This window comes from Lepidochelys kempii, chromosome 10 (genome assembly GCF_965140285.1).
Source record: "Lepidochelys kempii isolate rLepKem1 chromosome 10, rLepKem1.hap1, whole genome shotgun sequence".
Classification (NCBI taxonomy): domain Eukaryota; kingdom Metazoa; phylum Chordata; order Testudines; family Cheloniidae; genus Lepidochelys; species Lepidochelys kempii.
The window spans coordinates 39353667-39496780 of record NC_136389.1 but is presented as its reverse complement, the minus strand read 5'-3'; the positions used below and the strand labels follow the sequence as shown (position 1 = coordinate 39496780).

The window sequence follows — 143114 nt, the reverse complement described above, 5'->3', positions numbered from 1 at the left end:
ACTGTATTTTCCACTGAATGCATCTGATGAAGTGAGCTGTAGCTCACGAAAGCTTATGCTCAAATAAATTGGTTAGTCTCTAAGGTGCCACTAGTACTCCTTTTCTTTTTGCGAATACAGACTAACATGGTTGCTACTCTGAAACCTGTCAATATAGATAAGGATAATGAATGACAAACAGTGAGCAGAAGTTATAATGTTGAAGCAGTGCAAGTTTCAGTGATTCAAGCAGCAATTGGATTGAAAATGAAACTCAATTAGCCAGTTATTGGGGTACCTGGTTTTATGAATGAATGTAGTTTCAGTCATAAAACTTTACTTATGAAGTTATATTCATAAAGTGAACAATTAAAAACAATTTCATTGATCAGTTCTACACCAAGAACCTATCCTTGCAACAAAGCCTGATGCCAACTCCGTCCACATATTTCTTCAAGTGACACCATCATAGACCTAATCACATTAGCCACGCCGTTCACCTGCACATCTACCAATGTATTATATACCATCATGTGCCAGCAATGCCCCTCTGCCATGTACATTGGCCAAACCAGACAGTCTCTACGCAAAAGAATAAAGGGACACAAATCTGACATCAGGAATCATAACATTCAAAAACCGGTAGGAGAACACTTCAATCTCTCTGGCCACTCAGTAAAAGAATTAAGGGTGGCAATTTTGCAACAGAAAAGCTTCAAAAACAGACTCTGTCATAAATATGAAGGGAAGGGTAACCACCTTTCTGTATACAGTGTTATAAAATCCCTCCTGACCAGAGGCAAAACCCTTTCAGCTGTAAAGGGTTAAGAAGCTAAGATAACCTTGCTGGCACCTAACCCAAAATGACCAATGAGGGGACAAGATACTTTCAAATCTGGAGTGGGGGGGGGAACAAAGGGTTTGTCTGTCTGTGTGATGCTTTTGCCAGGAACAGATCAGGAATGCAGCTTTACAACTCCTGTTAAGTTAGTAAGTAATCTAGCTAGAAATGCGTTAGATTTCCTTTTGTTTAATGGCTGGTAAAATAAGCTGTGCTGAATGGAATGTATATTCCTGTTTTTGCGTCTTTTTGTAACTTAAGGTTCTGCCTAGAGGGGTTGGATAAGGGAAAGAGGGTCCTGGGGGGCAGTCAGGGAGCAGGGGGCAGTTGGAAGGGGGTAGGGTCCTGGGGGGCGGTTAGGGGCAGGGGGTCCTGGGAGGGGGCAGTCAGGGGATGGGGAACATGGGGTGGTTGGATAGGGCAGAGGTTCTGGGGGGGCAGTCAGGGGACAGGGAGCGGGGTGGCTAGATGGGGGTGGAGTCCCGGGGGGCAGTTAAGGGTGGGGGTCCTGGGAGGGGGCGGTCAGGGGACAAGGAGCGGGGGGGGGGGTTGGAAGGGGTGCTGAGGGGGGAGCCAGTCTGTTTGGGGAGGCACAGCCTTCCCTACCTTGCTCTCCATACAGTTTCGCAGCCCAATGTGGCCCTCGGACCAAAAAGTTTGCCCACTGCTGTTATAGGTAATTTAATCAAACTCTATCATACAATCTCTATGGATAGAAATTCCATGCTCTAATAATAATATAGCGGTAGGGATATATTACCGACCACCTGGCCAGGATGGTGATAGTGACTGTGAAATGCTCAGGGAGAGGCTATTAAAACAAACAACTCAATAACAGGGGATTTCAATTATCCCCATATTTGACTGGGTACATGTCACCTCAGGACAGGATGCAGAGATAAAGTTTCTTTACACCTTAAATGACTGCTTCTTGGAGCAGCTGATTCTGCAACCCACCAGAGGAGAGGCAATTCTTGATCTAGTCCTAAGTGGAGCACAGGATCTGGTCCAAGAGGTGAATATAGCTGGACTGCTTGGTAATAGTGACTATAATATAATTAAATTTAATGTCCCTGTGGCAGGAAAAACACCACAGTGGCCCAACACTGTAGTATTTAATTTCAGAAAGGGGAACTGCACAAAAATGAGGAGGTTAGTTAAACAGAAATTAAAGGGTACAGTGCCAAAAGTGAAATCTCTGAAAGCTGCTTAGAAACTTTTTAAAGACATCATACTAGAGACTCAACTTAAATGTACACCCCAAATTTAAAAACATAGTAAAAGAACCAAAAAAGAGCCACTGTGGATAAACAACAAAGTAAAAGAAGCAGTGAGAGGCAAAAAGGCATCCTTTAAAAAGTGGAAGTTAAATCCTAGTGAGGAAAATAGAAAGGAGCATAAACAATGAATTGTAAAAATGAATTGCCAAATGAATTGTAAAAATACAGTTAGGAAGGCCAAAAGAGAATATGAGGAACAGTTAGCCAAAGACTCAAAAAGTAATAGCAATTTTTTTTAAGTATCATTAGAGATATCATTAGAGGAGGTTTTGGAACAAATTGATAAATTTTAAAAAGGGCTCCAGAGGTGATCCCAGCAAATACAGGCCTGTAAGCCTGACTTCAGTACCGGGAAATCTGGTTGAAACTATAATAAATAACAATATTGTCAGACATATAGATGAACATAAATTGTGGGGAAAACATGCCTCACCATTCTACTAGAATTCTTTGAGGGGGTCAACAAGCATGTGGACCAAGGAGATCCAGTGGATATAGTGTACGTAGAAAGCTATTGACAAGGTCCCTCACCAAAGGCTCTTAAGTAAAGTAAGCTGCCACGGGATAAGAGGGAAGGTGCTCTCATGGATTGGTAACTGGTTAAAAAATAGGAAACAAAGGGTAGGAATAAATGGTCAGTTTTCAGAATGCAGAGAGGTAAATAATGGTGTCCCCCAAGGATCTGTACTGGGCCCAGTCCTATTCAACATATTCATAAATGATCTGGAAAAAGGGGTAAAAAGTGAGGTGGCAAAATTTGCAGATGATACAGAATTACTAACGATAGTTAAGACCCAGGCAGACTGCAAAGAGCTACAAAATGATCTCTCAAAACTGGGTGACTGGGCAACAAAATGGCAGATGAAATTTAATATTGATAAATTCAAAGTAATGCACATTGGAAAGCATAATCCCAATTATACATATAAAATGATGGGGTCTAAATTAGCTGTTACCAGTCAAGAAAGAGATCTTGGAGTCATTGTGGATAGTTCTCTGAAAACATCCACCCCATGAGCAGTGGCAGTCAAAAAAGCAAACAGAATGCTGGGAATAATTAAGAAAGGGATAGATAATAGGACAGAAAATATCGTGTTGCCTCTATATAAATCCATGGTTCGCCCACATCTTGAATACTGTATGCAGATGTGGTCGCCCCATATCAAAAAAGATATATTGGAATTGGAAAAGCTTCAGAAAAGGGCAACAAAAATTATTAGGGGTATGGAATGGCTTCCATATGAGGAGAGATTAATAAGACTGGGACTTTTCAGCTTGGAAAAGAGATGGCTAAGGGAAGATATGATTGAGGTCTATAAAGTCATGACTGGTGTAGAGAAAATAGATAAGGAAGTGTTGCTTACTACTTTTCATAACACAAGAACTAGGGGTCACCAAATAAAAATAATAGGCAGCAGGTTTAAAACAAATAAAAGGAAGTACTTCTACACACAACAAACAGTGGAACTCCTTGCCAGAGGATGTTGTGAAGGCAAAGACCATAACGGGGTTCAAAAAAGAACTAGATAAATTCATAGAGGATAGGTCCATCAATGGCTATTAGCCAGGATAGGCAGGAATGGTGTCCCTAGCCTCTGTCTGTCAGAAGCTCAGAATAAGCGACAGGGGATAGATCACTTGATGATTACCTGTTCTATTCATTCCCTCTGGCACACCTGGCACTGGCCACTGTTGGAAGACAGGATACTGGGCTAGATGGACCTTTGGTCTGACCAAGTAGGCCATTCTTATGTTCTTATGTCATTGAGGCCTGGTATGAATGACGTGTGCTTGACATTAATACGTGCGTTGCAAGTTAACAACCAAAGCAGGAACTTAAGGTCAAGGACTATTAGAACTATTTGTGCAAAAACAATCTTGTTATGTGCTGAGAAAAATCATAGAATATCAGGGCTGGAATGGATCTCAGGAGGTCATCTAGTCCAACCCCCTGCTCAAGCAGGACCAATCCCCAATTTTTGCCCCAGATCCCTAAATGGCCCCCTCAAGGATTGAACTCACAACCCTGGGTTTAGCAGGCCAATGCTCAAACCACTGAGCTATCCCTCCCCCTATACAGAAAATAATCAGAAAGGAAACAACACCAGTTGAACTGATACAAAATTGTATAAGAATTGGAGGAAATGGCATGCCTATGATCATGGCAGCACACCCAGGATTATCTCTTTGGAATTGTGTGTGTAGAAGGCCTAGTAAACAAAGGCAAAGAACTGATGATGCAAGAAAATGGACTATAAATGGTTGCCTATGATTTCTGCAAATCAGAGTCGTTTATTGATCCAGAGTCCCGTGTGGATATAGATGTGGTTTTCACTGGCTCCCCACATCTTATGATCTTATGATCAGAAGGAATCTCAGCTGGCCATCGGGACCATTCTGACCTTTGGACTTTAATATAGTATGTTTGGGGTGTGAATGTGTAGTGAGTAAAGTTTGTTCTGTAATCAATAAAGAGCATTTAGACTATTATATACCAACACTGTGTCCGGTATCTGCCTGCTCCCCATCCCATAGGGAGACCTCTATTGCAGGGTCTAACAATGATGCCATCCTCCACAGTCCCCTTGTTACACTTTCAAACTTTGTGCTTTCTCCCAGGCTGCCCCCCATGCATGGGAGGAGTTCCCCATATACCTCTGCAAAGCTACTTCATTGTCCCTGCTTCCAGTCACTCCTCAGAACTCTTCTTTGCCAGAATGCCTACAAGAAACTTGACAACGGTTAGGCTGCTGGGGTGCAGTGACCACTCCCTGTCTCTCAATTTTTCCTGGCGATCCCCCAGCTGTCGATTTCCATCTGTTGTCTCTTGTCTTCTACTGAGATTGTAGACTCCTTGGACAGGCGGTGTGTTTTTGTTCTGTTTATACAGAACTTTGCACAATGGGTGCCTGATCCAGGACTGGGACTCCTATGCCCTGTGGTAATACTACTAGGAAATATGAATAAGAGCCTGATCCAAAGCTCCCACTGACTTGGGCCCTAGATGACAAGGCTGAAAAAGCAGTTGAGAGACTAATTGTCCTCTGGTGCTTTCCTGAGTATTTAAACAGAAAGGGAGAAAAAATGGGGATTTTTTTCCTCTGATCATACTAAGCTGCTGCAGCAATTTTTCTCAGATATGCAAATCTGTGCCTATCTCATCTTCATAACAATGAGGGAGCTTGCTTTGATATTACTGTGAGGGAAGGGTTTATTATTGAAGAGATTCTGTGGCATCCTAGGCTAATATGCAGCCTGGAGCTGAATTTAAATGCATCTTTGTTCACAGGTGAAATGAGTTGTACGTTTTCAACCTCACTTCCTAATAGACTTTTATCCACAGTAACATAAATGGTATGTATCCTTGAACTGAGATAGTAGAGAACTTTTAGATCTTGGGAGAGAGGTATTGGTTTTGCAGGACTGGAATAGCTAGGCAGGTATTTGCAGTGCCCTGAACTGGAAGAGCAGGATGTGTTGCACAGGTCAGGACTGAGATGCATTGGCAGAGCTGTGTGGATGCCTCCCCACACAGTGCCAGCCTCTCCCATTGCTGCCAGTCCTTGCTCAGAAAGGGGACAGTAGAGAGTGGCCTCATGTGAGTGGACCCCTTGGGATCCTGTGCCCCCTGTTGCATCTGGATTCTTCTCTTGTGATGAGATCAGGGCAGCCCTCTTCGTCCAGAGGGTGCCAGAGAGGAAGGAATTCCCAGGGTCAATGCACTTAGAATCATAGAATATCAGGGTTGGAAGAGACCTCAGGAGGTCATCTAGTCCAACCCCCTGCTCAAAGCAGGGCCAATCTCCAATTTTTGCCCCAGATCCCTAAATGGCCCCCTCAAGGATTAGACTCATAACCCTGGGTTTAGCAGGCTAATGCTCAAACCACTGAGCTATCCCTCCCCCCTCACTTATAACATTGATCATCACCACATACAGCTCAATCTCTCCCTGCCTCTTTGATGCTGCATGAGGAGACCAGGTAACTTTTCCTTTCCATTGGTTGTAGGTGTCTATGCTGTGTATGAGAGTAGCAGCTGGAACAGGGAGGCCTGCAGGAGGCTACAGGGAAGCAGTTGCATGGCTGATTGGATCTGGTCCATTGGGAATGAATTCAATCACTTCCCCACGATCCCATCAAGGCCAGTCTTTGACTAGACAACTCACCTCCTGCCCCACAGTGCCAGGGAATCAATTTGACTAAGGGACTGTCAGCAGTGAGACTCAGTTGTGGGGCAACTCTTTTAAGGTGCAAATGAGCCCTTCTCCCCCCACCAGCCCCATCTCTCTGCTCAATTACATTCCATTTGCTTTAATTGTGCTGCAGTCATGAATAAAGTTGAAGATTATTGGGAGGAAAGGAACAAGGTGCTGTTCCCCCCAACATGACAAAAGGGCTGGGACCTGGAGGTCAGGCTGTACCCTCAAGATCTACCCCTGATACTGATGGGCATTGCCCATACATCTCAGAGGGGAGGGTATCCCAATATATGCACTTGGATACCTGCTCCTATCTGGGGCAGCAAGGCCAGGTGCTGGACATCCTTTTAAAAGTGAAAGTTAAATCCTAGTGAGGAAAATAGAAAGGAGCATAAACTCTGTCAAGTGAAGTGCAAAAATATAATTAGGAAGGCCAAAAAGAATTTGAAGAACAGCTAGCCAAAGACTCAAAAAGTAATAGCAAAAATGTTTTAAGTACATCAGAAGCAGGAAGCCTGCTAAGCAACCAGTGGGGCCACTAGATGATCGAGGTGCTAGAGAAGCACTCAAGGACGATAAGGTCATTGTGGAGAAACTAAATTAATTCTTTGCACCAGTCTTCACTGTTGAGGATGTGAGGCAGATTCCCAAACCTAAGCCATTCTTTTTAGGTGACAAATCTGAGGAACTGTCCCAGGTTGAGATATCATTAGAGGAGGTTTCAAAACAAATTGATAAATTAAATAGCAATGAGTCACCAGGTCCAGATGGTATTCACCCAAGAGTTCAGAGAAACTCAAATGTGAAATTCCAGAACTACTAACTGTAGTCTGTAACCTATCATTTAAATCAGCTTCTGTACCAGATGACTGAAGGATAGCTAATGTGACACCAATTTTTAAAATGGGCTCCAGAGGTGATCCCGGCAATTAGAGCCCGGTAAGCCTGACTTCAGTACCAGGCAAACTGGTTGAAACTATAATAAATAACAAAATTGTCAGACACATAGATGAACATAATTTGTTGGGGAAGAGTCAACATGGTTTTTGTAAAGGGAAATCATGCTTCACCGATCTACTAGAATTCTTTGAGGGGTCAACAAGTATGTGGACAAGGGAGATCCAGTGGATATAGTGTATTTAGATTTTCAGAAAACCTTTGATAAGGTCCCTAACCAAAGACTCTTAAGCAAAGTAAGCTGTCATGGGATAAGAGCGAAGGTGCCCTCATGGATCGGTAACTGATTAAAAGATAGGAAACAAAGCATAGGAATAAATGATTAGTTTTCGGAATGGAGAGAGGAAAATAGTGGTGTCCCCCAAGGGTCTGTACCAGTACTTTTCGACTTATTCTTAAATGATCTGGAAAAAGGGGTAAACAATGAGGTGCCAAAATTTGCAGATGATACAAAACTATTCAAAATAGTTAAGTCCAAAGCAAACTGTGAAGAGCTACAGAGGGACTGCACAAAACTAAGTGACTGGGCAACAAAGTGGCAGATGAAATTCAATGTTGATAAATGCAAAGTAATGCACACTGGAAAACATAATCCCAACTATACATATAAAATGAGGGGGTCTAAATTAGCTGTTACTAGTCAAGAAAGAGATCTTGGAGTCATTGAGGATAGTTCTCTGAAAACAGGCACTTAATGTGCAGCAGCCAAAAAAGCTAACAGAATGTTGGGAATCATTAAGAAAGGGATAGATAATAAGACAGAAAAGATCATATTGCCTCTATATAAATCTATATAGTATCCATCTTGAATATTGTGTGCATCTCACCCCATCTCAAAAAAGATGTATTAGCATTGGAAAAGGTTCAGAAAAGGGGAACAAAAATTATTAGGGGTGTGGAACAGCTTCCGTATGAGGAGAGATTAATAAGATTGGGATTTTTCAGCTTGGAAAAGAGATGACCAAGGGGGGATATAATAGAGGTCTATAAAATCATGACTGGTGTTGAGAAAGTAAATAAGGAAGTGTTATTTACTCCCTCTCAAAACACAAGAACTAGGGGTCACCAAATGAAATTAATAGGCAGCAGGTTTAAAACAAACAAAAGTACAACACACAGTCAACCTATGGAACTCTTTGCCCGAGGATGTTGTGAAGGCCAAGACTATAACAGGGTTCAAAAAAGAACTAAATAAATTCATGGAGGATAGGTCCATCAATGGCTATTAGCCAGGATGGGCAGGTACAGTGTCCCTAGCCTCTCTTTGCCAGAAGCTGGGAATGGGCGACAGGAGATGGATCACTTGATTATTACCTGTTCTGTTCATTCTCTCTGGGGCACCTGGCATTGGCCACTGTCGGCAGACAGGACACTGAGCTAGATGGACCTTTGGTCTGACCCTGTATGGCCATTCTTATGTTCTTATTTTATGTATGTTCTAGACAGACGATAGAGCAGAGGATGGACTCTTCACCTCCCAGGCTACCAATCCATGCCCGGGGCCCGATTGGGTGCCCTCAGCATTGGGTTGGTTCTCATGGAGGCACCTTCAGTCTACTGGCTGTAGCAACCATCTGCACACCCTGGCACAGCCCACTGAGGGAAGAAGGCAGGAGACTCCACACAGCACTGACCCTGCCCTTCCCCATGCCCTGCTCCTAACTGCATCCTGCTTCACTACCCAGGTTGTGCCATCTCCTCAAGCCCTGCCCTTTTCACGCCAGTCCCACTGGTGCCCCTGCAGCTGCAGTAGCTGGGGTAGGATTCTTCCCATAGCCGCTTGCAGATAAGTTTTGCTCACACAAATGGCTGAAGGCTCAGCCTTGGTCGTTTCCCAGGGCAAACAGAGGGCACTTCTTTAATTAGCGGAGCAAATGATTTCTAATGCATAAGGATAACCAGCCATTCTCAGGGATCCAGCCGGCCACTCCCTCTCCAACTGGCAGGGGGCAGTTAACAACTGGAAAGGCACTGCCATTTCCACCTGCACCATCACACTCCTAAGGCTCAGTGAAGCCAGGCTCTTGCACACACCCTGATCAGCAGGTACAGTGAACCCGAGAGATCTAGCCAGGTGGTAATAAAAGACTCAGGAGGATCCCTGAAACCCCTGTCAATTGCCACAAGAAACGTTGCTCCTCAGCCAGTAAATTAAAAGCTGAGGGGCCTGATTTTCAGAGGTGCTGATTGCCTGCAGCTTCCATTGATGTCTGTGGAGCGGTGAGTGCTCTGCTGCTCTGAAAATCAGGTCCTGTGGTTGGCAGGGGCTATGCCAGTCAATGCTCAGGATGGCCAGCAGATCCCAGCATTGGCTGCAGCGCAGTGCAAGCCTGCTGGGTAACCAGCATAAGTTATATAGCTCCAAGGTTAGAAGTCTCTCTCTTGTGACATTACAGACAAACAGAGGGTGCTGAGGGGGGGTGCGGGGTGGAGGGTGGGCCCTGTCAGCCTTATTGACTGATTCATCCTGCCCAAGTGATTGCAGTTGGATTCTTCCAAAGGTGAGTTGGAGAGGTAATGAGTGTACATAATTAAAGGCCATGAATATGTGATCATAAGATTTATAGATACTGTGCTTACAATAAATGCCATTAAGGGCGATCATTATACCAAGGCATGCCCGGGCTAGACCATTACCTATAATGCATGCACATTGATTGTATATATATTTTGACAGCTCCCTTCTTCCACCCCCAGCACTTCACACACTGGCAATATGCAATGCAAAGAAATAACACGCTGTGCTTGTCAAGCTGCCACTGCCCAAGAAAGCCCCCAAGTACTACTGATCATAATGTGTCCAACCACCAGCCCCCTAAACGCCCACAGAGATCAGGATGCGAGGAGAGTGACTAGGTCTGGAGGCTGGGGCATAAACTGGGTCCCTCTATAAATGGGACCCACAGCCATGATGTGTGTGCTGGTATTTCTGCACAGAGAAGAAAGAGCTGGTGAAAGAAGGGGAAGGGCTGTGAGAGCCTTGGGCTACCTAGAGATGGGCTCAAGCCACAGGATTAGGAGCTGGACGTTACACCCAGACTTTTGGTTCAGCCCATTATAAAGACAAGGGCCCTTTGCAAGATTTGTCTAAGGTGCTTATCTGGCCCCCATCATCACAGTATCTGAGTACCTCCCAGCCTTTAATGTATTTATCTTCACCCAGCCCTGGGAGGAGAGAAGGGTGATGGGGGCTTAAGCAGAGAGATGCTAAGGGACATGCCCCCAGTCACACAGAAAGGCTGTGGCAGAGCAGGGTCTCTGGCTAGGGCTTGAAGCACTGGCCCACCCTCTGGATCTGACTCTGGTTCTTGTTGATGACAATGTTGAGAGGCCATTCAGGCCAGGGGCTCCAATACCCTTCGCTAGTTTTGAAATGCAGCAGTTGCTCTCCTCCTCCATCCACCCCAGGGGATGCTGTCCTTTAAGGGAGAGAGGTTAACTCATGTTCCCTTTAAGTCCTTTCTTGGCAGGGTGTCCGGATGAAAGGCTGCAGGTGCTTGTACCCACCACACATCCCTACCTCTCCTGCACCAGATCTAGAGAGGTTTCAGAGTAACAGCCGTGTTAGTCTGTATTCGCAAAAAGAAAAGGAGTACTTGTGGCACCTTAGAGACTAACCAATTTATTTGAGCATGAGCTTTCGTGAGCTACAGCTCACTTCATCAGATGTATGCCGTGGAAACTGCAGCAGACTTTATATATACACAGAGAATATGAAAAAATACCTCCTCCCACCCCATTGTCCAGCTGGTAATAGCTTATCTAAAGTGATCATCAGGTGGGCCATTTCCAGCCCAAATCCAGGTTTTCTCACCCTCCACCCCCCCGCACAAATTCACTCTCCTGCTGGTGATAGCCCATCCAAAGTGACAACTCTTTACACAATGTGCATGATAATAAAGTTGGGCCATTTCCTGCACAAATCCAGGTTCTCTCACCCCCTCACCCCCCTCCCAAAACCCACACACACAAACTCAGTATCCTGCTGGTAATAGCTCATCCAAAGTGACCATTCTCCCTACAATGTGCATAATTAAGGTGGGCCATTTCCAGCACAGTCGGAGAACACTTCAATCTCTCTGGTCACGCAATCACAGACATGAAGGTCGCTATCTTAAAACAAAAAAACTTCAAATCCAGACTCCAGCGAGAAACTGCTGAATTGGAATTCATTTGCAAATTGGATACTATTAATTTAGGCTTAAATAGAGACTGGGAGTGGCTAAGTCATTATGCAAGGTAGCCTATTTCCTCTTGTTTTTTCCTACACCCCCCCCCCCCCCAGATGTTCTGGTTTAACTTGGATTTAAACTTGGAGAGTGGTCAGTTTGGATGAGCTATTACCAGCAGGAGAGTGAGTTTGTGTGTGTATGGGGGTGGGAGGGATGTGAGAAAACCTGGATTTGTGCTGGAAATGGCCCACCTTCATTATGCACATTGTAGGGAGAATGGTCACTTTGGATGAGCTACTACCAGCAGGATACTGAGCTTGTGTGTGTCGTTTTTGGGAGGGGGGTGGGGGGGGGGTGAGAGAACCTGGATTTGTGCAGGAAATGGCCCAACTTTATTATCATGCACATTGTGTAAAGAGTTGTCACTTTGGATGGGCTATCACCAGCAGGAGAGTGAATTTGTGGGGGGGGGTGGAGGGTGAGAAAACCTGGATTTGGGCTGGAAATGGCCCACCTGATGATCACTTTAGATAAGCTATTACCAGCTGGACAATGGGGTGGGAGGAGGTATTTTTTCATATTCTCTGTGTATATATAAAGTCTGCTGCAGTTTCCACGGCATACATCTGATGAAGTGAGCTGTAGCTCACGAAAGCTCATGCTCAAATAAATTGGTTAGTCTCTAAGGTGCCACAAGTACTCCTTTTCTTTTTGCAGATCTAGAGAGCCAGTCCGGAACTTCTCCCCATGAGGCCATACTCATATGCCTACCCCAGCAGCTTTAACAAGGAGCAGGAGCCGCTTATCTTTGCCCCTCTTGTTGGAGCTCATGTACAGCAGTGTTTCTCAGCCACGCCCCAGTGCTGCTCTTAGTGCTGCTCTCCCTCTCCATTGATAGCTCTGTCTATGCTATCGGAAGGCTGTCAGGTCTGCTCCGCCAGTCTTTCTCTCGCCATCACATCTCACTTGGCTTCCATCACTCTCTCCCCACTTTCAGTCTCAGTGTGATCATGGGCTCGCCCAGCAAGAGCTGGACAGTAAAGCACCTTTCTCTCTTGATCGGAGCTCCTGGCCAAGTAGATGTGCTTTCCAGTCTCTCCTAGTTCCTGCCTCTTGTGTCTCAGGTAACCAGGATGCCCTTTACTTATGGACTTTCTGAGCACGGCAAGGGTTCAATCAGCCTGCTGAAGATGACTGAAACTTTATTTCCATTGGTCAATTGTGAACCAACCAACCTGAAATTTCTCACCTGTGCCATTCTCTTGGCCACGTATTTTATAGGACCATTTGGTGACAATCACATAAGCAGCAGGAGAGCTAGATGTAGATGTAGAGCCCAAGGCTGAATGGCATCTGAAGACTGTACTGGTGCCAACACAGTGTGCACCAACACCAAAGGTGGTACTGGAGAAGGAGCTTTGGAACCAATTTCAGTTTTCCAGTGCCATATTTCCAAAGGGATGTAGCACCAGATCTCCCCCATTTCATTCATTGCATTATATTCAGTGAGGACTGCTGCCTTTGCTTCTGCTTGGAAAGGTTGGGTGGGTCATTTTTAAGTTATCTCCTCCAGTTTGGGAGAGATTCAGAGAACTTCAGGCCATCTTGTGAGCATTATGGTCTGGAGTCTCATTCAGGTTTTACAATAACTGAAGCACCCCTGTTCAGCGGCCAGCCTGAGACCAGTGTACCACTTCAGGCTCCAAAGAGTTTCCTACATGGGATTTAGGTGGGGGTAGGATTTGCATCAGCCTTCTGAAGGGTGGTGAATTTCACCCAGATGGTGGAAATTTTCATCTCGGTGATGTCTGGAGTTCATATGCTGCATGTAGGAGAGGACTGGGCACCCAGGCACAGATCCTCATAGGTATTTAGGCTCCTATCTCCCATATCTTTGAGGAACTGGGCCTCTGTGGCGGTTCAGTGATGAGACAGAACACAGCTTTATGCAAGCAAACAGGCTGGTCAGCGGAGATGGGCTGTTCTGCCCCCCCGCCTTCCTCCTTCTCCTTTTATTATATTTCTCCCCCTAAGCATTACACACTGCTACACAAAGGAATGTATGACGTTGATTCATATGCTTAGTTACCATCCTCTATCTACTACAATCCTGGTTCTCAGGCCTTGAGCCCAGGCTAAAAAAACCTCCCACAGTTGCTGTCCAAACAATCAAGTTCTCAGGGTTCATATCTAGCCCTTGTCCTTGGATAGAGCAATGCGTGCATTGCTTCTAGGAAACAGTCAGGGTGTGCCCCGCCTGCTTCCAGGTGGAATAGCTAGACATTAACCCTTCATCTCCCCGTTTTTTATTTATTGATAGTTGGCCATCTCATGGTAGCCGTCAATTTGTTTTGTCATGCTATTTAACTCCCAGACAGACAAGGACATAACCTGGGGAGCTTTCCAGGGCAAAATTTTACAAAGTCTTAACAAGGAAGGAATACATTATACACAGCAGCAACAAAAAATAAGCCCAATGATTACAAACACAAAATAACCAAAAGCTTAACATCTGCAATATAATCATCTAAAAGGGGTACACTTCTTTTACTACAATTGTGACCAGCAAAAGGCAATATAAGTATCATTCTACTAAGACAGCAAAGGGTGCCATCACTTAAATTTGCAGGAATATAATTAAAGGTGCATGAACCACAAGTAAAAACCCATCCTGATGGTAGGATGATATGGCCATAAATATATGAAACATTAACAGCATGGGAACAATTTAAAAGGGATTGAGAAATTTTTTGACAGCCCAAGGGCACCTTTGTACTAGTGCAGTTAACTACACGCGCACAGGTGACATTGTGAGCCCCGGCCGGGTACGGTGTGTGGAGGGATATAGCCGTGCGAGGCAGAGTATAGTTGGCCGGGTCCCAATTAGCCATGCTAGAGTACTGGGAGGAAAGATTAGCATAAGCAGAGAACAGTGTCTTATTCTCCTTCGGGCTTGTAACGGGGGAGGCGCTTCCGAGCCAACCCCTACAGGAAATAGCAGGCACAAAAGGCACACAATCATCACAGAATTAGCAGTGATTTGGGCGAGAATTGCCACAAACAAAGTCTTAGGAGTTTCTGGCTGCTGATCTGCTGCCAGTTTTCGTTGAGCCGTGGCGACCAATGCTTTTACTGCTCCCCATGTCACGGGCTGGCTTGGGACGCTACGCCTCCTCCGTTGCCGTCCCGTCGTTGTCGACTCGGGGGGCAACGCGGTCTCCTCCAAGGTCAGCTGAAACTCTGGCATGGGATTCGACAGCCCCTGGTGCCACGCCATGTTGTTTCAGTGCCGGTCGCACACACCGGGCTGGAACCCACAACGGTCCTGCAGGGAGAGACACAGCAACATATCCCCGACCCCAAGTGATTAGAGGTGCTGGGCCCAGCCACTGTGGATCGGGCAGCTGACGGTAAAAGACACGCGGTCTTTCCAGTACCTCAGATTTGTGAAAATGCCGATCCGCAGGGGTCTGCTGATCTGCATTCAGTGTTAAATTATTTAAAGTAAACAAGAGGATATGCATTTGTTGTTGAATGTCTCCTAAGGTTCGGAGACGCAGCTCCCCTTGTTTTAATTGTTTATCTAGCAAGGTTTTGAGTGTGTGATTGGCACGTTCAACAATGGCTTGGCCCGTGGAATTATAAGGGATTCCGTGTTTAAGACGGACGTCCCAGCGGGCACAAAAGGTGGAGAGGGCTGCAGAGCAGTAGGCTGGGGCATTATCTGTTTTAATTTGGCAGGGGCGACCCATAACAGAAAAGCAGGCCAGCAAATGGTGAATAACTTTGTTAATGGCTTCCCCACGTTGTGGGGTTGCCCAAAGGAAGCCTGAATAAGTATCAACGGAAACATGTAAAAATGAATAGGGGCGGAATTGTGGCACATGAGTAACATCCATTTGCCACAGCTGATTTGCTGCGGTACCTCGAGGGTTAACGGCATAAGAAAAAGTAGGAGCAGCAGCAGCACAGTGGGGGCAGGAACGAACAATGGAACGTGCATGATCAGCAGGAATGTGAAACTGCCGGGCCAAAACAGAGGCAGACTGATGAAAAAAGGCATGGCTTTCAATGGGGTCAGAAAAAAGGGAATTTACCTGACCACGCAACGCGCGATCGGCGCGTGCATTGCCCTCAGTGAGTGGCCCAGGCAGAGGGGTATGACTGCAAATATAAGCAACAAAGTAAGGGAAATAACAAGTGGCAAAAAGGTGCTGCAAAAACAAAACAGGTGAAGGAGGTCTGCATCAACCTGAGGGGTAATGAGGGCAAGGGGTAAATGAGCAATTACCTAATAAACATAATGGGTATCCACAATTAAATCAAAGGGACAATCAGCAAAAGGTTGAAAGGCCAAAATAACAGCAGCTAATTCTGAGGGCAAAGGGGGATGGTAAAAAAACAATCTTTTAAATCTAACACACAAAGTTGATCGGTTTGAGGAATTAAATTTGGATTTGGTAAGCCAAATTGCAAGGGGCCCATAGGTTGGATGCGTTTATTTATTTCCCTTAAATCATGTAACAGCCGCCAAGCACCTGATTTTTTCTTAATAACGAACACCGGGGTGTTCCAGGGACTGGTGGAGCTCTCCAATCGCTGTGCTTGCAAATGCTGCTGCACAAGTGAATGAAGCGCTTTCAGCTTTTCTAGAGGGAGGGGCCACTGGTCAATCCATACAGGCTCTAAGGATTGCCATACCAAGGGTAAGGCGGAGGGCACGGTGGATGAGGGAGGGTTTTGGGCCATCAGATGTTAATATCGAGGGTGGTGTCTAACTTTGTAAGTAAATCACGGCCCCAAATATTGAGGTGGACAGGGAGCACAAAAGGGCGGATTGTAGCAAGGGCACGGCCTCCTGGTTTAGAGACCGTGACCCAAGACAAACTTTGGCGCCCGGGTTTGCTACCCCCAATCCCCCACAACTCTTTAGAAGGAACCGTAGGCCAACTAACTGGCCACTCCAGATCACGAATCACTGTAACGTCAGCTCCAGTGTCCACCAGCCCTGTAAAAGGAACATCATTTAAGAGAAGTGTTAACTGAGGTTTTGAGGGGTGGACTGACATTGTCAGAGCAACAAGTGGAGAAGACGCGCTGTGAGACGGCGAGTGAGACAACGTCGATCCAAAGCCTCCTCCGCCCCGAGTTCGATCCTCGGCAGCTGGCACCTGATAGGGGACTAAAATCAACTGTGCAATTGACCGTCCATGCGGGAGCGACTGTGGAAGATGAGTCCACACCTGAACCTTAATAATGCCAGTGTAATCAGCATCAATGACCCCTGGAATGACAAAAAAGCCCTGTTTCCCAGCATGTGAGCGAGGGAGAACAAGACCTACAAAGCCGGCAGGGAGAGGTCCCATCACCTGTGTAGGTATGGCACAGACCTCCCCTGGCAGCCGAAAGTCAGTGTCCTCCTGCATGATCAAATCAAGCCCTGCACTTCCAGCAGTCGCTGCCCTCATAGAGTCTACGGATTCCAAGGCAGAGGAGCGATTGCCTGAGTAGGAAACACCCCCGTTTGGCCCTGGGTTCGGGGGGGACCCGTCGCGCGGTTTCCCGACCCGCTACGACACTGATTAGCCCAGTGATAACCTTTCCCACACTTGGGGCACTTCTTTGAGGGTCGGGCTGGTGCCTTAGATGAGCGGCACTCCCGCTGAAAATGACCCTCCTTACCACAGCGGTAACAGCGCTTCCCCTCCTTCCCAGTTTTTCTGAGGGCGGCAGCCAGAACTCCAGCCTTGTGGGCTTGTGTGCCAATGTTCTGGCACGCCCGCAGCATGTCTGAGAGCTCTAAAATACCAGAGGCTTGTGCTGCCTGGAGAGCACAGCGGCAATCCTCATTTGCATTTTCAACTGCCAATTTTAACAGGAGCTCGTGAGCTGCCTCAGTGTTATCCACCTGTCGGAGGATAGCCTCCTGCAATCTGTTGGTAAAATCCAAAAAGGACTCTAAGGCACCCTGACGGATACTGACAAAGCTTTTGGTAGGCTTGCCTGAATCCGGGACCTTCTTGAAAGCATGCTGGGCACAGGTGGAAATAATGGGGAAGACGGCCTGAGGGAGTTGAGACTGCATCTCAATAGTAGCAAACTGGCCCTCCCCTTTTTTTATTTATCTCTCTATGTACCTGAGCTTGGCGTTCTGCCATCTGCCGATACTCACTAAGCCAAATAACATACTGACTGGGTGACAACATCATGCGCAGCAGCGTTTTCCAATCCTCAGGGATTAGGGAGTACCCAGTACCCATCCCTTCAATGAGACCACGCACAAAGGTGCTAGTCAGGCCAAATTCACGAATTGCTTTCTTTACCTCTCTAACCACCGAGTATGGCAGAGTGGTCCAGGTGCCCACGGGGTTGCCCTGGTCATCATTCTGCCAGGTCACCGGGCAAACGGAGACCAGATCAGCCAGCTCCTCTGCTGTAAGATCTAATCGAGCTTTCGCTGCGTGAACCATTTGTTGCACCAGCGAAAGCTTCTGAGCAGATGCAGATGACCCTCCGGGGGGCCCCACGGGGGGAGGGTGATCACACACCAGCTCCGGTGGGGAAGGCCAGGGAGGCGGTGGTAATAGAGGCACTGGGGGCGAAGCAGGGGGAGGGATGGCTGCAGGAGCGGACGGGGGTGGCAGGATCGGCAGCTCCTCTGTTGGTGCTGGAGAGCGCCTTTCCGAGCGCATCGCCAGGAGGGGGGATGGCTGCAGGGGCGGACGGGGGCGGCGAGAGCACCAGCCTCGCGAGGGAGGGTCTGTCCGAGGCGACACGCTGTACCACGTCGCGGCAGAGGTGCCAGGCATGTAAAGCCTGCACGGGCGCCCGAGGCTCTTCGTGCAATGTCTGGCCCAATCGCTCCCAGTCCGCTAGCTTAAGGCTTGCGGCTTCAGGATACCACGGGCACTTGGCACGCACCTCCTGTAGCAGGAGAGTGAGTTCTCGAGCCGGGCAGTCATGCTGAGCCTTACGCAGCAAATACTGCAGCTCATTGCGGTGTTGCACTTGCAAAGCAGAGAGGGAGCTTCCCATACTTACCACAATGAAAAATACTCACCGGGATCCACGAAGCGGATGAGTGACGCGTCTGAAACCCTTGCCGGGCGAGGTGAGTGCTGAGGGCCCCACGTTTGGGCGCCAGTTGTGGCGGTTCAGTGATGAGACAGAACACAGCTTTATGCAAGCAAACAGGCTGGTCAGCGGAGATGGGCTGTTCTGCCCCCCCGCCTTCCACCTTCTCCTTTTATTATATTTCTCCCCCTAAGCATTACACACTGCTACACAAAGGAATGTATGACGTTGATTCATATGCTTAGTTACCATCCTCTATCTACTACAATCCTGGTTCTCAGGCCTTGAGCCCAGGCTAAAAAAACCTCCCACAGTTGCTGTCCAAACAATCAAGTTCTCAGGGTTCATATCTAGCCCTTGTCTTTGGATAGAGCAATGTGTGCATTGCTTCTAGGAAACAGTCAGGGTGTGCCCCGCCTGCTTCCAGGTGGAATAGCTAGACATTAACCCTTCAGGCCTCAGATAGCACTTTGTGATCATGGCACAGATTAGACAGAGTGAGCTCTGGGGCACGGGTCTCCTGAAAGCAGTGATTCCAGTGGGGTTTGGATCAGCCCCCAAAAGAGGCTCTGGATTGGCCCAAGGGGTGCTCTAGGTGCATGGAAGGCTCTAACTAGAAGAAGAGGGAGGGATGTTTTAGTTGCCAGGCTGCCCATTTTGGGCATTTTAATCTGCCTGAGGTTTGGTTCAGGCATCCACAGGCGCAGCCTATAGAAAATGTAATGCCTGCAAGGCCTGATGTGGGCATGCCAATGCCTACAAACTCCCCCTGGCCTCCTGTGGAGGTGATAAACCCAGCAGGGCCTCCTGCAGTGGTTTTTCACTGCACTGTTTCTTCACATGCCCAAAGATGAATACTAATCTTTTGAAACTAATTGAATACATCAAAGTGTCACCTAGCAATCTGTAAAATAAATAAAAAAGCCTAAGCAAATATGGAGGAAAAATATCTTGTTCAAGTGGCTGAAAGACTATAAATCCACGTGTGATTGCTAAAAGGGAGGGAAAGCTTCTGAGGATTGTACATTTAAAAAGAAACTAGCAAACATCCGACTGCCAGTAAATTCAAAGGTGTAGGAATGACAGATGTGGATATGTAGCCTTTATCTCAGTTGTGCTGTGCAAAGCAACATTTGAAAGTAGGCATAAGCACACAGAGGAAAGACAAACTTAGCTCTGTCCTCTTAGCCCTGCCATCTTCCACCAGAATTCTTCAGACAGCCTCCTCGCTGCCAGGCCCATCTTCAATGACCACATGCCCTCTCTTCTAACAATGCAGTGCAATCCCTTTGATATTAATTAACTGGAGTTCCAATGCAAAATCCCCGTAAGGCACTTTAGAAATGTAACTAGTGGTGTTGGGTACAATGTGGGGCGGGGGAGCTGGGGGCACACTCAGCCCCCAAAAGGGAGTTGGGATTGCCAGTGATCACACACACATACATCCCTTTGACAGGCTCATTCTCACTCCTCTGCTGCCTCACATCTCCAGCAGCATCACGTGGGAAATTCATATGTCATTCCCAGTAGATGGCCCCATCTGGGCAAACCCGTCCTATGCAAAAAGGTCTTGATGCAGCATGGGCCCAGCTCATAGTGCATGCTCCATCTGGCCCCCATCCACCAAGGGTTTGATCTTTCTTTTGCTTCATAAGAAAGAAGCTAAATTTCCTGACGGCGGTGCAGTTCTTTCCTGGTTCCAGGCAGTGTTCATGGGCTCAGTATCGAGGTTACGCTGAGGTGCTGGAGCAGCCATTAGAGCCCAAACTGAGTTGGGAGTGGGGCTAATCGCATTGTAGACTAATTCAGACATATGTATCTGTCAGATGTGTTAGAGGTGGAGGTCAGAAACAGACAAAGACACCTGATAGACACAGTCACCCCGCCCCATCCTGCACGCTGACCACAGGGAGATTCATGTAGCCACATGTTAATTTACATATGATTATGTGAGTAGTAGTTGAGTACATTGTAGCTTTGATTTGGTAAAATTAACATTGATCTTCTGCTGGAGAGAGGAAGGATGGTCCTGTGATCAAGGCATGGGACAGGATTGCTAGAGATTTGGGCAAAATGCCTGCTCTGCCACAGATTCCCTGTGGGACCTTGGCTGTGTGCCTCAGTTCCTCATCTGTAATATAGGGATAATAATACTCTCTTGTCTCTAGACTGGAAGCCCTTCAAGGCAGGGACTGCCTGCTCCGTGTCTGTCCAGCTCTTTGCACAATGGGGCCCTGTCATAAATATAAAGGGAAGGGTAAACCCCTTTGAAATCCCTCCTGGCCAGGGGAAAGCTCCTCTCACCTGTAAAGGGTTAAGAAGCTAAAGGTAACCTCGCTGGCACCTGACCAAAATGACCAATGAGGAGACAAGATACTTTCAAAAGCTGGGAGGAGGGAGAGAAACAAAGGGTCTGTGTATCTGTCTTATACTGGTTTTCTGCTGGGGATAGACCAGGAATGGAGTCTTAGAACTTTTAGTAAGTAATCTAGCTAAGCATGTGTTAGATTATGATTTCTTTAAATGGCTGAGAAAAGAATTGTGCTGAATAGAATAACTATTTCTGTCTGTGTATCTTTTTTGTAACTTAAGGTTTTTCCTAGAGGGGTTCTCTATGTTTTTGAATCTAATTACCCTGTAAGATATCTACCATCCTGATTTTACAGGGGGGATTTCTTTATTTCTATTTACTTCTATTTTTATTAAAAGTCTTCTTGTAAAAAACTGAATGCTTTTTCATTGTTCTCAGATCCAAGGGTTTGGGTCTGTGGTCACCTATGCAAATTGGTGAGGCTTTTTATCCAACATTTCCCAGGAAAGGGGGGTGCAAGTGTTGGAAGGATTGTTCATTGTTCTTAAGATCCAAGGGTCTGGGTCTGTAGTCACCTAGGCAAATTGGTGAGGCTTTTTACCAAACCTTGTCCAGGAAGTGGGGTGCAAGGTTTTGGGAAGTATTTTGGGGGGAAAGACACGTCCAAACAGCTCTTCCCCAGTAACCAGTATTAGTTTGGTGGTGGTAGCGGCCAATCCAAGGACAACGGGTGGAATATTTTGTACCTTGGGGAAGTTTTGACCTAAGCTGGTAAAGATAAGCTTAGGAGGTTTTTCATGCAGGTCCCCACATCTGTACCCTAGAGTTCAGAGTGGGGGAGGAACCTTGACAGGCCCTGACCTCGGTTGGGATTGGATGTGCTGTTGTCATACTGATAGGTAACAATAGTAATAATGATCAAATAACCCAGGGACTGTAAAGATGAATTCTCCAGGTTGTTGCTTGGCTGTGCTGCTCACACCTGCCTGGCAGGAGGGAAAAGTCATCCCCACAGGAGTGCTGTGGGTATGGTTGCCCTGCAGCTAGAAGCATACCACTCAGCCCAGGTTGTTGTTCATCCTTCGAGTTCGAAGATGACCGTGACATTACTGGTTAGTTTGGTTTCTGTGAAGACGTGAGTGGCTGATCAGGCCAATTTGAGTTTTGAACTGTCTGTGGCACACTGAAGAAGAGACGCTGCTTTGGGTTACTTGATTAACAGTGGACATGCTGCTGTTGTGAGATTTACGCTGCTGGCGCTTCTGTTCTACTGCAGTAGTTCTCCTCTGCTCACAGACTGTAGCTCCAGTATGGATGAGACTTTGCTGGGTAGACAGACTTCAGCTATCATGTTAAAAATAGCAGGGTGGCCCTTGTGGCACAGGTGGTGGCTCAGGCTAGCCACCAGAGCTTGGCCTTTGTGGCAGGCTTGGCCTTGGGCAACTAGCTCACCATCCACAGTGCTATTCTTAGCATGCTAGAGCTAGTGTGAGTCTGTCTCCCTCAGCTAGGAGGCTCTCTTCCAGCTCCAGTGCAGATGTACCCTGTGATAGTCAATGGGCCAGCTCGTCTATTTGGGCTCCAGGACTGAGTGTGGTTAGAGCAGCACCGTGACAATGGAGTGGGCCCCAAACCAGAGCACTGGCTCCAACCCCCTCGAGCTCTGGGAAGGTTGGCCCAGCATTCAGACTGGAACATGGCAGCTCAGACCCACTGGGTAACTCAGACCCTCCTCCAGCTCCCTTTAAAGCTGGTGGGAAGGTTCTCGTCGACTCTAGTCGGTAACAAATGGCTCTGTTTGGAGTCAGCTCCCACTCTGCTGCTCACTAGAACCCAAAGGGCAGGTGCCCTAGTGCCCTAGGGCAGCATCACACTTGTTGAACTACAAGCCCCCCACACACACACTCTTTCTGACGTTGCCCACCTTGCAACATTTTCATTGCCAGGTTGTGCAGACCCATGGCAAAGCATCCCAGGAGCTCTCTCCCCACTCTTGTGAAATTACACACATGGCTGGGGATGCAGCTACAAGCGCCTATGTACTTCAGGACAGGGCAGAGTCACACAGTCTCTGTATCTCCTCCAGACCACAGGTGGTGGCTCTTCTATCCAACTGAGGAGTCCTAGCTTCCACCTGCTCCTCAAACCCTGCTGCTGAGGGGTTCATTGCCCCACCTTAACTTGAATTCCCTCTAATTCCTGCAGGGATTCCACCTGCCCCTCATTTACTTGACTCTTCCAAATCCCCCCCAATGATTCCGTCTCTGACTACTCCCCAAAACTCTCTACCATTTCCTTTCTGAGCTCCCCTCTTTGCTCCCCTACCTGCATGCACTCCATGCTCCAGCTTCCTGAGTTGCCAACTTGGAGTTGTGAGGACCTCTGTGGAAACAGCCCTCCTCTCAAGCCCTGCTGTTGTGCCAGCCCTGCATCTTTGCATATGACGCCACAGCCTAACATAACACTGAGCATGATGGGTAAACCCCAGGACCAAGTCTTCTGGTTTCTACAGGTGTAAAGATCTCATGAACACCCTCAGCTCAAGTCAGCAAGGATTTCTGGCATGGAGGAGGAAAGGTCATCATCCTCGTCTCTGTTCATCTGTGGCTTCTGGGGAGACAGCCTCTCTGCCTTGAGAATGACTCCTTGAGAAGCACAGACCCAAAGCAGAATCCAGATGGTGGCAGTCCAAGCCCTCTCTTATCAGTACCATGTGAGGGCTTGTTATGAGCTTATCTCAGCAGCTGTGAAGAGCTCTGATTTCCATGTGGGAAAGGGCAGCCTCTCCCAGAATGTGTCTCAGGACTGAAATGGGGAGCTGTCAGCATTGTGCCCTTCTCTGATGCTATCACTTAGCACTCCGACTCCTGCAATCCTCACCAAGCATCTCCAGAGAAGCTGGGGGCCCAGCCCTTTCGCCCCACTGGTTGCCTCCTCTTGTACTTACAGGACTGCTGCTCTCACTGCAGTGGAGAGAGTTTAGATAGTTAAGTCCAAAGCTGACTGTGAAGAGTTATAAAGGGATCTCCCTAAACTGGGTGCCTGGGAGACAAAATGGCTGATGAAATTCAATGCTGATAAATGCGAAGTAATGCACACTGGAAAACATAATCCAAACTATACATAGAAAATGGTTGGATCTAAATTAGCTGTTGCCACTCAAGGAAAAGATTTGGAGTTATTGTGGACAGTTCTCTGAAAACATCCACTCAATGTGCAGCGGCAGTCAAAACAGCCAACAGAATGTTAGGAACCATTAGGAAAGGGATAGATAAGACAGAAAATATTATAATGCCATTGTATAAATCCATAGTGTGCTCACATCTTGTGTACAACGTGCAGATCTGGTCACCCCATCTCAAAAAAGATATATTAGAATTGGAAAAAGTACAGAGAAGGGCAACAAAAATGACTAAGGTTATGGAACAGCTTCAGTAAGAGGAGAGATTAAAAAGACTGGGACTGGTCAGTTTAGAAAAGAGACGACTAAAGGGGGATATGATAGAGGGCTATAAAAATGTTATTTACTCCTTCTCATAACATAAGAACCATGGGTCACCCAATGAAATTAATAGGTTTAATTATTGTTTAAAACAAACAAAAGGAAGTACTTCTTCACACAACACACAGTCAACCTGTGGAACTCGTTGCCAGGATATGTTGTGAAGGCCAAAATATAACAGGGTTCAAAAATAATTAGATGAGTTGACAGAGGATAGGTCCATCAATGGCTGTTAGCCAGGAAGGTCAGGGACGCAACCCCATGCATTGGGTGTCCCTAGCCTCTGTTTTCCAGAAACTGGGAATGGATAATCACTTGATTACCTGTTCTGTTCATTCCGTCTGAAGCACCTGGCATTGGCCACTGTCAGAAGACAGGATGCTGGGTTAAATGGACCATTGGTCTGACCCAGTATGACCGTTCTTACGTTCTACCTGGCACTAGACATCCTGTTGTTGTTTTCCCAGTTCCTGTGGATACTGAATGCATGGTTCTAATTACTAACCTGTAACAGGGCGTATAAACCCCCACACAATAGACCTAGATGGGACTCAAGTACAAGCTTAGTTCCTGTGCAGGCAAGCTGATCAGTGTGTGACTCGCTGATCACTGTGTTCTGCATCCCCTTCTGCGCCTGATCCAAAGAGAACACAAGTCTGTCACAGCCCAGCTCGTTGGTTCAAGTTGTAGCAACTCCTGATTTTACCTCTGAAAGTCCCTACTTCAGACCCCCATGTTGGCCAAATTGGCCGCCATCTCATAAGGGGGGCTTGTTTAGGATTTGAACTGCTGTTGGTCTCAGAGTCTTGGGATGAGCTTCCTCTGTCCAGAAGTGGTGCGTAATCCACCAATCAGTGCCCGACTATGTAACCCCACTGTGCCCAAGATGGCCATTGTCACAACTGCACCATCTCAGCCCTAACCCAGAGTGGGAATTCACTGTGTTCTCAGCCTGGAACTTCGTATATTGCTTCCCCTTATGCACATCTGGCTAGGCCATTAGCTTTCCTCACTCTTCAGATTTTCCCATCCTTTTCCCCTTTGTCTGTGGGAGTGGGGCTGGTGACATCATACAATAATTTCCTCCCTTCTTCCTTTGCACCCCCCACCAGTGGTGAATGAGTGGGAAGTTCTAGCAGCCATGTGAGGAACAAGAACCCATGTGGAGTAGGGATGGGAAGGTCCTGGCCTGGGCTATAGTGAATGTGATGGCTGAGCCAAACTACACATCTCTCTGTTAGCTGGGAGGGTCTGGGGAAGCTTCATTTTATGGGCACTGCTGGTTGTCCAGGGCCTCCAGTCTCCACTCCATTGTCCTTTATGCACAGCACCCATCTCTGGAGCAAGTTCTCATTGGAACATGTAGATGTCTCTACAGAACTCAGTGTCAGGGTCAAAGGTCAGAACAGGGCAAGCCCATGGAAGGCAATAACCTTGGCTTTTATTTCTTTTTCCAGATGGCCCCCATTGAGCTCGAACGCAAGAAGTCCCATGTCAATCTGTTGTTGGTGAGTAAGTAACCACAGGGATGCTTTCCATCACTAACCATTAGACTGGTGGTTGGGTTTGGGAGTCAGAACAGGTCTTTCCCTGGGGCAACGTGTGAAGGTGAAGTTCTGGTAGGAATATACAACGGACATTTACAAGGACTCCCCAGTGACAGCAATGTAAGCACTGCCATACCGGATCAGACCATTTTCCAGCCACAGCCTGCATCTTGCTGTATGGGATCCTTGCCATCTAGGCTTGTATCTCACTTCCTACCAGGACAGTTTGGATCATGGCTCTACCAAGCCCCCTGTGGCACTGTCAGCTTTACTGAATCATTCATTGGGTTGGCTAGTTCAGTGTCCTGCCTTCTGCCATTACCACTCTGCCCACTTGTATTCCCACCTCCTGCCATATTGCAAAATGCTCCACCAGATCTAATGACCCTCTTGTTAGCAGTTTTGGCACAGAGGCTAAGAATTGACTGATAACATGCCCAGATTAAGGTAAATCAGGGCCTTAGGCAAACCATGACCCAGGGTCCTGGCAGCCTCACTCTTGCCATTGCACCAGAAAGGCAGGTACAATGGCAAGGGGCCACCTATCCCCCCAGGAGCAGCAGCTGTGTCCCCCATCCTCTTAGGAGCAGCAAAGCTTTCCCTGACAGGTGGGAATTATCTGCTTGGGTAGGTGGGGTACGCCTGCTGCCATGCTCAGAGCCCTGTGGGGCGAGAATTGGAGATAACACCACATTGAGATGCATGGGGCAATTCACCCCTCTCAGAGCTATTGTTTCAGGCTGTCTGCAGACTCAGGCAGAAGTTACTGTTCCAGCCACACTCAGGTCACGTTTTCAAACTTTTCTTATCTAGCATGAGGGAAGAAAGATCCTTTATTTTCAAATGAAATCTGAGAGTACAATATAATCATCTGACTCCTGCATCTGGGGCCCAAGGCACAGGCCTGTAGCAGCTACTTCATCCAAACTTGACTGAGAACAGAGACTCAGTTCCACCCCCCGCCTCTCCAGAGGTGGTCCTTCAAAGTCAGGACTGAGGTACATTGTTGTGATGGGGGTGTAGGCAAAGCTAGTTAGTGCCTCTGCCTTCATGGTCCCTGCTCTATGGAGGCAGTGAGGCTGTCATTGTCCAGGACTGTCAGTCCAGCACCTTTCACCAAGACTAAAGAAAGGGCAGATCCAGCATAAATAACAACCCAACTTCTCCCCCAGTCTGGCCCTGGATCTTGGAGAGAAAGTCGCAGCCTGGTGCATTATTGATGGGGCAGTTAATTGCATGCTTCCTAAAGCACACAGAGTCCTTGATTAAAAATTTATGACATTGGCTGCGGTATTAAGGAGAGATCAACTGGCTCTGGCTCCACTTGTTTCTTAACAAATGTTGAAGGAGACCTGAGTCTGGGATGCCACAGCAGGTGAGAGAAGGAACAGAACCTGTTGGGGCCTCTCCAAGATTGAGGCCACATTACAGCTCCTGGCTCCTCCTGGCTGGTGCAACGCTGCGATGCCTTCCAGAGAAGAGGGGGACACACCTCACTTTAAGGGTACCACTAAGTGGTCGGGTGGTAGGCAAGTCACTGGCTGGCTGACAGGGTGCTGGCTGCCTGACAGGGTCATGGCAGGGTTCTGGCTGGCTGGCAAGGTAGTAGGCAGGACACTGGCTCTCAGGGCAGGACATTGGCAGGGTGATGGATCACTGGCAGGATGGCAGGCAGGACACTGGCTGGCTTGCAGAGCAGCAGAAGAGGTGCTCGGTGGCAGGCAGGATACTGGCTGGCAGGGCAGCAGGTGAGGGGCTGTCTGGGCATTGGCAGGGCACTGGCTGGCTGGCAGGACAGCAGGTGAGGGGCTGTCTGGGTGGCAAGCAGGGCACTGGCTGGCAGGGTGCTGGCTGGCTGGCAGGGCAGGGCAGCAGGTAAGGCACTGGCTGGCAGGGCAGCAGGCGAGGCACCGGCTGGCTGCTAAGCAGCAGGCAAGGCACCGGCTGGCTGGCAGGGCAGCAGGCAAGGCACTGGCTGGCAAGGTGGCAGGCAGGACACTGGCTGGCTGGCAGGGTGGAAGCTGGTATAGTTGTGTGCCCTAACAGCTGCAAATCAGTCAGGCAGCGAGGGGGGAAGGACTGGTTGATTACCTAAATCTCCAGTGATATCCCGCATCAGGATGTATTCCTAAAGCTCAAATCTCCTGTGGCTCTGAAATATTGGGCTCCTCCTCGACTGCCAGAAGGGACCAGGAGCCACCAGGATGGACAGCAGGAGCCATGGATCTGTAGAACTGGAAGGAAAGTACAAACAAGCACACAAGAAAAGCGGGTGATGAACTGGACAAATCATCCTTGGGAGGCATAGAGAATTCCCCTTGTCCAGCGTGATGCTATGGATGCTCAGAAGCAGCAGATTGAGTATTCCTGACAACTTGGCAGGCCTCAGGAGCTATGTCACCAGCTCACCCCATGCAGGATTATTTTGCCCAGATGGTTACCTCCGAAAAGAAAGTATAAGGCAAACCTCAAGTGTTTCTCATTTCCTGGGGCCACATGAACAGAGAGTAACGCCAGGCAGCCATCCTGGATTGACAGCATTCTGGCTAGACAAGGAGGGGGCTGGCAAAGCCCTTTGGTTGCACTGCGAAGATTTTGCTAGCAAATATCATAATGGAGCCATTCCATGGCATGCTCTCTGAGTCACAGATTGCACAGCACTCCCAGCTCCAGCTGAAATCAGTGGGATCTGTGTACTACGAGGCTGCAGCGTGAGCAGAGAAACACCAGGCGCCATGTGCTTGAGTAGAGAGCTGGGGAATGAGCTGCCTCAAAGTCCTTCACTTGATTAAATTCGTCTTGCAGTATATCCTGGTCCTCTCTCTGTCTGGAGCTGGAGAGCTAAGAACTCAATGGATTCAACTCCCCACTCAGTACCTCAGTACATCGGGCCCCACTAATGTGTCTAGTGTAGGGTGCTGCACACAAACATACATGCTCTGCAGCCTGTATCATTGAGGCATTATTGGAACACCCCTCTGTGACCAATTTGGCCTCACTCTGACAGAGGTTGCTTATCTTCCGCTGTCTCTCCACTACTTAGCATATAAAGGGAATGAGGGCTGCAGATTACCCCACTACTCAAAGGGACTGTTAGCTGGTGGGACTCACTCCAGTTACAAATGGGTGATTACTCTTGCCTCGGTTTCCCCTTCTATGAAATGAAAATGGCACTGTGTCTAACCTAGAATCCCTTTGCTTTAGCTGTGTTGAGATTTGCCTAAGTTTGGGGCAAGGCAGAACAGAGCTAAAGCCTGAGTTTCACCTAGGGAAGGTCACAGCAGAGACTCTCTCATAGACAGGATCTGAGATGCTGAGAGTCTTTAGAACTTAACTGGACAGGACGTGTGCATTACAGGGAAGAAAGCAGAGTGATAGGTGCTGGCGCTCAGCCTCTGAGATCCAATGGATGGAAATGAGACTCCACAAGTGTGAAAGGACCAATAACTTTCCTCTTGGAGTCCATAATAATATCCACCAAATTGCCTGGGTAGGTCTCAGCTCCTGGGAGCTAGAGATAAGTGCAAAGAAAGGTAATGTCAGGCCCAGAGACAAAGGGGGCAGCCAAAAAAATGACAAGTTTTTAAAATGCTTATATACCAATGCTAGAAGTCTAAATAAATAAGATGGGTGAACTAGAGTGCCTTGTATTAAATGAGGATATTGATATAATAGGCATCACAGAAACCTGGTGGAATGAGGATAATCAATGGGATACAGTAATATCAGGGTACAAAATATACCAGAAGGACAGACCAGGTCATGCTAGTTGGGGAGTGGCACTATATGTGAAAGAAAGCACAGAATCAAATGAAGTAAAAATCTTAAATGATCTAAATTGTACTATAGAATCTCTATGGATAGTAATTCCATGCTTGAAAAATAAGAATATAGCAGTAGGGCTATATTACAGACCACCTGACCAGGATGGTGTTAGTGACTCAAATGCTCAGGGAGATTAGAGAGGATATTAAAATAAATAACTCAATAATAATAATGGGGGATTTCAACTAGCCCCTTATTGACTGGGTACATATCACCTCAGGAAGGGATGCTGAGATAAAGTTTCTTGACACCTTAAATGACTGCTTCTTGGAGCAGCTAGTCCTGGAACCCACAAGAGGAGAGGCAGTTCTTGATTTAGTCCTAAGTGGAGCACAGGATCAGGTCCAAGGGGTGAATATAGCTGGACTGCTTGGTAATAGTGACTATAATATAATTAAATTTAATATCCCTGTGGCGGGGAAAACTCCACAGGGGCCCAACACAGTAGCATTTAATTTCAGAAAGGGGAACGACACAAAAATGAGGTTAGTGAAACAGAAATTAAAAGGTACAGTACCAAAAGTAAAATCCCTGCAAGCTGCGTAGAAACTTTTTAAAGACACCATAGTTGAGGCTCAACTTAAATGTCTACCCCAATTTAGAAAACATAGTAAGAGAACCAAAAAAGAGCCACCGTGGTTAAACAACAAAGTAAAAGAAGCAGTGAGAGGCAAAAAGGCATCCTTTAAAAAGTGGAAGATAAATCCTAAGGAGGAAAATAGAAAAGAGCATAAACTCTGGCAATTAAAGTGTAAAAATATAATTAGAAAGACCTAAAAAGAATTTGAAGAAGAGCTAGCCAAAAACTGCAAAAATAATAGCAAAAAATTTTTTAAATACAACAGAAGCAGAAAGCCTGCTAACCAACTAGTTGGGCCTCTGGACGATCAAGTTGGTAAAGGAGCACTCAAATACAATAAGGCCATTGCAGAGAAACTAAATTAATTCTTTGCATCGGTCTTCACTGTTGACGATGTGAGGGAGATTCCCAAACTTGAGCCATTCTTTTTGGGTGACATCTGAGGAACTGACCCAAATTGAGGTGTCATTAGAGGAGGTTTTTGAACAAATTAATAAACTTAACAGTAATAAGTCTCCAGGACCTGATGGTATTCACCCAAGAGGTCTGAAAGAACTCAAATGTGAAATTGCAGGACTACTAACTGTCATCTGTAACCTATCATTTAAATCAGCTTCTCTACCAAATGACTGGAGGATAGCGAATGTGATGCCAATTTTTATAAAGGGCTCCAGAGGTGACCCTGGCAACTACAGGCCAGTAAACCTCACTTCAGTACTGGGCAAATTGGTTGAAACTATCGTAAAGAACAAAATTGTCAGACACATCTATGACCATAATTTGTTGGGAAATAGTCAACATGGTTTTTGTAAAGGGAAATCATACCTCACCAATCTATTAGAATTCTTTGAGGGGATAAGCAAGCATGTGGACAAAGGAGATCCAGTGGATATAGTGTACTTAGATTTTCAGAAAGCTTTTGACAAGGTCCCTCACCACAGGCTCTTAAGCAAAATAAGCAGTCATGGGATAAGAGGGAAGGTTCTCTTATGGATTGGTAACTGGTTAAAAGATAGGAAACAAAGGGTAGGAATATATGGTCAGTTTTCAGAATGGAGAGAGGTAAATAGTTGTGTCCCCCAGGGACCTGTACTGGGCCTAGTCCTATTTAACATATTCATAAACAACCTGGAAAAAGGGTGGTGGCAAAGGGTGGTGGCATAAACAGTGAGGTGGCAAAATTTGCAGATGATAAAAAACTATTCAAGATCGTTAAGTCCTAGGGAGACTGCAAAAAGCTACAAAAGGATCTCACAAAACTGGACAACAAAATGGCAGATGAAATTTAATGTTGATAAATGCAAAGTAATGCTGTCAAGGTTCCTCCCCCACTCTGAACTCTAGGGTACAGATGTGGGGACCTGCATGAAAAACCTCCTAAGCTTATCTTTACCAGCTTAGGTCAAAACTTCCCCAAGGTACAAAATATTCCACCCGTTGTCCTTGGACTGGCCGCTACCACCACCAAACTAATACTGGTTACTGGGGAAGAGCTGTTTGGACGCGTCCTTCCCCCCAAAATACTTCCCAAAACCTTGCACCCCACTTCCTGGACAAGGTTTGGTAAAAAGCCTCACCAATTTGCCTAGGTGACTACAGACCCAGACCCTTGGATCTTAAGAACAATGAACAATCCTCCCAACACTTTCCTGGGAAATGTTGGATAAAAAGCCTCACCAATTTGCATAGGTGACCACAGACCAAACCCTTGGATCTGAGAACAATGAAAAAGCATACAGTTTTTTACAAGAAGACTTTTAATAAAAATAGAAGTAAATAGAAATAAAGAAATCCCCCCTGTAAAATCAGGATGGTAGATATCTTACAGGGTAATTAGATTCAAAAACATAGAGAACCCCTCTAGGCAAAACCTTAAGTTACAAAAAAGATACACAGACAGAAATAGTTATTCTATTCAGCACAATTCTTTTCTCAGCCATTTAAAGAAATCATAATCTAACACATACCTAGTTAGATTACTTACTAAAAGTTCTAAGACTCCATTCCTGTTCTGTCCCTGGCAAAAGCAGCATACAGACAGACACAGACCCTTTGTTTCTCTCCCTCCTCCCAGCTTTTGAAAGTATCTTGTCTCCTCATTGGTCATTTTGGTCAGGTGCCAGCGAGGTTACCTTTAGCTTCTTAACCCTTTACAGGTGAGAGGAGCTTTCCCCTGGCCAGGAGGGATTTCAAAGGGGTTTACCCTTCCCTTTATATTTATGACATCCAGATGAAATTTAATGTTGATAAATGCAAAGTAATGCACATTGGAAAACATAATCCTAACTCTACATATACAATGATGGGGTCTAAATTAGCTGTTACCACTCAAGAAGGAGATTTGCGGAAAAGGACCTAGGGGTGACAGTGGACGAGAAGCTGGATATGAGTCAGCAGTGTGCCCTTGTTACCAAGAAGGCGAATGGCATTTTGGGATGTATAAGTAGGGGTATAGCGAGCAGATCGAGGGACGTGATCGGTCCCCTCTATTCGACATTGGTGAGGCCTCATCTGGAGTACTGTGTCCAGTTTTGGGCCCCACACTACAAGAAGGATGTGGATAAATTGGAGAGAGTCCAGCGAAGGGCAACAAAAATGGTTAGGGGTCTGGAACACATGACTTATGAGGAGAGGCTGAGGGAACTGGGATTGTTTAGTCTGCAGAAGAGAAGAATGAGGGGGGATTTGATAGCTGCTTTCAACTACCTGAGAGGTGGTTCCAGAGAGGATGGTTCTAGACTATTCTCAGTGGTAGAAGAGGACAGGACAAGGAGTAATGGTCTCAAGTTGCAGTGGGGGAGGTTTAGGTTGGATATTAGGAAAAACTTTTTCACTAGGAGGGTGGTGAGACACTGGAATGCGTTACCTAGGGAGGTGGTAGAATCTCCTTTCTTAGAAGTTTTTAAGGTCAGGCTTGACAAAGCCCTGGCTGGGATGATGTAATTGGGGATTGGTCCTGCTTTGAGCAGGGGGTTGGACTAGATGACCTCCTGAGGTCCCTTCCAACTCTGATATTCTATGATTCTATGATTCTGGAGTCATTGTGGATAGTTCTCTGAAATCATCCACTCAATGTGCAGTGGCAGTCAAAAAAATGAACAGAATGTTGGGACTCATCAAGAAAGGGATAGATAAGACAGAAAATGTCATATTGCCTCTATATAAATCCATGGTATGCCCACATCTTGAATATTGCATGCAGATGTGGTCGCCCCATCTCAAAAAAGATATATTGGACTTGGAAAATGTTCAGAAAAGGGAAACAAAAAATTATTAGGGGTATAGAACAGCTTCTGTATGAGGAGAGATTAATAAGACTGGGACTTTTCAACTTGGAAAATAGGCAACTAAGGCAGGATATGATAGAGGTCTATAAAATCATGAGTGGTATAGAGAAAGTAAATAAGGAAGTGTTATTTACTCCTTCTCATAATACAAGAACAAAGGGCCGCCAAATGAAATTAATAGGTAGCAGGTTTAAAACAAACACAAGAAAGTATTTTTTCAAGCAATGCACTGTTAGCCTCTGGAACTCCTTGCCAGAGGGTGTTGTGAAGGCTAATACTATAACGGGGTTCAAAAGGGAGCTAGATAGATTTATGGAAGATAGCCATTGATGGACCTATTAGCCAGGATGGGCAGGAACGGTGTCCCTAGCCTCTGTTTGCCAGAAGCTGGGATTGGGTGACAGGCCATGGTTCACTTGATGATAACCTGTCTGTTCATTCCCTTTGGGGACCTGTCAGTGGCCACTGTCAGAGGACAGGATACTGGGCTTGATGGACCCTTGGTCTGACCCAGTATGGCCGTTCTTATGTTCATGTTCTTATGATGAAACCAGCAAATATTATCCATCTGGGGAGTATGGGAAAGTACAAGGGGAGAAAGGGGACAGGGGGAGTCAGGGGAAGCAGAGGTCCATGAGAGGTGGGGTCTGGGTGGCAGAGATCATAGAGAGAGGATGTGTGGGAAGCAGAGATCAGAGAGGGGATGTGGGGGGAGCAGAAATCATAGAGAGGATGTGGGGGGAGCAGAGATAAGAGCGAGGGGATTGTGGGAGCAAAGATCAGAGACAGGGAACTGGGGGAGCCAAGAACAGAGAGAGAGGGGATGGGTGAGCAGAGATCACAGAGAGAAGGGATGGGGAGCAAAGTTCATAGGGAGGAATCTGGGGGAAGCAGAGGAGAAAGAGGTTCTGGGGGCAGCAGAGAAGAAATGGGTGTGACAGGTTCCCCCGGGGTGCCACCTGGAATTGGGGTACCACTGAGTCCTCTGAACCACCAGCCTGGGCTCCCTCTCACACTGTGCTGCTGTGTCAAGCTGCAAAGCCCTCCAGCCTGCACTTTCACCAGCATTCACACAGGTAGGGACGCACCCAGCTGCAGTTACACGCAGGCTCTATAACCACCAGCTTCCGAGCCTGGGACCCCAGAGCAGTACCATCCTGCCCTGGTCAAATCTGGCCAGTATATGGGTTTAATACCCGGTCCGCCTCTCCCTCAATGTGAAGAAAATAATGCACACTTGTGGTAACCAAGCAAAGATTTTCCCCAAGCACTCCAGTCAAAGCTCACTGCTTTGGATTAAAACATAAAACAAGTTTATTAACTACAAAAATAGATTTTAAGTGATTATAAGGGATAGCAAACAGATCAAAGCAGATTACCTAGCAAATAAACAAAAAATGCAAACTAAACTTAATATACTAAATAGATTGGCTATGAATAGCAGATTCTCACCCTAATTGATGGTACGAGCAGGCTCCAGATTCTTAAGGCACAAGCTGCATTAGCTTTACAACTTGGGTTTCTCAGGTCTTCATGCGTAGGCTAGAAATCCCTTTAGCATGGGCGCAGCACTTCCCCCAGTTCAGTCTTTGTTCCTCAGGTGTTTCCAGGAGTCTTCTTGTATGGGGAGTGAAAAACCCTGATGATGTCACTCCCCTGCCTTATATAGCTTTTGCATATAAGCTTGGATCCCAGACCAATCTGTGGAAAAATACTGACATCCCAAGATGGAATCCAGCATCATGTGGCCTGGTCACATATCCTTGTAGAGTCATAGCAGCCATCACTCACAGGTTGTCTGTGGAGTTCTCAGGAAGGCTCACCAGGTGGGAGATAAGCTTCTCCTAAAGCCTTTTGTTCTCCCTAATGGCTCATTGCCCTGAATAGGCCCTTTCCAACCAGCTATCTAGACTGAAAGCATCTTGTCTAGTGGGCATTACACAGGTGTAACTACATTTGAAATACAAATACATATTCAATATTCATAACTTTAGATACAAAAATAATACATGCATACAAATACGATAATCATATTCAGCAAATCAAAACTTTTCCAATGACATCTCACATGATTTATCTTGTACAAACTGCATCATAATTATGTCATAATCATATCATAATAATATCACTCTGAAGAATATGGGGTGCAGTGCCACAATGGCGTCTGGGGGATCAGAGATTAGAGAGGAGGTCTGAGGGAAGCAAAGAAAGAGGGGTCAGGGGAGCAGAGAACAGAGGGGGGCGGTATCTGGGAAGAAAAGAAATCAGAAAGGGGCTTGGGGGAGCAGAAATCAGAGGGTGAGAGAAGTTCTGGAGTGGGGAAGCAGGGATCAGAGAGAGGGTGTGGGGGGAGCAGGAATCAGTAGAGAATCTGAACTAAATTCACGGCTGGCTTTAGCAGGCATAACACCATTACTGTGAATGAGGTTGCACCTGTTTACCCAGCAGTGTGCTGTGCTTCTCTCTGGGGTAAGGGCCTGCAGGAGAGTCTGCTCGGGGGCCAAGGGAAGAAAGATCAAGGAGTTTGGGGTTTGTTGGGAGAAGAGTCCAGGCGGGGGATGTCAGTGCAGGGATTCTCCATCTGAACTGAGTTTCAATCCCCAGCCAGATGAGCTAGGCTGTGCATGTAAAACACACTGCCTTTTGCCTGCAAACTTTATGTCCTTCAAGTAGAGCTTGAAGCAATCACAGTGGGGTTCCCAGTGGCAGCTCAGGCAGGGAGCAAATGGAGTTTATTATTCAGGCACCCATCTGGCGCTGTCTCACAGGTGATGCTCTGAGAGAAACAGGAGTGAAATGGACTGGGAGGGCTGGGAGACTCACAAGGGACCAACAGGATGATCCTCAAGCCCCAAAGCTCCCAAGGCTGCTCAGATTCAGAAACTGGGGGAATCACTGGGCTGGGCCCCTCTGTTCACTATGGGGAGACTGATATTTTGTGAGGACTGGGACCAGAAAAGTGAAGGGTTTTAGCCCTGGGTGCATCTAGGACAGCATTTCTCAAATGCGGCCATCATGGCCGCATTTGGCCACAACAACTTCCTAAGCGGTGATGTGGAGTAGGGAACGCATTGGCTCCTCCCCCTCCCTCCCTGTTTCTCCTGGATGCACTGCTCTGCATGTCTCCAGAGGCAGGTGGGGCACAACACTGAAGGAGAAAGTGAGTTCTCTAACTGGGGAGGGACGGGGGCTTCGTGGACTTCAGCCCTGAGGTGGTTGGGCAGTGGGGACTTAGGGAACCTGGCTGCAGACCAGGGCTCCATCCATGGGGCTTCAGGCCCCAATACCCAGCTCTGGCCATGGGGTTTCAGATGCTGACCCCCCAGCTCTGGCCATGCAATCTTGGCCTTCAGCCATGGGGCTTCAGACTCCAACCCCTGGCTATGCAGCAGCGGGCTCTGATCCCTGGCTCTTGCTGTGTGGTACCGACCCCTAATCCTGGTGGCGGCTGTTGGCCCTGAGAACTGACCCCTGTCCACGCACTCCAATCCCCAGCCCTGGCCACTGACCCTAGGTGCCAACCCTGGGGTTCCAGTGGCTGGCAGCCCTGGGTGAAGATCCCCAGCTGCAACTGCTGGCCCTGGGTGCAGATCCCCGGCACTGGTCTTGGGCTCTGGCAGGTGCTGGCTCTGGATGCAGATCCCAAATGCCAGCCCCCAACACTGGCGGCAGCCGACCCCTGGCTGCACACTCTAACCCCCAGACCTGGCCACTACCTCCGGGCACTGCTCCTGGATGTCAACTCTGGGTTCTGGCAGATGCTGGCCATGGACTCTGATCCCCAACCCCAGCTGCAGATCCCCAGCCCCAGTCACGCAGCAGCAGGTGTCAGCCCAAGGCTCCTGTGGGTGCTGGCCCAGGACATTGACTCCTAGCCCTGGCTGTGCAGCATCAGGCGTGGACCCGAAGGCGTGGACCAGGACTGGGTGCTGGCTCCAGATGCTGACCCCCAGCTGCATGGCAGCGGGTGCTGATCCCCAGCCCTGGGCGCAAATCCCCCGCCCTGGCCACACAGCTGCAGGCAATCGATACTAGGCTCCAGGGGGTGCTGGCCCAGGGCACTGACCTCCAACCCCAGGCGCTGACCCACACACCCAATCACGCGATGGCAGGGCCCCCCATATATTGCCCCTGGCCTCTGCTGCCTCACCCACCCCTCCATCCATCTTCCTTGGCCACTGCTGCCTCACCCCCCATTCCTCCATCCAAGTCTTAACTTGCCAGGCCTTGCTGTGAAAAGTGATATTAACAAACATACAAATATCATTTTTCACAGTATTATTTTTATTATTGAGTATGGAAAAAAACCCTACATAAATAAATTACAATGATTTGGGTGTGTGTCCATGCATAGCTTTTTGTTTTTCCGAAAGTTATTTAAGTATTTTAGGAAAAAGTGTCAGTGCGGCCACGAGCAAGAGTTGGTGGCTGCACTCTGAGGCCACCAAAAATTTTTTGAGAACCCCTGATCTACGAAGAGTGCACACAGCTGTCCCCGTGCTGCCTCTGCTTTGGGAATCACAGCCTTAAAGACATCCCCACAGCTTCGCCAATGCTGCTGCAGGGCCTGATGTGGCAGCCCTGTTAAGTGGATACATACTTGGTTAAAAAAGGCAAACAAAGAGTAACTATTAATGGAATGATGTCGGATTGGAGGGAAGTCCCAAGTGGGGGTCCAAGAGGTCCCAACTCTGGGTCCAGAGTTCTTCAACATTTTTATTAATGACCTGGATGTAGGTATAGAGTGCATACTGATCAAATTTGCACATGACGCAAAGCTGGAGGATACCAATACTTGCTAATACTTTGTAGGATAGGGCTAAAATTCAGCAAATCTTGACAAATTGGAGAACTGGACTATAGACAACAAAATGAAATTCAGCAAAGACACATGTAAGGTGCTACATTTAGGGGAAAAAACCAAATGCACAAATACAGAATGGGGCTTGGCAGCAGCACTTTTGAGAAGGATCTGGGAGTTGTGATGCAGTTGCAAAAACAGCAAATGCAATTTTCAGTTGTATTAACAGAGGCATATCATGCAAGTTACAGGAGTGATAGTGCCACTCTACTCAATGCTGGTTAGGCCTCAGCTGGAGTACTGTGTCCAACTTTGGTCGCCAATATATAGAAAGGATGTAGAGAAACTGGAAAGGATCCAAAGGAGAGTGACAAAGATGATCAGAGGGATGGAACACAAGCCATATGAGCAAAGGCTGAAGAAACTGGGTATGTTCAGTTTGGAAAAGAGGAGATTGAGGGGGAATATAATAGCGGCCTTCAAATACTAGAAAGGCTGCCATTAAAAAGGTGGAGAAAAGTTGGTCTCTTTTACCACAGAGGGCAGGACAAGAGACAATGGGTTCGAACTACAGCCTAGCAGATATAGATTAAATCTGAGGAAAAACTTCCTAGCTGTAAGCACAGTAGGACCATGGAACAGATGCCTAGGGAGGTCATAAAAGCTTATTCGCTGAAAGTTTTCAAAAGACTGGATAGCCATCTGTCTTGGATGGTTCAGACACAATAAATCCTGCATCTTGGTATGGGGTTAGCCTAAATGTCTATAATTCCCTCACACAACTGTGCCAGTGCTGCTGCAGACCCAGCTTGTCCTGTCCTCTATGCAAAGTTTTGGGTGGATGGCCTGGGGCATCTGTAGGAAATGTTCCACTAGGCACTGACCTGCTGGAGGAGTCCAACGGGGTATGCTGCAGTCGCATTCAGTATTCAACCATGCATTAGTTTCCATTCAGTGTTGTCTAGTCTCTCTTCCCTTCCTTTCTGAGGCCTCTTGGAGAGGAGGTGAGATCCTGTGGGCTTTGCTGTGAGCAATATCATGGTGACACACAGTTCTGTAGCTCTATAGCTCCTTCTTGGCACCTCCATGGGGTTGTGTGGCCCTCATCGCCATAGTATATGAGAGATTAACAGAGATGTCACCTGTGTGAGGCGTGCAAATTGTCTATAAGAGATTAGCACCTGCACAGAGAGCAGCGAGCTCAAATGGACTGCAGGGAAGGTTGGAGTGGTGCAGGGGGAATGAGGAAATGCTCCAAAGAGCTGCCAAAATGTTGACTTCTTCTGCCATCAAAGTGCTTCACCCTCCTACCCTAAGTGTGGGTCTCGGGCCCATTATCACTAATCCTGTCCAACATCGTAGCTGCTTCCGCTTGGCAGGAAATGATGCCCCTTGCTCTGCAACGAGGATCCAGCCATGGGGACTGTGCCTTGGTCTCCTCCAGGCTGGACTATGATAACTCACTGTGCTGTAGCTGGGCCTACATATGGAAACCACGCTGAATCTCCAGTTTGTGCAGAAGGCAGAGCCCATCTCCTTAGCTAAGGAAGGGAAGCACAGGACTCTTCACACCAGGGTTCCTTGCTCTCCAGTGGATCAACATCTGCTTTCAGTGCCAATTCAAGGCCATGGACTTGAATGGCCAGGGACCAGCTGCATCAGAGACCTCCTCTCCATCCTGATCTCACCGAGACAGCTGTTCTCCCTTGGAACAATGCAGTTGACAGTGCCCAATGTGGAGTCCTTGGTGAGGCTTTCTCCACTGAGTTGTTCAACTGCTGAATAAGCACACAGAGGAAGACCACGCCAAAGCCTGTCATTATTCCTAGTGTGTTGCAAGACTCTCCTCTTTGTAAAGCCACACTGTGTTATACCAATAAAATAAAAACCAGCAGGATCTTATTAAAGGGGATAAGACAAAATGTCACATTTATTGTGAATACAAAAAGAATCGTAGTAGGCAGTCAGTTATAGCTATAACATTTCATTCAGTTTCACATTCAGTCACACATTCGTTCATACACACACACAGGTTCTGCAGCTGCTGTATAGTTACCAGTCCTGAATATAGCTTGAGTTTGTGGCTTGGGTTCATAGCTTGTGGTAGCTAGCTGGCCAGGAAAGCCAGGCACAAGGAAGAGCCGGGTCTCTGTTGGACATGCACCGATGCCCTTCCATGTTGGCAGCAGAATGTTACCCTCCAAAGTCTTCCATCTCACCCATCCTTTTTGTAGGCTTTAGTTTGAATCCAGAGTCTATAGGTCTTGCTGTGTCACGCTGCCTCTGGGTTCGGTGTGATTGATCACCCGTCAATTACAGACATGACTTTCAGCCTAGGACCTGGCTTTAATGTTTCTTCAATTGCACTTTTGTTCTTTTCTTTTGAGGGTGGACTCCTCTTACTTTGTCAGAGCTGTTGTCTGCATTCTTCAACTGTTGGATGTTTACACCACTTTATTTCATCAGGACAGGCTGGGGCTGGAGGTTGATTCCATCATCCATACATACCTCATTCACACATCTGAACTAAACTAATAAGATTACAGCAAAAAGAAAAGGAGTACTTGTGGCACCTTAGAGACTAACCGATTTATTTGAGCATGAGCTTTCGTGAGCTACAGCTCACTTCATCGGATGCTGTAGCTCACGAAAGCTCATGCTCAAATAAATCGGTTAGTCTCTAAGGTGCCACAAGTACTCCTTTTCTTTTTGCGAATACAGACTAACACGGCTGTTACTCTGAAACCAAAGATTACAGCAGGGTTTTGCAAAAATGAAGGTTGCAGCAAGCTTTTACAAAATGGAGTGAGCATTTTAAAATGGAGTTTGGGACAAGTTAAAATGGAGTTTGAGTTACAGTATGAACAAGTGTAAGGAATGGCAAACAGTGAACAGAAGTTACAATATAGACAAGTATAATGTATGACAGACAGTGAGCAGAAGTTACAATGTTGTAACAGTGCAAGTTTCAGCGATTTAAGCAGCAATTGGATTGAAAGTGAAACTCAATTAGCCAGTTATTGGGGTAACCAGCTTTATGAATGAATGTTGTTTCATTCATAAAACTTTGCTTATGCAGTTATATTAATAAAGTGACCAATCAAAAACAATTTCATTGATCAGTTCTACAACTGCAGCAATCTCAATGACAGGTTTCAGAGTAACAGCCGTGTTAGTCTGTATTTGCAAAAAGAAAAGGAGTACTTGTGGCACCTTAGAGACTAACCAATTTATTTGAGCATGAGCTTTCGTGAGCTACAGCTCACTTCATCGGATGCATGCCGTGGAAACTGTAGCAGACTTTATATATACACAGAGAATATGAAAAAATACCTCCTCCCACCCCACTGTCCAGCTGGTAATAGCTTATATAAAGTGATCATCAGGTGGGCCATTTCCAGCACAAATCCAGGTTTTCTCACCCTCCACCGCCCCACACAAATTCACTCTCCTGCTGGTGATAGCCCATCCAAAGTGACAACTCTTTACACAATGTGCATTATAATCAAGTTGGGCCATTTCCTGCACAAATCCAGGTTCTCTCATCCCCTCACCCCCCTCCCAAAAACCACACACACAAACTCACTATCCTGCTGGTAATAGCTCATCCAAAGTGACCATTCTCCCTACAATGTGCATAATTAAGGTGGGCCATTCCATCACAAATCCAGGTTTTCTCACATCCCCCCCACCCCCATACACACACAAACTCGCAATTACAACCCAGAACACAGGGAGCAAAAGCCATGACCCATGCAGAAGCAAGGAGCAGAGTCTACTATGGACGTCTCTGAACTGCACACTAATGGGTATCCTTGTAGTATCATACACAGATCTCCTGGATTGAGCATGTAGCCCAAGTTTATTTATTTACCAGCTCTCAAAATAGGGACCCCAGACAAGGATACAGAGGTGTTTGAGGTGTTTGAGGTGTGGGGTGGTCTGATTCCTAATGCAATGTCTGCTTTGTAATCAGTGGCAATAATTTGCCAAGGAACCCTTGGGGTGATAACCTTGGGGTGATTCAGCCATGGAAGACAGGCAGTGGAGAGACACATTAGGGACCTGCCTCTTTCCCATTCTAACCAAAACTGGTCTGCAGCTTATTGGTCCATTCTTCTGCATACACAACTGATTGGTCCATCCATTCCCTTGCAGCCCCAGCTGCCAGATCCTACCCACCCAGGCCCCAGCACTCAGCCCTGGGAAGGGGGGGTCCCTCAGGGAGACACTGACTGATGGCTGTTGTTGCATCCTGGGCTTGTGCCAGCAGCCCTGCCACTGGGACAGGGAGCAACATTCCCCCCACCTCCAGTGAGTTCCCCTAGTGCAGGTACCCCCCACAACTTTCCCGCTCCCCCCGCAGTGTCCTCATTTTGGGAACCTGAAATATGGTAACCCTACCTCTGAAGGACCTGGCATTGGCTGCTCTTGGAAGACAGGATACTGGGTTAGATGGCACCTTAGTCTGACCCAGTATGGCTGTTCTTATGTTTGTATGTGGATGTGTGGACAGATGGATAAACTGTATCGGTGATAAGGAGGTCTTCCCCAGGCACTGGGCTGAGATGGATGACATGGCTGGATAGAGAGATGGACAGTAATGCTGTTGTAGACACCGTCTCCCTGGAGTGGGGCCTTGTATGACTGATTTGGAGAGATGCTTGTGATTCCATGTGCCTGTCTGTCACTTCTGGAATCACTTCCCGGGCATGCCCCCGTGTCTGGGAATTGCATCACACCATCAAGGACTCTAGCCAGTGTTCTCATTCCCACAAGTACCTAGCACTTACGTTCTGGCTACACGTTCTGGCTTTGGTGTGTCTGGCTGCACTAAGACAGAAGGTCCTTGTGATCCTGCAAAATGATACCTGTGTGCATAGAAAACATCATTGTATCATTCATAGAATCATAGAATCATAGACTATCAGGGTTGGAAGGGACCTCAGGAGGTCATCTAGTCCAACCCCCGGCTCAAAGCAGGACCAATCCCCAATTAAATCATCCCAGCCAGGGCTTTGATGAAAAGCCTCCATGTCTAGTTGGCAGCCGGTATCAAGTGGAGTGCCCCAAGGGTCGGTCCTGGGGCCGGTTTTATTCAATATCTTCATAAATGATCTGGAAGATGGTGTGGATTGCACTCTCAGCAAATTTGCGGATGATACTAAACTGGGAGGAGTGGTAGATACGCTGGAGGGGAGGGATAGGATACAGAAGGACCTAGACCAATTGGAAGATTGGGCCAAAAGGAATCTGATGAGGTTCAATAAGGATAAGTGCAGGGTCCTGCACTTAGGACGGAAGAACCCAATGCACAGCTACAGACTAGGGACCGAATGGCTAGGCAGCAGTTCTGCAGAAAAGGACCTAGGGGTGACAGTGGACGAGAAGCTGGATATGAGTCAGCAGTGTGCCCTTGTTGCCAAGAAGGCCAATGGCATTTTGGGATGTATAAGTAGGGGCATAGCGAGCAGATCGAGGGACGTGATCGTTCCCCTCTATTCGACATTGGTGAGGCCTCATCTGGAGTACTGTGTCCAGTTTTGGGCCCCACACTACAAGAAGGATGTGGATAAATTGGAGAGAGTCCAGCGAAGGGCAACAAAAATGATTAGGGGACTGGAACACATGAGTTATGAGGAGAGGCTGAGGGAGCTGGGATTGTTTAGCCTGCAGAAGAGAAGAATGAGGGGGGATTTGATAGCTGCTTTCAACTACCTGAAAGGGGGTTCCAAAGAGGATGGCTCTAGACTGTTCTCAATGGTAGCAGATGACAGAACGAGGAGTAATGGTCTCAAGTTGCAGTGGGGGAGGTTTAGATTGGATATTAGGAAAAACTTTTTCACTAAGAGGGTGGTGAAACACTGGAATGCGTTACCTAGGGAGGTGGTAGAATCTCCTTCCTTAGAGGTTTTTAAGGTCAGGCTTGACAAAGCCCTGGCTGGGATGATTTAACTGGGAATTGGTCCTGCTTTGAGCAGGGGGTTGGACTAGATGACCTTCTGGGGTCCCTTCCAACCCTGATATTCTATGATTCTATGATTCTAAGCCTGACCTTAAAAACTTCTAAGGAAGGAGATTCTACCACCTCCCTAGGTAACGCATTCCAGTGTTTCACCACCCTCCTAGTGAAAAAGTTTTTCCTAATATCCAACCTAAACCTCCCCCACTGCAACTTGAGACCATTACTCCTTGTCCTGTCCTCTTCTACCACTGAGAATAGTCTAGAACCATCCTCTCTGGAACCACCTCTCAGGTAGTTGAAAGCAGCTATCAAATCCCCCCTCATTCTTCTCTTCTGCAGACTAAACAATCCCAGTTCCCTCAGCCTCTCCTCATAAGTCATGTGTTCCAGACCCCTAATCATTTTTGTTGCCGTTCGCTGGACTCTCTCCAATTTATCCACATCCTTCTTGTAGTGTGGGGCCCAAAACTGGACACAGTACTCCAGATGAGGCCTCACCAATGTCGAATAGAGGGGAACGATCACGTCCCTCGATCTGCTCGCTATGCCCCTACTTATACATCCCAAAATGCCATTGGCCTTCTTGGCAACAAGGGCACACTGCTGACTCATATCCAGCTTCTCGTCCACTGTCACCCCTTGGTCCTTTTCCGCAGAACTGCTGCCTAGCCATTTGGTCCCTAGTCTGTAGCGGTGCATTGGGTTCTTCCGTCCTAAGTGCGGGACGCTGCACTTATCCTTATTGAACCTCATCAGATTTCTTTTGGCCCAATCCTCCATCATTCACCTTGGCATCCCCAAACAGGGAATTTGGCAAGGACCCAGAACACTCTAGCTGGTTTATTATTAACCTGGTCTTAAATGTGTTCTGGAGCTTTGAATTTCAGTGAGGTCTGAGACATCTCGAGCTTGGGCTGGCTGACAAGGACTGTAATGATACTGAACTAGGTTTTGGATCAGAACCAGAGCATGCTTTCTTGTGGACTTTTGAGCCTTGCCAGAATACAGCAATGCATGGAAATGAAACATATGGGGGAATAAATCAGATATTTCATAACCTTCCTAAAAGGTCAGTAACAGAGACAGGTAGCGGGTTTAGAAGCAAGGGTGGGGTGGAATTGTGACATTATTGACATAAACTGTAACCGTATAGATCATTGTTGCAACCACTGTTATATATTTGCAGCAAATATTGTACAAAGGCTGTCATGTGAGGTGTCTAAGACATGGTTATGTTTTGCTGGTTATGATTATGCTATTTGTATGCATGTATCATTTTTGTATGTAAAGTTATAAATATTGGCTCTATATTGTCTGTATTTCAAACTTGTGCTATGCTTCTGGGTGACCCCCCAGACCAGTTAACATCAGCACTGCCTAGCCTGCTTGATGGCCCATTAAGGACCATCAGCTATACAATTGACACATTGAGAGAAGGCAGCTACACCTTGTGACTCAGCAAGGCATGCAGGGACATGCCTATGGACAGAACTCTAAGGTTTTTCCATGCCATGTGCTGGGTAGCTTGTGGTTGGAACAAAGAAAGCACAAGCCACATGGCAAGAGACTTTGAAAGGCAGCTGCATCTCCTCCATCTTGTCTTCAGTCCTGCTTCTGATCTCTGGAGGAACTTTGCTACAAACTGAAGCTCTGAACACAGGACTGAATGACCTGTCCCAGCTGTGGTTGTACTCCAGAGACTTTATTTGAACCTGCAGTTTATTCCATCACTGCTAGAAGCCTGAACCAAGAACTTTGCCATTACTGTATGTAATTGATTCCATTTAACCAATTCTAGCTAGCATCTATATTTCTTTCCTTTTATGAATAAAACTTTAGATTTTAGATTCTAAAGGATTGGCAACAGCGTGATTTGTGGGTAAGATCTGACTTGTATATTAACCTGGGTCTGAGGCTTGGTCCTTTGGGATCGGGCAAACCTTTTTTCTTTTACTGGGGTATTGGTTTTCATAACCATTCATCCCCATAACGAGTGGCTGCTGGTGGTGATACTGGGAAACTGGAGTGTCTGCAGGAATTGCTTGTGTGACTTATGGTTAACCAGTGGGGTAAAACCAAAGTCTTCTCTGTTTGGCTGGTTTGGTTTGCCTTAATAGTAAAGGAACTCCAGCTTTGGGCTGTAACTGCCCTGCTCTAAGCAATTTGTTGTGTAGCTCACGAAAGCTTATGCTCAAATAAATTGGTTAGTCTCTAAGGTGCCACAAGTACTCCTTTTCTTTTTGCGAATACAGACTAACACGGCTGTTACTCTGAAACTTGTCCTGAACTGATACTCTCAGTTGTGTCCTGCCAGAGGCAGCATCATTACAGGGGTGTCTTATTTTTTTTCTGGGTGGGCTGTCTCTTCCCTGCCTCTAAAGTTTCCTTTTCTAAATAAAAGTTAGAGGGGTGATTGTGAGGTTTTTATATTTAGGGCCCAATTCTCCATTGCTTTACACCTTGTGTACATCTGTGCAGTGTGATTGGAAATGATCTCAACATTTTATACCAGCTTAGCACAGGCATGAATGATGACACAATAATGCAAGGCAGAGAAGACCCTCCCCTGTAGTATTTTGCTTATGGAACACTATGCTAGAACAGAAATCTCTCTTTTTAAATAGTCACTGTAAGGTCAAGTTTGGCCCAGAATTAGTCTTTGTAAACTAGTTTTCATAGACCAAAACACCCATTGAAATGGGTCCAAATGCAGAGGTAACATTTAAATGTTAAACAGCCCTAAAGTTAAACTTCCCCAGCAGCACTGCCAATCCAAAAGCTGGTATACTGGACTCTTGCAGGTAGAATTGACTAGAACAGTGGTTCTCAACCCAGGGCCTGTGGGGCACTTGTGGCGCAATCAGCACACAGCTCCAGCCCGTGTGACATCCTCAGGGCCATACAGGCAGCGATGAGCTGCCAAAATCTTAACAACCGGGTCCTATAAAAAGTTCTGATAGAAGGGATGTGCCACAGTATGTATTTTTTGTACCAACAGGGTCACCATACGTCCGTATTTTCCATACCATACGTCTGTATTTTTAAAATTTAAAAATTCTTCCCGGACGGCGATTTAAGAACCAAAAAGCCTGACCTGTCCGGGAAAATACGGCTGTATGTTAACCCTGCCTAAAGTTCTTTTTTTAAAAGATGGGCCTGAACTAGAAACAAGCTCCGTTTCACATGTGTGGGTCCCCGCCACTCCCTGGGGCTGTGCTAGGGTGACCAGATGTCCCGATTTTATAGGGACAGTCCCGATTTTGGGGTCTTTTTCTTATATAGGGTCCTATTACCCCCCCACCCGTCCTGATTTTTCACACTTGCTGTCTGGTCACCCTAGGGTGTGCACATGTGTTGGTCCCTGCTGCTCCCTACCCCCCTCATTGAAGCAGGTGTGCAGGGTTACTGCCCTGGGAACTGCAGGGCACCAGTGGACGTGGGGCCAGCTGCAGACAGGGGCATGGGGCAGGGCTAGTTGAAGGCAGGGGGTTTGGGGCTGGCTGCAGGCAGGGCAGGGGGTGCGGAGCTGGCTGGAGACAAGAGGGTGCGGGGTTGGCTGGTGGCAAGGGGGTGTGGGGCTGGCTGGAGGCAGAGCAGGGGCTGACTGGAGGTAGGGGCTGGCTGCAGGCAGGGCAGGGGGGTGCAGGGCTGTCTGGAGACAGGGGGTGTGGGGCTGGCTGGCTTTGGGCAGGGCTGCAGGGGGGTGCGGCAGGGGTTGGCTGGAGATGGGGGGTGTGGGGCTGGCTAGCTTCGGGCAGGGGAGTGCGGCAGGGGTTGGCTGGAGACAGGGCAGGGGGTGCGGCAGGGGTTGGCTGGAGACAGGGCAGGGGGTGCGGCATGGGCTGGCTGCAGGCAGGGGGTGTGGGGCTGGGTGCAGGCAGGGAAGGGGGTGCGGGGCTGGTGGGGGCAGGGCAGGGGGTGCGGAGCTGGCTGGAGACAGGAGGGTGCGGGGCTGGCTGGCAGCAAGGGGGTGTGGGGCTGGCTGGAGGCAGAGCAGGGGCTGACTGGAGGTAGGGGCTGGCTGCAGGCAGGGCAGGGGGGTGCAGGGCTGGCTGGAGACAGGGCGTGTGGGGCTGGCTGGCTTTGGGCAGGGCTGCAGGGGGGTGCGGCAGGGGTTGGCTGGAGACGGGGGGTGTGGGGCTGGCTAGCTTCGGGCAGGGGGGTGCAGCAGGGGTTGGCTGGAGACAGGGCAGGGGGTGCGGCAGGGACTGGCTTAGGCAGGGGGCTGCATGCGGCAGGGGTTGGCTGGAGACAGGGCAGGGGGTGCGGCATGGGCTGGCTGCGGGGCAGGGGGTGTGGGGCTGGCTGCAGGCAGGGCAGGGGGTGCGGCAGGGGCTGGCTGCGGGCAGCGGGTGCAGGACTGGCTGGAGATAGGGCAGGGGGTACGTGCTGCAGGGGTTGGCTGGAGACAGGGCAGGGGGTGCGGCAGGGGCTGGCTGCAGGCAGGGAGTGAGGGGGTAGCTGGAGGCAGGGGCTGGCTGCAGGCAGGGGGTGCGGGGGTGGCTGGAGACGGGGGCTGGCTGCAGGCAGGGGCTGCGGGGGTGGCTGGAGGCAGGAGCTGGCTGCGGGCAGGGGTGCGGGGGTGGCTGGAGACAGGGGCTGGCTGCAGGCAGGGAGTGCGGGGGTGGCTGGAGGCAGGGGCTGGCTGCAGGCAGGGAGTGCGGGGGTGGCTGGAGGCAGGAGCTGGCTGCGGGCAGGGGTGCGGGGGTGGCTGGAGACAGGGGCTGGCTGCGGGCAGGGAGTGCGGGGGTGGCTGGAGGCAGGGGCTGGCTGCGGGCAGGGAGTGCGGGGGTGGCTGGAGGCAGGGGCTGGCTGCGGGCAGGGGTGCAGGGGTGGCTGGAGGCAGGAGCTGGCTGCGGGCAGGGAGTGCGGGGGTGGCTGGAGGCAGGGGCTGGCTGCGGGCAGAGAGTGCGGGGGTGGCTGGAGGCAGGGGCTGGCTGCGGGCAGAGGGTGCGGGGGTGGCTGGAGGCAGGAGCTGGCTGCAGGCAGGGAGTGCGGGCGTGGCTGGAGGCAGGAGCTGGCTGCGGGCAGGGAGTGTGGGGGTGGCTGGAGGCAGGGGCTGGCTGCGGGCAGGGAGTGCGGGGGTGGCTGGAGGCAGGAGCTGGCTGCGGGCAGGGAGTGCGGGGGTGGCTGGAGGCAGGAGCTGGCTGCGGGCAGGGAGTGCGGGGGTGGCTGGAGACGGGGGCTGGCTGCAGGCAGGGGGTGCGGGGGTGGCTGGAGACAGGGGCTGGCTGCAGGCAGAGGGTGTGGGGGTGGCTGGAGGCAGGGGCTGGCTGCAGGCAGGGAGTGCGGGGGTGGCTGGAGGCAGGAGCTGGCTGCGGGCAGGGGTGCAGGGGTGGCTGGAGGCAGGAGCTGGCTGCGGGCAGGGAGTGCGGGGGTGGCTGGAGACGGGGGCTGGCTGCAGGCAGGGGGTGCGGGGGTGGCTGGAGACAGGGGCTGGCTGCAGGCAGAGGGTGTGGGGGTGGCTGGAGGCAGGGGCTGGCTGCAGGCAGGGAGTGCGGGGGTGGCTGGAGGCAGGAGCTGGCTGCGGGCAGGGAGTGCGGGGGTGGCTGGAGACGGGGGCTGGCTGCAGGCAGGGGGTGCGGGGGTGGCTGGAGACAGGGGCTGGCTGCAGGCAGAGGGTGTGGGGGTGGCTGGAGACAGGGGCTGGCTGCAGGCAGAGGGTGTGGGGGTGGCTGGAGGCAGGGGCTGGCTGCAGGCAGGGAGTGCGGGGGTGGCTGGAGGCAGGAGCTGGCTGCGGGCAGGGGTGCAGGGGTGGCTGGAGGCAGGAGCTGGCTGCGGGCAGGGAGTGCGGGGGTGGCTGGAGACGGGGGCTGGCTGCAGGCAGGGGGTGCGGGGGTGGCTGGAGACAGGGGCTGGCTGCAGGCAGAGGGTGTGGGGGTGGCTGGAGGCAGGGGCTGGCTGCAGGCAGGGAGTGCGGGGGTGGCTGGAGGCAGGAGCTGGCTGCGGGCAGGGAGTGCGGGGGTGGCTGGAGACGGGGGCTGGCTGCAGGCAGGGGGTGCGGGGGTGGCTGGAGACAGGGGCTGGCTGCAGGCAGAGGGTGTGGGGGTGGCTGGAGACAGGGGCTGGCTGCAGGCAGAGGGTGTGGGGGTGGCTGGAGGCAGGGGCTGGCTGCAGGCAGGGAGTGCGGGGGTGGCTGGAGGCAGGAGCTGGCTGCGGGCAGGGGTGCAGGGGTGGCTGGAGGCAGGAGCTGGCTGCGGGCAGGGAGTGCGGGGGTGGCTGGAGACGGGGGCTGGCTGCAGGCAGGGAGTGCGGGGGTGGCTGGAGACGGGGGCTGGCTGCAGGCAGAGGGTGTGGGGGTGGCTGGAGGCAGGGACTGGCTGCAGGCAGGGAGTGCGGGGGTGGCTGGAGGCAGGAGCTGGCTGCGGGCAGGGAGTGCGGGGGTGGCTGGAGGCAGGAGCTGGCTGCGGGCAGGGGTGCGGGGGTGGCTGGAGACAGGGGCTGGCTGCAGGCAGAGGGTGTGGGGGTGGCTGGAGGCAGGGGCTGGCTGCAGGCAGGGAGTGCGGGGGTGGCTGGAGGCAGGAGCTGGCTGCGGGCAGGGAGTGCGGGGGTGGCTGGAGGCAGGGGCTGGCTGCAGGCAGGGTGGTGGGTACTCATGGGGAGAGCGGCTCGGAGCAGCCCGAGCAGCAGGACGCAGCCCAGGCCCAGCTGAGCAGCCAGGGACCCACCAGGCAGCAGCAGGAGCCCCAGGGCCAGGGGTCGGGGAGCAGCCGGAGCAGCAACAGGGCTCGTGCCCAGGGCCAGGCGGCAGCCCACATGGCTCCCGCAGTGCAGCGCCCCCAGCGGCCGGAGGAGGAATTGCATCACTTCCGGGCCAGAGCCCATCAAAGCCTCAGTGCTCCCTGCAGGGAAGCGGGTTAAGAACCGTTTCTAACACTACTTCAAAATTTAACAACTGGCGCGTGCGAACCGGTGCAAACCGGCTCCAGCTCACCACTGCATACAGGTAGTATACATATTGTGTGGATGAGGCCCATATAACATATAGATGCATATGTAGCCCACAGTGGTAAACAGGTTGAGAACCATTGGACTAGAAACTGACTTACTACATAAATGAAACCGACCACTTTATTTTCATTGTCCCAATCAGAGAATGCAAAGGATAAACTAATAGAATTAATGGTGAAAAGTCCATGACATTTGTAATGACTTACGGGGTAATAAAGATAAAGAAATCTAGGTGCCCAGCAGATGTAAATCTGCATAACTGCATCAATTTATTCCATCACTGACTTCAATTGAGTGGTGCCCAGGGTTGTTTTTTTAGCTTGGCAGTACCCATGTAACAAACTGCTTCGATGGAGACACAGAACAACAGGTTTGTGTTGCTCAAGGTTTTTCATCTAGGCTAACTTTTTCAGTGCTTCAGTCCACCCATAGATGTAGAACTAGAAGAGGCCTGATCTTCTGGTTCTGAAGTCAATGGAAGCCTGGGGGCTCAGCACCTCTGCTAATCAGGCAGGTGTCGAAACCTGGATTTGCATACTTGACCTTAGGCCCTTGACTCTCCATCAGAGCGGCTCACCCCTCTCTTTCCTTTCCACACATCTGCTGTGGCAGTGAGAAAACCTGTGGGGTGCACACTTTGTGCACTGAAGCTGGAGTTCAAAGGGAGCCTTTCCTGTGCGGTTGCTAAGAGGAACCTTCTTGTTGTAGCAACAGCAGCACAGTGTGAGCTGTGAATGCACAAAGGAAACAGGTGGTGCCTGCGTAAACCTAAACCCCTCTTGCTAGCAAAAAGTTCCTCAAAGACGCCTGGCTTCCCTCATGCTGCAGGCTACTAACTCCTCTGTAAGTTTGGTGTCCTACTGCCTTTTCCTAGGCAGCTTGCAGCCTTGGTAGGGTGTGTGTCCAAGCCCCCTGTGGTCAGGACAGCAGAGAATGGGATCGCTGATTTGCCTTTGAGCTCTGGAGTTTGCATAGTTCTGTGGGTGTTGCTGTTTGACGTGACAGACACCTGGCAACGAACTGGTTATCACGGATGGCTGGCCTGCCAGTGAAGGGTGTCACCAGTTATCTCTGGAGCCCAGAGTCTCTCAGGAGCAGCAGCAGCAGCCTATGGGAGACGGCTTGGAATGAGCTAGTAGGATAGGGGCCAGGTACAGGTGGTGGATGGCTTGGTATTACAGGCCGTTCTCCTCAACCGTGAGTATCCAGGGCTGCAAACGGGGGTAGGGGACCATGAACCATCTCTCTTTGTCTCTCACATTAAATTAAGTGCTGGCAAAGGGTGCCAGACTGACAGCTCTGGGAGTGCATTCTTCTCATTAGCAACAGCACAGACGCAGCCCAGGCGATGCACACTAACCCCTTCTGCGCCATGCAATCACATGGCAGCCCTAATCTAATGGAGAGACCATTTCAGAACAGGAGACCCCCCATCCCCATGACCCATTCAGTTCTTAGCCTCGCTGCTAGCAAAGGGGGCAGGTAGCTCTTGCCATTGTAGGGCCCCTCACAGCTGTGAGGAGACAGGGCTTAATTGTAATGAAGAGCAAGAGGATTGTTTGCCGAGCCTGCTGGACACAGGCAGACCCTGGGATCCTCTCTGCTCTCTAGCTCTCAGGCTGACTAGCGCTAGCTAGTGTCAGGGCCTCTGTAGCTCCTGGCCAGGACTCTGCAGCCACGGGTAGACTGCTGCCCCTGCTGCAGTACTGAACATGGCTTTTGTGAGCATTACATTTTGAAAGCTCATGTGTCAAGGTATCTTTCCACCAGAGGTGATACAACATGATCAGATGCTGCGTCAGATATAACCAATATGCTTTTATGGTTGTGGTCACCAGAGTGTCGTGGCGGGGAACAAATCATTGTGGATAATGGAGGTTCTAGCGAAGCAGGTATATTTTCAGAGTTAATGACTAGCAGTTGGGAAACATGACCCTGCTTTGTGTTACAGAGAATGTGAGATAACTGAATTAGCAATATTTGGGCTTGCACTGGATTTCTATCACTTGAGTTAAGAAAATCAATGTTTCAAAGATTGCCGGGAGAGAACTTTGTTTGCACTGTGTCACCTCTGTTTGATTAGTTCAGCAATGTGTGGTGTTCACTGAAGTAGGATTTGTCCCTGATAATTAGGCACCAACGAATCGGATGTAAATCACTCATTTACATGAAGTATACAATGCAAAGTGTGCACAGTTCCATTTTGATGAAGTGAAGAGATGCAAAAGACTGTGTTGTCACCATGCCTCAGTGGGTCACAGCTGAGGATACGAGATTCAGGACAAACTGCTGAGAAATAGGGCAGACTCACCCCAAATTAGTGATTATTCTATTATTAGATATACCAAGCCTGAAACAAAAGTAAACTTCTGTCTTACCACACTAGTTAACTAGAAGTCAGAAATGCAGTCTCCTTAGGCATTCCAGCACACATTTCACCACCCAGACACTAGACTTTATGATGAATCATAGAAGATTAGGGTTGGAAGAGACCTAAGGAGGTAATCTAGTCCAACCCCCTGCGCAAAGCAGGACCAACCCCAACTAAATCACGCCAGCCAGGGCTTTGTCAAGCCAGGCCTTAAAAACATCTAAGGATGAGTGCTTATTGAAAACCAATTTCATGAGACAAAGAGTCCTTCTAATCCCAAGAGATCAGCCACGCAGCCAGGTCAATATATTGCTCAGATCTTACCTAACAATCATGCTGTTGCCAATCCTTTAGTATCTAATATATAAAGGTTTATTTATAAGAGAAAAGAAAGAGGAGAGAGTTAAAATGGTTAAGGAAATCAAATACATATAATCCTTGCAGAGTTCTTATATCAGGTTTGAAGCAGTGATGAATAAACTGCTGGCTTGTAAAGTCCTCAGTTCATTGATTGGAATACTCCTTTTAGTGTAAGTCTATAGTCCAGAGATCCGAGCAGGAAAGAGGCAAATGGAGATGCTTCCAGGGTCCTTTATATCTTCTCCCAGGTGGAGGGACTGCTCTCAGTCTTAGTTTGTGGAAAAGTACAGGCACAAGATGGTGTCCAGGGTCACATGCCCTTGCATTCTTTGATGACTCATAAGAGCAGCCATTACCACTGTGCCCTCTAAGCTGTGCGCATGTGCACGCGCACCCAGATCCTAAACCCCGGGCACACGGCGAAACACCGCACGCACAAAAATTTGCACAGAAGAAATTTTTTGCCCACACGGCCTGTCAAAAATTAGAGGGAACATTGGCCATTACCCATATTTTGGCTAAAGCATCTACAACGCACTCGGCAGGGATAAGCTTCTTCTATGGCCCATTTTGTCCTTTAATGGGCCATCTACTTGAATGGTCCATGTGCAATGTGCTGACTAGACTGGATGTAAACTACCTTGTGGGTGTTACCCCAGAAGCAAACACATGAAATACTGGTACATAATCAATATTTATAACTTCAGATACAAAGATGATACATGCATATAAACAGGATAATCATATTTGATTGACTATAACTTTTCCACTGATACCTTACATGACATACTTTGTACAAGATTTGTTTCAATAATAGTGGCAATATTAATCATATAAATGGTCATATTTCAATCATACAGCATCATGTGTGTTCACCAAACATACCCACTACTTTAATAAGTGGGTGAAACAGTTTATCTCAGGTCTTAGGTGGCCCCGTCACTCTAGTAGCTGAGTCCCTCACAGTGCAGCAAGGATTTAGGAGCCCTGTTCTAGAGCTGGACCCACAGTGGGTAGGGTGGTCACCTTGGGTGGGGTGAACTGGGGTGAGGAGGCGAGCAGCAGCCAGGTGGGCACACCGGATGGATGGCAAGGAGATTAGCGGGGAGGCTAGGGATGGCCCTGGCCCTTAGGCACAGAGAGCAGACATGACATACCCAAGGTCACACATAAGACCCAGCTTTCCTGAGCCCAGTCCAGTGCCAATCATCTTGGCAAATTTGCACTGAAATGTCAAGGCTGCCTGAGAATTAGTGATTAGGCTGAAACATCTGGAGGCCTGAGAGAGACTGAATGTAACTGATCCCTCTGGAATTGTGCCAGAGTTAACGACTCATACCAATGCCAAAAGTGCCTTGTGTGATCTTCAGTGACCTTATAATACATAAAGTGGGGGGATAGCTTCCTTTGATGGACACCCAGCCAGCCACCTGACCAAAAGAGCCAATGGGAAGGTAGAACTTTTTAAAGTTGGGAAAGAAACTTTCCCTTTGTCTGTTCTCTCTGGGCTGGAGGGTCAGAGTAGCCATGCCATAAGCAGCTAAGCCAGGTATGATTATAAGTCCTCAGATCAAGCCTAGAACTACTTATCTGAACTCCAATGTGTAAGTAGATCAGAATGTTAACTAGATGCAGTTAGGGTTATTTCTTATTGGCTTGTGGACTCCTCTGTGCTAACCCCAGATGCTTTTGTTTGTGTGTAACCTTTAAGCTGAACCCCCAAGAAAGCTATTTCGGGTGCTTGATTTTTGGAATTGCTCTTTTAAAATCTAGCAAAAGCCTAGGTTCCAGATGTATTTTCTTCCTTTTTGTTTTTAATAAAATTTACCTTTTTTAAGAACAGGATTGGATTTTTGGTGTCCTAAGAGGTTTGTGCATGTTGTTTGATTAGCTGGTAGCCACAGCTAATTTCCTTTGTTTCCTTTTTCAGCTCTTCCTGGGATGGGGGTGAAAGGGCTTGAGGGCACCTCACAGGGAAGAATTCCCAAGTGCTTCTTCCTGGGTTCAAAGGGGGTTTTGTTACATTTGGGTGATGGCAGCGTTTATCAAGCCAAGGTCAGAGAAAAGCTGTAACCTTGAGAGTTTAATACAAGCCTGGAGTGGCCAGTATTCATTTTTAAAATCCTTGCGGGCCCCACTTCTGCACTCGGAGTGACAGAGTTGGGATTCAGCCTTGACACAGCGGTCCTGGGCTGTGCTGTTCATCTCCTCTGAAAGATGAAGCATCGGAAAGACCAAACAGGGCCAAGTAAACAGCCAGACCAGATGAACTCTTAGGAAACACAGAGCATCTCTTCAGACAAGTGCCCTAAGTAAAGAGAGAAGGAGAGGAAGGAAATAGGAGAGCTTCTGTTATGGTATCAGCCTGGCTTCCATGTTAGGGACCAGATCTGGAAATCAGCATCAATCCACAGAAGTCAGCAGAACTTTATGTCAATTTACATCAGCTGAGGATCTGGCCTCAATTCCCTCACCCGAGGTGTTCTGCATGGCACCGGCCCCACTTTCTGTAAGCTTTGCTCCATCCATGGTGACCTTCTAAACTCCTTCTTACAGCTTAACCAAGATAATGACGTCTCCCTCCCGCCCCCTGATGCTGTAGCTGAGATTCTGCCAGATAAGCAGATGCTCCTATATGAAAAGGCAGGCGGCCCAGCAGACAGTGACGTGGATGATGCAGACATGCTCAGAAGGTATGGGGAGCAGTGTTCCAGCTTGGGCTGGAAATCTCTTTGTCTCTGGTAGATGTGTCCTTAGGCACCTCCCCTGGTCCTCCTGCACCAGCTTCTTCCTCCTGCCTCCCACTGGTAGTCCATTGCTAGTGTCATTTTAGGAACATAGGGATTGGCTGACTGAACCAACCCCAAGGTCCATCTAGCCCAGTATCCTGTCTCTGTGGTGGCTTCAGAGGCAGGTGTGAGACCTCCACCTTGGGAAGCTAGGGAATAACCTGCTCTTATCAGAAGTTCCCTCCTAACCCCCAGCACTTTCTTTTTGTGAATATTTTGCCCCTGCTAGTAAGAGAATGATGGTCCTGACTGGAGCCAGTGACAGTGTGGGGAGTGGTGGGCAACCTTCCCTGTGATCCCTCCCTGAACCCATCCTGCAGTCCTGTGCCCCACACAGTTGGGCCAATGTCCTTCCATCCTGATATGTCTCACCGCTGAATCGTGTTGAATTGGGCCAGGCTGAGAAGTGGCTTCTTAATGCAGACACATCCCAAGGGCTCGCTGGAAGTCATTAGTAGACTCACTTCACTAGGACCACAAGTGAGATTGTACTCTGGTGCAAGAGCACAGCAATGGTGCAAGAGCGCAGCATTAGCATGGGGCACACACATCCCAGCTCACTGGGCTTTGATTAGTTTTCTGGGGCACTTCCTGCCTCCCAGCTGACTCACAGCCCAGCCAGATAAAGTCAAACCATCTCTCACCACCTTCTGCTCAGCCCTCTCCCCTTCTCCTCCTGTGCTTCTCTGCCTCATTGGGCATAGGCTGCTCACTTCTGAGCTGGGTCTTCCTGGGGCAAGCCTGGCCAGCTGCTGGCCTGGTGGGACAGCACAGTGCATTAGGAATCACTTCACACCACAGAGGTCTGTCCATAATGTATTGCAGTGGGACCCAGCATGCCATTCAGCAGCAGGACCTAGTTCAGAAGGAGGTAAGCTGGTCAGGTTAGTCCATGGTAGGGGAAAGAACTAGAGGATATGGGGAGACAAAAGACAGGTGGTATTTAAGGACCCAACATCCTGTGCAAGGCAAAAGGCCCAGTTCCCCACACACACACACACACACACACACACACACCTGCACCCTTCTCACAGCACCCTCATCGTGCCTGCCCCAATGGCCAGCTTCCAGCCTGCCTGACTTCTGGAAGCCCTCCTCCAGTATTGGGTTTCCATCTTGCCCAGTACAGTTGGCACAGGCTTCCCCAGCGCCTTGGGCAGGAGCGAACTGGTTGAGACCCCACCTTGACAGCACAGAGCTGATGCCTGGAGGCTGGGGCAAGCCACCAGAAGAAATGGCATGCCTTGACAGGGAGTACAGCTGTTTCTCCTTGTATTGCCTAGTGACTTGGGGCTGCTCCTGGATGCTCAGTTAGCTGTGGTGGCTGAGAGTTTGTTTGTTTTTCCATCTACCTTTGGCAAGAACCTAGGGACATCTCCACAGTCATCCAGGCCTTGTAAGTTCCAAACTGGGACCTGATCCAAGGTCCTTTGAAGTCAACAGAAAGACTCTCATTGACTCTGATAGGCATTGGATCAGGCCCTGGATCAGTGCTCTGGGCTACTGGCTGTCTGCCAGACTAGCAGTGGCTCAGAGCAGGGGCATGTCACCCTTTGCTCCAAGATCTGCACTGGCTCCCAGGCAGCTTGAGGTGTTATTTTGGGCACCAGCAAACCAAACCGTCTTGAGACCTACCTGCTTCCTCCCTCAGGCAGGGAGTGACAAAGGGAAGGGACTTCACAAGTTATTTCTTGCTCAGATGGGCTTGCAGGTTGCCTGGCTCCCATCCATGACCCTTTGCTTTCTGTTCTGCAGAACCCAGGATGTCACCAGGTTCCATCTGGATCAGGTGAGTAAACGTGGCTGCTTGTTTTCACTCCTAGAGGAGACATGATGGTAAGGAACCAGGGAGGGCAATGGACAAAGCAGGCTAGAAATGTGGGTAACTGGGCACTCCAGGTCTGGCAAGGTACAACTAACATTGGCCAGACAGGAAAGGGGTGGGATGTGAGGCAGGGAGAGAAATGAGTGAGTCAGGACAACATGGGGCTCAGTGGACAATGTGAGTAACACTCTGTGGACACTGCTGGGCTTGGGCAGTGCCAGGTGGGTGGGAAGTAAGCAGCATGGGTGTGGTGGAGGCCTGTTGTTAGTCAATGGCTGTTGACTGTTTCATGTTGTTCTCAAGTGAGCTGCAAACCAAACCGCCAAAGATTCATCCAGCTGTAGTGCACCATTCTGTGCTCTGGCTCTGCAGCCTGTCTGTTGGAGGAAGGGCTAAATGAAGTGTGTGGCTTGTCATAACTTCCCAGGATAGCCATGGGAACAAGATCCATTCCGTTGATAATATACAGATAAATAGCTTAGCAGCTATTTTCCATTAAGGCTTGATCCGGAGCCCACTGAAGTCAGTGAGGATCTTTCCCTTGATTTTAACAGGATTTGTATCAGACCTGCAGCTAACTCTGTGTGTGACATGCACAGGGCCTCCCACCTAGATACCAGCAACCTACAGAGAGCAGGAGAAGCAAGAGCAAATGATGAGACATCCCAGCTGGCTGGCCATCTTAGTATTTGCAATTAAATGCTGCCCTCTGCGGGAAAGAATAGGAAGTGCCAGAGCATCATGCAGAATTGATCATGAAGGGATTTGATTTGAGCAGGGATTTAATTTTGTTTCAATTGTTCCACAATTTCAAAAGAAAAAAAATAATTTTGTAGTGGTACAAAAAAAAAGAACTGAAATTTCCCACAAAAGAACTTTCTGGGAAAAAATTGGGGCAGCTGGAGTGTGAGAGTGAGATACAAACATGCAGAGGGACTAGTCAGAGAAAGGTAACTGGGATGTGTTTCTGTATTGCCTTGCAATGAGCAACACTACATTGGACAGGGGGTAATTAGATACAGGCTAGTCCCAGGTAGCACCAAACTCCAGGCTGGGATTTCCCATGGACCATCAGCAAGCAAAGTCTGTGTTACATAGAGCAACCTATCCAGAGTCAGGTCAGAGATTAGGGGTTCCTGGCTTCTAGTGTCATGCTCTCCAGTGAACCACATTGCCAGTCAACAAAAATGAGGGGAGAAAGCAGAGCAAACCCGTTCTGTGAATGCCCGTTGATGTAAGCGCAGAGCTCTTCTGGGTGAAGATTTCACATGGGACAGCTGACCTAGCATCCCAGACAGCACAGTGCACATGGCCACATGCCAGCAGCAGACTCCAGCACTTGAGGACTCTGACGGCACTCCTTTCATAGCAGCACAGCATGGGGCGCTCAGGTAGGACCAAGGGAAATTACAGGCCCCACCAAAATTGTTGACTTTAACAACAGGCTGACCTGACCCAGCTTCCCAGCCAAGCAGGGGACTCATCAGAGCTGCTCTTGGGCCACCTCTCTTGGGTTCAGAATGGTATGAAGTACTCCCTGCCCCTGCCAGAAGGTCCTCTCTTGTTGATTGTGTAACTATCCTACTGGGTGCAATAGGGAAATCTGTGCTGCCTAGAGGAGATGGTTTAGAAACCCCGTAAAAAGGCTCTCACTCTCTGTTAAATTCTGTGAGGTTTGGGAATCATGTTTGTAAGGACCCCAGAGGTTTCATCCCTATGAAAGTGTCAAAGTCAGATTCAGGACTCACATAATTTGTCAGACCACTCTGTTTATTAGCACCTGCTAGTGCGCCCAGATGTGAGCCCTTCTCTGAGGTTCAAGATAACCTATTTATACAGCTAAGCCAAAGCCAATTTAACATAAGAGACAAAAGAAAGCAGAAACTGACAAATATACATACATATCTTATTTGCATACTAACGTTTACCAATCTCCTAGCTCAGTAGGAGCTCTAAGTTAATTAGTTTGAGGACCCCTTGTCTCACACTCCTTAACGTTTCTCTTCCTGACAACTGTATTTCAACAAACCCTTCAAGTAGCATTTCTTTAATGAATTATTTCAGAGTAACAGCCGTGTAGGTCTGTATTCGCAAAAAGAAAAGGAGTACTTGTGGCACCTTAGAGACTAACCAATTTATTTGAGCATGAGCTTTCGTGAGCTACAGCTCACTTCATCCGATGCATACTGTGGAAACTGCAGAAGACATTATATACACAGAGACCATGAAACAATACCTCCTCCCACCCCACTCTCCTGCTGGTAATAGCTTATCTAAAGTGATCATCAAGTTGGGCCATTTCCAGCACAAATCCAGGTTTTCTCACCCTCCGCGCCCCCCCCCTCCACACAAACTCACTCTCCTGCTGGTAATAGCCCATCCAAAGTGACCACTCTCTTTAAAATGTGTATGATAATCAAGGTGGGCCATTTCCAGCACGAAACACCACTGACTTCCTGACGAAACTACAATCCATCGGTGATCTTCCTGATAACACCGTCTTGGCCACTATGGATGTAGAAGCCCTCTACACCAACATTCCACACAAAGATGGACTACAAGCCGTCAAGAACACTATCCCCGATAATGTCACGGCTAACCTGGTGGCTGAACTTCGTGACTTTGTCCTTACCCATAACTATTTTACATTTGGGGACAATGTATACCTTCAGATCAGCGGCACTGCTATGGGTACCCGCATGGCCCCACAGTATGCCAACATTTTTATGGCTGACTTAGAACACCGCTTCCTCAGCTCTCGTCCCCTAACGCCCCTACTTTACTTGCGCTATATTGATGACATCTTCATCACCTGGACCCATGGAAAAGAAGCCCTTGAGGAATTCCACCATGATTTCAACAATTTCCATCCCACCATCAACCTCAGCCTGGTCCAGTCCACACAAGAGATCCACTTCCTGGACACTACAGTGCTAATAAACAATGGTCACATAAACACCACCCTATACCGGAAACCTACTGACCGCTATTCCTACCTACATGCCTCCAGCTTTCACCCTGACCACACCACACGATCCATCGTCTACAGCCAAGCTCTGCGATACAACCGCATTTGCTCCAACCCCTCAGACAGAGACAAACACCTACAAGATCTCTATCAAGCATTCTTACAACTACAATACCCACCTGCGGAAGTGAAGAAACAGATTGATAGAGCCAGAAGAGTTCCCAGAAGTCACCTACTACAGGACAGGCCCAAAAAAGAAAATAACAGAACGCCACTAGCCGTCACCTTCAGCCCCCAACTAAAACCCCTCCAACGCATTATTAAGGATCTACAACCTATCCTGAAGGATGACCCAACACTCTCACAAATCTTGGGAGACAGGCCAGTCCTTGCCTACAGACAGCCCCGCAACCTGAAGCAAATACTCACCAACAACCACATACCACACAACAGAACCACTAACCCAGGAACCTATCCTTGCAACAAAGCCCGTTGCCAACTGTGCCCACATATCTATTCAGGGGACACCATCACAGGGCCTAATAACATCAGCCACACTATCAGAGGCTCGTTCACCTGCACATCCACCAATGTGATATATGCCATCATGTGCCAGCAATGCCCCTCTGCCATGTACATTGGTCAAACTGGACAGTCTCTACGTAAAAGAATAAATGGACACAAATCAGATGTCAAGAATTATAACATTCATAAACCAGTCGGAGAACACTTCAATCTCTCTGGTCACGCAATCACAGACATGAAGATCGCTATCTTACAACAAAAAAACTTCAAATCCAGACTCCAGCGAGAAATTGCTGAATTGGAATTCATTTGCAAATTGGATACTATTAATTTAGGCTTAAATAGAGACTGGGAGTGGCTAAGTCATAGAATCATAGAATCATAGAATATCAGGGTTGGAAGGGACCCCAGAAGGTCATCTAGTCCAACCCCCTGCTCGAAGCAGGACCAATTCCCAGTTAAATCATCCCAGCCAGGGCTTTGTCAAGCCTGACCTTAAAAACCTCTAAGGAAGGAGATTCTACCACCTCCCTAGGTAACGCATTCCAGTGTTTCACCACCCTCTTAGTGAAAAAGTTTTTCCTAATATCCAATCTAAACCTCCCCCACTGCAACTTGAGACCATTACTCCTCGTTCTGTCATCTGCTACCATTGAGAACAGTCTAGAGCCATCCTCTTTGGAACCCCCTTTCAGGTAGTTGAAAGCAGCTATCAAATCCCCCCTCATTCTTCTCTTCTGCAGGCTAAACAATCCCAGCTCCCTCAGCCTCTCCTCATAACTCATGTGTTCCAGTCCCCTAATCATTTTTGTTGCCCTTCGCTGGACTCTCTCCAATTTATCCACATCCTTCTTGAAGTGTGGGGCCCAAAACTGGACACAGTACTCCAGATGAGGCTTCACCAATGTCGAATAGAGGGGAACGATCACGTCCCTCGATCTGCTCGCTATGCCCCTACTTATACATCCCAAAATGCCATTGGCCTTCTTGGCAACAAGGGCACACTGCTGACTCATATCCAGCTTCTCGTCCACTGTCACCCCTAGGTCCTTTTCCGCAGAACTGCTGCCTAGACATTCGGCCCCTAGTCTGTAGCGGTGCATTGGATTCTTCCATCCTAAGTGCAGGACCCTGCACTTATCCTTATTGAACCTCATCAGATTTCTTTTGGCCCAATCCTCCAATTTGTCTAGGTCCTTCTGTATCCTATCCCTCCCCTCCAGCGTATCTACCACTCCTCCCAGTTTAGTATCATCCACAAATTTGCTGAGAGTGCAATCCACACCATCCTCCAGATCATTTATGAAGATATTGAACAAAACCGGCCCCAGGACTGACCCTTGGGGTACTCCACTTGATACCGGCTGCCAACTAGATATGGAGCCATTGATCACTACCCGTTGAGCCCGACAATCTAGCCAGCTTTCTACCCACCTTGTAGTGCATTCATCCAGCCCATACTTCCTTAACTTGCTGACAAGAATACTGTGGGAGACCGTGTCAAAAGCTTTGCTAAAGTCAAGAAACAATACATCCATTGCTTTCCCTTCATCCACAGAACCAGTAATCTCATCATAAAAGGCGATTAGATTAGTCAGGCATGACCTTCCCTTGGTGAATCCATGCTGGCTGTTCCTGATCACTTTCCTCTCATGCAAGTGCTTCAGGATTGATTCTTTGAGGACCTGCTCCATGATTTTTCCAGGGACTGAAGTGAGGCTGACTGGCCTGTAGTTCCCAGGATCCTCCTTCTTCCCTTTTTTAAAGATTGGCACTACATTAGCCTTTTTCCAGTCATCCGGGACTTCCCCGGTTCGCCACGAGTTTTCAAAGATAATGGCCAATGGCTCTGCAATCACAGCCGCCAATTCCTTCAGCACTCTCGGATGCAACTCATCCGGCCCCATGGACTTGTGGACGTCCAGCTTTTCTAAATAGTCCCTAACCACCTCTATCTCCACAGAGGGCTGGCCATCTCTTCCCCATTTTGTGATGCCCAGCACAGCAGTCTGGGAACTGACCTTGTTAGTGAAAACAGAGGCAAAAAAAGCATTGAGTACATCAGCTTTTTCCACATCCTCTGTCACTAGGTTGCCTCCCTCATTCAGTAACGGGCCCACACATTCCTTGGCTTTCTTCTTGTTGCCAACATACCTGAAGAAACCCTTCTTGTTACTCTTGACATCTCTGGCTAGCTGCAGCTCCAGGTGCGATTTGGCCCTCCTGATAACATTCCTACATGCCCGAGCAATATTTTTATACTCTTCCCTGGTCATATGTCCAACCTTCCACTTCTTGTAAGCTTCTTTTTTATGTCATTTTTAAGTCATTATGCAAGGTAGCCTATTTCCCCTTGTTATTTTCTACACCCCCCCGCCCCAGATGTTCTGGTTTAACTTGGATTTAAACTTGGAGAGTGGTCAGTTTGGATGAGCTATTACCAGCAGGAGAGTGAGTTTGTGTGTGTATGGGGGTGGGGGGTGTGTGTGAGAAAACCTGGATTTGTGCTGGAAATGGCCCACCTTGATTATCATGCACATTGTAGGGAGAATGGTCACTTTGGATGAGCTATTACCAGCAGGATAGTGAGTTTGTGTGTGTGGTTTTTGGGAGGGGGGTGAGGGGGTGAGAGAACCTGGATTTGTGCAGGAAATGGCCCAACTTGATTATCATGCACATTGTGTAAAGAGTTGTCACTTTGGATGGGCTATCACCAGCAGGAGAGTGAATTTGTGTGGGGGGGGTGGAGGGTGAGAAAACCTGGATTTGTGCTGGAAATGGCCCAACTTGATGATCACTTTAGATAAGCTATTACCAGCAGGAGAGTGGGGTAGGAGGAGGTATTGTTTCATGGTCTCTGTGTATATAATGTCTTCTGCAGTTTCCACAGTATGCATCGGATGAAGTGAGCTGTAGCTCACGAAAGCTCATGCTCAAATAAATTGGTCTCTAAGGTGCCACAAGTACTCCTTTTCTTTTTATAATTTCAATATAATTCATTCTTAATTCATTCTACTTTCACAATCCCTCCTTTTGGTCAAGCTACGCAATGACCAACAATGACTGGGTTCCACATATCAATCGTTCTTTATCTCTTTGTTCATCAGTAATATTTAAAATCATCAAATTAGCACTCTGGTTTGGGGCAGCTATCTGTGTAGCATGCCTGCCACAATTTTGGATACAACAGGAAAGTAACTGAAAATATACAAAAATTATTAGGATTCCAAACAGGAGAGTTAGGGCTCCCTGAAACAACCAGTTTCCTATGCCAGAGAAATTGAAAAGGTTACTTAGCCACTTCCATAAAGAACTTGGCTCTTTGTGGGGAAGATATGTGATTTGTTCTAAGTGGCTAGCATGATCTATTACCTCATTGGTGTTGTCTGGTATATACGCACAGCAGTCTTTTCCAATGAGAGCACAAGTCCCTCCTTTTGCCGCCAGCACTATGTCCAATGCCTGACGGTTTTGGAGGGCCATCTGTCAGATTGCCCCTGTTTCTTTGGCCAGGGCTCTTAAACTTTCTCCGGTTTTATTTGCCATTATTTCAACCACTGCTTGTAACCTTAGGAGCCTTTCTGCATGGTGTATTACTCCCCCTAATGGTATTAAGGAACTGCCAATGGCCTCTTCCCAGGTTAAGGGGCTTATGTTATTTACGTGCCGTTGGGCATCTGTTAAGTCCCTTCTTTTTCGCCTGAAATTGTGGAGGCGTTCTCGAGGGAAGGTTCCTAGCATTCGGAATTGTGGGACGAGACGGGCAGGATAACAGGTTCCTGACCAATTAGCTGTTAGTTCGGTATAAGCTCTGGTCCCACACACCCAGTGGTGGCCTATTAAGGCCAGGAAGGGTCGGTTGCACCCATTTGTCATATAGGTGTTTGCAAAGGAGGAGTAGTATCCCCCAAAGGGTACAGGGTAATTCTCCTTACGAGGAGTGATATTATTTGCATGACATTGAAAGATTATATTGTTTTCACTAAGGTTACTGTAGGGATTGATTTCTCTGTTTGATCCCAGGTTGAGAAAAAATTCATATCTCCATACCCGGCCCGCCACTTTTTAGTTTTGTTTGAATAATCCCATACACCATTGGCCACAATATGCTGAAGGCAACGGCTTTTCCCCTGATCCAGCCCTGTCCCATTACACACCCAACACCAATGACCTTTTCCCTCCACCACACTTATCCATTTAGTTGCATTTATTCCCACCGCTTCCCAAGTGTCATTGCTGATCCGTATTTTGTTAAACGGACGAGGCCCTCCAGTGAGGTCTGGGGACTTGAGTGGGATAGCCAGGACAGGAACACCAGTTTGAGAGTGGGCTGGGATGTGGCTGCAGACTCAGCAATTAGAAATATTAAGGGTCTGAGCTATCCACATCTGCTGCTGGATAAAATAATTGTCATTGTGGTCTCCCCAGACCATAAGATACCAGCAGCCGAGGAATAGCGTCTGCTTCTGGCAACCCTTACGAGAGCATAGATTGTAAGGTATTGCAGACTGTTCCTCTACGTCTTCTTCTGGAGTCAAATTTGACTCTGTGTTGTCCTGAGGTGATGATTGGTTCTCTGGGGATGGTGCCTTTTTACACTGTGAAGCATGTATCCACGCTGCGATGCCAGATAGTTTAACAGCCATCTGTGTAGTAAGCAGTACCTGATGAGGACCCTTCCACTGGGGCTCCAAGGCGTGCTTTTGATGATGGCGCCGTACGTAGACCCAATCACCTGGCTCGAGGTTGTGGCAAGTGTCGGAGGTGGGTTCCGTGGGCCAGGGGGCTCGAACCTGTGAATGGAAGTGACTTTTTACAGCTTGCGTTAGTCCCTTGCAATACTGAAGGAGTGCTCTGTGAGTCAAGTTCAAATCTGGAACCGGAGTAATAGTAGTCATAGCTCGCATAGGGCATCCCATAACAATTTCTCATGTCCATAAGGGCTAATGGTAAGGCTACTGGCCAGCTTAATCCTGCAGAGTCACAAATTTTAGCAAGCTTATTCTTAAGTACACCATTTCGTCTTTCAACTGCACCTGCACTCTGTGGGTGGTAGGGACAGTGCAACAGGTGTTTGATATGCAATATACGGTCCAGGTGTTGAACAAGTTGTCCAGTAAAATGTGTACCCCGATCACTGGACAGAGTAGCAGGAATTCCCTTGGCAAGCATAATATGATTTAACAAACATTTGGCAACAGACAGTGAGTCAGCCTTGCGACAAGGAAAGGCTTCAATCCAACCGGAGAATAAACATACCATAACCAATATAAATTCATATTGTTGACACTTAGGCATTTGTACAAGAACGGTGCTTGAGGCAGGCCCCGGAACCCCTGGGCCACTTTTACAGGTTTACCAATATTATGGCTTTGGCAAATGGTACAGGCTGCACAGTGGCGGGCTGCAAAAGAGCTAAAATGGGGGGGGGGGGGGGCCCACCATCCTGTCTTAGTTACAGCAGAGACCATCCCCTCCTTTCCGACATGCGAAACACCGTGTAGCAGGGCGGCCAGAGATGGGTAGAGTGAAAAGGGGGCTACAAAGTCACCAGTAGGCGAGCGCCAAAAGGAATCGGGATGTAGAGAGCAACCTTGGGCAACCCAGGATTCTTTCTCGATTTCTGGGGCAGAGTCTTGGAGCAGGGCGAGGTCAGTGAGGGACAAGGAGGGTAAGAGGAGAGCGGAGAGCAAGGGAATCAGACATTTCGACTAGGCGCGCTGCAGCAGCCACAGCACGCCCGCAGGGGGGTAAGCCTTGGGCAACAGGGTCTAAAGTGGCAGAGAAGTAAGTCACTGGGCGGTTCTTTTCTCCGTGCATCTGAGTGAGAACTCCAAGTGCACACCCAGATTGTTCGTGGCAAAAAAGGGTAAAAGGCTTAGAATAGTCAGGCAGCCCTAAGGCAGGGGCAGAAGCCAAACCCTGTTTGAGGGAAACAAAGGCAGAACTGGCCTCAGGGGGCCACGGCATGGGGTCAGGCACAGAGAATCGAGTGAGTTCCTGGAGAGGTTTTGCAAGGGAGGCATATTGGGAAATCCATTGTCTGCAAAATCCAGCCATGCCTAAAAACTTCCGGACCTGGCGTGGGGAGCGGGGTCGGGGAAAGCTAAGGATAGCTTGGACGCGGGTGAGGGAAAGTACACGGGATCCCTGGGAGAGGAGAAAGCCAAGGTATGTGACAGAAGCTTGACAGAGTTGTAATTTAGAGCGAGAAGCTTTGTGACCCTTATTTGCTAGGGCAGTAAGGAGCACTAAAGAGTTAGTTTCAGAGGCAGACAATGAAGGAGAACAGAGGAGTAGATCATCTGCATATTGGACTAGTGTGGACCTGGACAGGAAAACAAGGTCAGCAAGGTCTCGGGCTAATGCCTGGGAAAAATATGACAGGCTTTCAGTATACCCCTGGGGCAGTGTGGTCCATGTGTACTGTTGCCCCTTGTAAGAAAAGGCAAACAGGAACTGGGAGTCAGGGTGAACCAGAACAGAAAAGAAAGCAGAGCACAAATCAACAATAGTAAAATGAGTTGCATCTGGTGGGATAGAAGCCAGAATCTTTGAGAGAGGCAAGTTTTGATTCTGTCCGCCTATGATTTGCCTCTTCCCACCACTGCATGAAACAATCAACCTCTTCTTTTGCCAATTTAGTTGTAGGTTGGCTGAGTTTGTCTTTTAAGACGTCTACTCGGTCTTTGTCCCAAGATCCTAACAGTGGCCACTGAATTTTGGGATTCTCCAGAGTTAGCCTTTTGCATTCCCATACACATCTTCCCTCCCTCCCACCAAGGTCAGCCTTTTGAAGCCATCCCCCACCCATGTCATGAGGTTTTCTGTTCATTAAAACACAACAATGCTAGCAACAAGACAAACACCACAGACAAACAACACAAAACACAGATCCATGGTATTCTGAACTATTCTTCCGCTGGCGCCAGCTTGCTTGTAGAGTCTAAAAACAAAAGAAACAATTTCCACCCCCCTGGTGGGGACAGATTATTGATTAATAATAATACCACTTTCTTTTACAAATTTCCTTGCTAATTGCAGGAAAAACAGAGGAATTGCCCCCCACATTTTCCTGTTTTTATTCTATAGGCAGGCCAGGTTTCAATGGCTTTTATCTTTTAAGGGTTATGGGGAAATTAACCCACTGTTTAGTCATTAAATCCCTGAGTTTTCCTTCTTATACAGCAGACCAAGTTTATAATGTTTTTCCTGCTGTGTTAAGCTTTAAGTTTTATTTACAGGTAATAACTGAGAAGCATCATTACCATACGACCTTAAAGGGTTTTTCCAAAAATCATACACACTATACGTTGTTACAGGGATACTTATTATCTTTAAATTTATTAAAAATTATCTTGTTATACCATGCCTTTTATTTAGACAATTTGTTTGCTGACCAGGTGTGTCCTTTATCTGCAGCTCCTTTGTGCTGCTAGTTCTTTCCTTCCTTTATCATTTAGGTAATTTGCATTTTCACAGACACTTCCTGCTTTTGGATTTAAAGCCATCAGCAGCTCAGAGACTCTATCTTAAAAGGGACACAATCAACTTTCACCAGAGTTTTGATTACTTTTAACTTCTGCTTCCAAAACACACAGCAATCTGAAAAAGAAAACCCAACCTATTGTGGCTCCCTTTGGAGCCCTAATAGCATTTTAATTAAGTAGCATGGTATGTTTGCATTTCTTTTGCCCCTTCTACAATATACCCTGCACATGTTCTGGGGCAAATGCACATTCCTTCCATAGTTTAACTTCTATAACATTATCCATATCCATTTTTACATAAGGTGTAACTATTTCTTTTTTTTTTTGCTTACAGAGTTTTCATGTACCTTTATCAAAGTGACAGTCTGATGACTCAGAGCCATTTTAAGACTCAGTGTTTCTAACATTGTTTTTTTGTTTGTTTGTTTGTTTGTTTTGTGCTCTTCACCCCTGCTGTTGCTTCAGAAGGGCACTGTCTTTTATTTATTTATTTATTTATTTATTTACTGCAACTCTCATCTGCTATTTTGTTACAAAAACAAACAAACAAAAAGAATCCAGAATTTTTTTTTATTCTCCTGATTTTGACTGCCCTGCTGCAGTCACAACTTAAAAACATTTTAAATTTTGTAAAGCATTGAGTTACCTTTTAAGGGTTAAATGCCAAATCCCAAAGCCAAACAACTAATTACCTGTGTCTAGCAAAAAGGTCTGTCAGTTTTGCAACTTTGAATTAAAGAGTCAAATGGATATTTAGTGGCATTATTTAAAACAAAAACAACCATCTGGTCCTTAGAACTTTACATATTTACACACACACAGACAGATACATACACATTTTCTTTCCCTTAACATCCCTTCCACACTGCTCTGTTTTTGTTTTTTTTTCATCTTACATTCCCTTAATACATTTGAGGCAGTTAAGTTCCAGTAGAACACCCTTACATCCTTTAGTGATTTTGATTACATTACCCAATAGTCAAACAATTTTGATCAGATTCTCTCTCTGCCTGCCGCCTGCAGCAGTCCCTTATAGACCATTTCTGTGGGAAAAGGGCCCATTTTCCCTCAGAATAGCTGTAAAGGCTTCTGGGGACAGAAGCGTAGTGCTGGTAGTAGTCACTCTACCTGACCCCCTTAGCCTAGACCATTTTTCCAGAAATTTACAGGAGTCCGGACTCTTCCTAAAATACATAAACTGAGCCGGTGTTCCTTTAGGGAACTGTCCCGACTTAGACGTCTGGTTACCCATACAGGAGGACTTTACACACCAATCACACAAGAAGGAAAGTTGGGTTTGTCAGAGCGATGCCCGGTGCAACACACAAAAGTAGCCCATAGGCTACTCCCTCAATCGCCCTTGCTTTCACACCAAGGGTTTTACCCAAGGCACGGTGCGGCTGCAATTGCGCAGATTTCACTCACTCAGATCGTGGGGACAGGAACCCTTTGGTCAGCCGATCCCCAGACGGAGACGGTGCCCAGACTCAAACACACCACAGGGAGGAAGGATAGATACAGAGACAAGACAGTCCTCAGTCCAGACAAAACACAGAAATAATTACCTGACCAGATTCCTGATGTCAGATCCCGGGATCCCTACCAGAACAGAGTGGGAACCAACAGGTTCGATGGCGTAGACTTCACTGTGGTCATGCACCCTTCCGTTCTGGTGGAGGATCGCTCGGGTCAAATGCCCAGGTGCCAGCCTGCCACGGCCATCCTAAGAACGGTCAGGAGTCACACGGCCCCAGTGAAGATGGTTGCCATCTCAGTGGAACCTCCAAATTGTCAAAGTCAGATTCAGGACTCACATCATTTGTTAGGCCACTCTGTTTATTAGCAAAGCACCTTGCTAATGCACCCAGATGTGAGCCCTTCTCTGAGGTTCAAGATAACTTATTTATACAGCTAAGCCAAAGCCAATTTAACATAAGAGACAAAAGAAAGCAGAAACTGACAAATATACATACATATCTTATTTGCATACTAACGTTTACCAATCTCCTAGCTCAGTAGGAGCTCTAAGTTAATTAGTTTGAGGACCCCTTGTCTCACACTCCCTAATGTTTCTCTTCCTGACAACTGTATTTCAACAAACCCTTCAAGTAGCATTTCTTTAATGAATTATAATTTCAATATAATTCATTCTTAATTCATTCTACTTTCACAAAAGTCTATATGGCTTTCCCATAAGGAATGCCCTGGGAGGACAGCATGTGTGGCAGGGTGGGAGTTGCAATATTGGGGCTCCTTTGGCACATGGGTCCCAGAATGGCTAATCCATCTGACTGGGTGCTAATCACCCGCAGTGCGTGATGCACACCGGCAAGGCTGGCACCCCACTGAAGTGGAGAAATGAGACTTGTGCAATTTCCAGCTGATAGTCTCCCCTGTTTAAAAACAAGCAGGTCTCCTCAAGGCTCCGAGCCATGCACAGCTCTCCCGAAGGCCATCAGTACTGGCGCACAGACAGCTCTGTCATGGCTGTCTCTGCCCAAGGCCCCGAGCAATACAGTTGTGGCAGTTGCTGGAGGGGCTGACCCCCTTTCAAATCAGACGTGACTGCTTTCTCCTGTAAAGGCATCTGCTTGTATGTCTGGCACAACATGTTGTCTCCTCACCTTATTCCATCAGTGCCACAAACTATTTAACTGGAGCAAATACAATGGCCTGCCAAGGTTATAGCTTCATAGATTTTAAAGTCATTATGATAATCGACTCTGGCTTCCTGCATAACACAGGCCACATAACCTCACCCAGTAATTTCTGCATCAAACCCATGACTTCAATTGGAGCTATAGCATCTCTTTTAGAAAGAGATCCAGTCTAGCTTTAAGGACTGCAGGCGATGGAGAATGCCTCACATGGTTAATCACCCTCACTGTTAAAAATGTGCACCCTAGTCTGAATTTGTCTCTCTTTAGCTTCCAACCATTGGATCTCATTATGTCTTTTCCTGCCAAGTTAATCTCTTCACCATGGAGGTAGACTGTGCTCAAGTCATCTGTTAACCTTCTCTTGGATAAACTAAATAGATTGAGCTTCTTGAGGCTCTCATTCTATAGCAGGGTTTCCAGACTTTGAATCTTTCTTGTAGCTCTCTTCTGAGCCCTTTCCAATTTTTCAACATCCTTTTTGAAGTGTGGACACCAGAACTGGACACAGTCTCCAGTAATGGGCTCACTAATGCAATACACAGAGGTAATTCCAGCTTCATACTCCTACTTGATATGTCCCTGCATATACAGCCAAGAATCATGTTTGCCCTCTTAGCCACAACATTTCACTGAGAGCTCATGTTCGGTTGGCTGTCTACCATGCCCCCAAATGCTTTTCAGAGTCACAATGTTCCAGGATACAGTCACCCATCTTCTAAATGTGACCTTCAGTCTTTGTTTCTAAAAGTATGACTTTGTATTTGGCTGTGTTAAAACATATGGTGTTCAAATGAGCAGCCCTTACCAAATGATGCAGATTAGTCTATAGAACTGACTGATCCCTGGCTGGAAGTTGAAGCTAAGACAAATTCAGATTGGAAATCAGGTGTAAATTTTTAACACTGAGGATAATTAACCACCAGAACAACTTATTAAGATTGAATGGGTTCTTTAAAGACATGCTCTAGTTCAGAAGGGATTACTTTGGGGCAGTTCTCTGGACGGTCTTATACAGGAGGGCAGACTAGATAATCACAGTAGTCCCTTAGGGCCTTAGAATCTATGAACACCTGTGATTATTTACCACTCCACCCGTGTATCTGTCACTTTGCCAGGGAATAAGAGAGAGGATTGAGATTCAGGAAGCTGCTTCTCAAGTTACATGGGCTCTGTCTCTCACTCTCTGAAGATGGACACCTCTGGGGCCTGATTCTTAATTGAGTTACTCTTGGTTTACACTGGGCGAGATCTTACCTCTCCCATTAGGAGAGAAGGATTTTGCTGCATGCCCTTTAGCACTGCCAGTATGTAGCTGATATCAGCCAGAGTTGATGTTAAGAATAGAAAGCTCGTGTGCTGTGGAACAAGGAAGTGCATGACAGTGGGATATACTGGCCATAGCTCAAACTTCATTGTCCAGTCATTTTAACTTACTCCAAGGGTTTTCCCATTTCTGGTGGCTCATGGTCAAGCAGCTGCCCCTCAACCATCGTGAGAGCTCCAGAGGATATGGGGAGACAAAGGGCTCAAGGGACAAATCAGCATTTGCCAGCCGTTCCTAGCACTGCAGCATCAGAGTGGCCACAGTCTTTCCTTCTACTTAAAGTAGAAAAGAGCTGTGGGAACCCTTAGCAGTTACTGCCCTTTTACTAGCAACTGCTGGGTGCAGTGTCAGAAGCCATCCAGTGTGCAGAGTACATATCACCCCATTGTTAGCTCCTGTTCTATTGGAATTCTGTTCAGAATAGTGTTGCCTCTGAGGCAGATGTTTGAAAGGATCTGAATTTGTTTTATTTCCTTGTTATTCCTGCTGCATTTTCTCCCACAACCTGTGTGCCCTGTGGCATGTCTGATGCCTCCCTGAAGGGTGGCAGAAGAGCCAAGAGATGTGCCTGAAAAGCTGCACTGAGCTGACACTAAATGTAGGTGTCTCGGGAGCAGTGTGCTGTTGCTTGACTTGTACTGCAGCAGCAGATTTAGCCTGTAGGCTGAGGCGCCTCTTGCTTAGGTCACAAGGTCAAACCACTCATCAGCCAGAAAGGCAGTCACCCAAGGGCTCCTTGAAGTCTGGGGTCATATTTTGTGTATGGGAGTGTGTTGGCTCCCAATAGGATGGATAAGAGACCTACTACGCAGCTGGCATGTTCATCAACAGATCAGGTACATTGTCCCTGGGCATGTATGGACACAGCATGGCAGGTGTGATCTGCCTGAATGCAGCTGACACGTTCATCAGCAGAAAGGTGACCAAGACTCAGACCATGTCAACGAAGTGTGGCAGCTCAGGTATGGTCTACCTGTACGTAGCAGGGAGCCTTGACAGACCAGAAGTGTGCTGTACCTAGGCCCAGCTGGATCTCCGGGAGGCCCAGCAGCTATGTTCTGTATGTTTGGTAGCACTGTTAGATCTGGAATGCCAGGCAGCAATCAACCTCTCTGCCTCACTGCAGCCTGCAGCTGTGTGTGCTGTGGCAGTGGACTCCCTGAGCCTGTGCTCTCCCCAGCTCTAACCTTGGCCAGAGCACACGCTGCTCTTGGCTAATGCAGCTGGCTGTTGTTTTTGTTTCATCCATTCCTGAGATAGGGCTCTGGAGTGTGCCCTTGCCCCTGGGCCCGAACTCCAAACCATGGCAACGTTATCATCTTCCTGTTTGTCTTCTGAGTGCTTCCATGCACAGCAGGCTGGGGGCCTTGCAGGGGGAGAGGTAGAGCTCTTCACTCAGTGGGACTCTTCTTAGAGAAACACAACAGGCCAAAGGCTGTTCTCGCCCATATGAAACACCAGTGGCTTAGCTGGAGTTATGCCAGCGGGAGCGAGATCTCTTCAGCTCCAGTCCCTCAGGAAAGCGTGCATTGATAAATCCAGTCTGTTTCCATGCCCTCATTTTGCCGTAATGATTCCCTGCTCCCTTTCCACTGGTTTATTCCTCTCTCAGGATCTTCACTGACTGTTAGTTGGATTGGTGTGTAGGGAATTCATTCCTATAACATAGGGCAGGCAGATGGGGGGAGGAGGAGCAATGTGGTCTAGTAGGTAGAGCAATGGATTAGGAGTCAGGCTTTTTAGATGCTGTCCCTAGCTCTGCCATTGATCTTGGGCAAGCCATGGTTAATCCCTTGGTGCCTCAGTCTCTCCGCCTCTAAAATGGTGATAGTAATGTTCACACACACCCCTTTAGAAATATTATTAATAAGTTTTAAGGTCAGAAGGGACCATTATGATCATCTCCTCTGACTTCCTGAATAGCATAGGCCAGGGAACCTACTCCAGCGAGTCCTGCACCAAACCCTGTAACTAGGACTGGATGGAAAACAAGGATGTGTGAAAAATTTCAAGGTTTGCAAATTTTTTTTCATTTTGCATTGGAACAAAATGGAGATCTATGTGAAAGTAGCAGCCCTAGGATATGCTGGGAGCAAATCCCTGCTCTGCATGAGGTAGAATAGGGACTTGACCCACATGCTGCTGACTGCCCTAGCCACTGGGATTGGCTGGTCTGGAATGACTCCGACCCTCATTTTTACCAGAAATTCCATCCTAGACCAGAGGCACCTTCCCGATGAAAATTTAATCCAAACTTTCTGCAAAAGGTCTGGTTTTGACTAATTGGTATTCTCTGACCAAAAATGTCTAGTCTAGTCGAAAAATTCACAGGTAGCTTAGCCAATAACCTGTGTTTGAGCTGAAGCACACTTCGCCTGGATTTAGAGGCTCCAAGTGGTGGGCAGTCCAACACATCCATCAGCATATTGTTCCAGTGCTTAGTGACTTTCAGTGCATCTTATTTCTCATCTGAATTTGTCCAGCTTCAGCTTCCGGCCATTGGATCACGTTATGCTTTTGGCTGCTAAATGAAAGAACCTATCAGAAACCTTCTCCCCATAAAATACTTAAAAGAGGGCCCCTAAGAGAGCTGGAGCATCCCTTAACAGGGCCTATTTTGGCATGTGATCTTTTTGCCTGTGGGGAGGCAAATCATCTATAGGGTGTGTTGAATAGGGCGGTAAATCTCCTGGCTCATCAGAGCAGCCCAAGAAGGCTTGGGTAGGAGAGAGTGATATTGACAAACCAGGTATAACTGATGTGCTGTGTTCAGAACTCTGGATGTTGGATAGGAATTATCAGCTGATTTACAAAGTGCCATTTGGTCCTGTTTGCACTGTGGTGGAGCGATGTTTGGTCCCATTTGCTGCCCTCTCCCCAGGTCTGCACAGATGGATCTAGGAAGGACTAGTGATGTTGTGGAGATAAGGGGAACACAGGAGGGAGCATATGGTGTGCTGCTGCCCAATGCAGCTGGGTGGTAATTCTTGTTCCAAGGCCTCTTCAGTAACCTTCTAGGTGAGGAATTCTACCCTGAGAACATCACTGCTGCCATGATGAGAGCTTTAAGAATGAAAGAATTGACGTGTTTCCAGAGCTGGTTCCATCACTCAGTGGTTAATGTGGGACAGATGAGCTGAGGCCTGGCGTGCCAGAAATGTCTGCCAGAGGCCATATTGGGGAAGCACAGGGGCCCTTCTGAAAGGGGTGAAGATGGGTAGTGGGTAAATCTTGGAATGCAGCTCCTATGTCAACTGCTCCTTGGTTAGTCCTGGTCAGTTAACAGACAGAGCAGTGATGCTTGTTTTGGGTGCAGAACACACCATGATGGGACCACTGTGACCTGCCAATGTAGGGATGGGAAGGGAGGAGGATATGGACAGGGGCATGTGGTGGACACCCAGGATGGGAAGGGAGGATACACTTGGGGGAAGGTGGTAGTTACCTGGGATGGCAAAGGAGGAGGATGCAGATGGGGGAAGGTGGCAGCCACCTGAAATGGGAAGGGAGGAGTATATGAATGGGGGCAGATGGGGGCCAGTGCTTGAGGGATGGTGTGAAATGAGAAGATCTTACGAAGTAGAGATGGGAAGAAAACTGCTTGACTCTGGGCTCTGCTAATGAGATACGGAGCCTGTTGCCTCGGGGTCACTCTCTCAACTACGGTTGGCTGTCTGGTGGCCCTGAGTGAAATGGGTTTGATGCCCTCAGTCCAGGGCCTAGTGCAGGGGTGGGCAAACTTTTTGACCCGAGGGCCACACTGGGGTGCGAAACTGTATGGAGGGCCAGGTAGGAAAGGCTGTGCCTCCCCAAACAGCCTGGCCCCCGCCCCCTATCTGCCCCCTCCCACTTCCCACCCCCCTCAAAAACCTCCATCCATCCAACCCCCCCCCCACTCCTTGTCCCCTGACAGCCCCCTCCCAGGACCCCTGCCCTTAACCGCCCCCCCAGACTCCACCCCCTATCTAACCCCCACTGCTCCCGCCCCTGCCAGGACCTCTGCCCTATCTAACTGCCTCCTGTTTCCCATCCCCTGACCACCCCCTCCCGGGACTTCCCACCCCTAACCATCCCCCCCAGGACCCCACCCCCTATCCAACCGCCCCCTGCTCCCTGACTGCCCCCCAGGACCTCCTGCCACTTATCCAACCCCCTGGCCCCAGACCCCTTACCATGCTGCTCAGAGTGCTGCCCGCGCGGCGGCGTGGCTGCGGAGGAGGGGGTACAGCAGGAGAGGGTCCAGGGGCTAGCCTCTTGGGCCAGGAGCTCAGGGGCTGGGCAGGATGGTCCCGCGGGCCAGATGTGGCCCACGGGCCATAGGTTGCCCACCTCTGGCCTAGTAGATAGATGCTACATCACAAGCCTGTTGTTATAGCTGATGCTAGCTGGCGTTCTGGTTGGCAGCCTCTGCAGAGAGACCAGGGACAGCCTAGGTCATGAGGCGTGATCTCCCCTCTCAGCCCTAGAGGTCGTCCCTCAAGGTCAGCATGGAGGCACACATGTGGCGCTGGGGAAGTTTGTCACTTTGTTGGGCAAAGAAATAGGATTCAGGTCCCTGGAGTTGTCAATCTAGCCCCCCTCATCCACCTCCACCCCCACCTCCAGCACTAGATGGACACAATGCTTAAAACAAGGGAAGAAAAATTGACCCTGCTGAGCTGCTGAAACCAAACAAGAATGGACCAGAAGTTTCACCCCAAACTTTCCCATTCCACCTGTGATCAGAAACCCGACTGCTGAGATAGCACAAGACAATGTTTCCATGGTCTTTCCAGCCCCAACAGAGGCAGGAGGTGATGTAAACCTACTGTGACAGTGGCTTGAGATTTCCAAGAATCTCAGATAAGCAGGGGACAGTGTGGTCTAGTTGTTAAGGCAGATGACTAAGATGCAAGAGATTTGGGCTGTAGTCTTAACTCTGCCACTAATGTAGTGACCTTTGGTGAGTCATTTCCTCTCCCTTCTTCCCCATCTGTAACATGAGGTCAGTAATATTTACCCACGCTCCTAAAGTGCTTTGAGATCTATGGATGAAGAGTGCTATATAAGTTCAGTACATTATGGTGCATGCCTGAACACCTGAAAACTATGGCGATTGTGTCCTATAAAGATTGGGTGGGAAACTTTCCGCAGCTCATCCATGTCTTTTGCAGTTCACCCATCCCCACCCAGGCTCTTGCTCAGTCTGGTCCCCCGTGGCAGGAGCCTTTGGCCAGCACCTTTGGTCATTGAGGTGGGTGGGTGGAAGGAAGAAGAAGGGACCTGGCTAAGCATATGTCTCTAAGTTGAGGTTGTGCAAGCTGTAACAGGTAACAGTGCAAGCTGTAACAAGCTGTAACTCCTGTGGCCAACAGGAGCTGGATAATTACTGTGTGGCCATGAAGAAGATGGCAGACGATATCCTGTCTCTGCGCAGGCGTGTTGCCAGCCTGGAGGCAGAGAACAGCACCCTACACCGCAATCTGAGCATGCACGAGGAAGTGGGCCGCACATTGCTGAACGACGTGGACGTGGACGTCATGACCAAGGCGGAGACAGTCGACAGGATAGGTAAAGTACGCACTTCCCACCCCCACCTCTGCATGGCCCAGTAGAGAGCGAAGGAAGGAGGAGGCCGCCATGAGGAAGAGTGAGGAGTGTCTCTGACTGTGGTATTACAGGGAGTGGGAAAGTGAAAGGTTAATAGCCTTGGCTAGAGGCAGGCACGGTGTCAGTGACCCCCAGTCCCTGTTATTCCTGTCCCTGCCCTCTCCTCTGGGACTCTCTCTCTTGGCAGATGCTCCTCAGTCCTCACCATCCAGTTTAATTTGTATTTGAATTTGTGGATCTAACAATCTGATTGGGCGCTGTTGGCCTTGGTGAATAGACCTGCCCCATAGCTGTGTCCCCTATTCCCTGGGAGTCCTGGAAGCTGCTTGTATCCCTCAGACATGCCCCCGTGCCACTGACCAGGCTGTGTGGTCTCTTGCAGTGGCCCTCAAGCGCAAACTGGCTGCTGGGACAGTGGAGATGAGCAGGATGAAGGACCGGGTGCAACAGCTGCAGAATGAGCTGATCCGGGTAACTGTGCCGATGGCTTTGGCCTGCTTGGTCATTATTCCATAGAGGGACCCGTGAGTGTACACAGCTCCTGTCCTGAGGGCCTCATGGTCTAATTCAAACAGATATGATGCCCAGGGCACAAGCACAAGGATCTGGGCTGTCCCTAGTGAGGGGAGCTCTGAAGAAGGCTGCATGCAAGAAGGGAGTTTGACAGAGGAGACAGGGCTCAGCACGTGGGACATCAGAGGTTGCTCCCCAGCCCCAGCCTGCGGAGCAAGAGGCCAGGCTAAGGGTGAAAGTCAGCTGTGCTGCACAGCCAACACCCTCTGCCTTTCTCCTGCTATCCCATGCTGGGGGTCTTCCCCTCCAGAGGAGAAAGGAGGCCACCACTCTTTAGAGCTGCACGCTAGGAGCAGCACGTTCCTGGTTACAGGTGGAAATTAACACAGGCTCAGAGAGGGCAGCCTGGTGCCCGGGAGGCCCTCACTGGGGGCAAGCAGCTTGGAGCTGTGGGAGCCATCTGGAGAAGCAAATATTCCAAGACCCCTGGACAGTCTCACTAAGCTCCTGGAGACTGGGGCTGTAGTTTGAGTTCTCTGCTGATTACCCTCCTCTCCTAGCCCTGCAGCCACCCTGATTGACCAAGGGAGGAGAGTGGAGTAACATGGAGTAACAGGTGAACTCCAGTAGCTTTGGCAGCTCAATTCGAGTCACACCCTGCCATGGTTCCTCAGCCTGATCAGCGACTATTAGGAGCCAGAGAGAACCACAGGTCTGCCTGTGTCCATCCACCTCCGTAAAGAATCCCCTGTGCATTCTGATTCCCTCCCCGAGGGATCTGATGGTTTCCCTCCCTTCTCGCCCACCAGAAGAACGACCGGGAGAAGGATCTGGTGAAGCTGCAACGAGCCCATCAGCAGCAGCAGATGGTGCTGAGGAAGTACCAGGAGAAAATCACCAAGATGAAAGCCCTGGAAGACACTGTGCAGCAGCAGGAGAGGGTGAGCAGAGCACAGGTGCATGGGAGGGTTAGGGGAGGGCACCCAGCTGGGTGTCCCACAGTGCTTTGCCCCTCTTCCATGCTGGGGCAACATGCCCTGTGCTCATAGTGCACTCCCTACAGGGAGACCTTGCAACAAGCCACAGCAAAGCAAACCCATCAGGTCGTGTTTGTTAGCACAACCCAGGCACACAGGATCGGGGCCCCATAGTCTCACTAGCAGGGCGGGATCTTCCTGCCTCCATCTGCTCCCTCTTTGTCACCCATTTCCTGGTGGCAGGGCATAGGTGCACATTGTGTTACACAGAAGGTATTGGATGGATCGCTACAACCAACTGCACCATAATGAGCCAACATTCTGCATTAAGTGCTTGGCTTTTCAGGCTCTTGTGTTGGAACCTGGCATGGAAATAGGCGCTGCAACTGCAGGGCATCTGCTTAGCACCGTGAACTCTCTCATGCACCAGAGAATGGGATCTTGAAGTCCTGTGGGTCACCCAGCCCAGAACTTTGGGATGCAGATGCTTTCACTGAGTCTCTGGTATGGAGCGTGGTGACAGTAATTAATGCTAGCTCTGCAGATCAGCCACTCAGCTTTTCAAAGCCTACAGTCTGGACAGCCTTGGGAATCCTGGGATCTGAGTAGCAGCGATCCCCCATATCCCCAGACTGCAGATTTGCTCTAGAAGTGCATTCCTGCCTAGACTAACAGTCCCTTTGCCCAATCCCTGTAGGTCCTCGTCTCTTAGGGTTGTCTGCACTGCACTCTAAGACCAGATCTGTGGAACCAGGCTTGCAGACTTGGTGTTTCAAGCTCACGCTTGAGCATACACACTGCATTGTAAATCTGGCTTTACAACTGCTGGTCTCACGGCCATGCTAACACATCCATACTGCACTACACAGACCCTCTGACTTGGATCTGCAGCTTGAGCTGCATTCACAGCTGCAAAATGACAGGGTTTGAGCCCGAGTCATAGCAGGACTCAGGCTCTGATCCACACCCCAGCAGGGTCCTAAGACCTGAGTCCTGTGACTCCTGAGTGCTTGGTGACCTGAGTCAGACTGAATTGTGTATGGACAGAAGTAGAGCTTTGCCTAAAAGCTGAGGCCAGGTCTACACTACAAACATACATTGGTATAACTATGTCACTCTGGGGTGTGAAAAATCCACACCCCTGAGTGATCCGGTTAGACCGACCTAACTCCTGGCATAGAGAGCACACTATGTCAACAGGAGAGTTTTTCCCACCCACATAACTACCGCCTCTTGGGGAAATGGATTAACTACGCTGATAGGAGACGCTCTCCCGTCAGCATAGCAGCGTCTCCTCTGTGCCGCTGTCACATTTTAAATGTAGACCTGCCCATGTGCAGTGTGGACACACCCTTAAAGGACATGAGGTTCATTGTCTGTGGCCCATACACAGTCCCCTCCAGCTGGGGAGCAGTGCAGCAAACTGAGCATGAGGGAAGGCCAGCAACAGCATTGCAGAGCTAGGCCTTGTCCAGACTAGGGTTGTGGCGTTAGCATGCGTGACTCACATGTTTTAAAAGTCTAGTGCTGCTAAGGCCACACCGCCTTTAACATGCCAACCTCTGGGCTTCACCTCAGCTTGTTTAGCATGAGTTAAGGGCAATGTACCCTCTGCAGACTAGATGTTTAGACCCTGTTAGTGATCATGTGCTAACAACATGCCCCAAATCTAGTCTAGCCAAGGTCTCAGCTCTCTGCAGCACCCTGCTGCTGTAAGGGTTATGTGGGCCTTCAGGGGGCCATGATGGGAGCTCCCCTCTCCACTGAATTTCTGCCTTCCAAAGGTGATTGAGAAGATGGAGCGCATGCTGGAGGAGAAGGTGCCAGAGGCCGCTAGGACCTGTGAGCAACCGTTGGGTAAATGCCCCCCTCTCTTTTTGTGTGAGAGCCAGGGGCTGGGCTGGGCTCTGTTTTATCTGGGAGCCAGGTAGCTCCTGAGTGATGCAGGAGGGGAGGGAATGGCCCAAGTTACAGCTCAACTGGCCACATGAGAGGCAGGTGGGAGAAGCTCATAGGGACCCAGCAGAGAGGCTCATCATTCAGGGCCATACCCTGCCCCCTCCCTTACTCATGTTGGGCAGCACCAACCAATGGGGCTACTTGTGGAGTAAGTTGCTACTCCACGTGATGTCTGGCCCTGTGGAAGGGAAAAGCAGAGCCCCCAGTCAAGGAAGCCTAAAGCCCCCAGGTTCTGATTCCAGTATGGTAGGCTGTCAGGGGCAAAGGGGAGGTGAAATGACCTGCCCTCTCCCTGGAAGGGGGTGGGTAGTGAAATTGCTGGAGGGTATGGAGCCGAGCAGAGGTCTGAGTGGCTTCTCTGCTCTTCTCCCCCAGCTGATAGCTTCTCCAAGGAGTTCTACTCCACCCTGCTAGCCGAGAACATGAGACTGCGGGAGGAGCTGGGCAGAGCCCGCTACCGCTCTTCTCCCATCATCCTGCAGCAGCAAGCCTTGCCGGTGAGATGGGTCACCTTGGGGCCATGCCATGGGGAGGGTCCCCTGTTAGCCAGTGGGAGTGATTCACTTCATGTGCAGGATATTGTGGCTGGCCGTTCAGTTGCTTTATCAGTGTGACGGGTTCCCCCCGGCGTGCCATCTGGAACTGAGGTAACATTGAACCCCCCTGACCCACCAGCCTGGGCTCCCTCTCACACTGTACTGCTGTGAGAATCTGCAAAGCCCTCCAACCTGCACTTTCACCAGCATTCATACACCAGTGTTCCATCTAATTTTTCCCACACATGTGCGGAATGAATTTTGTTATATGCGCCAATACGAAGGCTCTGGCTGGGGGTGCGGGCTCTGGGGTGGGTCCAGGGATGAGAAGTTTGGGGTGCGGGGAAGGTTCACCTCTCCACACCGTGGCAGCTCCAGGGCTGGACCTGCCTTTCTCCCGGCCATGGCAGGTCTGGGCTGGGGCTGGGTTGGGGGCAGGGAAGGGGGGGCCTCTTCCCCAGCTTTGGCAGATCTGGGGCTGGGCTCTGTTGAGGTTGGGGGAGGGGCACCACAGCAGCCCTGAACGCTTGTGTGGCACTTAGTAGGCTGCTGTGCAGCCGCACAGCTCAGAGGAAACTTAGGTAGGGACACACCCAGCTGCAGTTATACGCAGGCTCTCTAACCTCCGGCTTCCCAGTACCATCCTGCCCTGGTCAAATCTGGCCAGTATATGGGTTTAATACCCAGTCCACCTCTCCCTCAATGTGAAGAGAACAATGGACACTTGTAGTAACCAAGCAAAGATTTTCCCCAAGCACTCCAGTCAAAGCTCACTGCTTTGGATTAAAACATAAAACAAGTTTATTAACTACAAAAAATAGATTTTAAGTGATTATAAGGGATAGCAAACAGATCAAAGCAGATTACCTAGCAAATAAACAAAAAATGCAAACTAAACTTAATATACTAAATAGATTGGCTATGAATAACAGATTCTGACCCTAATTGATGGTACGAGCAGGCTACAGATTCTTAAGGCACAAGCTGCATTAGCTTTACAACTTGGGTTTCTCAGGACTTCATACACTGGCTAGAAATCCCTTTCACCTGGGTCCAGCACTTTCCTCCAGTTCAGTCTTTGTTCCTTAGCTGTTTCCAGGAGTCTTCTTGTGTGGGAAGTGATGAACCCTACCCTGATGATGTCACTCCCTGCCTTATACAGCTTTTGCATATGGCGGGAACCCTTTGTTCCAAAGCTTGGTTCCCAGACCAATCTGTGGAAAAGTACTGACATCCCAAGATGGAATCCAGCATCATGTGGCCTGGTCACATGTCCTTGTAGAGTCATAGCAGCCATCACTCACAGGTTGTCTGTGGAGTTCTCAGGAAGGCTCACCAGGTGGGAGATAAGCTTCTCCTAAAGCCTATTGTTCTCCCTAATGGCTCTTTGCCCTGACTAGGCCCTTCCCAACCAGCTATCTAGACTGAACGTATCTTGTGTAGTGGGCTTTACCCAGGTGTAACTACATTTGAAATACAGATACATAGATAATATTCATAACTTTAGATACAAAAATGATACATGCATACAAATAGGATAATCATATTCAGCAAATCAAAACTTTTCCAATGACATCTCACATGACTTATCTTGTACAAACTGCATCATAATTATGTCATAATCCTATCATAATATCACTCTGAAGAATATGGGGTGCAGTGTCATAATCAGGTTGTAAACGCTTTGGGACAGGGACTGTTTCTGCTGACAAGTTTGTACAGCACCTGGCACAATGGGGCCTTGACCTTTGATTGGAGCCTCTAGCCACTACTGCAATGCAATATTATATTGTATTTAAAGAGCTGCCTTCATCACAGCCTCCACAGATCCAAGGTCTGTTCAGCTCCTCTCTCACTGGCTTTTTGCCCCCCAACCCCAACCTCCTCCCCACCCCCCGCATCAGCACTCCCATTATCTGAATTCCATGGAATGGTGGGGGGAAAGGGGTCACTGGCAGCCTGTGTCATGATGGGAAGGGGATGGAGGGCTAGAGTCTCTAAATCTCACTTGCTGGCTGTATTACCTGTTTGCAGGACATGTTCTCCACCAACTCAGAGAAACTGTCTTTGCTGGCCAAGGTGGAGAAGGCGCAAGGTCGCATTCGTGTCCTGGAAAGCCAGGTAATTGTCATGCCCTTTCTCATGGTCATCCCCCCAGTACACACATCCCATCCCCAATCTCCACCCATTGCATGGTCCTGTGGCATGAATGAGAATGAACTCTGACAACCTGACTCACCCCTTGGTGTGCCCCCTGGATCTGGTGTTTCCTTCGAGGTATCTATATACATGATCACAGGTGGATTAGGGGCTAGATGCAGACAAAGCATTGTCTCATCTCTGCTCCTTTCCCAGAGGAGGGTAGGACTTGTTATGGTTTATTGGCTGGTGAAGAGCTGACTCTTGCAATTGGCCTGGAAGGTGATCAGTTGCTGGTCAGTTGTAACTCTTGTGGACGGGAGTTCCACAGTCAAGCACTGGCTGCTGAAAAGATCAATCTCAAACTAGTCTTCCCCTTGAGTCTCATCATCGCTCGAGAGAACAACGTGGAAGGAGAGGCATCAATTTCTGACATAGCCTAGGCCCAGCCCATGGAGAGCTCAGAAAAGCAGACTCAAGGCCTTAAAGCAGATGTGTCCAAAAGCTCCTTTGCCCACCAGCCTCCCTGGCATTGAGCATTTTCACAGGCTTTCCCACAAATAAGCCCCTGAAGGAGGCTGCAGCATGAGTCTAACAGGTCCCCAAATCAGCACTAGTGAGGGGAAATGGACCTCAAAGGAACACCTTGGGTGTGGCCTCAAAGACCCAGTTGTCCAGGTGCCATGTTTCATATTCTCCAAGCTTCCCCTAATTCCAGCAGCGCTTTGCTGTGTATGGCTGGGTATAGGTTATGGGAGGCAGCCAGCTGGGGAATGTGTGGCTTGGATGGGGAAGCCACAGGTGAGCAGTCTGAGTTGCACAAGTCAATTTCCCATGTGTCCGTGAGCAGAGTGGTGGTGCCATGCACCACCACTGCCTTCAAGAGCAAACCCAGGGTGAGAGGGCAAGCAGGGCAGCACTACCATAGTGCTCTGAGTATCTGTTCTCTCCCTCGCAGCTGGAGGAGTCTGCAAGGAAATGGGGGCGGGAGAAGCAGGATCTCAGCACCCAGCTCCTGGAGCAAGAGCATGGCTTTGGGCGCTCATCCAGCACCATCCTGCATGATTTCTCACTGGTCAGTAACATGCCTGCTATGCCTGCCAAGCCACAAGCTGGGCTCACCCAGCTACGGTCTGACTCCTCTCATACTCAGCTGTTCACCCTCCTGCCATGGCCACTGTCCATGTGGCTGGTGTAAGAGCTGCGTTACTGGTCTCTAAAATTGTCCATCTAGTTTTTCTTAGCCAAAGATTGATGGCCAGGATAGGGGACTGTGTAAGGGCTCAGCACTCTTTCTAGGGCACAGAAGCTGCTCAAGGGACCTCCCCTCCCCACAAGAATATCCAGGCTGAAAGTCTCTGTGGTTTGTGCTAGTATAATGTCGACAGACCCCGGTCGTCGGCAGGCGGGATTGAACCAGGAACCTCTGGAGCCTCTTCCACATGAGCTAAAAGCCAGCTGGCTCTTAGTGAAGGCTGTAGAGCAGACTCATTTTATCTGTCTCTCTAAGTGGTCTTGGTGCCACTAGATGGAACAGAACACCACACGCAGGAGGTGTGTGGGTTACACTACCTCAGTATCACACCCCCTCCACACACTCCCAGGAGGAGAGGGGAGGAAGAGGAGAACCAGGCAGAGCAAGCAGAGGTGGAAGAAGAGCAGGAAAGAGAGTGGATCCTCATAGCCAGCCAGTCCTCTGCTGTGGGAAGGACTGTTGGGTTGACTCCACCCATCTGCACCACAGAGGCAGATCATTGGTCTAAATTTTGGTGCCTGAACAGCTGGTCACAATGAATTTCTTAGTCACCCGTGTCCCTGCAGTGTGCAGGGTTGGGACGGGGCTACCCTCTGTTCCCTGACCCACCCATGTGCTCTCTGGACTGCAGCAGTCTCTTAGCCCCCTCCCCCGCCCCTACACACACACACACACCCCCTTAGGCTCCATCACAACTGGTTGGCCAGGGCCCTCTTTACCTAAGCCCTTTGACTTCTCCTCATATCACGGGGGGGCTGTTGTCAGACTTGTGACTTCCCAATCTTGTAGGGTGGCTGCATTTGTTGATTGGGGTAAGACTGAGTAGAACCTACCCCTGCCCATTCAGCTGGGTGGACAGTCATCCACCATGGCCTGCTCTAGACCACAGGCATGGGGTTTTCAGCATGGCAGGTGGGCGAACATATTACTGAACGGCATACAGGGTCCAGCGCAGAATCTCCTTGTTAAAGCTTTGGGAGGAGAGAGTGGTAGAGCACCAGTCACAGAACCTGGTAGCGTCAGGGCTAGCACACAGGGCACACCCTGGGAACCACGAGATTGGGGCACTGGACACAAAGGACTCTGCCAGCACAGAGGAATGTAAGGGCTGAAAGGAAGTGGGAGACAGATGAATTAAGCTTCCAGGAATATCCCCTGATGTTCATTCTCTTCTCCCACACAGAAGACTTCACCAGACCACACAACACATATCAAGAGGCACCAAATGCTCGATCCTCTGCCCTAACACCTTCTGCAAGATGGACTTATTGGCAGTGCTGGGGAAAGACTGTGAATGTTCTGTCTGGTCTCCCCTCCTTTTCCCACCCCCCACCAAAACCAGACCTCTCCTAGGGGTCTACTGGAGATCTTTATTAAATGCTTGATGCTCAACCCCCAAGTGCTGTTACTGCAGACTGGATGGCCATGGAAAATACCTGTGCCAGGCAGCGCTCAGGGATATGCTTGGCCAAGTGTTAGGATCCGGTCTGTGAAGCCCAGATCAAAGCTTGGAGAAGCGCCAGCTATGGGTGCTATCACAGGGCACTGGGGTTTGGGGACTTTGAATCTGGTCCAGAACACCAGCACATAAATCCCTGCCCCAACAGGTAACCCCCCCCCCTCCCCAACCCTATCTCCTCCCCATCTTAAATGACCATCTGTACGTTTCTCTCCCTAAGGCGGTTCAGCTTGGCTTTCAGCATGTTTTCAGCAGCTGATTTTTGCTGGTCCCTTGTATGATCACTTCTGTAGTGTTCTAAGCACAGTTAGATGGCAGCTGGTGTTGAGCTTATTGTATCTTCCCTTCCCCGCCTTCTCCCTCCTTGGCTGTGATGATGGAATGCTGCCCACTGTATAGCACATCAGCTATGCCTGAATGATCAATCTGGATCAGTTTCAGCCTCCAAGCGTGTGATGTTCATGGAGGTTGACATTCTCTTTACCTGTGGTCCACTTCTTTTATGCTTTGTTGGCCTATGCCCCCTAGGGAGTCCTGAGTAGAGAAGCAAAACATCACGGGCCAAATTCATCCCTGGGGTAGCCCCATTGACTTCAGCAGAGTTTCACCAGGGATGATTCTGACCCCTGGAATGGCCCACCAGGCTAGACTTAGCCCTGCAAGGTGAGGTGCTCGGCTAGTATGAGTGATGGGAGCAGCAGCAGCACATGGCCATGAGGGCCCTTTGCCCTGGCTGCCATTCCTCATGTCTGCAAGAACTCGTTTGAAGCTACTGGGCTCCAGATCCTTGCAGCCAGGGCCACTTGTGCAGTGGCAGAAGCTGCTCGTTCTTGTCACTAGCGCCGTTCCGCTGGCAGCAGGTGTTAGCCCCCAGTCAGTGTGTGCTATGCCTCCCGATCTGCAGAGGGAATGGGGCTGGGCCAGCTCTTAGCTTGCACTGTAGAGACTTGGGCTGTTGGCTGTTAGGTCCCTGGTTCAGTCCCCAGTATTGGCCAAGAGGGCAGCCCCCATACCTAACCCCCCTTTGGGTGTGGCAGGTTTAGTAGACAGGTGACAGCCGGGGCTGCACCCATACCAGCTCTGAGCACCGCACGCAGGTTAGCAGGTGCTGCCTGAGCCGTGCTCACCACTGGGGCTGACTTGCTAAGTGTACCTGATATGGAAAAGGCCTCACAGGTGTTGCCCCCAGTACAAGGGGTGTTGATTTGCAGAGCCCATGGAATGGCAGCATTTCAAAGGGAAGTGGCCATGTCCCATGGCAGCAAAGGGGTGCCATCTGCCTTGTTGCTTTAAGGGGTGGCAACTTCAAATGAGAACATGCCCCTCCAAAGACATCTGGTCTCGTTTGCCCCTTTTTCAGTAGCCCTTCCCTTTGCCACCCCTGTGATGCGATCCCAGCCTGTTGGGGGTGGAGCATCTCAGCTGTAGCCTGGAGGCAGGAAAGGAGGTGGGGGATTTTAAAACTGAACAAATGAACAGGGCCCCCAGTGGTCTGCCAGGTGCAGGGGGCAGAGCAGGAGCATATAGCCAAGGCAGAACATGGCACGGGGGTTGGCCACATCACCAGCCAGGAAGGCAGCTTTGGAACACGTATCCTGGAACCTTCAGATCTGACTGGTCAAGGCCTGCTGCCTGGAGATGTGATGAGGAGCAGGACGCTGGCGTGGCCAGGTGCCTGTTTTTCATGTCAAATCAGGGCACTGAATTGGGCACATCTGAATTGGGCATGCCAATGGGTACTTCCTATGGGGACTGGGAGCCCTCAACATTCCAGCAACTCAACCACACATCCCTGGTTCTTCTCTAACTATTCTCCAACTGCACAGATATCCCGCGGATCTCTCCAGAGTGCAATTTCAGTGCCTGTCAGTAACCGCACCTTCCCCATCCTCCTCCTGTAATACACTGGACGGGAACAGAAATGGACTTTCTGGTTCCCACCTTTTCTTAAAACATTTATTGTTTGCCCTTGAGTAGTTCTTGGAACATCATCACCCAGCTGAACGTCACCAGATATTGTTGTGTTCACATGCTAAATTCTTAAATATCTTCCTTGAGTCCACTACAGAGTTGCACTGGAAAAAAAATCACCAGCAATGACAATGTGATCCCAATAAATGGAAAGCAGAAAGCAGTGGTTGACAATTTTTAACACAATGGTACCAATCTAGTGGTATTTTCAGGGACAGGTCCAGTGGTTCTTTCACACCTTGGTACAAACCTGTACTACAATGCATTGTCACTAACGGGTCTTTGCAGCGGGCATTATAGTGATCATGGCTTCCATAAAGCTAACCACAATGATAGCTCAGTGGTGAGCCTTGGTGGGAGCACCTGCCCTTGAAGACATATACAACCTCTCAACCCCCTAGGAATGCAAATACAAGGTGAGAGTCACTTGCAATGCTGGTGCAAGCAGGTACAATTCCATTGAAGTTAGGGGGAACTCCAGAAGTGTAACTGAGATCAAAATATGGCTCCTATTCCCATCTCCAAAATGCAGTGACCTCTGAAGTAGATGTCAGCTGCTCCTTAACAACACACAGCAATACTACACACAGTAGCTTCAGGCTTAAGTTTAGGCCTGGCAGTGAGGCACACCACCTTCCAATTAAAACTGCAAGAGGAAATGTAAGGTAGCAGACTCTAATGGCCATGACATTCTCTTATTGCTGGCCTCATGTTACAGTTGGCTGGATTGCTGTGAGAGTGATGGGAAAATCAGCAATTTTGTGGTAAGGTATCATTTTTGTGGGTGTCATTTCTCACAGAGTTGGCATGTCTTGCTGTGACGCAGCAGGCAGCGGGGAGTGTTGACCTGGGAATGTGGCAGGGGAGTTTCACTGGGGATGGGAGAGCTGAGAGCCTGTAACCTGAGCCAGGAGGGGGAGGGGGAGGTAACACCTCCTCCCGGGAAACTGGACAAAGGCTGCAGGAGAGAGCCTGCTGGGGGGGTTTTGGTTTCAGTTTGGTGCTGGGTGATGGAACGCAGGGAACCCCAGGGCTGGGGTCTAAGCTCTCTGCCCCGCAGAAGGACTTGACTGAGGGGTCCTGGTTGTACCCACAAGCTCTGTTTTAGACTGTGTTCCTGTTGTCCAATAAACCTTCCATTTTACTGGCTGGCTGAGAGTCACAGTGAATCCCAGGAAGAGGGGTGCAGGCCCCAGAATCCTGCACACTCCGTGACAACTGGTGGTAGTGGCGGGATGTACTGCACCCCATGAACAGCACTTCCTGCAGTAAGTGACTGGGGAACAATAAAACGAAGGGGGATTGACGGGGACCAGGCGTGTTGAAGATTCAGAGAGAGACGGTTTCAGGGGGCGGTTAACCCCTGGGAGTATGTGACCAAAGAGAAGGACTTTTGCAGTAACAGGGTCCCCTGGGGGATTGCAGCGAGCGGTCCCAGGGGCGGAGGAGTCTGCAGCTCGACCCTGGCAAAGAGGTGGTGACCTCAAGAAGGACTGGCACACTAGGGGTTCTTCCTGGAAACCATGGAAAGCTGCACAGGCCTGCGAGTGGCCAGTAGGGAGATAACTGTTCGCCCAGTTAGAGGAGAAGGATCGCTTGGATGACCCGATCCCTGTCCCTGAGGGAAGCCGCCCGGTGGACGCAGCATGGGCCCTGGGGCCTGACCAGGCTGGGAGGGGTCAGACTGCTGACGAGAACATCCCGACACCCTTCCTACCTATGCCTAGGGGAGGGGTTGGGGGAAGCCCAGTGAGTACCGAGGGCACCCTGACCCCGGCAGCCAGCAGGGGATCCTCCCGGCGGAGCTCCCCATCCCTGGAGCGGAGGTGGCTGGAATGGGAGAGGGAGATGAAAACGAGGGAGCTGGAGGATCATGAAAAGCAGCGTCAGCATGAGCAGGAGGAGAAGGAGAGGCAACGTCAGCATCAGCAGGAGGAGAGCTGCGGTGAGTGAGGGGGGACCCAAGACTGCAAGGAGCTTTGATAAGTGCTTCCTGGCCCAGCGTAAGGCGGGGGAGGACATAGATAGCTTCCTGACGGCCTTTGAGAATGCCTGCTAGATGCACAGGATTGACCCTGCAGACAGGCTCCAGTTTCTCACCCCTTACTGGACCCCAAAGTTGTGGAGGCAGGGGACTACGAACTGTTCAAAAAGGCCCTGCTCCGTGAGTTTGGGCTGACCCCCGAGATGTATCGGAAAAGGTTCCGGAGTCAGCGTAAAACGCCTGAGGTCACATACCTACAACTGGTCAACCGAATGCAGGGATATGGCCGCAAGTGGACAGCTGGGGCCCAAGCTAAAGAGGACCTGCTTGACCTAATTGTACTGGAGCAACTGTATGAACAGTGCCCTTCCGACCTGAGGCTATGGTTGGTGGACAAAAAGTGAGAGAACCCACAGCATACAGGGCAGCTGGCTGACGAGTTTGTGAACAGTCGGTCGGGGGTAGCAGGGAGGAGTCCCAAAAGAACAGGCCGCCCACGATGCAGAGAGAGAGTCAGCATGGGACCTCCCAGAGGGGAAGTATGGAGAACCCCCTCCCAAGGGGAACGCCTGGCTTCAGGACCATCCGACCCGCTCGAGGGGACCAACGTGACAGGAGCTGCTATCACTGTGGCCAGAGAGGCCACGTACGGACCCAGTGCCCCAGGCTCAGGGACAGACTGAGCAGACCCAACTTACCCAGGGTTAACTGGGTAGGGACCCAGCTGGACGAGGGGCAGACGGCCCAGGCAAGGGGGGCTGCCAGCTTACCACCTGCTCAGGAGGGAAGAGTACCCCAGGCCAGCTCCTCCAGAGAGCTGGATGCTCTGGACTCAGGGTTCTCGGTTTACAGGGTGGGCGCGGGGCTGTCCCTCCAGAGAGAGTGCCTTGTTCCCCTGGAGGTGGATGGGAGGAAGGTCAATGGATACTGGGATATGGCCGTGGAGGTGATGCTGGCCTGGCCCGAGGTGGCGGCCCCAGATCGGGTGGTGCCCAACACCTACCTGACCCTGATGGGGGTGGGCGGGACCCCATTCAAGGTGCCTGTGGCAAGGGTACACCTGAAATGGGGGGGCCAAGGAGGGCCCCAAGGATGTGGGGGGTGCACCACCATTTGCCCACTGAGGTTTTGATGGGGGGGACCTAGAGGACTGGCCAAGCAACCCCCAGACTGCCCTGGTTGTGACCCGTAGCCAGAGCCAGCAAGGGGCACTGCACCCTGACCTTGGGGAGGGTACCACACTGGAGGCACAGGACCTTACCCTGGTGGGGAGGGAGCGCCGAGGGGCACGGCTCAGAGAGGCTGTGGCCTCAGACCCGGCTAATGAGAGGGAACCGGTCCCCATCCCTTCCCCAGCCACTGAGTTCCAAGCCGAGTTGCAGAAAGATCCCTCCTTGCGGAAGCTCAGGGACCTGTCTGACCTCAGTGTGGGACGGACCATGAGGAGAGATTGCCAGGAGAGGTTCCTGTGGGAGAAGGGGTTCCTGTACCGAGAATGGGCTCCCCCAGGGGAAGTGGAGTCCTGTGGGATCAGGAGGCAGCTGGTGGTCCCCCAGAAGTATCACCACAAGCTACTGTACCTGGCCCATGACATCCCCCTCTCAGGGCACCAGGGAATCTGGCGCACCCGGCAGAGGTTGCTACAGAACTTTTACTGGCCTGGGGTCTTTACCACTGTCCGGCAGTATTGCCGATCCTGTGACCTCTGTCAAAGGGTGGGGAAGGCCCAGGACAAGGGGAAAGCGGCTTTGAAACCTTTGCCCATCATAGAGAAACCTTTCCAGAAGGTGGCCATGGACATAGTGGGACCTCTCAGCAAGACAACCCGGTCGGGGAAAAAATACATCCTGGTGGTAGTTGATTTTGCCACCCGCTATCCCAAGGCAGTGCCCTTAGCTTCCATTGAAGCAGACAGCGTGGCAGATGCGCCCTTGACCATTTTCAGCCGAGTGGGGTTCCCCAAGGAAGTCTTGACAGACCAAGGATCCAACTTCATGTCAGCCCTGCTCTGGTGCTTGTGGGAGAAATGTGAGGTCCGGCACAACTGGGCCTCAGCTTATCACCCCCAGTCCAATGGGCTGGTGAAGAGGTTCAGTGGGATGCTAAAGATGATGCTGAAAACCTTTATGAACCAGCACCCACAGGATTGGGACAGGTACTTACCTCACCTGCTGTTCACGTACAGGGAGGTACCCCAGGAGTCTATCGGATTTTCGCCTTTTGAACTGTTATATGGAAGGAGGGTAAGGGGCCCCCTGGACCTGATGAGAGATGAGTGGAAGGGGAAGGCCACTCCCAATGGAGAGTCAGTGGTGGAGTATGTCCTGATCTTCCAAGAGAGACTTGCTGAACTCATGGGCCTGGCCAGGGAGAATCTGGCCAGAGCCCAGAAGAAGCAGAAGGTCTGGTATGACTGCACGGCACGGGCCCATGCCTACGCCAGCGGGGATCAGGTGATGGTTCTCATCCCTGTGAGAAAGAACAAACTACAGGCCGCCTGGGAGGGCCCTTTCAAGGTTGTCAAGCAGCTAAATGGGGTAAACTATGTGGTGGAGCTGTCTAACCGGGCGCACCACCGCTGGGTGTACCATGTGGATATGATGAAGCCATATTATGCCAGGGGGAATGTGGTGTTGGCCGTGTGTGGACATTGGGAGGAGCAGAGAGATGACCCTTTAGGAGATCTATTCCCTGGGACCAGAGCTGGTTCACCCCTGGAAACAATTCCCCTCTCGGATCAGCTAACCACTGCCCAGCAAGCTGAGATCAGAGGAGTGCTGCATCCGTACCGACAGCTGTTTTCCAACCAGCCTTGACTCACCAATCTGACTGTCCACCAGGTGCAGACAGGATCGCACCCGCCGATAAGATGCTCCCCCTTCCGAGTCACAGGGCCTGGAAAGAGAGGTCAGGGACATGCTGGCTTTGGGGGTGATCCAGCCATCTGTCAGCCCTTAGGCCTCGTCGGTGGTGCTGGTCCCCAAAAAGGATGGGTCTATCCGGTTCTGTGTGGACTATCGGAAGCTCAGTGCCATCACTGTATCTGATGCCTACCCCATGCCCAGGCCTGATGAGCTCCTAGACAAATTGGGAGGAGCTCGATACCTTACCACCATGGACCTTACAAAGGGCAACTGGCAAGTGCCGCTGGATGCAGATGCCCGGCTGAAATCAGCCTTTATCAACCCTCTGGGGCTCTATGAGTTCCTGACCCTGCCTTTTGGCCTCAAGGGAGTGCCGGCCACCTTATTGGACCTAGGGGTGACAGTGGACGAGAAGCTGGATATGAGTCAGCAGTGTGCCCTTGTTGCCAAGAAGGCCAATGGCATTTTGGGATGTATAAGTAGGGGCATAGCGAGCAGATCGAGGGACGTGATCGTTCCCCTCTATTCGACATTGGTGAGGCCTCATCTGGAGTACTGTGTCCAGTTTTGGGCCCCACACTTCAAGAAGGATGTGGATAAATTGGAGAGAGTCCAGCGAAGGGCAACAAAAATGATTAGGGGACTGGAACACATGAGTTATGAGGAGAGGCTGAGGGAGCTGGGATTGTTTAGCCTGCAGAAGAGAAGAATGAGGGGGGATTTGATAGCTGCTTTCAACTACCTGAAAGGGGGTTCCAAAGAGGATGGCTCTAGACTGTTCTCAATGGTAGCAGATGACAGAACGAGGAGTAATGGTCTCAAGTTGCAGTGTGGGAGGTTTAGATTGGATATTAGGAAAAACTTTTTCACTAAGAGGGTGGTGAAACACTGGAATGCGTTACCTAGGGAGGTGGTAGAATCTCCTTCCTTAGAGGTTTTTAAGGTCAGGCTTGACAAAGCCCTGGCTGGGATGATTTAACTGGGAATTGGTCCTGCTTTGAGCAGGGGGTTGGACTAGATGACCTTCTGGGGTCCCTTCCAACCCTGATATTCTATGATTCTATGATTCTATGATTGAAGGGGATGGAGAGTTTTGCCGTGGCGTATATTGATGACATCTGTGTCTTTAGCCAGACCTGGGAGGACCATGTGTCCCAGGTTAGACAAGTGCTGGACCGACTTCAGGAGGCTGGGCTGACCATAAAAGCTGAGAAGTGCAAGGTGGGGATGGCTGAAGTATCTTATCTGGGCCATCGGGTGGGGAGCGGCCACCTAAAGCCGGAACCAGCTAAGGTGGAGGTGATCAGAGACTGGCTCGCTCCCCACACCAAAAAGCAGGTCCAAGCCTTTATTGGGTTGGCAGGATACTATCGAAGGTTTGTGCCCCGCTTTAGCGCCATAGCCACCCCCACCACCGAGCTATGCAAGAAGGGGAAGCCAGACAAGCTGGTCTGGACTGAGCAGTGCCAGGAGGCTTTCCAGGCGCTGAAGGAGGCTCTGGTCAGTGGCCCAGTTCTGGCAACCCCAGACTTTGACAAGCCCTTTATGGTGTTCACCGACGCCTCAGACACGGGACTGGGGGCGGTGTTAATGCAGGAGGATGAAAAGGGGGAGAGACACCCCATCGGGTACCTGAGCAAGAAGTTGCTACCCCGGGAGCAACACTATGCAGCCATCGAGAAGGAATGCCTGGCCATGGTGTGGGCCCTCAAGAAACTAGAGCCATATCTCTTTGGGCAACACTTCACCGTGTACACCGACCACTCTCCTCTGACCTGGCTGCTCCAGATGAAAGGAGCCAACGCCAAATTCCTGAGGTGGAGCCTGCTCCTGCAGGATTATGACATGGACGTGGTCCATGTGAAGGGAAGTGCCAACATGATAGCAGATGCGTTGTCCTGGAGAGGGGGCCCTGAACTTCCCCAGGTCACTGGTCAGAGTGATCGCGCTCAGTTCAGTCTCGAAGGGGGGAGAGATGTGATGCAGCAGGGAGTGTTGACCTGGGAATGTGGCAGGGGAGTTTCACTGGGGATGGGAGAGCTGAGAGCCTATAACCTGAGCTGGGGGGGAGGGGGAGGTAACACCTCTGCCCGGGAAACAGGACAAAGGCTGCAGGAGAGAGCCTGCTGGGGGGGGTTGGTTTCAGTTTGGTGCTGGGTGATGGAACGCAGGGAACCCCAGGGCTGGGGTCTAAGCTCCCTGCCCCCCAGAAGGACTTGACTGAGAGGTCCTGGTTGTACCCACAAGCTCTGTTTTAGACTGTGTTCCTATTGTCCAATAAACCTTCCATTTTACTGGCTGGCTGAGAGTCACAGTGAATCCCAGGAAGAGGGGTGCAGGCCTCGGAATCCCGCACACTCCGTGACACTTGCATTTCGGATTCAGAAATCCCAAAGAAAGACAAAGCAAAGCTCATCCAAAATCACCACATTGCTCATCCAGAATTACCACATTTTGCCTGGTCTCTGCTTGACTCAGGGTCTGGGCACTGTTCCCTCTAAGCTGTGCACGTGTGCGCGCGCACACAGATCCTAAACCCCGCGCACATGACGAAACACCGTGCGCGCAAAAATGTGCACAGAAGAAATGTTTTGTGCACACAGCCTGTCAAAAATTAGAGGGAACATTGGGTCTGGATGGTGTCCATCAGAAACCAGAAAACAGCCTGCATTTGCATGTCACTAACCCAGAAGTGGGCAAAGTATGGTCCGCGGGCCTCATCTGCTACTCCCTGGCCCCTCCCCTGCTGTCCCTCCTCCGCCGCAGCCACGCCACTGCGCGGGCAGCACTCTGGGTGGCGGGGATGCGCACTCATGCAGGGCAGCGCGGCAGCATGTCTGGCTCTGGCGCGGCTCCGAGACATGCTGCTCTGAGCTGCATGATAAGGGGGCCGAGGCCAGGGGGTTAGATAAGGGGCAGGAGGTCCTGGGGGGCAGTCAGGGAGCAGGGGGCAGTTGGATGGGGGTGAGGTCCTGGGAGGGGGTGGTCAGGGGATGGGGAACAGGGGGCGGTTGGATAGGGCACAGGTTCTGGGGGGGACAGTCAGGGGACGGGGAGCGGGGGTGGGGTTAAATAGGGGGTGAAGTCCTGCGGGACGGTTAGGGGCAGGGGTCCTGGGAGGGGGCAGTCAGGGGACAAGAAACGGGGGGGTTGAATGGGGAGGGCTCTGAGGGGGGCGGGAAGTGGGAGGGGCCGGATAGGGAGAAGGGGCTAGGCTGTTTGGGGAGGCACAGCCTTTCTGACCTAGCCCTCCATACAGTTTCGCACCCCGATGTGGCTCTCGAGCCAAAAAGTTTGCCCACCCCTGCACTAACCTGAGACTGTGCAAATCCCGGTGAGCATGCTCTCAGTTCTAATCCCACCTCGGTGTGTGACTGTGGGAAAGTGATGCCTCTCTGTGCCTCGGTTCCCAATCTGTAGAATGGGGCTAACGTGGAGGGGATGTGAGGCTAAATTCATGCATGGTTGTAAAGTGCTTTGAACTTCCCAAGGTACATCAACACTGGATCTGGAGGTGTAATTTTCACATTGTAAAGTCATATCATGCTTATTCTGATCAAGCTGGCATGCAGAAAATAGCAGCACAATAGCTGCCCCAAGTACAAGCCCATCTGAAATCCTAGGTATGTATACCGGGGACTAGCTGAAGCCATTGTCTAGGAAGCCATGGTTACACTGCTGTTGTTAGCATGCTAACTGGATAAGAACTAGCCTGGTGTGACGAAGTTTGGGATTTTTGTAGTGTTTTACATGAATTATGTGTGCGTGCCTCAGTTTTCCTTTTTTTGCTGCATGTGAGAGACAGGCATGCTGAAGCCTCAGAGAGGTTTATCCCCCGAGAGAGAGTGGACCCCCGAGAAGGGCTGTTGCAATGAAGGGGGTTCCTCCCAGGGACCATACGGAGCCCGGAGAGAGCATAAATCCTGTGAGTCCATGACAAGTTGGGAGCACAGGATGGTTGGTGGCTGCACCCTGTAGATGGTTTCCTGCCAGCGATAAAACAAGGGAATTGAAGGAGCCATCAAGGAAAGGGCCTAGAACCAGCTTCCTAAAAGGGACCTTGCACGTCTGTGCAGGGAGAGAGGGCTGAGTGTTGGGAGGCTCACCGAGGAACTATAGATTGCCTGGCTGGTAGAGAATGACCAGTCTGAGGAGCAAGTTCCAGATCCTAGCAGGGCTTCCGGGATGCCCGGAGAGCCTGGGAGTAGCAGCAGGGCAGTGGGGTAGTGGCAGGGGGGCCACTGTACCCCCTTCCCCAGCCAGGACGAGGGCTTCCCAACCTGGGTTCCCCACAGTGGATATGAAGAGATGAAAACTGTGAAGCTGAGAGCGAAGGAGCTGGAACCGGAGGAACGGAGACTAACTGACTGCTTGGAGCAGTGAAAACATGAACTGGAGTTGGAGGAGAGGCAGGCCCAGAGCGCCTCCTGTGGGGTAAGTGGGGAAAGACCCCAAGATGCCAATTTGGCAGGAAGCCTAGAGTCCAAAGTGTGACCCAGTACAATGCGGGAGGTATATTGATGCCGACCTCACTGCCTGTGAGAAGACTTGTGATTTGAACCAGGTTGACCCTGCGAACAGACTGTCTCACCTCCATGCTTGGTCCCAAGGCCATACCAGTGTCCAGCCAAATGGATGGTGCAGAGGCTGGGGACTATGAAGGTTCCAACAGGCTTTGCCGCTTATGTTTGAATGATTCCGAGGCAGACAGGAAAATATTCCGGGGTGCACAAGAAACCCTGGGCATTACATATGAGGAGGTCACCACCCTGCTGGGGGAATATCTCTCTGAAAGGGGGAAAAGAGTGCTGGTCCACTCTCGCAGAGGATGTGTATAATCTGGTTGGATAGGGGCAGCTCTCAGAAGCCCAAAGCCCTGCAAGGTGCAGGTACGCTGGCAGACTTGAGGTTATGGAGAGCCGATGGGGTGGGGAGAGAGACCCCCTGTTGGGGACTCAGAAGGGGAGTCATCCAGAGACCTCTCAGAGGTGAGACTCCAGGAAGCCCAAGGTGGGAGTTCCCACCAATGCCAGAACAGGCAGATCCCCTCCTTGGGACCTGTGGGACCTCGGATGTCATTACTTCAAGCAAAAGGATTCAAGGTGGTGTCATGCCCAAAGACACAGGTAATTTTCACCCAAGAGAACCCTCAAAGGGTTAATGAGCAAAAGGAAGACAGCCTGTAATGCAGGCTGAGAGAGTGAGCTGGGAAGCAGTCATCCAGCCAGCTCTTGGGGCAGAGCTGGCCAGGCCAAGGGAGTGGGGAAGGCACAGGGGCTTCCACTCCAAGTCCCGCAGATATGTCTGCTTGTGATTCCTGGGCTCAGGCCCCTCTGATCCCCAGGGGGAATGACAGGTAGGCATCAGTGGGAAGACATTCACGGGGTGAAGAGGTTCTGGGACCAAGACTCTTCTGGGTGTGGTGCAACCTCACAAGCTGCTGAGGGGCCATGTAACTTGGGGGAAGGCTCCCAGATGGCAGCCATTCACCTTCTTGGGTCCTTTGGCAGATCAGTGGGAAGTGACTGTGTCTCTTTAAGACAGGATCCAAACCCTGCACCAGTAAAGGTGAACCTAAGAGCTGAACCCAGAGATTGGAAGGTGGAGAGGGCAGACATCAGTGAGCATGTGAATGGCCCAAAAATGGCCCAGCCAGCACAGAGGGGGGTATTTTCCCCCCTGGCTAGTAGCATGTGGGAAGAACTGCAAAGCTCTGGTTATCTGCCTGTCCGTAGCCAGCCCCTGGAGCTGACTGGGCCAACAGCCCTGCACAGGGGAGAGGAGACTCACACTGGCTTTGATGCAGCAACCAAAGCAGCAGGCTCGTTCTGTACCCTCACTGGGACACGGGTGCTGGGGGTGGTCGGACCCTCAGTGAAAGTCCTGTAGCGAGGATACATCTAATGGGGGCCCAAAAGAGGTTGGGGGCATGATCAGCTACCTGCAGAGATACTGATGGGGGATGGACTGAAAAACTGGCCAGACAGCACCCTGGTCCTTGCCTGTGGCTGAGGTCAGGGAGGGCCACTTGGCCTGGCACCAGAAATCCGCCCAGCAGGGGTGTGTGGAACCGCCAGTGGCGGGGAGTGAGTTGCCAGGGACAAGGCTTAACAGGATTGAGACCAAGGCCTTGTACCAAGGTGGTAAAACTAAGGCACAGCAATGAGGGCTGGTCCCTGAACCCAGCAGCTGAATTCTAGAACTGACCGCAGCAGAATCCCTCCTTGAAAAAGTGCGGGCCTTGTGGGCCATGGTGTTGCAAGATCCTAGGAAAGGCTCCAGGTGAGAAAAGTGACCCAGTACTAAAAAAGGGCTCCCTGAGGGAAAAGTAAATGTGGGTGATCAGAGCGTGTCTGGTGGTCTCCCAGAAATACCACCGGTGGGATGTCCCTTCTTCTAAACATCAGGGGATGCAGCGCACCCGGCGAGAGTGGGTACAGAACATTTACTGCCCCGGAAATTCACAGGGGTCCACCCTTTTGAGTTGGTGTATGGAAGGAGAAGAAGGGGACCCCTGGACTTGATGAGAAATAAACGGGGAAACAGTGGTGGATTCTGAACTATCGTTCTGGGGAAAGCTCACTGAGCTCATGGGTTTGGTCAGGAAGAACCTAGCTGGGGCCCAGGAACTGCAAAAGGGCTGGTACAACAATGTGCCTGATCGGGGACCGGAAGTGGGGGGGGGTCTCAGCTCAGTGCACATGGTGCCTGGGAAGAGCCCTGTGAAACCAACAACCAGCTGAGTCATGTACTGGAGCGGCCCAATTGGGCAATTGTACCATGTAGACATGAAGAAGCTGTACTTTGACAGGGAAACTGTTGGTGCAGCCGTGTAGGTGGGAGGGTGGGGAAAGTGAATCTCTCTCTCCCAAGCCAGGAGCCGACCTCCTGCTGGAATAACTTCCCCTCTCTGAACAGCTAACCCCTGCCCACCTGCAGAGATCAGGGGAGCTCACTAATTTAGCTGTCCAGGGGGGGATGGGAGGTGTTCCCCATTCACAATCTCTGGGAAAACAGTGACATGCTGGCATTAGCGGTGATCCAGTCATCCTCCAGCCCCTGGGACTCATCCGTGGTGCTGTTCCCCAAGTAAGATGGGTCGATCAGAGCCAGTGTGCACTATTGGAAGCTCAGTGCTGTCACCATGTTCAATGCCTGCCCCATGCTTAGAATTAAAAAAATCTTAGACAAGGTATGTGTGGCATGGGCTTTTCCTCACTACTGCAAATCTCACCAGTGGCGACTGGCAGGTGCCTTTGGACCCAGTTGCCAGGTTGAAATCTGCTCCCATCAGCCTTAGAGGGCTCTGAGTTCCTTGTCCTACCTTTCAGCCTCAAGGGGGTGCCTGCCACTTCCCAGTGCCTGGGGGATCAGTTACACAGCGGGGAGGAAGACTGTGCCTGGTGTACTTTCATGATATCTATGTCTTCAGCCCAGCCTGGGAGAAACAAGTGTTCCAGTGCAGAGGGGCCTGGGATGCCTCCTGGATGTAGGCTGGATGGTAGAGGCCGGAAAGGGTAAGATGAGGGTGGCAGATGTGTTGTACCTGGGCCACAAGGTGGGAAGCAGCTGCCCAAAGCCAGAGGCATCCAAGGTGAAGATAACCAGAGATTGGCCTGTTCCTCAATTCAAGAAACAGGCCCGGGTTGCTAATGGGATGGCAGGGTACTGCTGAAGGTTTGTACCCCACTTTAGCTCCCATTACGAAGCTTGGTAATTTGGGCAAGCCAGACAAGGGTGGTCTGGACCTAACAGTGCTGGGGCACTGGGTGCGCTGAAGGAGGCTCGAATCCAGGGGCTGGTGCTGATAAACCCAGATCTGGACAAATCCTTCAGGGTGTTCTCTGACAGGCCTCAGACAGAAGGCTGGGTGCAGTGCTGATACAGGCCACTACGAAGGGGGAGAAAGACCCCATTGTGGACCTAAGCAAGAAGCTGCTCCTCCTCCCTAGAGAAGAAATGCCTGGCCCTGAGATGGGCTCTTAAAAAGCTGCAGCTCTATCTATTTGGGTGGTGCTTTATGGTGTACACTGACCACCCACCCTGCCATGGTCAACGGGTAAAGGGCTAATGCCAAACTCCTAAGGTGGACTCTGATCCACCAGGATGATCATATGGGGTGGAGCATGAATGTTATAGCTGATGCTTTGTCCTGGAGAGGGGGGCCTGAACTTCCACAGCTCACTGGCTGGAGTGACCCAACTCACTTCAGACTCAAAGTGCAGGAGAGATGTGACAAAGTTGGGGATTTTGGTAGTGTTTTACATGAATAGTGTGTGTGTGTGTGTGTGTGTGTCTCTGTGTGCTGTGTGTTTAGCACATTGTTGAGAGAGGGTTTGTTGTTGTAGAGGACCAGGTGTGACCTCGCCTAGCATCTGGGAACTCTGGACAATGGCCTGGAGATGGGGTTCCCTAACAAGTGGTGACTAAGAGTCCCACCCCAGCTTGGCAGTCAGCCAGTTCTGGCCTGTGGGAGGACAAAGGGCTGAAAGGAGAGGATCCCGGCCACCTGACCAACCAGTTCCAGCCAGAGGGAAACAATGGATGGATGAGAGAGGGCACCTCTTACCTTTTTACCTGGGATGTAAGACAAATCACAAGGGAGGAGCTATTGGGGTTGTTGATAGGTGTTATAGAATGCATCCGTTGGAAAGAGGGGGTTTCTCTACTGGAGAGACAGTAGGCAGAGCCCACTTGGATGCAGGACAGACCTAGATGTACTGTGCCTCAGCACAGGATACTGGGCCTGAGGACACGGAGAGTCCCGTGCTGGGTTCATATGCTCAATAAACCTTTCTGTTTTATGCTGCCCGAGAGTCACTGCAGTATAGCGATCTGGACTGCATTATTCCCTCTGGAGGGGTGTACTCCCGGGGGGGTCCAGACCGAGTGGACTACCTGAGGGACAGGCGTGCTGAGTTCCAGAAAGGTGGAGTTCCAGGAGATGGAGCTGTCTATGGCTTAACCCCCCGTGAAAGAGTAGACCACGCTAGAACAGATGTCGCAGTGAAGGGGGTTCCTCCGGGAGAATGTACAGAGCCAGGAGAGAGCACGAGTACTGTGAGCCCATGAAAACGTCAAAGTCAGTTGTTTTTTTTCAAGGGGAACCTTCCTGGCAAACCCACACATCTCAGACCTTTGTACTATGCAAAAACAGAAAAATATTCTTGAATGCAAATTGTTTTTTACCCAAGCCAAACAGAACTCATTGCCATATTTCCAATCTCCAAACAGGAACCAGATCAGGAGCCAGGCCCCCAGAAGGCATGAGATTGGCTTAAACATAATGAGATTTATATATTTTCATTTTCCTTCCCTCTCGTGCCTGAGATTTCATAGTGCACCTTTTTTTCCTCAATTTCAAGCTTTTCTCAGCTATTTAAAAAACAACCCAAAAGCTGAGTTTCTCCTGGAGATGTGACTTTAAGAAAAACACCAAATGTCACAGGACTTGCAGTGAAATCACCAGAGTTGGCTGCTTTGAAACAGCCAGTTCTCCCCTAGATGCAGAGCAGATTTTGATTGAGCTCAATTTTTAATTTCAGAGTATCCCTTAAAAAGTACTACTTCACAGTGGATAGAGCACTGGTGACTAAGAGTCCCACCCCAGCTTGGCAGTCAGCCAGTTCTGGCCTGTGGGAGGACAAGGGGCTGAAAGGAGAGGATCCCGGTGTCCTGACCAACCAGTTCCAGCCAGAAAAGAACAAAGAACGGAAGAGAGAGGGCCCCAGTGACCTGTTTACCTGGAATGGAAGAAAAAGTAGATGGGAGGAGATGTTGGGGGAGATGATATTGGATGATCGGCTGGAATGAGGGGCTGCTGGATTGGACAGAGAGAGAGCAGCCAGAGCCCACTTGGATGTGGGACAGACTTAGATATACTGCGCTGCGGGATGCTAGGCTTGAGGGGCAGGAGAATTTCCTGTGCTGGGTTCATCTGCTCAATAAACTTCTGTTTTATGCTGTCTGAGAATCACTCCAGTCCAGAGATCAGGACTGCATTATTCTCTCTGGAAGTGGAGGCCCCGGGGGGGTCCAGAACGAGGGACTCCCTGAGGGGGCCCACGTTGAGAGACAGGCATACTGAGGGTCAGAGAGGTGGAGGCGGAGGGGCCTATAGCTTAACCCGAGAGAGTGGACCCCACCCCCGGGAAGGGCTGTCATACTGAAGTGGGTTCCTCCCAGGTACTGTACAGAGCCAGGAGAGAGCACGAGACCTGTGAATCCGTGACACTTGGGTAACTCTACCCAAGTCGGCAACTACACCATCAGTGTCAACATACCTTCAGCTGATGGGTGCTATTCAAAGACAAACCATTATATTTCTCCCAGCTAGACAGTGTACTGGCAAACAATGGTGAGAAAAGGGTAAAGCAGTGGTGCCTATGGAAAATTGCTCAAAGGCTATGACATGGGTGGTTGAAAGCTGATGGGCATCTTCCCATTCCAGTGCACTTGAGAGGGCAGCATTGGCTGTGCTGACAGTCAAGGTGACCTTGACTAACTCTGCTAACACGCTTGAAACGTCTGGATCCTTTTGCCACTTCCCTGCCTGAGGTTTGGGGCTATGTTGCAGGGGTCTACAGGCCAGGGGACTTGCATGAACATTCATCTTGCCCTGTGGACAGTCTCTACTTTGCCTTGAATACTGGAGGAATTTGATCACAAAGGCACACTTTTTTTCCAGGCTGGAGACTTCAGTTAGCACCCTTCAGCTGCCTAGCCAGATTGTCTCTTCCAGTGACTATTGCATTGGTCAGCAGCAAAGGCGGTGACAGACAAACCCTGGGTTAGGGTCCTGGAGCTCCCACCCCACCGTGACACACTATAACCTCAAAATAGCACCCTGAAACCCCCATATTCATCACTGTCATGTAATTGTGATATTTCATACAAAGTATGCCATGTAAGGTATATGAAAAGTCATGCTCTGCTAAAACCCGTTCTGTCCAAATATGTATAGCATTAGTATGTATACAGTTATGAGATTTTTGCTGTATGGTTGTTACTGAAATATGCTGTAAATTTGCAGGTGATATACAAAGGACACACGCCCAGGATGGTGCTCCATGACCATTAATCAGCAGGGGTGTTGTACTCAAGGGATTTACAGTCAAATGACAGTCACCCAAGTGCACACAATGGGGGTTTACTCTATCACTGTGATTTAGCAAAGCTCACCGGGACATATCTGGGCAAGTATCACATGGACTGAGGGTATAAAATAAGGAAGAGTTGCAGCGTATCTTGGCCTTTCTCCTTCCACATGTACGCTGGAAGCAGCAGGCACACCAAGAAGATGATGAAAAGGAGTACTTGTGGCACCTTAGAGACTAACCAATTTATTTGAGCATGAGCTTTCGTGAGCTACAGCTCACTTCATCGGATGCATACCGTGGAAACTGCAGCAGACTTTATATATACACAGAGAATATGAAACAATACCTCTTCCCACCCCACTGTCCTGCTGGTAATAGCTTATCTAAAGTGATCATCAGGTGGGCCATTTCCAGCCCAAATCCAGGTTTTCTCACCCTCCAACCCCCCACACAAATTCACTCTCCTGCTGGTGATAGCCCATCCAAAGTGACAACTCTTTACACAATGTGCATGATAAACAAGTTGGGCTATTTCCTGCACAAATCCAGGTTTTCTCACATCCCCCCCACCCCCATACACACACAAACTCACTCTCCTGCTGGTAATAGCTCATCCAAACTGACCACTCTCCAAGTTTAAATCCAAGTTAAACCAGAACATCTGGGGGGGGGGGGTAGGAAAAAACAAGAGGAAACAGGCTACCTTGCATAATGACTTAGCCACTCCCAGTCTCTATTTAAGCCTAAAGTAATAGTATCCAATTTGCAAATGAATTCCAATTCAGCATGGTCATCTGGGGACACTGGTCCAGACTTAATGAGAAGCCTGTATATTAAGAACTGTAACATCCAGTGGGGTGGGAAAATCACTGATCTGATACTGCCTGGTGTAATAAGGGCTAAGCTTTACATTGTGCATTTAATCTTTTATTTTCTTTGACAATGTTCTCTGATCTTTATGCCTACCACTTAAAATCTATCTTTCTGTAGCTAATAAATCTGTGTGACACTTTACTTAAAACAGTGTAGTTTGCTTGAAGTGCTTGGTCAATCTCACCTCAGTTACAAAGGCTTGTGTTATGGCCTCTCCACATTGAGGGAGCGGTGGATCAGGTAATAAATTTACACTGGTCAGACTGGCTGGAGCCTCTCTATTAGTTCATGACAGGTTTCAGAGTAGCAGCCGTGTTACTCTGTATTCGCAAAAAGAAAAGGAGTACTTGTGGCACCCTTGGAGACTAACAAATTTATTTAAGCATAAGCTTTCATGTTGCATCCGATGAAGTGAGCTGTAGCTCACGAAAGCTTATGCTCAAATAAATTTATTAGTCCATGAGTGGCTGAGAGAAGCATTCATGTAACTCAGCTGGGTGTGTCCCTGCTTGTAGATGTCTGTGTAAGTGCAGTACCTACCAGAGGTTTGCATCTTGTCATGACATCACAATGTGCGAGGGAGCCCAGGCTGATAGGCCAGAGGGCTCAGTGGTACCCAAGTTTCAGGTTGCACCCTGGGGAATCCCATCACACCCAACCCCTAGCTCCCATTCTTTTCTTCTTACTAGGGTCTAATTTTTATGTCTAGAGACAAAGTTCCACAAGGACATAAATCATATGTACCCAGATTGTCCCAAACAGAGGTGACAGCTCTTCAGCTGGCTCAAGATGGGTTGACATTGGTTCCATCACCCAGCCTTGTCACAGAATCAGTGGGGAGTGGTAGCTTCTGTTCCATTCATGGCTGGGAGTCCAGGGCCCGTAACGTAAGGTATATTGGTTTGTCTGGGATCAGGATGAGGTCAAACTGGGTACCAACGTCCACTCCTCTCTTGGTTTCTATCTTGAAGTTCTCCAGCATCTGGGAAATAGAATAAAGGAGATAATGATAATCTGTCAGAGATGCAAAATCATCTTGATTCCCGCCAATGTGGGAAATGAAAGAGAAGGTCTCATTGCACTGTCGCCGCAATCTGATGCAACATCAGTCTCCAGTCACTAAGAGCCAGTTTTTCAACCTGTGGCACAATAATTTCTTGCCACATGCCACTATGCCCTCTGGAAGATCCAGGGTTGACTACCCCAGTTCAGGAAATTTGCAGGACTGATGTTCAGTGGGGCCTTAGGTGACTGACCCTGATAACCAGAGGATGAGAAAGGAGTGTTGGCAGCTCCACTGTGGAGCAAGATTGAAATGACTTTATCCCTAGTCTTTGGCTGAGGGAAGTGCTGTTGACTTCGGGGCTAGACATCCATTAAATGTTCTTGTATTCATTGCACTAAATGGTGTTTGCTCTCCATCCGTGCATGCAGGAGAGGATGTACACACCCAAAAATGTTGCTTATTTGGGGAGGATTTTGTACCTCTCTAGTTTTGGTTTTTTCATGAAATTCAAGAAAACTGGCAAAAGTTCTCTGTGATCTGCCATAGAACAAACCATATGGCTTGGGAAGCCTGCATTGTGAAGCCACCTTTCACTGGAGAAATGGGCTTAACAGCCAGAAGAAAATTCATGATCTTAGGTAGTTTTTTGGTGGATCGTTTTTAAATGTATCATAAAAAATTATTACAATTACCTTTTTACCATTTTTAATTTACAGTTGTCTTCACAGATGCATTATGTCAATAGGAGAGTGCTCGCCCATTGACATAATTCCTCCACCTCAATAAGAGGTGGAAGCTATGTCTGCAGGAGATGCTCTGTGTAGACAGTGTAGGCAGTGTAGACACCACTGTAAGTTATGTCATTGACTTAAGCAGGAGTATAGCCAAGCTCTAAGCTCCTTAGGTAGCCCCCATCACCGATGTATGTGGGCATCTCAAATTCTTTAATGAGTTTATTCTCACACACCCCTGGGAGTCAGGGCACTGTTATTATCCCCACTGTATAGCTGCAGAACCTGAGGCACAGCATGGCTAAGTGACTCACCCAAGATCATACAGGCTTCCTGTGCCAGGGCAGAGAATTAAGCCTGGATCTGTGGAGCCCCAGGATAGCACCCAACCCACCAGCTCAGCCTCCCTTGCAATATGTTCATTAGCTGCAGACATGAAAGCACTTTATAAAGGAAGGCAACTATTATTAGCCCCATTTTACAGTTCGGGAAACTTAAGACATAGAGGCCCAGAACCTCAAAGGTATTCAGGCACCTTTGTGGTTCTGGGCCAGAGAGATGAGGTGAATATCCATAAGCACTGACAAAGCTGGGCCTAGACACCAGGACTCTGAAACCAGTGCGCTATCTGCTGGACCATGCTGCTTCCAGTGCAAAGAAAGACACCATGCCCCCCCCCCCCCGAATTGGAGTGGTTTTGCATATTTGTTGCTAATTTTTTGCACACTTCTAGCAGGACTCTCAGGGTATGGCTACACTGCATTATAAACTAGGGTCTGTGGGATTTGAGTTTGTGAGCTCGGTGCTGCCAAGCCCATGCTTGAGCAGCCACACTGCATTGTAAACCTGGGTTTACAATTGCTGGAACCGGGTCTCACAGCCATGCTAACATGTCTATACTTTGCTACACAGACTGTCTGACTTGGGTCGGCTTGAGCTCTGTCTACACTGCAACAGGACCGGGTTTGAGCAGGATTCGTGTTCAGCCCCACCCACATAGCAGTGTCCTAAGATTTGGGTCCCGATTGCTTATTGAGTCAGACTGATTTGTGTGTGGATGGAAGAGGGGGTTGGGGGGCTTGGGCTCAACCCTAAGTCAGATCCTAGCTTAGTGTTCAGTGTAGACATACCTTCAGATCCCAGTATGGGGGCAGAAAGGGGATTGCAGGGAGCTTGCAGGCACATGCACCTGAACTGTAATTTTCAACCTTAGCTGCGTGACCTATCTACCATGCAATGCTCATTCCACTTGTGCAAGCCATGCAGACAGCTGAGTGCCTAGACCTCTGTTTCTCTCTTTCCCAACAGAGCCTTAGGTTGCCCTGGTTCTCTGTATAGTTGCCCACGGCCCTTCTCCTACATCGCTGCGAAGGTGCCTCAGCGATAAAGGGGCTCTGCAAATTCTGTGGCTTTGCCAAAGGAGGAAGGTGTCAGACTCACATGGATCAGGAAGAGCTGCATCTCCAGCTCGGCAATCCTGCGACCGAGGCACTGGCGTGGCCCAAAACCAAAGCCCAGCGCCCTGAAGTATGTAGAGTCCATTTTCAGCCATCTCGCTGGGTCGAACAGCTCTGGCTTGGTGAAGAACTTGGGATCACGGCCCATAGCATAAATTCCAACCTGCACTAGTGTCTGCAAGGGAGAGAGGAGGGAGGGTGAGTGGACTGCTAGCAGCTCTCCCAGCTGGCATCCATCACGGGGGCTGTGCCAGACTTCGCTCACACAGGGGAGCGACATTGCAGTCACAATGTGAGGGAACAGCATCTGCCCTTACACCAAGGGTGATTCTGGGCAACTGTGCCACCACAAGCAGACATCCACACACAGGGCCTTGTGGGCAGCCCTTCCTCGGGGTGTGTGATGCTGACTTTAATGGTGTGCTCCATAGGGAGAGCGGTGCTGTATGTGCTACACAAAGAGGCTGTGAGCTGTTCACTCTGTAACTGGCAATGGTCTCCGAGCCTGTGCCTGCTCCAGTGAGCCACACCCTTAGTTCCCCCATTTTCTTTGGGCCAATTTAAAGTGCTCTTACAACCGAGTGTAAGCTCCATATCTGTGCACAGCTTAACCTCACTAGGGGAGTTCCCTCCCCCACCCCTTTTCGCTGGGTAAAAGGGAAGAGGGAATAGCAGAAGGGGGGTCTCATATCCAGCTGTGGAAGGATTCCCTCAGTGCAGGCAGGTGTGGTGGAAGGCTGCCTTCTGAAGGAAATGTGTGGGGCTCAGGTACAGCAGAGATTCCGGGCAGCTCAGTGTTCTGTGGGCCAGGGGACACCCCAGCCCCCAGAGCAACCCAGGATCAGGCAGGTGCAAAGGTAGTTTAAAGTTCCATCCCGTTTCCCGTGAGTTCTGTGCTGTGTCTAAAGTTCAGCCTAGATTCCCATCCCTCTAACATGCCTTGGCCACCCAATTTGGATGGGCCCGGCCCTTGTGCTTTGGGCTCGGTGCAGATTCATGGTCTATCTTTTCTTTAAACACCATGCTAGTGTGCTCCAGCCCTGACCTCACTGAGTAGCCCAAGCCTGGTACAATCCTTTTGGCCATAAGAAAGTTTTTAAACAATGCTTATCCACAATCTTCCCTTGACTGTGAATGCAGTCTTTGCTACAAGTCAAGGGTATTCTGCACTAGAACTGGCTGACAAAACATTTAAAATGGCCGGGGCAGCCTATAGCTGTTCTCCCATGCTGGCCACCACCATTGGAGAGGCACCAAAAACAGCAACAGTGGGAAATGTTAAGGCAAAATCTAGTGAAGACAAAACCAAAATTCCACAGCTGCCTATTCCCCTCCTTTCATCTGGCCCTGCCACGGCAGGAAACTCACCTTGGCGGGGATGAAATAGTCTTGGAGGATAATCTCCTGTGTTGTGTATCTCTGTATGGTCACTGCCACTGGATGGAGCCTGCAGGAGGAGGGCGCATCAGGGTAGGATTTACTCATCACTCATTTACAGCCAATATTGTCCCAGTGGGCAGACTATACAATCAGGGCTGTGCATGAGACCAGTCATCTGCCTTAGAAATAAGAGCTCAGCCCAAAGACTCCCCATGCCATTCTGCTCCAGCTTTGCTAGAGGACCTACCTCTGTTAAACCAGAACATCAAGCTGTTGCTTGTGACAGAGTACACAAATCCTCCGCTGTCCAGGAAAGGGTTAACAAGCTGCAGTGGGCTTAATCAGCCCTGACCTGCTACACCTGCAATAGGTGTCAGATAGGGCTGTCAAGTGATTAAAAAAATTAATTGCGATTAATCGCGCAATTAAAAAATTAATCACGGTTAATCGCACGATTTATCACGCTGTTAAACAATAATAGAATACCATTTAATTTTTTAATGTTTCCTATATTTTCAAATATATGGATTTCAGTTACAAGGCAGAATACTAAGTGTACTGTGTTCTCTTTATATTTATTTTTATTAGAAATATTTGCACTGTAAAAACCAAAAGAAACAGTATTTTTCAATTCCCCCATCACAAGTACTCTAGTGCAATCTCTTTATCATGAAAGTTGAACTTGCAAATGTAGAACAATGTACAAAAAAAGTGCATTCAAAAATAAAACAATGTAAAACTTTAGTGCTTACAAGTCCACTCAGTCCTACTTCTTGTTCAGCCAATAATTCAGACCAGTGGGTCTCAAGCAGGGGTACATGTACCCCGGAAGGTATTCAGAGGTCTTTCGGGGGTACATCAACTCATCTAGGTATTTGCCTAATTTTACAACAGGCTAAATAAAAAACACTGGTGAAGTCAGTACAAACTAAAATTTCATATAGACAATGACTTGTAGTGCTGTATATACTATACACTGAAATGAAAGTAGAATGTTTATATTCCAATTGATTTATAATTATATGGTAAAAATTAGAAAGTAAGCAATTTTCAGTAATAGTGTGCTCTGACACTTTTGTATGTTTGTGTCTGATTTTGTAAGCAAGTAGTTCTAAAGTGAGGTGAAAGACAACTCAGACTGCTGAAAGGGATACAGTAGTCTGGAAAGGCTGAGAACCACTGGCTCAGATAAACATTTGTTATATTTGTGGGAGACAATACCGCTCACTTCTTGTTTACAATGTCACCTGAAAGTGAGAACAGATGTTCATGTGTCACTGTTGTAGCCAGATGCCAGATGCACTAAAGATTCATAAGTCCCTTCATCATTCCAGAGGCCATGCATCCATGCTGATGGTGGGTTCTGCTCAATAACGATCCAAAACAGTGCGGACGACACATGTTCATTTTCATCATCTGAGTCAGATGCCACCAGCAGAAGGTTGATTTTCTTTTTTGGTGGTTTGGGTTCTGTAGTTTCCGTCTCGGAGTGTTGCCCTTTAAAGACTTCTGAAAGCATTCACCACACCTTGTCCCTCTCAGATTTTGGGAGACACTAGTTTTAGAAATCTCACATTGTTACATTCGTTTTGTTTTGTCAGATCTGCAGTTAAAGTGTTCTTAAAAAGAACAATATGTGCTGGGATCTCATCCGAGACTGCTGTAACATGAAATATATGGCAGAATGTGGGTAAAACAGAGCAGGAGACATACAATTCTCCCCTAAAGAGTTCAGTCACAAATTTAATGAATGTATTATTTTTTTTAACGAGCATCATCAGCATGGAAGCATGTCCTCTGGAATGGTGGCTGAAGCATACAAATGTTTAGCATATCAGGCATGTAAATACCTTGCAATGCTGGCTACTTTCAGGTGACATAGTCAGTAAGAAGGAGGCAGCATTATCTCCCTTAAATGTAAACAAACTTGTTTGTCTTAGTGATTGGCTGAAAAAGAAGTAGGACTGAGTGGACTTTTAGGATGTAAAGTTTTACATTGTTTTGTTTTTGAGTGCAGTTGTGTAACAAAAAAAAAATCTATCTTTCTAAGTTTCACTTTCCTGATAAAGAGATTGCACTACACTACAACTGAAAAATATAATTTCTTTTGTTTATCATTTTTACACTGCAAATATTTATAATAAAAATAATAAATAAAGTGAGCACTGTACACTTTGTATTCTGTGTTGTAACTGAAATCAATATATTTGAAAATGTAGAAAAATGTCCACAAATATTTAATACATTTTAATTGGTATTCTATTATTTAAAGAATGATTAAAACGACAATTAATCACAATTAATTTTTTTTTAGTTAAACATATGAGTTAAGTGCAATTAGTCAACAGCCCTAGTGTCAGGAGAAGATAAAAGAGGAGAGCCCAGCTGGGACGGAGAGCAGCTTCACAGCCCTTACTCTACGAGGAAAGTTTGACTTGGGGCCAGAAGCTCCAGAGGCAGGGAAGGTCAGCTTGACAGGGGATGTACTCCATGTGACTTGCCTGTTGCTGCTGTGGTTGGGACCCTACCTGAAAGGACTGACAGACAAAAATCCCTTTTGCTTTGTGCACCTGCCTGGGAACACAATAGCGGTTTGGTGGGAGCCCAGCTATGGCCCTGTCACATTTCTTAAGACAGTTTCCATTCTGCACAACTTACTGTCTGTGTAGCTGATCAAACCAGCGTATTGCTTCAATGGGCTTGGAGAGCTAGCAAATCATCTAGCCTATTTCCTTGAATTGTAGAAGGATTGACTCTGGTTTCCAGCAGGGTCCACCAATCCAAACACTGGTGGCTGAACTGTTACTGCTGGAACTGGGGAAAATTCCCAGTGTAAATAAGCCACATGATGCCTAAAGCCAATCCTGCCAGATGGGGGTAAGGTCTAGTCTTGAATCACTCCATGGTAAGTTGTTCCAGTCACAATTTGTGCTATCACCAAACTGGTCTGATAACACTACCCCTAATATTTAGCCTAAACTGTCCCAGCTGTGTTGCCCTGTCCTTGTAATTGCATGATCACTGTTTCGATGCTACCCCATGCATACAGCCGCCATGCATCGCTGTGATATAGTTCTCCAATCCTCTCAAGCTTTCTCCCTGGGTCTTACATGCCAGTTCTCCCATCATTTGACCTATTCTCCTCTAACCTCATGTTTGTCAATATCAACAAATTAATGAATTAATGGCACAGCAACTATCAGCAGTTGCCACAGGGTGGAGGACAGCAGTAGAGGTAAACTTGCAGTTAACTCATTGGGCAGGGGACCTGGTGACATGGGTAGAGGATGGCTTCAGAAGACTAACATGGAGAGAAGTGTGCGTAGGTATTCAAAATGCTCAGTTATAATGTTAATGGATATTATGAGAGATGCTTGGTCAGAACAATGGCCTTCAGTATTAAATCGGGAGGCTAGCCCATATTTATCCACAATTGCAAAAACATACCCATCTACCTGGAAAATAACATCCCCGACCTGTGGGGACAGTTCTTGTGTAATTGTTACTATGATACCATGGGAAGGAAATGCAAATAAGATGGTTCCCTTGAACCCAATGGGAGTAAGTAGGGAAAGGGGAGCGCATTGGGAGCCACTAGGTAATAGGTGTGTGGGGGGATGGAATGGGTGTAAATTGGACTGTCATCACATTAAGCAGTTGTATATCCAGAGGAGGAATATGGATGCGCTCCTCTCCTATGACTACGGAGGAGCAGGATCAATGGCCTATTGCAAAGGGGGGGCATTTAGGGGTAATGTATACGGGGTACGGTGTATTCTGTTGGGAATGTATGCAATCCTGCAATATAACACTAGAAGGCAAAATCCTTCCAGTGTATGACAAAATTATGAACTTCTATACATTGCCACCTGGACTATGGTGCACCAATGGATCAGTGGACCTAATCGTTGTAAACAATCGAACCAGCACCTACTACCCCATACCGTTCCAAGTAGTTGAATTGGTTTGGACAATACCAAATTTCACTGTGGATATTCAACAGACACACAATATGGACAAAAGTACACAAAGATTACAAGAGCGACTTGCTGCAAGCCCCAACAGTTGGACACACTAACAATACACACTACAGGATGGTGCTGACAAAATTTTAACCTTATCAAAGGAGGAGAAGCAGTGTTTTTGGTGGTGGCCAGGATGTTGGACCACACTGCAGTGGTCAGGACTCTCAGTGTTGCTGTGGATTATCATAGCAGCTGGTGTATTGTTAACTATATGTGTGTTACACATTGCATATGGAAATGATCAAGGGGGCACAACCCCCTAGAGAACAGCCACTAATTATAACCTATAAGTAATGTAGTAAACCTCTCCCCCCAAAGTGTACTAGACAACCCGGACCCAACCTTCTCAGGCCCACTATACTGGGAAGTCTGGAACACTAATTGGAATAGGTGTAGTATGCCTGTACGAGAGAAGGTGCAGGGCATGGTACTACACAAGGGGCAGTGGGACAGATGGAGCATCGACACCTTCCACCTTGATGCCTGGCCCTATCAGGAAATATGTCACCATATGTCCTATGCTTTTCCAGGGTTACCTGGGCAGGAGGATCCCAAAAGAAAAAGAAAAAAAAGGGGTGGAGTGTTAGGATATAGATATTCAGGCCTGTCTGCAAAGGCCTGTACTTTAAGAATTTAGGTGTATTCTTATCACTTCTCCCATCATTTGACCTATTCTCCTCTAACCTTATGTTTGTCAATATCTCCATTTGACTGTATCCACAATGCCAGTTTAAGAGTCTAAATACATTTTCTGATATCCTCAATGGGACCAATTTTGGTCCTGAGATTAAATCAGGAGTCACTTGATAGTCTGTCTATGCAAGTCAACTGGTGTAAATGATCAAAATCAGGCCCAAAGCATTTAACATGGGCATGGTCTACTCACTGTAAAGGTGCTGTACAGAGAATTTAAAAAAAACCGTCTCTGCCCCAAGATCATCTCTGCTAATCTAGGAGCCATTATGGGCACAGCAATATCTCATGTAGCCTTGGTAATGAGAAGCTGTTTCATTGAGAGTGGAGATGATTGCCATGAAACCAGAGCTCTTCCCTATTGTCTTTCTGGTTTTGCTATAAGCTGTTTAATGTCCTCCTGGCCACCAGGAGAGAGGAGCAAAATCTTGGGGCCCGATCTTCACCTGGGGTAAATCTAAATAACTCCCATTAAGTAACGGACTGATGTTGATTTGCCACAGCTGAAGATCTGGCTGTTTAATTAATGCCCATCTAGCAGCCCAGCACCCTTCCTGGCACAAGCAATTTCGTGTCTGAAATGGGAGGGAGTCAAAGTCCCAGAATAGTTGTAGATGTGTTGGCCCAGATGAGCATTCTTTTTGGACAGGTTTCCCTTCTCTCATTGTGCTGCCTGACTCCCAGACTTTTAAATTGACTCTTTTGAAGCAAGCACTGCAATTTTTGGCTAGCTTTGATGCTGCACGTGCAGGGCTTTATTAGTTTAGTCTGCCATTTCCCAGGGTTAGATCTCATGTCCGTGGCAGATGGGAACTCACTGTTATTATGGCAGCAATCGGCAGTCCTGAAGGGAGTAGCGGTGGTCCGAAGAGGAGGGGGGGCGGGTTCGGGTACCGGGCGGCCGGGGCGTCGGCAATGATGGGGCCGATGTCCTGCCGGGTCTCGGGGATCCCAGGTGCCCCTCCTTGCCGGGCTAAGGGGCAGTCTCTCTGGACATGCCCTGACGCCCGGCAGAGGTAGCACTAGGGTTCCCCTGTGGAAAAGTACACCCGGTAACGGGCCCCCTGGTGGGGGACTAGGAAGGACCCTTTGAGCGCCACTCCGTCACGCACCGCTGACAGCAGTAAAAGTTACACTTGCCGGCGGAAGGAAAAATGTGGTGGAGGGTAGGGTCCTTGCAGCCCAACGGGAGAGGGCTGATAACAGAAACAGGTTTCCCCAGCGTGGGTAACAGGGCAGCATTGGGGAGAAAAGGAAGGACAGAGGTCAGGACCAGGTGGACGCCCAGGTCCTCTAGCTGCTCTAGGGGGACAAACACCCCCCCACTGCCAGGCCCCTCTCCACCGCTTCCTGGGTGGCAGCATCCGATGCTAAGAAGAAAATGACCTTCCCGTACATTTTGGAGGCTCTCCAAGGTTTACTTGGCTTTGTGTTTGCACATAACGTGCCCAGAACTCGAGCGCATCTCTGCAGATTTATGATATTTATTATGAATCCCCGTCTTTGTGCTACCTATCTATCATGGGAGATAAATGAGGCCAATATTAGACAGACAAAATAATTCACCTGATTTCCTGGGGTTGTCAATGTTGGACTCAATAATCATTGGTGCTATTTTTTCAAGTTTCTTGAGTGCCTGGTATTAAAGATTCTGAAATATGAGGAAGTAGTAGGAAAGCTTGCAAAAAGAGATGAACGGACTGCCCCCTCCCTTCGATCCACAGGCATAAATTGGCAAAGCAGCAGATGTGCCATGCGTCTCCTATGCAAGGGCAGAGTCGGTCATGGAGGAGTCAAGAAAGCTGCTCACACACAGAGAGAACCAGTTTAGTGATATCCTTACTCATGGTATCTTATGGGAAGAGTGCAGGGGACTGGACCATATAAACTCTCAAGGTCGCTTCCAGTCCTACGACTGAGTGTATAGTTCTATGCTAAAACTGTATTATAATTTTCAACTGCTAAGTGGCACAGTGCATAACATCCCTTATCAGAGATAGTAACAGCATACCTAGCCGTGTTCTAAGGTATCTTAAAAAGAACACATATCTTGGATCTCTGTAGCCAGCCAAATTCTGGTACAGAAGTCTGACCTGCCAGTAGCATCCCTGCAATCTCTCTTGTACAAGGAGCACATGACACTTTGCAGCATGGGGCTTTTTGTCAGTTTGCAAAGGCACTGTTCAGTGTAGCAGTGGCCAAGAGTTAGCAATGACTTCATATTTGTTCTCGTCTCCTGTTTCCTTGAAGCTCTGAGAAATTGTCATGGAAAAGCAAAATAAAAACGTTATGGTGAACCCACTGGAGGTGGGATGGAGGAATCTTCCAATGCTGTGAACTTATTGTTTTGGAAGGACAACAGTACTGTGCTCTGTGGTGCTGTTAATTGTCCTTTAAGGAAGTAAATTTATTACCCTTTGCATCAGTTTCCCTCAAAAATGTTTCCATTCTTGCTAAGCCATAAATGCTGCACTGATGAAAAAGTGTATTAGATGGACTGCAGCAAACCCACTATGCTGGGAGAGAATCAGAGACTCCAGCATCAAAATCACAGGACCCGCCACTAGAACTAAAGTGATAGTTCTATAGGTGAGTAGGTAGTGAGCAGTTATCGTGTAATACAGGGGTTCCCAAACTGTGGGCCCGGAACCCCAAGTGGATTGTGACCCCCATTTTAATGGCATCACCAAGGCTGGTGTTAGAATTACTGGGTCCCAGGGCCCAAGCCCATGCCCCACCACCAGGGCTGAAACTGAAGCCCGAGTCCCACTGCCCAGGGCTAAAGTTACATGCCCCCCCACCCAAGACAGAATCCCTTGGGCTTCAGCTTTGGCCCCACCTGACCCAGCCCAGTCTTCAGTCACCAATTGTGGGGTCGTGTAGTAATTTTTGTTTTCAGAAGGGGGTCACAGTGCAATGAAATTTGAGAACGGCTGTTCTAAGAGGATCAGCCATTCAAGGGAGACACTCATTTTTCTTCAATGGTAAAAAAACTCCACCTCCAGAGCTCAGATTCTGTAGTGCTGGGGGCTGTATCAGTACCTAGATACCAGGCTGAATTCCCACAGAGAGAAGGCAGTCATCTGTGCACCCATATCTGGGTCGAAAGTGGTGGGGGTTAGGAACTGATTACACGGTCTTTGAAAGAAAAACTCCTTACCTGAGTGTTTCCTTGATGGCAGCTTTGAGCAGCCGCACGGCTTTCAACATCTTCAGCATATCGCCCTGTGCTGCCTGTCTGGCTGCAAAGATCTCCGCCCGCAGCTGCTCCTGCACTACTGGAGTGCGAGCCAGTTCGAACATGGCCCACTGGAGGGTGATGGAGGTCTAGAGGAGGGCACAGAGGATGGTCATGGGGGTCTGAAGCAGGGCACAGGGGAACATCCTAGAACTCAACACCAGGTATGTTGCTCTATGGGTGAACCATGCATACCACATCACCTCTCTGTGCCTCAGTTTCTCTTCTTGACAAGGTTGTGTGGCTTTAATGAAGCACCTTGTACTGCTCAGAGAAGAGCCCCCCCCCCCCGCTATATTTCTGAAATGTTATGGGCCGGGACTTTTAGAAGAGCCTATGGGATTGAGGCACCCAGGTGCCAGAACTCCAATTCTAAACTCTCAACGTTAGCCATTCTTTGCCTTGTGTACCTCACCAGGAGCATCCTCCTTTGAGGAGCAGTATGGGAAAGCCAGTGTGGGAAATGTCATCAGAGGGGAGCCAGGATATGGAAACAGGGAACTATGTTGAGGTTCCATCATTGGTCAGTAGTGAAACGCCAGATAATGAATGCTCTCTCCTAATCCTTCTAGTACACAGCAATTACCAGAGATATTGTAATATCGCTGGCACGTTCTACAGAGAGAGAGAGCACCCTTTAACCCTTCAAATTCCTCATCTGTATATAATTATGATATTATATATAAAGTTTGCCTTGTAACACAAGAGGGAAAGTCATTTCTCTAACCATATATGTTTATCATTAATGCATGTGAGGTTATAAGAATTGTGTTGTATGGTTATTACTAAAATATGCTGTAAATTGGGGAATCAACCAGATATTAGGCCCGCAGAGGCAACAGCAAGGAAAAAAAACAACGCCGTTCTCCAGCAAGAGAGCTACAATGCAATGATTCACCTGCATAAAGCCACATCAGGGGAATTGTTCTACTTGCCTGGAAACTCAGCAATGCCCCCCCCCCCCCCAGACATGCCTAGACTTGTGTTTTCCAGGCACATGGACTGAGGGTAAAAAAAAAAAAAAAAAAGAGAGTGGACACATACTGTGCCCTTCTCCTGCCCTAATCTACCCTGGAAAAACCCAAGACATGGCGAAGACAAGACTCCAAGACAGGAGATTGGCCCAGGTTTAAGGAGCAGACCTGTATATTAAGGACTGCACTATCCAGTGGGTTGAGAAAAGCTGCTTAATCTAGATGTTGCCCAGTCTAATTGGGTTGAGAGTTTAAACTGCATGCTTATATTTTATTTCTTTTGGTAACTAACTCTAACTTTTTGCCTGTCACTTAATATCACTTAAAATCCATCTTTTATCATGAAGAAATTTATTTTACTGCTTATCTTTACAAGTGAATTTGTGTGAAGTGTGGGTACAAAGGCTAGTGTACATCCACTTTCCATTGTCGAGCAGTGCAAGATTGTATATTCCTGAGGTACAGTGCTGAGCTCTGGTGCCTTTCTCTGTGTGATTAATGAATGGCTCTGAAAGCATTAATGCAATCTAGCTTGCTGTGGGGCCTGCACATGTGGTTATGCTGAGTTATAACAGCACCTGGAGGGGTTGCTGCTGGTCACAAGCAAGGCATTGTGAGTGAGAGCCCAGGCTGCAGAGAGTTAGAATCATAGAATCATAGAATATCAGGGTTGGAAGGGACCCCAGAAGGTCATCTAGTCCAACCCCCTGCTCAAAGCAGGACCAATTCCCAGTTAAATCATCCCAGCCAGGGCTTTGTCAAGCCTGACCTTAAAAACCTCTAAGGAAGGAGATTCTACCACCTCCCTAGGTAACGCATTCCAGTGTTTCACCACCCTCTTAGTGAAAAAGTTTTTCCTAATATCCAATCTAAACCTCCCCCACTGCAATTTGAAGGGGGGCAGTTAAGGGGGCAGAGTGGTTCCACAGTCTGAGGCTGCACCCCAAGGGATACGGTCACAATCGACACTACAACAATGGCACTCTCCCCAATCCCCGAGGCTCATCCTTACTGTGTCTACCCCTCCTGCCATCATCTCTGTCACGTTCGATTTGATGTCATCGATGGGTAGCTTGTCCTGTACTAAGAGGCTGGACAGGATGCCAGTATATTCCTTGGTATTTTCTCGGTCCAGCCGAAGCTGTCGGTAGATGTTCTGTATGCACTTGTCAGCTGGGAAAAGGAGGAGGGAGATAGGGAGAAAAAAGGAAAGCAGTAAATGCAGCACCTAGTAATATAGCTATGAGGGCCCATCCCTCCTCCCACTCCCCATGCCACCATACTCACCTCTGAGCCCCTGGCCCCTGAGTATCCTGAATATGCTAAACTGCTGTCACGGAATGCCATTTTAATGGCATCTCTGAAGCCAAAGGATCTCACCAGTCCCCAGCAAAAAGCTGTGAAGCTTTTCCATGGGATATAATTTAGCTTTCCAAGACTGGCCAGCTCTGGCTAGAATCTGGTCCGCAAGGACACTATGGGGAATCCCGCACTTTCCTGACACTTTGTGTCTTTCCTATAATTTCCCAGCTGAGGTCATTTGAGTTAGCCGTTCTGCACCATAGAAAACTCCACCAGCTCTCCAGCAGAGCTAGCCCTGCTGCCTTCCATCTAAGAGACCCTAGCAATACATCAGAACCCTCAGAATAGCAAGATGCAAGTATCTTGCCAGACTCACCTGTTCCTATGAGCAAAAATTATTTTCTATGTAAATCCATTCTTTTCCCTCCATGATGTTCCCACAACTTCTCATCTGTTGCAGTATCATATTGAGTCTAGGCCATTCCGCATAACAGCCTTACCGCATAACGCCCCTGCTCTAGCCAGCAGCCTTAGTCTAAGCTGGGTGGGATCTATGCAGCAGTGCACATGAGCTCTCACCATGCCTGAAAATCACATCCCAGGCCTGCACATGGTCCCGCCAGGTCTTAGAGTTGATCCTGCAGAGCATGCTGGGCGGGATGTAAAGCATGGGTGACGTGGTGTGGAACATCATGGTCACAGCATTGATGAACTTCTGCGCCTCGGGGTCAATGAAATCCTGCAGGAGCCCGAGGCGTGCTCCATACAGGACGTTGCACACGGCTGCAGGGGCAAGGGTTAGGGTTAGTACCCAAACATTCCGCAAAATGTGACTCTGGGGTGATTTGAGGCCATTGGCCACAAGCACCTTCATTATGCAGTATGTTTATATGCAGGGCTGGGGTAATGCTCTCTATTAAGGGTACACAGGCAACCGTAAATCTAGCGTTTTCTAGCTTCCAAGAGCTTGGCTTTACAATCTTAATGTATTTTTATGTAGTTCTATCGCATGTAATATATAGTGTCTCTTATCCAATATCTTCCCGATAAGAACATCTTATCCAAGTTCTTCCCGCCAGAGACGGGCCATTTCTACTCATCTCTAGTCCAGCACGAACATATACACAGGGCTGAAATGCAGCCACCTTTGGGGTGTAATGGTAGTATTTCTGGGCCAGCAGTCACTGCACAACAGTACAGAACACAAAGAAAGAGCACCTTTTTGTAGCTCAGGCTGCAGGAAGAGTCTGGTGAGGCAGGATGACTCCAGCTGAAATTTGGTCAGAACTCTGGAGCCATCAACTCTATGCTTGGGGAAAGTGCCATGAGTAGCTAGAGAAACAGTTCAGCTGCCATCTGGTGTAAATTGATGTATTTCCATTGACCTCCGTGGCGCTGTGGTGATTTAAACCAGCTGCGGATGTGGTCATATATATTTCATCCACAAGATATTCAGACATGATAGCGAGAGAGCATCTGGATGATCCTTATGGAACCTCGCATTGCATTAAGAGGCATAAGGCTAGATGCTTATTGATTCTAACCCATGGGGTTTGTTTCATGCTAAGAGCTTCCAGTGAAGGTCACTTGGGTGCTCATCCAAACAGATTTTCCTAAGCAGAAAGGATGGATTTTCCACCTCCTAAGGGCGTTCAGACCTTATAGGTGTGGTTCAACCACTTCTAATGATAGGCCATTTGCAAAGTCATAGGAATCAGTGGCATGTCTGGGGTGGCTGGATTTAGGCACTAGTGCAAACTGAACTCAGCAGTAGCTTTTCTCTGCTTCCCCCAGATGCCCCCACTGAGCCAATGAAACCCCACAGGCAACGGCAGCATGTCAGCCCAGCCCACTCACACTCCAGGGCGAAGCGGAACAGCTCATTGGTGAGGTCGGCCGTCCACCTTCCCCGGCCACTCTTCTCGATCTGGACTCGCACCCTCTTGACAAAGTCCTCACCCACCTCATTCAACAGGGGCACAAAGCAGTCGATCACCTTCAGAGACAGGACCTCTTTATTCAGAACGAGGCGGTCGGAGCGCCAGGCCTCCCCCTTCCTGGGAAAAATAAAAGGAAGATCAGTCACATCGCTGTGTTCCCTGAGATATCCAGCCTTTCAGGGCAGGGCACAGTATACACCCATTCCTCGGCCCTACACCTAGCCCCTCCCCATCACTCCAACCCTCCTCATCTCGCCCACAAAGCAACACAGAGTGATTTTCCCTGCGTGGCACCCACTGCTTCCTGTCCAGCTGCCATGCCCTTGCTGGTCTGTTCCCATGTGAATTCCCTCGCAGACCTTGAGTAACATGTTCCAGGCCAGAGTCCTGGCCTGACAATCACACGGGTCCTAGCAGCAGGGATGCAAGTTGCATGGGGAGTGTAAGCTAGGATAAAGCAGGCTTTCCATGATGGGCAGGTTGGCATGTACTCAAGTTAAGAGACCAGACCTGTCTCTCTGCTACCGGTAAACCTACCTAACCCACCTGAGCCTCAGACAGTTTCCTAAGAATTAGGTGCCCAACCCACTTCGCTCCCCAGCTGATGCTCCAAATTCAGGGCATCACTATGACAATGCTCCTCTTTTCACATCATGCTACATCTCCTCCCTTCCTAGATCACAACATAAAAGTGAGCCCAGTTACCTTTGTCATTAGAAAAGGGATCTCCACTCTCACCCAACTTCTACATTGACTCAACCTTTGCAAGATTCATTCCCCCCCCCCCCCCCGAGTTTCTCTTTATATAGCCGGAAGTGACAGTCAGAAGAGGTTATAGCCCTTACTTACTTGAGAAGCACTCCATATGGCTTGTTGCGAAAGTCACGGTAGGCCACCCAAGGTGGCACCATGAACCTCTCGGGATAGTTGCCTTCCAATTTAAAGAGAGTAGCAGCATCTTCTGGGTTAATGATATTCACACTCTGGTAGAAGCCGAGTTTCTCTCTGTGACATTTGACAGGGGATCAGGACACTCCCACAAGCAAAAACTGCTGAAGACAACATAACTTCCTGACCCTGATAAATGGTGAGTAGGGCAGGGCTTGTAACTGGTACCCCATGAGTAGCAATGGGGGAAATTCAGAGCGGCCGGAGTCTCTCTGTTCAGCATCTGAAAGTCTAAAACTATGAGCCCGATCCAAAGTTTGAAGTCTTTCCACTGACCCTAATGAACTCTGGATCAAATCTGAATTATGTATTTAATTAACTTGAAATATCTAAAACATGCCCATTGCACATGCCCCTGAGCATATATATTGAATGTGAAAAATGGGCCAATATCAAAACACTTATATCATAAATAACATGCTCTCAAAGGATGGTCTTTTCAGCAGCACCCAAGTGACAGCAGGGTAAAATCCCATTGACTCCCAATAAGACATATACTCCAAAATCACTTGGCCAGTCTGGCTGCAAAGGGTTTTTGACGAGCCCTTAACAAGTGCTTCACAATCTAAATGGGATTACGACTGCCGACTGCACTCAGTGACCCAAGAGGTCTCTTCCCTTCTGTTTTTAATACTTCTGCATTTGTTTAATGATTAATGTATGGGATTGGCATCCAGGAGAACTGATTTCTGTTATAATATGTCCTTCTGTCCTAGGAGTGTCTTGAGGCTTGTTTAGTTGAATTGTTGATTTTGCTTGCAGTCCTTGGACAAAAGGGACCATCACAGGAGTTAGCCATGGAAATGAATTAGACTGAATGAGCTGTGATTTCCTGGTCAATACAGGGGTAGCCCCAAGCTGTTCCCATTGGGAGAGTTTTCGTTAGACTTACAGTCAGGAATTTTGGTAAGTTGATTTTATTTCCTTTCTTAATATCATACCCTGTCATGATAATCCTCCTCACTGTTTGCCAAGCTAAACTGCACATAGCTAGCCAATTTAATCTTCCTCACGCAAACCTTTTGCTGCTCATCTCTGAACTGCCTTTCTTTTACCAATAGCTTGCTGATAATAATTCTGTCCAAAACTCAGCCGGAGCTCATTACCATGGAATCTGAGCCCTCCATGTTCTTTGAAGTATTTGTCCTAACAACTTTGTGACAAGGGACATGTTATTCCCATTTCACAAGTGGTGTATTAAGGTATAGAGAGAGACTAATGGCCAGATTTTGAAAGATACTTAGGCATCGGTGTGCTCAGCTTTGTGAGACCTAAGTGGCTGAGGAGCCTAAGTCATTCTCAAAAATAATTTAGGCACCTAGGAGTCTAAATCCTATTGGCTTTCAATGGCAATTTGGCTCCTAAAGGCATAAATCCCCTTTTCCAATTAGATTTAGGCGCCTCAATAAATTTCCTTGCTGTAACGCTGAGTGCAGCAATAGCTAAGTACCTTTACAAATCTGGACCTAAGTGATCAAATGTGAAGTCTGTATTTGAGCAGGAACACAGGTCTCCAGCATCCCAGACTAGAACCCTAACCACTGATCTACCCTTCCTCTTCTGCCTGAATACAATAAGTTGCTCAGAACCATATCTGAGTGGCACTTGCACCAATCCAAAGTATGAATTACCTGGCTGCCTTGCATGAAGCCTTGACCTCAAGTTTTAACACCTTCGGGAAAAGTACGCACTTATCAAAATGCTGGGCTTAACCCTCCCTATGCCTCAGTTTTCCCACCTGAAAAGGAGGGGTAATAAGTTACCTACCACCTAGTGAGACAGTGAGGCTTAATCTGTGAATGTGCTTTGACATCCTGGGCTACCTGTTGGGTTTAGTGGTGCAGCTGCTCTGGCTCTGTAACACTTAGTGTGATCAAGGGGTGATCAGCATGGGAAAGGATCATTCTTCCTGTCTGCCCAGTGCACACACTGAAGAATTTGAGGACACTGCATTGTGGCTTTGGAGCCACAGACTGAGTCTCTGTTGGACAAAAGGGGTGTGCAGCCTTCAGAACTCAGCCAGAATTCCCCCTGTAGCACTGAGGTGGAAACTATGTCACCTGTTTCAAGAAGGATCTATTTCCCCTCTACCCCTTCATGCTGGCTCAGCTCCTCTAACTGGCAGAGAGCCATGGTGGCACCTTCCATTTACCCCAAAACAACCTCTTTGGGAAGGCTGGCATGGTACCTGCCACTAGCCCTTCACACGGATAATGCAAGAATTATCTGTCGCTTTCCCCAGGGCCTAAGTGCAAGGGGCAGCTCCCCTTGAATACTCTGCCACATTCTGTCTTCGAGACTACATCACAGCCACATCCCACAGCCTTGTTCCATAGGGCCATCTCCTAAATGTCCTTCCTAAGGGTCTGATCCTGGGAGCTGCTGACACCTGCAACTCCAAAACAGTGGGAATTGCCGGAGATCAACACCAGCCGAGATCAGACTCTAGTTACCAAGGGAAAACACCTATTACCTCCAAAGGGAGCTGAGCAAAATTAAAGAATGCGGCTTCAGGACCAGGCCCGTGCACACTAAACTAGCCCCAACTGTGTAACAGATATACAAGATAGTGGATGAAATCCATAAGCCTAAGTCTAGGGGGGAGTTTGGGCCCATGAGGTTGTCTCATAACGAAAATAACCCTTGAGCTAGAGAGATACTGGTGATATAAGGCCACCACCTCAGCTGGTGTAAATGGAAACAGCCCCGTTGCAAACTGTAGAACTTCCCTGACTTTTGTTAGCTGAGGATCTGGCCCATAGCCTTGTACTAAGTACAGTTTGGAGAGAAGTTTGTAAACAGTCCTAAAGATTCTGCCAGCTAAGAGAGTGTGATCAGAGTAACAATGAAAATGTATCAAACAATGTAAATGGCCACTTCCAACCCAGGCGGCTTTCTCGCTGCAGTTACAATCCACAAATGTTTTGATTGGCAGATTTGCCTCTTGCCCTGTTATATTAACTGGTGGCTGAGTTGGGCATGTGCTGCAATGAACAGAGTGAAATTTCACTGTGTGATGTTACATGTTCACACACGGGAGTTTTGTATTTCTGCCCATCCCCACATCACCTGAGCTCCTAGATGTACAAACCCACATGGAGAGAAAGGGTGGACTTCTAGTTAAGCCACCAGCTGACACTGGTGCAGATCAGATACTTGCATGGTCTTTCAGACCTGAACCTGCTAGACTATTAGTATTCCAGTCGCTGTAATCAGGGTCCCTCTGTGCTGAGGGGGGGTGGGGGGGGGCTGGTGGAAAGACCTTACCATATCAATAGACAAAGGGTAGGTGGACAAACTGAGGCACAAAGAGGCCAGTGACTTGCCCACTGTCATGCAGCAACTCAGTACCAGACCAGGTCGCCTCACGCCCAGTCCTAATCCACTAGCTTAACACTATGTTCCTCAGTTTACACTACTAGAGTTGGATACCTGGGGGACAGATGTAAAAGCAGATCTAAATGGAGGGGCAGATAGATAAGATTGTCCCACAAGTGACTGAGAACCCAAGTTTCCAGTCTCCTGCTCTATTGCCCTACCCACTAGACCATGGTACCTCAAAACCATACCTATATACACCGTGATCCCCACATTTTCTTTTATGCCACTGAGCTACCTTTAGCAGGAATTTGCAGAGCCTCACAGCTTCTTACCTGTAAATGGGTCCAAACTTCTGGAACTTGTGGATCATGATGTTGTGGACGTTGTGGAAACCACCCTCCTGCCAGAAGTGAAAGAGGTTAAGCCAGCCTGTTCTCCAGTTGCCTGGAAGCTCTCTGAAGGGTCGGACCACCTTCCGTTGGAGGGAAGGAGGGTAAACCTCGCCAACAGCTGTGTAAGCCCGGTGGTAGGCAGGAGCCTGGCCTTCCTCGGTAGGGGAGAGGATCCACAGGCTGCTGGGACTGGCTAAAGCTGGCAAACGCAACCCACCCCTGGCTAACATGGCCCTCAGGGAAGGGAGAACAAAACAGACAAATCACCTCGTTAGTGAAATTCCTTTAGACTGGCACATGCTCAACTAGGCTTGCTCTTATATTAACACAGTCTCTGTCAAGGACTAGCCAGTTGAATCATTGCTGCTGTCCTTGCCTCCATATCACTCTAATTATAGTAATGGCAATGGAAGGTTAGTGAAAGCCACGCCCATAGGAATGCAGGAGTAATGGAGGAGCAAGGTAGGAGGGTGGACATGGCTGGCTACTCTCACTTCTATTCCTAATGAGAAGGCTCAGAAATGTATTTCTTTGCATGTGATAGAAATCTCCTTCAGATCAGCTAGCTAACCCTAAACTTTGATGATCCAACAGTGCTGGTGAGATTGCTTTGGTAGGATTTCCTGGAAGAGGGTTGGCTCATATGTTTGGAGGAAAGAGGAGGGGGCCACAGCACAAGGACCAAAACCCAGATCCTCAAAGACACGTTCCTAACTGCTATTGAATTTAAAGCGCTATATAATTACAGTACAAATAACACCACCACCTACCTCTTTTAATAATTAGATCTCAAAGCACTTTACAAAGGAGATCAGAAAACTGAGGCACAGCGAGGTAATGTGAAGCAGCAGGCCAGTCGCAGAGCTATGAATAGATCCTAGTTTCCTGACTTTTAGTCCAGTGCTCTATCCACTGTGAAGTAGTACTTTTTAAGGGATACTCTGAAATTAAAAATTGAGCTCAATCAAAATCTGCTCTGCATCTAGGAGAGAACTGGCTGTTTCAAAGCAGCCAACTCTGGTGATTTCACTGCAAGTCCTGTGACATTTGGTGTTTTTCTTAAAGTCACATCTCCAGGAGAAACTCAGCTTTTGGGTTGTTTTTTAAATAGCTGAGAAAAGCTTGAAATTGAGGAAAAAAAGGTGCACTATGAAATCTCAGGCACGAGAGGGAAGGAAAATGAAAATATATAAATCTCATTATGTTTAAGCCAATCTCATGCCTTCTGGGGGCCTGGCTCCTGACCTGGTTCCTGTTTGGAGATTGGAAATATGGCAATGAGTTCTGTTTGGCTTGGGTAAAAAACAATTTGCATTCAAGAATATTTTTCTGTTTTTGCATAGTACAAAGGTCTGAGATGTGTGGGTTTGCCAGGAAGGTTCCCCTTGAAAAAAAACAACTGACTTTGACGTTTTCATGGGCTCACAGTACTCGTGCTCTCTCCTGGCTCTGTACATTCTCCCGGAGGAACCCCCTTCACTGCGACATCTGTTCTAGCGTGGTCTACTCTTTCACGGGGGGTTAAGCCATAGACAGCTCCATCTCCTGGAACTCCACCTTTCTGGAACTCAGCACGCCTGTCCCTCAGGTAGTCCACTCGGTCTGGACCCCCCCGGGAGTACACCCCTCCAGAGGGAATAATGCAGTCCAGATCGCTATACTGCAGTGACTCTCGGGCAGCATAAAACAGAAAGGTTTATTGAGCATATGAACCCAGCACGGGACTCTCCGTGTCCTCAGGCCCAGTATCCTGTGCTGAGGCACAGTACATCTAGGTCTGTCCTGCATCCAAGTGGGCTCTGCCTACTGTCTCTCCAGTAGAGAAACCCCCTCTTTCCAACGGATGCATTCTATAACACCTATCAACAACCCCAATAGCTCCTCCCTTGTGATTTGTCTTACATCCCAGGTAAAAAGGTAAGAGGTGCCCTCTCTCATCCATCCATTGTTTCCCTCTGGCTGGAACTGGTTGGTCAGGTGGCCGGGATCCTCTCCTTTCAGCCCTTTGTCCTCCCATAGGCCAGAACTGGCTGACTGCCAAGCTGGGGTGGGACTCTTAGTCACCACTTGTTAGGGAACCCCATCTCCAGGCCATTGTCCAGAGTTCCCAGATGCTAGGCGAGGTCACACCTGGTCCTCTACAACAACAAACCCTCTCTCAACAATGTGCTAAACACACAGCACACAGGGAAACTGAGACACACACACACACACTATTCATGTAAAACACTACCAAAATCCCCAACTTTGTCACATCTCTCCTGCACTTTGAGTCTGAAGTGAGTTGGGTCACTCCAGCCAGTGAGCTGTGGAAGTTCAGGCCCCCCTCTCCAGGACAAAGCATCAGCTATAACATTCATGCTCCACCCCATATGATCATCCTGGTGGATCAGAGTCCACCTTAGGAGTTTGGCATTAGCCCTTTATCCGTTGACCATGGCAGGGTGGGTGGTCAGTGTACACCATAAAGCACCACCCAAATAGATAGAGCTGCAGCTTTTTAAGAGCCCATCTCAGGGCCAGGCATTTCTTCTCTAGGGAGGAGGAGCAGCTTCTTGCTTAGGTCCACAATGGGGTCTTTCTCCCCCTTCGTAGTGGCCTGTATCAGCACTGCACCCAGCCTTCTGTCTGAGGCCTGTCAGAGAACACCCTGAAGGATTTGTCCAGATCTGGGTTTATCAGCACCAGCCCCTGGATTCGAGCCTCCTTCAGCGCACCCAGTGCCCCAGCACTGTTAGGTCCAGACCACCCTTGTCTGGCTTGCCCAAATTACCAAGCTTCGTAATGGGAGCTAAAGTGGGGTACAAACCTTCAGCAGTACCCTGCCATCCCATTAGCAACCCGGGCCTGTTTCTTGAATTGAGGAACAGGCCAATCTCTGGTTATCTTCACCTTGGATGCCTCTGGCTTTGGGCAGCTGCTTCCCACCTTGTGGCCCAGGTACAACACATCTGCCACCCTCATCTTACCCTTTCCGGCCTCTACCATCCAGCCTACATCCAGGAGGCATCCCAGGCCCCTCTGCACTGGAACACTTGTTTCTCCCAGGCTGGGCTGAAGACATAGATATCATGAAAGTACACCAGGCACAGTCTTCCTCCCCGCTGTGTAACTGATCCCCCAGGCACTGGGAAGTGGCAGGCACCCCCTTGAGGCTGAAAGGTAGGACAAGGAACTCAGAGCCCTCTAAGGCTGATGGGAGCAGATTTCAACCTGGCAACTGGGTCCAAAGGCACCTGCCAGTCGCCACTGGTGAGATTTGCAGTAGTGAGGAAAAGCCCATGCCACACATACCTTGTCTAAGATTTTTTTAATTCTAAGCATGGGGCAGGCATTGAACATGGTGACAGCACTGAGCTTCCAATAGTGCACACTGGCTCTGATCGACCCATCTTACTTGGGGAACAGCACCACGGATGAGTCCCAGGGGCTGGAGGATGACTGGATCACCGCTAATGCCAGCATGTCACTGTTTTCCCAGAGATTGTGAATGGGGAACACCTCCCATCCCCCCCTGGACAGCTAAATTAGTGAGCTCCCCTGATCTCTGCAGGTGGGCAGGGGTTAGCTGTTCAGAGAGGGGAAGTTATTCCAGCAGGAGGTCGGCTCCTGGCTTGGGAGAGAGAGATTCACTTTCCCCACCCTCCCACCTACACGGCTGCACCAACAGTTTCCCTGTCAAAGTACAGCTTCTTCATGTCTACATGGTACAATTGCCCAATTGGGCCGCTCCAGTACATGACTCAGCTGGTTGTTGGTTTCACAGGGCTCTTCCCAGGCACCATGTGCACTGAGCTGAGACCCCCCCACTTCCGGTCCCCGATCAGGCACATTGTTGTACCAGCCCTTTTGCAGTTCCTGGGCCCCAGCTAGGTTCTTCCTGACCAAACCCATGAGCTCAGTGAGCTTTCCCCAGAACGATAGTTCAGAATCCACCACTGTTTCCCCGTTTATTTCTCATCAAGTCCAGGGGTCCCCTTCTTCTCCTTCCATACACCAACTCAAAAGGGTGGACCCCTGTGAATTTCCGGGGCAGTAAATGTTCTGTACCCACTCTCGCCGGGTGCGCTGCATCCCCTGATGTTTAGAAGAAGGGACATCCCACCGGTGGTATTTCTGGGAGACCACCAGACACGCTCTGATCACCCACATTTACTTTTCCCTCAGGGAGCCCTTTTTTAGTACTGGGTCACTTTTCTCACCTGGAGCCTTTCCTAGGATCTTGCAACACCATGGCCCACAAGGCCCGCACTTTTTCAAGGAGGGATTCTGCTGCGGTCAGTTCTAGAATTCAGCTGCTGGGTTCAGGGACCAGCCCTCATTGCTGTGCCTTAGTTTTACCACCTTGGTACAAGGCCTTGGTCTCAATCCTGTTAAGCCTTGTCCCTGGCAACTCACTCCCCGCCACTGGCGGTTCCACACACCCCTGCTGGGCGGATTTCTGGTGCCAGGCCAAGTGGCCCTCCCTGACCTCAGCCACAGGCAAGGACCAGGGTGCTGTCTGGCCAGTTTTTCAGTCCATCCCCCATCAGTATCTCTGCAGGTAGCTGATCATGCCCCCAACCTCTTTTGGGCCCCCATTAGATGTATCCTCGCTACAGGACTTTCACTGAGGGTCCGACCACCCCCAGCACCCGTGTCCCAGTGAGGGTACAGAACGAGCCTGCTGCTTTGGTTGCTGCATCAAAGCCAGTGTGAGTCTCCTCTCCCCTGTGCAGGGCTGTTGGCCCAGTCAGCTCCAGGGGCTGGCTACGGACAGGCAGATAACCAGAGCTTTGCAGTTCTTCCCACATGCTACTAGCCAGGGGGGAAAATACCCCCCTCTGTGCTGGCTGGGCCATTTTTGGGCCATTCACATGCTCACTGATGTCTGCCCTCTCCACCTTCCAATCTCTGGGTTCAGCTCTTAGGTTCACCTTTACTGGTGCAGGGTTTGGATCCTGTCTTAAAGAGACACAGTCACTTCCCACTGATCTGCCAAAGGACCCAAGAAGGTGAATGGCTGCCATCTGGGAGCCTTCCCCCAAGTTACATGGCCCCTCAGCAGCTTGTGAGGTTGCACCACACCCAGAAGAGTCTTGGTCCCAGAACCTCTTCACCCCGTGAATGTCTTCCCACTGATGCCTACCTGTCATTCCCCCTGGGGATCAGAGGGGCCTGAGCCCAGGAATCACAAGCAGACATATCTGCGGGACTTGGAGTGGAAGCCCCTGTGCCTTCCCCACTCCCTTGGCCTGGCCAGCTCTGCCCCAAGAGCTGGCTGGATGACTGCTTCCCAGCTCACTCTCTCAGCCTGCATTACAGGCTGTCTTCCTTTTGCTCATTAACCCTTTGAGGGTTCTCTTGGGTGAAAATTACCTGTGTCTTTGGGCATGACACCACCTTGAATCCTTTTGCTTGAAGTAATGACATCCGAGGTCCCACAAGTCCCAAGGAGGGGATCTGCCTGTTCTGGCATTGGTGAGAACTCCCACCTTGGGCTTCCTGGAGTCTCACCTCTGAGAGGTCTCTGGGTGACTCCCCTTCTGAGTCCCCAACAGGGGGTCTCTCTCCCCACCCCATCGGCTCTCCATAACCTCAAGTCTGCCAGCGTACCTGCACCTTGCAGGGCTTTGGGCTTCTGAGAGCTGCCCCTATCCAACCAGATTATACACATCCTCTGCGAGAGTGGACCAGCACTCTTTTCCCCCTTTCAGAGAGATATTCCCCCAGCAGGGTGGTGACCTCCTCATATGTAATGCCCAGGGTTTCTTGTGCACCCCGGAATATTTTCCTGTCTGCCTCGGAATCATTCAAACATAAGCGGCAAAGCCTGTTGGAACCTTCATAGTCCCCAGCCTCTGCACCATCCATTTGGCTGGACACTGGTATGGCCTTGGGACCAAGCATGGAGGTGAGACAGTCTGTTCGCAGGGTCAACCTGGTTCAAATCACAAGTCTTCTCACAGGCAGTGAGGTCGGCATCAATATACCTCCCGCATTGTACTGGGTCACACTTTGGACTCTAGGCTTCCTGCCAAATTGGCATCTTGGGGTCTTTCCCCACTTACCCCACAGGAGGCGCTCTGGGCCTGCCTCTCCTCCAACTCCAGTTCATGTTTTCACTGCTCCAAGCAGTCAGTTAGTCTCCGTTCCTCCGGTTCCAGCTCCTTCGCTCTCAGCTTCACAGTTTTCATCTCTTCATATCCACTGTGGGGAACCCAGGTTGGGAAGCCCTCGTCCTGGCTGGGGAAGGGGGTACAGTGGCCCCCCTGCCACTACCCCACTGCCCTGCTGCTACTCCCAGGCTCTCCGGGCATCCCGGAAGCCCTGCTAGGATCTGGAACTTGCTCCTCAGACTGGTCATTCTCTACCAGCCAGGCAATCTATAGTTCCTCGGTGAGCCTCCCAACACTCAGCCCTCTCTCCCTGCACAGACGTGCAAGGTCCCTTTTAGGAAGCTGGTTCTAGGCCCTTTCCTTGATGGCTCCTTCAATTCCCTTGTTTTATCGCTGGCAGGAAACCATCTACAGGGTGCAGCCACCAACCATCCTGTGCTCCCAACTTGTCATGGACTCACAGGATTTATGCTCTCTCCGGGCTCCGTATGGTCCCTGGGAGGAACCCCCTTCATTGCAACAGCCCTTCTCGGGGGTCCACTCTCTCTCGGGGGATAAACCTCTCTGAGGCTTCAGCATGCCTGTCTCTCACATGCAGCAAAAAAAGGAAAACTGAGGCACGCACACATAATTCATGTAAAACACTACAAAAATCCCAAACTTCGTCACACCAGGCTAGTTCTTATCCAGTTAGCATGCTAACAACAGCAGTGTAACCATGGCTTCCTAGACAATGGCTTCAGCTAGTCCCCGGTATACATACCTAGGATTTCAGATGGGCTTGTACTTGGGGCAGCTATTGTGCTGCTATTTTCTGCATGCCAGCTTGATCAGAATAAGCATGATATGACTTTACAATGTGAAAATTACACCTCCAGATCCAGTGTTGATGTACCTTGGGAAGTTCAAAGCACTTTACAACCATGCATGAATTTAGCCTCACATCCCCTCCACGTTAGCCCCATTCTACAGATTGGGAACCGAGGCACAGAGAGGCATCACTTTCCCACAGTCACACACCGAGGTGGGATTAGAACTGAGAGCATGCTCACCGGGATTTGCACAGTCTCAGGTTAGTGCAGGGGTGGGCAAACTTTTTGGCTCGAGAGCCACATCGGGGTGCGAAACTGTATGGAGGGCTAGGTCAGAAAGGCTGTGCCTCCCCAAACAGCCTAGCCCCTTCTCCCTATCCGGCCCCTCCCACTTCCCGCCCCCCTCAGAACCCTCCCCATTCAACCCCCCCGTTTCTTGTCCCCTGACTGCCCCCTCCCAGGACCCCTGCCCCTAACCGTCCCGCAGGACTTCACCCCCTATTTAACCCCACCCCCGCTCCCCATCCCCTGACTGTCCCCCCCAGAACCTGTGCCCTATCCAACCGCCCCCTGTTCCCCATCCCCTGACCACCCCCTCCCAGGACCTCACCCCCATCCAACTGCCCCCTGCTCCCTGACTGCCCCCCAGGACCTCCTGCCCCTTATCTAACCCCCTGGCCTCGGCCCCCTTATCATGCAGCTCAGAGCAGCATGTCTCGGAGCCGCGCCAGAGCCAGACATGCTGCCGCGCTGCCCTGCATGAGTGCGCATCCCCGCCACCCAGAGTGCTGCCCGCGCAGTGGCGTGGCTGCGGCGGAGGAGGGACAGCAGGGGAGGGGCCAGGGAGTAGCAGATGAGGCCCGCGGGCCATACTTTGCCCACTTCTGGGTTAGTGACATGCAAATGCAGGCTGTTTTCTGGTTTCTGATGGACACCATCCAGACCCAATGTTCCCTCTAATTTTTGACAGGCTGTGTGCACAAAACATTTCTTCTGTGCACATTTTTGCGCGCACGGTGTTTCGTCATGTGCGCGGGGTTTAGGATCTGTGTGCGCGCGCACACGTGCACAGCTTAGAGGGAACAGTGCCCAGACCCTGAGTCAAGCAGAGACCAGGCAAAATGTGGTAATTCTGGATGAGCACTGTGGTGATTTTGGATGAGCTTTGCTTTGTCTTTCTTTGGGATTTCTGAATCCGAAATGCAAGTGTCACGGAGTGTGCGGGATTCCGAGGCCTGCACCCCTCTTCCTGGGATTCACTGTGACTCTCAGCCAGCCAGTAAAATGGAAGGTTTATTGGACAATAGGAACACAGTCTAAAACAGAGCTTGTGGGTACAACCAGGACCTCTCAGTCAAGTCCTTCTGGGGGGCAGGGAGCTTAGACCCCAGCCCTGGGGTTCCCTGCGTTCCATCACCCAGCACCAAACTGAAACCAACCCCCCCCAGCAGGCTCTCTCCTGCAGCCTTTGTCCTGTTTCCCGGGCAGAGGTGTTACCTCCCCCTCCCCCCCAGCTCAGGTTATAGGCTCTCAGCTCTCCCATCCCCAGTGAAACTCCCCTGCCACATTCCCAGGTCAACACTCCCTGCTGCATCACATCTCTCCCCCCTTCGAGACTGAACTGAGCGCGATCACTCTGACCAGTGACCTGGGGAAGTTCAGGGCCCCCTCTCCAGGACAACGCATCTGCTATCATGTTGGCACTTCCCTTCACATGGACCACGTCCATGTCATAATCCTGCAGGAGCAGGCTCCACCTCAGGAATTTGGCGTTGGCTCCTTTCATCTGGAGCAGCCAGGTCAGAGGAGAGTGGTCGGTGTACACGGTGAAGTGTTGCCCAAAGAGATATGGCTCTAGTTTCTTGAGGGCCCACACCATGGCCAGGCATTCCTTCTCGATGGCTGCATAGTGTTGCTCCCGGGGTAGCAACTTCTTGCTCAGGTACCCGATGGGGTGTCTCTCCCCCTTTTCATCCTCCTGCATTAACACCGCCCCCAGTCCCGTGTCTGAGGCGTCGGTGAACACCATAAAGGGCTTGTCAAAGTCTGGGGTTGCCAGAACTGGGCCACTGACCAGAGCCTCCTTCAGCGCCTGGAAAGCCTCCTGGCACTGCTCAGTCCAGACCAGCTTGTCTGGCTTCCCCTTCTTGCATAGCTCGGTGGTGGGGGTGGCTATGGCGCTAAAGCGGGGCACAAACCTTCGATAGTATCCTGCCAACCCAATAAAGGCTTGGACCTGCTTTTTGGTGTGGGGAGCGAGCCAGTCTCTGATCACCTCCACCTTAGCTGGTTCCGGCTTTAGGTGGCCGCTCCCCACCCGATGGCCCAGATAAGATACTTCAGCCATCCCCACCTTGCACTTCTCAGCTTTTATGGTCAGCCCAGCCTCCTGAAGTCGGTCCAGCACTTGTCTAACCTGGGACACATGGTCCTCCCAGGTCTGGCTAAAGACACAGATGTCATCAATATACGCCACGGCAAAACTCTCCATCCCCTTCAATAAGGTGGCCGGCACTCCCTTGAGGCCAAAAGGCAGGGTCAGGAACTCATAGAGCCCCAGAGGGTTGATAAAGGCTGATTTCAGCCAGGCATCTGCATCCAGCGGCACTTGCCAGTTGCCCTTTGTAAGGTCCATGGTGGTAAGGTATCGAGCTCCTCCCAATTTGTCTAGGAGCTCATCAGGCCTGGGCATGGGGTAAGCATCAGATACAGTGATGGCACTGAGCTTCCGATAGTCCACACAGAACCGGATAGACCCATCCTTTTTGGGGACCAGCACCACCGACGAGGCCTAAGGGCTGACAGATGGCTGGATCACCCCCAAAGCCAGCATGTCCCTGACCTCTCTTTCCAGGCCCTGTGACTCGGAAGGGGGAGCATCTTATCGGCGGGTGCGATCCTGTCTGCACCTGGTGGACAGTCAGATTGGTGAGTCAAGGCTGGTTGGAAAACAGCTGTCGGTACGGATGCAGCACTCCTCTGATCTCAGCTTGCTGGGCAGTGGTTAGCTGATCCGAGAGGGGAATTGTTTCCAGGGGTGAACCAGCTCTGGTCCCAGGGAATAGATCTCCTAAAGGGTCATCTCTCTGCTCCTCCCAATGTCCACACACGGCCAACACCACATTCCCCCTGGCATAATATGGCTTCATCATATCCACATGGTACACCCAGCGGTGGTGCGCCCGGTTAGACAGCTCCACCACATAGTTTACCCCATTTAGCTGCTTGACAACCTTGAAAGGGCCCTCCCAGGCGGCCTGTAGTTTGTTCTTTCTCACAGGGATGAGAACCATCACCTGATCCCCGCTGGCGTAGGCATGGGCCCGTGCCGTGCAGTCATACCAGACCTTCTGCTTCTTCTGGGCTCTGGCCAGATTCTCCCTGGCCAGGCCCATGAGTTCAGCAAGTCTCTCTTGGAAGATCAGGACATACTCCACCACTGACTCTCCATTGGGAGTGGCCTTCCCCTTCCACTCATCTCTCATCAGGTCCAGGGGGCCCCTTACCCTCCTTCCATATAACAGTTCAAAAGGCGAAAATCCGATAGACTCCTGGGGTACCTCCCTGTACGTGAACAGCAGGTGAGGTAAGTACCTGTCCCAATCCTGTGGGTGCTGGTTCATAAAGGTTTTCAGCATCATCTTTAGCATCCCACTGAACCTCTTCACCAGCCCATTGGACTGGGGGTGATAAGCTGAGGCCCAGTTGTGCCGGACCTCACATTTCTCCCACAAGCACCAGAGCAGGGCTGACATGAAGTTGGATCCTTGGTCTGTCAAGACTTCCTTGGGGAACCCCACTCGGCTGAAAATGGTCAAGAGCGCATCTGCCACGCTGTCTGCTTCAATGGAAGCTAAGGGCACTGCCTTGGGATAGCGGGTGGCAAAATCAACTACCACCAGGATGTATTTTTTCCCCGACCGGGTTGTCTTGCTGAGAGGTCCCACTATGTCCATGGCCACCTTCTGGAAAGGTTTCTCTATGATGGGCAAAGGTTTCAAAGCCGCTTTCCCCTTGTCCTGGGCCTTCCCCACCCTTTGACAGAGGTCACAGGATCGGCAATACTGCCGGACAGTGGTAAAGACCCCAGGCCAGTAAAAGTTCTGTAGCAACCTCTGCCGGGTGCGCCAGATTCCCTGGTGCCCTGAGAGGGGGATGTCATGGGCCAGGTACAGTAGCTTGTGGTGATACTTCTGGGGGACCACCAGCTGCCTCCTGATCCCACAGGACTCCACTTCCCCTGGGGGAGCCCATTCTCGGTACAGGAACCCCTTCTCCCACAGGAACCTCTCCTGGCAATCTCTCCTCATGGTCCGTCCCACACTGAGGTCAGACAGGTCCCTGAGCTTCCGCAAGGAGGGATCTTTCTGCAACTCGGCTTGGAACTCAGTGGCTGGGGAAGGGATGGGGACCGGTTCCCTCTCATTAGCCGGGTCTGAGGCCACAGCCTCTCTGAGCCGTGCCCCTCGGCGCTCCCTCCCCACCAGGGTAAGGTCCTGTGCCTCCAGTGTGGTACCCTCCCCAAGGTCAGGGTGCAGTGCCCCTTGCTGGCTCTGGCTACGGGTCACAACCAGGGCAGTCTGGGGGTTGCTTGGCCAGTCCTCTAGGTCCCCCCCATCAAAACCTCAGTGGGCAAATGGTGGTGCACCCCCCACATCCTTGGGGCCCTCCTTGGCCCCCCCATTTCAGGTGTACCCTTGCCACAGGCACCTTGAATGGGGTCCCGCCCACCCCCATCAGGGTCAGGTAGGTGTTGGGCACCACCCGATCTGGGGCCGCCACCTCGGGCCAGGCCAGCATCACCTCCACGGCCATATCCCAGTATCCATTGACCTTCCTCCCATCCACCTCCAGGGGAACAAGGCACTCTCTCTGGAGGGACAGCCCCGCGCCCACCCTGTAAACCGAGAACCCTGAGTCCAGAGCATCCAGCTCTCTGGAGGAGCTGGCCTGGGGTACTCTTCCCTCCTGAGCAGGTGGTAAGCTGGCAGCCCCCCTTGCCTGGGCCGTCTGCCCCTCGTCCAGCTGGGTCCCTACCCAGTTAACCCTGGGTAAGTTGGGTCTGCTCAGTCTGTCCCTGAGCCTGGGGCACTGGGTCCGTACGTGGCCTCTCTGGCCACAGTGATAGCAGCTCCTGTCACGTTGGTCCCCTCGAGCGGGTCGGATGGTCCTGAAGCCAGGCGTTCCCCTTGGGAGGGGGTTCTCCATACTTCCCCTCTGGGAGGTCCCATGCTGACTCTCTCTCTGCATCGTGGGCGGCCTGTTCTTTTGGGACTCCTCCCTGCTACCCCCGACCGACTGTTCACAAACTCGTCAGCCAGCTGCCCTGTATGCTGTGGGTTCTCTCACTTTTTGTCCACCAACCATAGCCTCAGGTCGGAAGGGCACTGTTCATACAGTTGCTCCAGTACAATTAGGTCAAGCAGGTCCTCTTTAGCTTGGGCCCCAGCTGTCCACTTGCGGCCATATCCCTGCATTCGGTTGACCAGTTGTAGGTATGTGACCTCAGGCGTTTTACGCTGACTCCGGAACCTTTTCCGATACATCTCGGGGGTCAGCCCAAACTCACGGAGCAGGGCCTTTTTGAACAGTTCGTAGTCCCCTGCCTCCACAACTTTGGGGTCCAGTAAGGGGTGAGAAACTGGAGCCTGTCTGCAGGGTCAATCCTGTGCATCTAGCAGGCATTCTCAAAGGCCGTCAGGAAGCTATCTATGTCCTCCCCCGCCTTACGCTGGGCCAGGAAGCACTTATCAAAGCTCCTTGCAGTCTTGGGTCCCCCCTCACTCACCGCAGCTCTCCTCCTGCTGATGCTGACGTTGCCTCTCCTTCTCCTCCTGCTCATGCTGACGCTGCTTTTCATGATCCTCCAGCTCCCTCGTTTTCATCTCCCTCTCCCATTCCAGCCACCTCCGCTCCAGGGATGGGGAGCTCCGCCGGGAGGATCCCCTGCTGGCTGCCGGGGTCAGGGTGCCCTCGGTACTCACTGGGCTTCCCCCAACCCCTCCCCTAGGCATAGGTAGGAAGGGTGTCGGGATGTTCTCGTCAGCAGTCTGACCCCTCCCAGCCTGGTCAGGCCCCAGGGCCCATGCTGCGTCCACCGGGCGGCTTCCCTCAGGGACAGGGATCGGGTCATCCAAGCGATCCTTCTCCTCTAACTGGGCGAACAGTTATCTCCCTACTGGCCACTCGCAGGCCTGTGCAGCTTTCCATGGTTTCCAGGAAGAACCCCTAGTGTGCCAGTCCTTCTTGAGGTCACCACCTCTTTGCCAGGGTCGAGCTGCAGACTCCTCCGCCCCTGGGACCGCTCGCTGCAATCCCCCAGGGGACCCTGTTACTGCAAAAGTCCTTCTCTTTGGTCACATACTCCCAGGGGTTAACCGCCCCCTGAAACCGTCTCTCTCTGAATCTTCAACACGCCTGGTCCCCGTCAATCCCCCTTCGTTTTATTGTTCCCCAGTCACTTACTGCAGGAAGTGCTGTTCATGGGGTGCAGTACATCCCGCCACTACCACCAGTTGTCACGGAGTGTGCAGGATTCTGGGGCCTGCACCCCTCTTCCTGGGATTCACTGTGACTCTCAGCCAGCCAGTAAAATGGAAGGTTTATTGGACAACAGGAACACAGTCTAAAACAGAGCTTGTGGGTACAACCAGGACCCCTCAGTCAAGTCCTTCTGCGGGGCAGAGAGCTTAGACCCCAGCCCTGGGGTTCCCTGCGTTCCATCACCCAGCACCAAACTGAAACCAAAACCCCCCCAGCAGGCTCTCTCCTGCAGCCTTTGTCCAGTTTCCCGGGAGGAGGTGTTACCTCCCCCTCCCCCTCCTGGCTCAGGTTACAGGCTCTCAGCTCTCCCATCCCCAGTGAAACTCCCCTGCCACATTCCCAGGTCAACACTCCCCGCTGCCTGCTGCGTCACAGCAAGACATGCCAACTCTGTGAGAAATGACACCCACAAAAATGATACCTTACCACAAAATTGCTGATTTTCCCATCACTCTCACAGCAATCCAGCCAACTGTAACATGAGGCCAGCAGTAAGAGAATGTCATGGCCATTAGAGTCTGCTACCTTACATTTCCTCTTGCAGTTTTAATTGGAAGGTGGTGTGCCTCACTGCCAGGCCTAAACTTAAGCCTGAAGCTACTGTGTGTAGTATTGCTGTGTGTTGTTAAGGAGCAGCTGACATCTACTTCAGAGGTCACTGCATTTTGGAGATGGGAATAGGAGCCATATTTTGATCTCAGTTACACTTCTGGAGTTCCCCCTAACTTCAATGGAATTGTACCTGCTTGCACCAGCATTGCAAGTGACTCTCACCTTGTATTTGCATTCCTAGGGGGTTGAGAGGTTGTATATGTCTTCAAGGGCAGGTGCTCCCACCAAGGCTCACCACTGAGCTATCATTGTGGTTAGCTTTATGGAAGCCATGATCACTATAATGCCCGCTGCAAAGACCCGTTAGTGACAATGCATTGTAGTACAGGTTTGTACCAAGGTGTGAAAGAACCACTGGACCTGTCCCTGAAAATACCACTAGATTGGTACCATTGTGTTAAAAATTGTCAACCACTGCTTTCTGCTTTCCATTTATTGGGATCACATTGTCATTGCTGGTGATTTTTTTTCCAGTGCAACTCTGTAGTGGACTCAAGGAAGATATTTAAGAATTTAGCATGTGAACACAACAATATCTGGTGACGTTCAGCTGGGTGATGATGTTCCAAGAACTACTCAAGGGCAAACAATAAATGTTTTAAGAAAAGGTGGGAACCAGAAAGTCCATTTCTGTTCCCGTCCAGTGTATTACAGGAGGAGGATGGGGAAGGTGCGGTTACTGACAGGCACTGAAATTGCACTCTGGAGAGATCCGCGGGATATCTGTGCAGTTGGAGAATAGTTAGAGAAGAACCAGGGATGTGTGGTTGAGTTGCTGGAATGTTGAGGGCTCCCAGTCCCCATAGGAAGTACCCATTGGCATGCCCAATTCAGATGTGCC

General features: G+C 49.5%; 2 protein-coding genes across 4 annotated transcripts; one reads left to right on the top strand and one right to left on the bottom strand.

Annotated features, from left to right (window-relative positions):
- The first annotated feature begins 25789 nt into the window (after nt 1-25789).
- LOC140918498 (coiled-coil domain-containing protein 33) lies at nt 25790-92349 on the top strand. 3 transcript variants are annotated; one of them, XM_073363067.2, is made up of 11 exons: nt 25790-25823; nt 56559-56695; nt 58547-58580; nt 79000-79133; nt 79555-79643; nt 80495-80626; nt 82447-82519; nt 82997-83118; nt 85192-85278; nt 86255-86371; nt 87735-92349. In XM_073363067.2, exons 2-11 carry the CDS (start codon nt 56638-56640, stop codon nt 87795-87797), a joined length of 909 nt encoding a protein of 302 aa, XP_073219168.1. In that variant the 5' UTR covers nt 25790-25823; nt 56559-56637; the 3' UTR covers nt 87798-92349. The 3 variants fall into 3 exon arrangements, with proteins under 3 accessions (XP_073219168.1, XP_073219165.1, XP_073219169.1); XM_073363064.2 differs by lacking the exon at nt 25790-25823 and adding an exon at nt 52351-52468 and having other exon boundaries at nt 78938-79133; XM_073363068.2 differs by lacking the exons at nt 25790-25823; nt 82447-82519; nt 82997-83118 and adding an exon at nt 52351-52468 and having other exon boundaries at nt 78938-79133.
- A 13836-nt stretch (nt 92350-106185) lies between these two features.
- CYP11A1 (cytochrome P450 family 11 subfamily A member 1) lies at nt 106186-128438 on the bottom strand. The gene is made up of 9 exons (XM_073361422.1): nt 128149-128438; nt 124397-124552; nt 123465-123664; nt 122187-122390; nt 121318-121478; nt 119254-119420; nt 111364-111442; nt 109979-110170; nt 106186-107783 (listed from the first exon to the last, which is right to left on the bottom strand). Exons 1-9 carry the CDS (start codon nt 128436-128438, stop codon nt 107661-107663), a joined length of 1572 nt encoding a protein of 523 aa, XP_073217523.1. The 3' UTR covers nt 106186-107660.
- Between the last annotated feature and the right edge of the window lie 14676 nt (nt 128439-143114).

Excerpts from the sequence above, each read along its gene's own strand:
- LOC140918498 (XM_073363064.2), top strand. The coding sequence starts at position 52,436 with ATGGCTTGGTATTACAGGCCGTTCTCCTCAACC. Across the intron at positions 52,469-56,558 it reads ACAGGCCGTTCTCCTCAACC|CTTAACCAAGATAATGACGT; the intron begins GTGAGTATCCAG and ends TCCTTCTTACAG. Across the intron at positions 56,696-58,546 it reads GATGCAGACATGCTCAGAAG|AACCCAGGATGTCACCAGGT; the intron begins GTATGGGGAGCA and ends TCTGTTCTGCAG.
- CYP11A1 (XM_073361422.1), bottom strand. The coding sequence starts at position 128,438 with ATGTTAGCCAGGGGTGGGTTGCGTTTGCCAGCTTTAGCCAGTCCCAGC. Across the intron at positions 123,665-124,396 it reads CCATATGGAGTGCTTCTCAA|GAAGGGGGAGGCCTGGCGCT; the intron begins GTAAGTAAGGGC and ends TATTTTTCCCAG. Across the intron at positions 107,784-109,978 it reads TGCAGCTCTTCCTGATCCAT|ATGCTGGAGAACTTCAAGAT; the intron begins GTGAGTCTGACA and ends TCTATTTCCCAG.